General features: G+C 35.4%; 4 protein-coding genes across 6 annotated transcripts; 3 read left to right on the top strand and 1 right to left on the bottom strand.

Annotated features, from left to right (window-relative positions):
• The first annotated feature begins 9869 nt into the window (after positions 1 to 9869).
• On the top strand, positions 9870 to 34256 carry LOC121382208. Its single transcript, XM_041511733.1, has 6 exons — positions 9870 to 9933; positions 14742 to 14992; positions 25695 to 25851; positions 26405 to 27652; positions 30273 to 30463; positions 31409 to 34256. The coding sequence occupies exons 2-6, from the start codon at positions 14834 to 14836 to the stop codon at positions 31757 to 31759; spliced, it is 2106 nt and encodes a 701-aa protein (XP_041367667.1). The 5' UTR covers positions 9870 to 9933; positions 14742 to 14833; the 3' UTR covers positions 31760 to 34256.
• Positions 34257 to 52729: 18473 nt separating this feature from the next.
• Positions 52730 to 59409, bottom strand: LOC121381349 (COMM domain-containing protein 9-like). Its single transcript, XM_041510631.1, has 6 exons — positions 59257 to 59409; positions 57597 to 57734; positions 56436 to 56520; positions 55759 to 55848; positions 54546 to 54649; positions 52730 to 53089 (listed from the first exon to the last, which is right to left on the bottom strand). Exons 1-6 carry the CDS (start codon positions 59296 to 59298, stop codon positions 52949 to 52951), a joined length of 600 nt encoding a protein of 199 aa, XP_041366565.1. The 5' UTR covers positions 59299 to 59409; the 3' UTR covers positions 52730 to 52948.
• Positions 59410 to 62690: 3281 nt separating this feature from the next.
• Positions 62691 to 70417, top strand: LOC121381350 (general transcription factor IIF subunit 1-like). Its single transcript, XM_041510632.1, has 4 exons — positions 62691 to 62847; positions 66970 to 67057; positions 67917 to 68043; positions 70068 to 70417. The coding sequence occupies exons 1-4, from the start codon at positions 62834 to 62836 to the stop codon at positions 70211 to 70213; spliced, it is 375 nt and encodes a 124-aa protein (XP_041366566.1). The 5' UTR covers positions 62691 to 62833; the 3' UTR covers positions 70214 to 70417.
• Positions 70418 to 76129: 5712 nt separating this feature from the next.
• On the top strand, positions 76130 to 114395 carry LOC121381348 (nucleobindin-2-like). Of its 3 annotated transcripts, none has more exons than XM_041510630.1 (12): positions 76130 to 78997; positions 84681 to 84814; positions 86749 to 86856; positions 87329 to 87455; positions 90084 to 90172; positions 97721 to 97906; positions 98991 to 99084; positions 100988 to 101046; positions 102983 to 103183; positions 108768 to 108863; positions 111727 to 112320; positions 114257 to 114395. In XM_041510630.1, the coding sequence occupies exons 2-12, from the start codon at positions 84689 to 84691 to the stop codon at positions 114290 to 114292; spliced, it is 1716 nt and encodes a 571-aa protein (XP_041366564.1). In that variant the 5' UTR covers positions 76130 to 78997; positions 84681 to 84688; the 3' UTR covers positions 114293 to 114395. The 3 variants fall into 3 exon arrangements, with proteins under 3 accessions (XP_041366564.1, XP_041366563.1, XP_041366562.1); XM_041510629.1 differs by having other exon boundaries at positions 87329 to 87491; positions 108774 to 108863; XM_041510628.1 differs by having other exon boundaries at positions 87329 to 87491.
• Positions 114396 to 115180: the final 785 nt, after the last annotated feature.

The raw sequence follows: 115180 nt of genomic DNA, 5'->3' as shown, positions 1-115180 counted from the left end.
TCCAAGCACCTCAAGCAAGCACTGCACAGACAGGACAGCACATACCATGGCCTCTGACATAATAGGTTGGGTTAGGAAAACTAGTGGGTCCACTGAGCAATTTATCCTATAGTCCAAGTACCTCAAGCAAACACTGCACAGACAGGACAGCACATACCATGGCCTCTGACATAATAGGTTGGGTTAGGAAAACTCTAGTGGGTCCACTGTGCTTTATGTTCCACAAACCAAGCCCCTCAAACAAGCACTCTGTTGGAGTTAGATCTTTTCCCATATTTTCATACAAAGGATCACAATCACTGTATTAACTTCATTAATAGCCATGGTTTAAAGACACTCCAGAGTTTGCTGCCATTGTATGATGTTTCCGACTAATTATATTTTGTAACGACTAAAATGATATATTAAATACAGATTTCTTTATTGAATATTTGTGTCTGTGTAATCAATGTGTTTCTGATCATCCTAATGTCTGAGTAGCTCAAACTGGATTTGCTGTCCCAATAATTTCATACCTGCAACAAAATTAATATATATTAGGAAATAAAATTAAATTTGACTTAGGTGAAAAAAGCTAGGAAGATTAGAAACACATTTAATATACAGCTAGTAAAAGTTTGTGCAGAAAAATATATTTAATATGTAATTGTGGACATTAAAACGTATCGGTTAGATGTCTACATCTTTTCAATTGCAACAAACTCAGGACAGTCCCTTTAAAATGTACTGGAATGTCAATCAAATATGTCTCTCCTTTAAGCGTGTATATACATTCATTCATTTCAACTTATTTTCATGCTTATATCCATTAAGGTTCAAGCATGCTGTCCTGGGCATATCAGCTATCTGGGCTGTCTGTCCAGGACAGTGGGTTAGTTGTTAATCGTTAGTTGTTAGTGAGAGAGAAGAGGGTGTAGTGGCCTTACATCAACCCACTGAGTCCTTTGAAACTCGCACTGGTTGGGAACTAGCAGTGGGTTGCAAACCCTGTTATGTGTGTATATAATAAGAGATAAATATATGTATTTGTTTGTGGAAGGAACATGGGCTCAAGTGTACTTTTTAGGCAGATGGTTGTTGTACAGGGTGCCATTTATACTATAGCAAATCTATATTGGGGTTTAACCTGTCAGAACACAAGTGTTGACAGCATTTGATTTAAAAAGCTTTATTCACTTTATTCATTCTTGAACAAAATAAAAATTCTTATAATTAAATACAACAGATGTAAAACATTTGTCAACTTTATTGTGAAATACATAAACCAAATTTCACTACATATTTGCAAATGATGGCTTAAACCCGGCTATAGATATTGCTACTTGCCGACATAAAATTGAGTTCACAGGATCGATTCCTCTTGAAGGATTCATGTTTTTCTTCCATTCCAAATTAGTTTTAGTTGTATATAAAAATGTAGCTAATATTTTGAATGTCTTTCAGAACTGAAATGCAGTTGTGCTTTTAATAATACTTATTTATTCTAGCCAGTATTTTTCTTCATATACATATTCTATTTTTACTATATTTTATTCATTAAAAAAATATATATATAATAAAAAATTGTGTTCTCTTGTGTGCCATATTGCTCATACATATACAGTCAAGAGTTATCATCTTGTTGGAAGAGACTGAATTGCCGATAAATAGCTCAAGATATCGGTGGTTCGAGATAAACCTAGCAGTTGTCAGTGAAGATTGTGACATTGAACTATTTCTCAACCTTGAGATATCCTGGGTTCGTGTGTGTATGTATGTATGTACATATATTATATTTACAGCTATCTTGTTTTAGAATGTTGATTCATACATGAATTTATTTATACTGAACTCCAATGAAAATGCACCACTCAATTATCAGTTGTTATTGCAATCACCTGTTAGGTTGCTATAAAACACAAAATTTAACTTTTGAGGTTATTTATTGCTACCAGAATACATCAATTAGCAGAGCTAGCTCTAACACTCCCAAATTCTCCAATTGCAAATTTTACAATGTAATAATTGGTATTTTGTTGGAAAATAACTGTTTTTGCTCTCTTCTTTTTTAAATTTAGCAAAATGTTTCACTCACCCAGAGCTAGCCCAGAGTTGGTGTTAGGAATTGGTTGGAAATTCATCATTGATAATCAGTTATACTTGGTTGGCACCAACCAATCAACTTTCGAGTATACATTTAATTAGAATTATATGAACATAAGAAAGATTATAATGACCTGCAAATAGCTTTTTTGATAAATTTAATATCTATTTTTTTCTTTAACATCAACACCAACATATTTACATCAATTCCATCGTCTAAATTGGAGGCGCACTTAAAGTTAACATTTTCTGACACAATCGATTGTGGATTTTTATAGCCTATCATCACATGGGTTGAGCCAAACATTTCTTTTATAATTAATCATTGAAACATTACTAGAACATTACTACAGTCAGCTATACAAAACCAGTTATATGTATTATTATTTCTTTTATAATTAATCACTGAAACATTACTAGAACATTACTACAGTCAGCTATACAAAACCAGTTATATGTATTATTATTTCTTTTATAATTAATCATTGAAACATTACTAGAACATTACTACAGTCGGCTATACAAAACCAGTTATATGTATTATTATTTCTTTTATAATTAATCATTGAAACATTACTAGAACATTACTACAGTCGGCTATACAAAACCAGTTATATGTATTATTATTTCTATTATAATTAATCATTGAAACATTACTAGAACATTACTACAGTCAGCTATACAAAACCAGTTATATGTATTATTATTTCTTTTATAATTAATCATTGAAACTTTACTAGAACATTACTACAGTCAGTTATACAAAACCAGTTATATGTATTATTATTTCTTTTATAATTAATCATTGAAACATTACTAGAACATTACTACAGTCAGTTATACAAAACCAGTTATATGTATTATTATTTCTTTTATAATTAATCATTGAAACATTACTAGAACATTACTACAGTCAGTTATACAAAACCAGTTATATGTATTATTATTTCTTTTATAATTAATCATTGAAACATTACTAGAACATTACTACAGTCGGCTATACAAAACCAGTTATATGTATTATTATTTCTTTTATAATTAATCATTGAAACATTACTAGAACATTACTACAGTCAGTTATACAAAACCAGTTATATGTATTATTATTTCTATTATAATTAATCATTGAAACATTACTAGAACATTACTACAGTCAGCTATACAAAACCAGTTATATGTATTATTATTTCTTTTATAATTAATCATTGAAACATTACTAGAACATTACTACAGTCAGTTATACAAAACCAGTTATATGTATTATTATTTCTTTTTCAAGGCTGGGATGTAGCCGAGTGGTTAAATGCTGCTTAATGTGTGGTTGATCTCCCATCAGTGAGCTCATTAGGCTATTTCGTGTTCCAGCTAGTGCACCACCACTGGTATATCAAAGGCTGTGGTATGTGCTATGCTGTCTGGGATGGTGCATATAAAAGATTCCTTGCTACTAATGGAAAAATGTAGCTGGTTTTGTCTCTAAGACTATATATATCAAAATTACCAAATGTTTGACATCCAGTAGTCTATGATTAATAATAAATCAATGTGCTCTAGTGGTGTCGTGAAACAAAACAAACTTTATTGATAATAATTATTTATTTCATATAACCTTTCAACAACTACACATCTGATTTGTGCTTTTTAAGTGGATTTCAGTATATTTCATAGATATTCAGTGTTTGTTACTATATTTTTATGACACTATCTGTCATTCTTTTAACTTAGGTTTTTTAATTCAGCATAACAGTATACTTAGTCATGATGAATTACAGTTGCTGCATCTGTTTGTGTTTTTCTGTGTTTTTTCCGTATCCCAACTGATATGTCAAAGACTTCCGAGCTGTCTTCCGAGCGGTCCACACCATTGCCTACCTGTCTCGACTTCCTCCATGCGTGCAGTCTCTGTGTACTTCCCTGCACCCACCTGGCATCCTCCTCTGCCGCTAATAAAGCTGGTCTGACCTATGGCACTAACTAATGACTGTCGGTAGTAGGGGAGCATAGTAGGTAGTTACAAGTGCCTCTTAACAATGCCAGAAGTAACTACTGAACACTCAAAGCAGTAAAAGGAAAGGGGGGCAGTGGGATAAAAAAAAAAAAAAAAAAAAATGTTACAAAATTCCTTTAATCTCTAATCTGTAGCCAGCTTGCTCGCTACCGATCCCGGTCTGGCTGCCTGTGCTGCTTGGTCAATGCGGATGATCCCGCCTTCTCCCTACCCCCCACCCCCTAGTTTTCCTGTCAACAACTAAATAGTGTCTTTATGTTGGGGTGGGATATAACTGTAAATTACTTGCTCATGGTTTTAGAGGGTGCAAGAATTTCAGCACTCTCCATTGGCTCCAGCAGATATAGGTTCATTTGGAATTTTCTACGTAACCATTCTGTATGTAATATCCTTTCCTTTAATCTTCATGACTGTCAGTGGAGGGTTTGCTATAATAGGGTAGTCTGTGGCATTGTGGTTCATCTGTAAGTAGCATATGTTTGACATCTGTCAGTGAATAATTGATTAAACAGCATGATGAAGTGGCCGTACATTATTCATTTCACCTATTTTGTTTTGGTAGTGGAACAAATCCGTCCCATAAGAACGATATATGGAGTTGAGGGGCACAACCTCTAGTGGTGGGTCATAGCCTCGATAGTGGGGAGGAATAAGCCATATATTTACCTTTATTTATTTAGAGTAGGACAAAAAAACCACGTACGTATAGAAAATAAAGATTGATTGTTCTTGTTTTCTTCCACATCCTAAACAATGCCCCACAACTGTTATGTCACTGTATTTTGTGCTGTCCTGTCTATTGGAAAGTGCATATAAAAGAACATTTACTGCTTTTGGGACTCCCACCCACCCCAAACCCATTCCTGTCATGGACGAAGGAGCTGGCATAAGTCAATACCTGCGCCCATGACAGGTGTGCACTACAACAGCTTGCTCTGAATGTGCACGTTAAGCCCTATGACCTGACCTGACCTGACCTGCTTTTTGGTATGAGTAGCCATGTGACAGCATGTCCTTTCTCTTTTGACCAAGTGTCACCAAATAGTTGTAGATTAAATGTGCTATTGTAAAACAAAAAGTCCTTTCTTTTGCCACCAGTGAAAAAAATTCATCAACTGTAAAAGAAGGTAAAGATGGCTATACATGGGGTGGGGGGGGGGAAGTAAGATAGTGGGGTGGGGGGAGTAAGATAGTGTACTTTTTATTTATTTGGAGAAGACTGAATATTACTGTCAGTGTGTCATGATTTCCTCTTCTTCTTTTTTTACTGCTCCCACCCCCACCCACTCACTCACCCATCCCATTTGTAAGCTAGCTAACATTAAGTATATTTCTTCCTTTCGACATAATTGGTGGCTCATTTACTACCCACTATATATTTTCAGTGTTGTGAAAAATACATGTATTTTCTCAAACATCATTAAAAATAATAATTGAGGGGAGGTGGCTTTCATATATTTAAATTTTTATGCATATACAAATATTTTTTTACTTTTATAAGCCATGTTATATTTATGCAAATAAAACACAATTATTTTCACTATTGTTTGTTGTTCGTTTAATGTGTTGATGAAAAAATCTTGTTTTCACTAGGTTGCACTAGGTTGAAATGCAGACATTTCAGTTTATTTTAAGGATGGTATGCAGCATATTGGTAGAGCACTTGTCTGAAGTATATTGGTCCAAGCTTGATCGACATTGATACCCAGTAAATTAGGATTAAAGGGCCATTATTGAGTTTGCTGCAATTTTTAAGATGTTATTGACTAATGGAGACCTTTTAACGACTGTAATTACATATCAAATACATTTTTCAACAAAATATTTCACAAACACACACAGATATAGATATAGATATATATATATATATATATATATATATATATATATATACATACATACATACTCAATAACGAAAGTTTAGCTAATGTTAAAAGAAATGACATAACATTTATAAATTAACCTAATTTTATCAATTAGTATTCACATCTGAAATGTTTACCATTTACAAATGACATAAACTCATCCAAAGATGTTACATGTACTGTTTAATTAGAATATATTCAGTCTTCGTGTGAAGGATCAAATATCAAGAATTTGAGATTGTCAGTATCTTGTATGACGTCAATTTGCACGAATAACGGCGGTACATATACTGCTGGTAAGTTGGTTTATCTCATGTACCGTAACGTTGTTCCACTCCTGTAAAAGGGCAAGTTCAAGGTTATGAACGTTGTTAATGTTTGGGTGATACTGTCCAACCCTTCTACCCAATATGTCCCAAACATGTTCTATCGAAGAAAGGTCGGGTGATCTCGCCGGTCAGTCTAACATCTAGACATTGCTTCTCTGCAAGAGGTCGGTAGTGATTTGAGCTGTGTGTGGACGGGAGTTGTTGGAACAGGAATTCAGGATGACGTTGCATGAATGGCAAAACGACAGGTCTGATAATTTGATCACAATATTACTGCGCATTTAGATTGTCATTAACGATTACAAGATCAGTTTTCCAATTTGCATAAATTCCCGCCCAAACCATGATGCTACCACCGCCATATCTGTCTCGCTTCATGACGTTATCAGCGTCATATCGTTCACTGCGTCTACGCCATGCACGCATCCTGCCATCTGCAAACTGAACACAGAATCTTGATTCATCAGTGAAAAGGGTTTCATTCCATCGTCTGAGACGCCATTATTGATGAATTGTTGCCCATCTCAAACGTGCTGCAACGTGACGTTGATTTAAGGGAAAGGCTATCACTGGTCGGCGGGCACGTAACCCAGCAAACGGGTACGCACTGTTTGTGGGTGTATTGTTGTCCCCGTAGCTTGCTGCAAGTCCTAAGGTTGCTAAATGTGTAGCAGCCCTGAATCTGTTACGTTGTGATGACGTCACTAAATAATGATCTTCCCTTGGGGAACGGGGTCTGTCTCTGACTGTGCCAGTGTGCTGTAGACAGTTTGCCGTACGTGCTATTGTCGTGTAATGCACATTAAAATGGTGTGCGACTTGTCTAAATTAATGTTTACTCCAGCAGCGAGTCTACCAATAGCCTCATGACGTTGATTTTCGGGCATTCCAGGACGTCGTCACATCGTTAAACCAAGTGTGTGTGTGTGTGTGTGGGGGGGGGGGGGGGGGTAGTCGTTTCCACACACGTGTGAGACAAACAACAGAAAAGGACTGTTGTTCTTGACTAATGTACTGCATGCAATTACTGCTTAAAACGCTAAATTGACATTTTCACGTTCTAAACAGGCACAGACGGCAAAATGAGCCAAAATGTTCAACATGTTCCTGAATGCTCATGAACCTTTGCCGTAACACAAGAGGAGGGTCTGGTTTTCTTTTAAGTTTATTCAACCATAGCAAATTTAGACGTCATAAAAGATAATTGCTAAAGTTTTTTGGTTTAGTATATATATTGGGGGGGGGGGGGGGGGGGTTGGGGTTTTTTTTTTTAATGAGGGTGTGTCTCCAATGATGTCAGATATGCCATTTATGGGGGGGGGGGTTACAGAAAAATGCTGGTACGTAGGTATGTTTTTACTCTTCGCAAGGTCGAACACGAACGTTCGCTGGTTGCAGGCATCACCAAAAGTATGTTGATCAAAGGAATGAAATGTTTTATTTAACGACGCACTCAACACCTTTTATTTACGGTTATATGGCGTCAGACATACGATTAAGGACCACACAGATATTGAGTGAGGGAACCCGCTGTCGCCACTTCATGGGCTACTCTTTTCGATTAGCAGCAAGGGATCTTTTATATGCACCATACAACAGACAGGATAACACATACCACGGCCTTTGATATACCAGTCGTGGTGCACTGGTTGGAGCGAGAAATGGCCAAATGGGCCCACCGACGGGGATCGATCCCAGATCGACCGCGCATCAAGCGAACGCTTTACTACTGGGCTAGGCTACATGTTGATCAGTGTCATGATTTCAGAGAAATACCAAATATAATGTTAGTTCCGTAGAAAAACGATTCATTTTACAATGAACATAACCATATTGAGTTTTTAGATTTGCGGGTGTTATTGTCTATTTGATGCCCGCAAATGTTTCGTTTTTGACCTCATACTAACTAAAAATTACATTTGCTAGACAATAACACCCGCAAATCTAAAAACTCAATATGGTTATCTCCGAAATGACTATTTAGCATATCATGGCAGGCGTATCGGATAGGGATATTAATTATGTAGATCTATATTTAATCTATAATGACAAAACTTTTAACATTTTGTAAAGTGGTAAAATTCTTTGGACGGCGATCGCAACTGGTGAAATTATTGGAGCGGCGGCCATGATATATATATATATATATATATATATATATATATATATATATATATATATATATATATATATATATATATATATATATGTGTGTATATATGTATGTATATATGTATATGTGTGTGTATATATATATATATGTATGTATGTATGTATGTATGTATGTATGTATGTGTATATATATATATATATATATATATATATATATGATGGCATCATTATTATGGTATGTTTTGTTTTGCAACAAATGATGAAAGTTAGTCATTGCAATGTCGATCAGGCAAATGTTTTGATAGAACTATTTTCTTCCAACAAATATAGCAATGTTATCGGTTGCGATGGTAGAATTTCTTAATGGTACGCGAATGATGTAAAGTTGGCAGAAGATGTCCGGTGTCCCTGAGGAATATCACCAAGTTGCTGATTCCTGATTGTGTTTTTCTTGACTCTTCACTCAGCAAATGGCCACATTCTTGCTACAGATTCAGTAAAAATTTGCGATGGGAAGTAGGACACCTGCTGTGCTTAATAAACATACTTACACTTTTGTTCCATTTTATGTTTAATATCTGTTTTTAAAAAAAATTATATATAGAGTTTGAATTTTTTTTTTCCATTGACTTTTTTCTATGACTTTTTTTTTCTTATGACTTTATTTCCCTTGACTTTTTTCCTACAATAATTTTCCCACGGCAAATCGTTTGCCGTAGACATTGTCTTAGTTAATTGCAGGGGTTGAGCTTTTACAATCATATTTAATGTTTGTTATAAATTATAGTTTGTGGATAATAAATAAATTAGAACATTCACTGGAGTGCCATGCAAAAATTATAAAACTTCATTAGGAGTTATAAAACTGGCTTGGGGACTAAATAATTCCCAAACTCGTTTCATAAACTTATGGTATTTCCACTCGTACAATAATCTGTCTCTCTCTGTCACCTGTGTGTGTATCAAACTATTTTTGTTGTTTTTAAATAACTTTTTCTTCTCTTTTTTTTTTTTTCCATGCCACGCCAAATTAATATTGTTATTTACTCCGCCCTTCTTTCCCCCACCCAACTAAAACAAAATAGGTTAGTGGAGGCTCGTTTGTTTTGTTTTTGTCTCGCCAGTGATGTAGGTCAACATTTCTGACCCGATTTACAAGCAAGTCTTCGTTCAGACAGTCGTTTTTCTGCTAAACGTTTGCAAACTATTTTGACTGGTTCCCGAAATTGGCATTTATTCCGTTCAATTTGTTACGTAATAACCAGTCTAGCAAACGTTAGCGACAAACGACTTGCTGAACATACCCCATATTTGGGACACTAATTCCGCACTTAATAGAATTACGCGTCTATTGAAAAATTACAAAAAATATATACTTTGTTAGATTATTTTATTATAAAATTATACTTAATTTATTAAGTATTAAAGATTCATATTATTATTGATACATTGAACGTGATTTCCGAGCAGTGTCGGGTTTTCTCTCGAAAAATGGCAGATGCTGGAAGTGGAGAACTTCCTGGTTAACAATAAATCTGTGAGTAAAAATTAGTCACTATCTATCTATTTATAAACAAACCAGGATATTAATGGTTTGCATTTCGGACCGGTCGGCAGAATTTGCAAATGTCACGAAGTGAAAAAGAACTTTCAATTTATTATTTTCAATATGACATTAAACTGTAGTAAACAGACATGAATTCATGATAATATCAATATCATGTCATCATGTAGATCAAATCATAGCCACAGGCAGAGACTTGGGTATAATATCCGCCCGCACCCCCTAACAATATTTGTTAGAATTAGTGTAAGTTTAGGGTTAGGGTTAGTTATATACAATACCTTTTTAAACATTTTGTTCTATAAAAGCAACATAATATTTATATTTTGTAATCCAGTATCACTACGTTTTGCCGTTGAAAAATTAGACATTTTGACTATTCTTTGTAAAATTTCCTCTAATACGGTGCTTTTATTGGTGCTTTTGGTAGAAATATAGCACAGAAGACACAATGAGGCATTATGGGATTAAAGGTTCGTTTTATTCCGTAAACACTTGGTTCATTCCGTCAAAATACACGCTATGAGATTTAAAACTATTAAAATGCAGTCTCACTTGTTGATCCACTGCGTGGCCGAGTAGATACAGTGCTCGGCTACAGTTCCGATGGTCTGGAGTTCGAATCCAGACCCTATCACTTGATATCGCTAATTCAATATCCCAAACCAGCGTCGTGGCAGGCCATCGGTCTACAGGCTGATAGGTACTGGGTTCGGATCCGAGTCGAGGCATGGGATTTTTAATCCAGATACCGACTCCAAACCCTGAGTGAGTGCTCCGCAAGGCTCAGTGGGTAGGTGTAAACCACTTGCACCGACCAGTGATCCATAACTGGTTCAACAAAGGCCATGGTTTGTGCTATCCTGCCTGTGGGAAGCGCAAATAAAAGATCCCTTGCTGCTAATCGGAAGAGTAGCCCATGTAGTGGTGACAGCGGGTTTCCTCTTAGAATCTGTGTGGTCCTTAACCATATGTCTGACGCCATATAACCGTAAATAAAATGTGTTGAGTGCGTCGTTAAATAAAACATTTCTTTCTTTCTTTCTTTCAATACCCCAAATGCGGGTGGAAATCTTTCCGAGACTTGCAACGATATATACTTCAGCAAGTCTATCAATATATACAAAAACATAAGATCCAACAAAATAACACCCCACTTTAAGTTTAATTTTTATCACTTCAGATGAAAATACCTTTTAATGATTGTAAGAGGGATGTGTTAATTGTCTTGATATAATATGGTACACGGTTTAATATTTGTAGGTGATCAATTTTTATGTGTGCCATTGATATAGTGATCCGCCATAAAATAATGGGTTTTGCAAGATTTTTTATGAGTCAAAATAAAGTTGAAAGGCATTTCTTTTTCGTAAAAAAAAAATGTAATTAACAATGCATTTTAAAAGATACGTTGCGTGTATCCTCGTTTACTCGAAAACCAACCTTTTAACGGGGAATCATCAGACCTCGTCTTTTAAGGTGTGCGAGTGCGATCGCGCTCGTACAGCGCACGTAATTTCAATCTGGCAAATGTGAACAATAACGCACATTACACTTAACAAACAGCGCACATAAAATAATTGTGTATATTGATTGCCACTATTTACTTTACTATCTTGTGAAAGACCAGAAGAAGAAAAAAGTGACATAAACGGTAGCGTCCATGCAAGCTTTTAATATATGACTGGTACTTATCTTTGCTATACAAATCGGAAAACACTGGTTTAATAAACATCTTCGAAGACGTACAAATCCGATCAAAACTCCTTTGCCAATTTAATTTATTATTAATTAGAAACGGTCCACTTTAGTAAGGTAATAAATCATAATGCCCGATATGGCTAACTCATTTATACTGTGCATATAGTTATGAAAAAAAAAAAGAGGAATTGAATTAAATAGTGACTTCTGTAGTCTGCACAAATGAACTCGTTATGGAAATCAGTGAAGTTGGTAAAATTGTCTCGATTAGTTCATAACTGTTAGTCTACAAAGCAGTTACAGCTCTATAGTCCGAAGGTTCAATGGTCCAAAGGTTCAATAATCCGAAGGTTCAATGGTCCGAAGATTCAGTGGTCCGAAGGTTCAGTAGTCCGAAGGTTAATAGACCTAACTATAATCACGAAGAATGGCAAAAGAACAGTGCCAAATGCACTAAACAAATGTGAATTCTGTACAGTAATCACCAAGCGTACCTCTGCGTAAAAAGTTTTAGGCAATAGTGTAGGATGTTATTACACAAAGATATGATACATGTTGGATATCAATTTAAAGACATCTGATTGGCTTCTTAAATATCAATACAAACCAACCACTGTCTGAGATTTTGGCTGCACCCGTCGATTTCTGTTGTCAGATGACGTATTTGTAAGTCAACAGTGTATATTACGTAAACGCGAGCGCCGTATATAATTTGGTTCAAAATATGTTTTAAAGGTGCAGACCCTAGTTTCAGCTCGTATACATAAATGGACATTAAGTTTAGTTAATCTACAAACCTGCAACAAATTTAGATAATATTTCAATAAACGGAGTACAGTGTTTCGGATCAATGAACCTTCGGACTACTGAACCTTAGGACTACTGAACCTTCGGACCATTGAACCTTCGGACCATTGAACCTTCGGATTATTGAACCTTTGGACTATAGAGCGGTCCCCCTACAAAGCTTACGTGAGGTCCTGAAAATGACAAGTGTGTAACGTTCTACTTTCTTTATTTAACAAGAAATGAAATTTAGACAAAAGACAATTTAAAAGTAGATGGAATAATAAAAAGAAGGAAAATAAATGATAATAGGTATGTAGGAACAGGCCTAGGTCTCGTTTACAAAACAAAGATTTTTTTTTTTTTTTTTTTAAGTCTATTTTTTTCTCTCTTTTTTTCTTTAAAATTTTTTTGAATAAAACTTCATTTAAATATTTATATTTCAGCCAGAGGTTAATGAATATACATCTGTTATTTATGTGTGTATATATGTACAAAATAAGGTAACAGTAATCAATTATCATAGCCGACTATTTAATTTTTGTTTGTTTCAATACGTTGGAATAAAATTCTTTGTAATGACGGATTTTGTCGGAGTTTGTATATTTTTTATCAACAACATTGGGACCGTTCTAGATCAATAACATAATGCTGACTTGACATATATGTCAGAGCTGTTCGTATCTTGTAGTGTTAGGTTAAATGTGTTAAAATATTTTGAGGCAGGGAGACTGATTGCATAATTGTTGAATTAAAAATGAAACCCAAATAATATGAGGAATCTAATTCAGTCGGTAGTGCACACCTGAGATGCATGGAACCACCACCTCAGTTAGCAGGAATAATCAAGTTTTTTTCATTAACTTTAAAATTAAGCGTTTTTTATTTCTTAAAGTGTCAGTATGTGTTGGTGGTCTGGGTATGTATCTTTTCAACACATACGGCTCATGTTTGAGTTTACTTCCCCTTTAAGAGTGACTGCTGGGGTAATAAATATATTTATGTAACAGTTTATTGTAAACCATGTGCAGGGATAGAAATAAGTCGAGAACGGTCGTTCAGGTTACCAGGACGTTGCCACATTTTAAGAAATTTGAGAACGGTACATTGTTGTCCACAAAATCTTATTAAACTAAAACTGCACCACCTAATTGTGGATCAGCTGAGTGTTATTTAGATACACCTACAGTATTAGTACAGTGTGAACTGTGGTATTCAGAGCTAGCTCTCGCCAGTTGCAAATTTTGAAAGCAGTTGGCAAATTTTATTTTAATTTGGCGATATAATTTCAGGTAATAATTGAATTTTTAAAGTTTATTAGACAATTTGGCGAAATGTTTTGCTCACCCAGAGCTAGCCCTGGTATTTGTGAATAACAAAATATGCGTGTGTCTGTTTTTTTTTTTTTTTTTTTTTTTTTTTTTTTTTTTTTTTTTACCGGCCTCGGTGGCGTCGTGGCAGGCCATCGGTCTACAGGCTGGTAGGTACTGGGTTCGGATCCCAGTCGAGGCATGGGATTTTTTAATCCAGATACCGACTCCAAACCTTGAGTGAGTGCTCCGCAAGGCTCAATGGGTAGGTGTAAACCAATTGCACCGACTAGTGATCCATAACTGGTTCAACAAAGGCCATGGTTTGTGCTATCCTGCCTGTGGGAAGCGCAAATAAAAGATCCCTTGCTGCCTGTCGTAAAAAGAGTAGCCTATGTGGCAACAGCGGGTTTCCTCTAAAAACAGTGTCAGAATGACCATATGTTTGACGTCCAATAGCCGATGATAAGATAAAAAAATCAATGTGCTCTAGTGGCGTCGTTAAAATAAAACAAACTTTACTTTGGTGGTGTTTTACATACATGTAAATGTGTGATAACCTATAGGTTACTGGGCCTCTATTTTGTGGTAACCTGTACATGGGTTACCAGACACATTGCTCATTTCGATGCCTGCATCCAAAACTGATTACATCAAAAAGATTTTTGCCCAATGTCTATTTCATTCATATCACCATAGTAATATTTTTGTGAATGACTTCAATTAGTTTCTGAGGACTGTGTGTGTAGGATGCAACGTTTCTAGATTACACTGACTGCCAGTGGATAATAATGAAGATCACACTGGATGCAGGTTGTATTTTGCGTTGAATGTGACTTTCACCTCCAGTAAAGAAGAATTTATTACTATCATGATTATTATTATGACAAGTATTATTTTTATTAGTCCATGTATTTTTGTTGTTGTTAAATATCCTTTGCTATGTCATATACATGTATAAGCTTACATTTGTGTTCATTTCAGAAGTTTTGATACATCATCATACAATTGGATGGACACAGTATTGGATTTTTATAATCCCCATAAGCCTGGTTGATCAACCGAGACATCAAAGAATGCACAACAAATCCGGCATGGATGCGATTCCGTTCAAGTTTCTCAACCACAGCACTCAGTATCAGCTTGCCAACAAGCTTGACCCGAAAGCTCCACTAACGGGTAACGACTGGCGCATGTTGGCCGAAAAGCTGGGTTACAAAACTGAACAGATCTATGTGAGTATTTTCAATGAACAGCACTTCTATACTTGCCTGATAACTTCTTTTTTTTTTTTATCCCGCTGCCACCTGTCCTTTCTCTCCATCTCATTTCTTCCCGATCTGGAAACTCCTATCTTTTAACTTCTTTTGCTGTCCACCTCCACATCCCAGTCCTTGTCTCTCCAACTGCGGTAGGTGCTTGTCTCTTGTGGTTATCAGTGCCATACACCTGCCATTCCCCATCAGCTTTTAGCTGTGGGCTTAGTCTGACCACTTCGGGGAGTGTTCAGTAGTTACTTCTGGCATTGTTAAGAGGCACTTGTAACCACCTGCTATGCACCCCTACTACCGGCGGTCAATAGTTAGTGCCATGGGTCAGACCAGCTTTATTAGCGGCAGAGGACGAGGATGCCAGGTGGGTGCAGGGAAATGCATAGAGACTGCACCCGTGGCTTGTCTGATAACTTAACATTACAGTGTTTATTGGTTTTGGCCCAACAAATGGTTATTCAAACCAAAAGTAGGATAATTTGTTACTAAAAAAGAAGCGGATGAAATTAGCATACTTTTGAAAATTTAATGTTCTATAATCTACACTGTCATGTTGCCCATCAAAGCTACAGTCGGTGGTCACCATTTTATATTATCATTTAGTAAATAAATGCAAAATCCAGAGTCAATGTCACTTTTAATCAACTCATTCTGTCTTCACTAATAAGTGTATGTCATGAAACGTCAAAAATTTACTGAACATTATTGTACACAGTGTTAACAGTGTCACTTTTACTCTCCAAATATTCTAGGATTATACTAATTTATTAGTATTACTTCATTTAAAAAAACAAGTGACACTGAAAAGTTCTTTGAATTAGGGCATTTGTTAAATGGCATACCTTTTCATGCAATGTCCTGGTGTGTGAGATACTTTAGATTTGAAGGGAAATGCTAAATTTTTTAAAGCATGGTGAACATGCTTTTAAAAATTAGGAAGATGGTATGATCTGGTTATACCACCCCAGGGATATCAGGGTCAAACTTGAGAATTTGGCTCCTTCAGCAATTTTTAAAAGAATTGCCATGGGTGAAACATCCCACGATGACAATTTTGAGCCTGTCTATGGCAATTTAAAAAAAAAAAAAAAATTCCACAGGGCTCATACTTAAGAATTTATCACCCACGGCAATTGAAAAAAAACAAATTGCTGTCGGTGAAAGTGCCCACCGATGGCAATTTTGAGTATGCAGACAGCAATATTTTTTTAAACTGACGTTTGCAGCAATTAAACTTGACTAAAAGGTTATTTTTCTGTATGTACATGTAGTCAAATTTCTTCAGTTTATGTCAATAAACTTCAATAAACAAGAATTTATTATAAATGGAATCATGGACTAAGCTAACATTTGATGGAACCTGATGTTTCTGAGACAAGTTGCCCAAGTTTTCGGTGAATATGACACGAAAATTGTTCTATGGATGACATTAAAATGTATACAGTGTTCTCGCTGGGTGACAATTAAAGGAGGATGGTCGCAGGTCCCCCAACCCCACCATTTAAAAAACCCAACAACAATAAAAACAATCATGAAAAGCAAAAAAAAGGTACGTTTGGTTACCATATATTGTGTGTTGGTCGACTTTGTGGAAATACCTATCCCTTATTTTGCCCCTCGGTATGTAGTACTGAAAAGTTGGTACGATGTACAAGCTGCCTTATTTTTTGTGCACTGTTTGTTAAAACGTAGTTCAGTTAAAACAGTGTCGGTCTGACATTCATGGGTATTCGTTTTGCTAAACCGATAAAAGTTTTAATATTATTTTAATAAAGATTTTTTTTTTAAGTGACCCCTACTGTGGGATAACCTTTTTCTGTTCTTTTTATTTCCAATCTTCATCGAGTCGGTCGATTGCATTGATATTGCCAGCTGATAATAAGTAGTTTTATTTTTGTAAAGGCGGTGTATATACTATTTGGCACCCAAGATAAATGATTATTTTATTTTATTTTAATTAATCGTTTCTAATATTTTATAAGGAATTGCTGAATAAACAAATGACAGTAAGTAAAAATCATCATGTAGGAACAACTTGGGATGGTGGTGTGTCATGTACTATTATGTTGCATTAAAGTAAATTTTACAACTCAGTCGCCTGCTGGGCAACTAAAATTTCTGAACACAAACTGCCTCTGTTTCCCTTTTATACACTTGCGATTTTTATAATTCTGTAGTCTGGAGCAAGCCTCGTCCACCCTTTCAAAGCTTGGCCAAGACCATGAGGCCGTTCACAGACTTCGATTGGTGGTGCAAGTAAAAAACTATAACTGATCCATTGCTGCTAATCGAAAAGAGTAGCCCATTAAGTGGTGACAGCAGGTTTCCTCTCTGAATATCTGTGTGGTCCTTAACCATATGTCTGACACCATATAACCGTAAATAAAATGTGTTGAGTGTGTTGTTAAATAAAACATTTCCTAACTTCCTTCTATCCATCCATCCATCCATCCCCATCAGTGTTTCTGCCAGAAAGAAATTTTTTGGGTATGGTGCTATGGAATTGAATGCAACTCTAGTCAATAGGATGTATGGGGGGGTCCTCCCCCAGAAAGAAAATGGGTTACGTTTAGGGTTAGGGTTAAGAAAATCATAAAGTAATGTTAAGAGTAATTAATTTTTCCAAAAAGTTAACTTAAAAAAAAAATCTGCCAAAATATTTGGGTAAGGCGCCATACCAGTTTAATCCTCTGGCAGAAACCCTGCCTATGTACAGTGTGTGTGTGCGTGCATGGATTTCACGGAAACGATAGTTTTCAGTATGTTGTTGATAGCATGTAAAATCATGAAAGCGAAATTTCGTTTCCCATTAATATTATATTGAGTACCGTATTTGACTGGAGGTAGGCCCAAATCTTTGAATAAGCGCCCCTCCTTTTTGAAGACATTCAAGACATTAGGTCTTTATTCGTAAATAATGGTATTTCATGTCGGTGTCATTGAAGCAGCTGTTTAGAATGTTACGACCAGCACGTTACTAAAATGGGTAAGTAGACTTTCATAAGCGTACGAGCTGCCATTTTTGTAGGGGGGGGGGGGGGGGGCAGGCTTTTGCCTGAATTAAAAAAAAAGCCTGAATCTGGATAACATTTATTCATATCAGCATTACTACCAAACAGCTATATAGGGTTGTAAACAAATTACTACACATTTTTACATGCATTACAACTACTTTTGAGGGTAGAATGATGGAAAATACATGGTAAAAAGATCTCAGGTTAGCACATTTTGCTCGAATATCACTTTCGTCTTTCGCCAAATTTAAGGTTTTGCTCCAGCACTATGGGGACAGTTGCTCCCATCTCCTCCTCCCCCCCCCCCCCCCCCCCCCATCTCGTACGCTTATGGACGTTTTGTAAAGTTAGTTTTAGCTTTATGCTTGTGAGCTCACGCAACACATGTGTGACATAAAATGAGGTCAGGGAATTCCCACCGCACAGTCGGTTTTTCTCTAACATAGTAGCATTTCGTGTTACGAAATTAGGTTGTCTATCTGCAGATTTTCACATTTGTTTCCAAATTAAATTGATGTATTAAGTGTACATGCAATTAACAGTAAGTGCGCATGCAGGAAAATTTGTAACGGGATCTAAGCAATCTTTGACTGAATCTGTGTGTCGGACTCACATCGAGAGCGCCAAATGCCAGAATTTCTTAGGAAAACCGAGGGTATACTCTCCCTGAAATTTTTGAAAATTAAACGTACTGAAATGCAATGTCCTACATTTTACAATTAAAATTGTTCCTGAAAAATAGAGGGGTAAAAATTTTTTTATTAATTAAAAATAAATAATCTCTTTGGTACACTTGTCTGTATTGCCCCACCCCCAAAAAAATCCCCCCCCCCCCTCCCAATTTTTTTTTTAATGTTATTGACTGTGAAATCAAAGTAGCATATTTTCGATGATCATTCTAATGTAAAGGGTTAAAGTTTAAAAAAAATTCATAAACTTATTTCCAATTTTCCTTCATTCTGATAGCTATTTTTCTTTTTCACATTCACAAATTAAGGGAAATAGACATATTTAGTAATACAGGGCTTACAAGTGCTTTGTATGATGTAAAATTGTTTGACACATAGTTTACATTTTAATTTAAACTACTTTCGTTTTGGGACGAGTTAATTTTAGGATATGGTCAGCCCTGGTATTTGTCTAAATTGCATTTCTTTTATAAAGAAACTAGAAAGTTACATTAATAATAAATTAAATAGGCAAAGGAGTTCTGATTGGATTGGTACGTCTTTGAAGAGGTCTATTAAACCAGTGTTTTTCAGTTTGTATAGCAAAGATTAGTACCAGTCATATATTAAAGGCTAGCAAGGACGCTACCATTCTCGTCACTTTTTTTTTTTTTAATAGTTTTTTTGTATCATTAAATGGTCTATCTACCAGCTACATAGTAAATAGTGGCAATCAATATACAAAATTATTTTACGTGCGCAGCTTGTTAAGTGTAACGTGTTATTTTTCACACTCGCCAGATTGAAATTATGTGAAACTGTAGGTGCCTTTTTTTTATGTTTCACCTCTTCCTAAAAATACCATACACTCTCCTTAATAAGTCTCCTTATCTTTGGCATGATGGTGAAGTTTTTCTTTTATTGGGAAGTTTTCTTGACCCACTGAGAAACAAATCATGAATTTAATAATTCCAACATGCCCCTACACGAAGTGTCCTGTGCGTCATAAGTCTTTGTAGGTAGGATCAACAATTTACTCAGGTGACCATTTAGGCCAATGCATGGGATGGGCCTCCTGTTATAAAGTACATACTACCAGAAAGTAACCTGGGAAAGTGTGTTAAAATAGACCAAAGCAAAGATATGCATCATGTTTATTTGCTTGGCAGTTTCTGCAGCATGTCTATTTTAGTTTTACTTCTGATAGTATTTATGGCCTGTTTCACCTTCTAAAATGATTAAATTAAATTTATTTCAAGTGTTGCTAAGTGTTTAGTTTTTGATTGGCATTTGTTTCATGCAGTCACACCTAACCGTGTTATTGACAAAATCATTAAATTTTCCTCTTCTTTTTTTTTATGACATTTTTTTTCTTCGAAGTATATTTTCAGATTCCCATGGAATAGCAAATTCTATCCGTAAGATTGCATAAGCATGCACTATAGGTTAAGACAACACATTAATGACATGTAACGTTACTACCTAACAGGCATATATTTTGAAGAAATCAATCAAGCGTTTATTAATAAGTGCTATTTAACAAAACTGCCTCGAGGTGAAGCATTTGGGGTGAGATCCATCACCCTTTCACCTGCCCGAAGGGACAGCAAATCATTCAGAAAGTAAATCAAAGTTGATAGAGAATAGCTTTGTACTCATTATAGGTCATTATCTCGGTTGTTCGTGTCAATTAATTATTTGCCGAGGTATTTTTCTCTCTTTGGGTAGATAGATCTTTAAGAATTCATTACATATATGCCGTTGAAAGTAAAACAACCTAGAGATCCATGCACACTTTGAAGTAGCAGCAGCTGTAGACTTGGTTAACTGGGTATGTTTTGGCTCTTGTTTTATAAACATGAATATTTAGATAAACTTATGTGACTGTAATCAACTCGATTCATTTACCCAAAAGGATTATAATATTTGTGTATAAATTAACATTTTTGGATATTTATTAAGTATTTTAAGTAAATCACAGATTTTATGTTAGATATTTTTAATATTATAAAATAATATATGAAAGATGGTGGTTGAGAAATATTATGTGGATATTTAAATGTTTTAAAGCTAACTGGTAATGGGCACTTGCAGTGTTGTGATGATCAATTAATTGAAAAAGAAATTCACCATTTGTGTTCTAGGGATGAGATGTTATTATAAAATCCTTTTAAGGATTGTCTGTTATTTCTTTTAAGTGCATCGGGGTATGAACAAACAAACAAAATCATCCGCAAACTGTTGTTCTCACACAAGTTTTTGTTCATACACAGATGAATATAACAGAAATAACAGACAGTTCTTATAATTAAATTTAAAACATGCTTACTAGTAATAATGTTAAAATTTCATACTTTATTTTGAATTATTTTTGGTCCATAAGACAACTTACCCATATAAAATTACACCACCATGTTCACCGACGTAATGTTTACGTTCATTGAGAAAAGAAAGAAAGAAATGTTTTATTTAACGACGCATTCAACACATTTTATTTACCGTTATATGGCGTCAGACATATGATTAAGGACCACACAGATTTTGAGAGGAAACCCGCTGTCGCCACTACATAGGCTACTCTTTCCGATTAGCAGCAAGGGATTTTTTATTTGCGCTTCCCACAGGCAGGATAGCACAAACCATGGCCTTTGTTGAACCAGTTATGGATCACTGGTCGGTGCAAGTGGTTTACACCTACCCATTGAGCCTTGCGGAGCACTCACTCAGGGTTTGGAGTCGGTATCTGGATTAAAAATCCCATGCCTCGACTGAGATCCGAACCCAGTACCTACCAGCCTGTAGATTGATGACCTAACCACGACGCCACCAAGCCCGGTTACGTTCATCGAGAAATGAACAAACTCCCAATGCTATGGCTGGATCAGTGGGATGACATTATATTGTAAAGACTAATTACAATATAATTATGTTATAAATTTAATTATAATCAGTTGTCATGGGAAGTGTCAACTTTAAATAGGCCCTAGAAAATACAAAATAATAATAATAATTTTAAAAATCATTAGTTTATCATTTTTTTTAAAATTAAAACTCAATATTTTGTTTACAATTATGAAAAATGAAAACAAACTGGGTTCTCTGCTAAATATAGAATTCGAAACTGTTATGACAAAGGTAGATTGTTTTTTTGTTTTTTTTAAAGAGGTGGAAAAGCATAGTAAATAATAATGCTGGATTTTTATTTGAATGATGTCTATATTCAAATGACATCACTTTGCATCTCCCTACAATAACAATAAAACTAGATGCATTTGGCTTACACAAATCATGTCTGTCAACTTTTCTCAAGTCTAGAGAGAAAAAGATTGCAATGCAGATGTGGATGATAAACTAATGATTTTTTAATTTTTTATGGAGCCTTATACATAGTTTTGAAGCTGAAATATATATGAAATCAATGGGGGACTGGGTTTGTTTTTATGTTTATGTAAAGAAAATTGATATTTAATACATGTAGGTATCAAAAGTAAAATTAACTAACTTTATTGTGTCTCTCCATAAGCATGACAGTCAAATGAGTTTTAAAGTTGACGTCTTAAAATTACAGTGCCACATTTTGCTATTTTTACATTTATTTCTCAGAAGTAACAACAGATTAACCAATCTCATATAGAATTTGTACAAAGATAACTTGAAAATATTGCTTTTGTAATGTGCTTAGTAAAGTGAATTCAATACAGTTAGGTTCCTGTCATTAAAATTGGAGAATCCAAAAAATCTGGCAAGTTAACTGTTGCAGAGACAGGTGAGTTGCACAAAGACAGCAGACTTATTGGCAGCATCTGCCTGGCATAACATTATGAAGTGTTCACCTTAAAGGAGACCGGACACCAAAAGACATGTAGTGTGTAATGGATTAAGTTAGCGTCAAAGACCGCATTACTCTAACGCTTGGCTCGCTGCGAGGTACCGGTCAGCTGCGCGTCTTAGATTTGGGGTAAAAACAGAAGTGGGCGGGATTATGCATAGATCTGAACGAAAGCGAGGCAATACGTCATCGGTGAGAGTTACCAAGCAATACCGGTACACGTGTTGATTCTTTGGTTGTGCCTTTTGGTCTTTTTTTTTGTCTCCAGGTTTATCAGAAATTTAATTTACAAGATAATTAGTGTTATTATATACTGTCAACGTAATTATATGATGGTTAACTGCGCAGTGTTTAACTGCAACAGTAACAGCAATGCATCCCAAGAAATGGCCAACATCATGGTTTCGATTTCCAAAACCCCCCCGAAAGTTGTTTTAAAACATGGACGCATTATTGTCGTCGAATGGGCTTTACACCAACTAAATACAGCAGGTTATGGTACATTTACAATGTGAAAATTAAAACAAGTATGTACTTAAGATATACATTAAATAAAGGTATTGCAATTTGTTCACATACAAATATTTAAACTTCACATTTATTTACCTATAATTACCAAATTAATTTTCACCGACAGCCCATAACGACTCCATACTAACGTCTCTTGATCTAGTTGGTTTGTTAACCTCATAATAAAACACCTTCAAAACGTGAATTATTACGTTAGTTAACAATGTTTATCATCAGTTCAGTATATTATCATTAAAATTAAAATGCTAACACTTTGGCAGGAACAACATATGTACTCTGGCCAGAAGGAATGATGGTTAAATAATTTTAAAGCTAGTGTCGATTATTAAAGCATAATAAAATTGTACTTTTCAATGCTTTCTGTATGTCATATTAAAAATACTCTACACCAAATAATTATTTTAATACCTACCCTGAGTTTCTGCCAGAGGGTGCGGAGGGTAAACTTATATGTATGTACTAAAAAATCTCAGAAATTAATATATATATATTTTCGATAGATTATAGTAACATAATTGCTTTTTAAAATTTATAAAAGTGCATGAAATAAAATGTTCAATTAAAAAAACATTTCAAACCTATAACCACCCAATATACTCCTTTGAATATATTTAGTTTTTACAGGCCCGTAGGAACAACTTGAGGGGAGGAGGGGGGTGGGGGGGGCACTGACGGACTGGGTATAAACTCTACATCAGATTTTGGTTACAATGGCAAAAATTAATGTGATAAAGAAAAGCTCTCTCTCTCTCTCTTTCTCCCCCCCCCCCCCCCCCAGTTCCTATGGGCCTGTTTTATTTCGTACCCGCAAATTATTTTCTGGCAGAAAACCTGGTACCTTTGGTAGAGGTTGAAACAATTGGTCGTCTAATTTTCGACTGTTACCATAAATAATATAATTAATCACTTTTGGCATCTAGCAATTTAAAGCACAATTAACAATAGTTACCACCTGGAATAAGCATCATATATTATTTTGTTTTACCTGTAATATATTTTCATCAGGACTCCCTTCTTCCTCCATGAATGATTAAAGAAAAGAAAACTGGATATATTGTAATTATTTTTATTTTATTCCAATATATAACAAATGTGTTTTATGTCAGTATGTGGAGCAAACTACCTGAAACAGTTGATTTGAAATCATGATTACAAAATCCTAAAAATAAAAGGAAGTGTGGGGGGGGGGGGGGGGGAGGGGGAGGGGGAATACAGTCTCTAGTGAGGGATACAAACTAGATTTTTTATCTTTATATCATCTTTATTTATGCAAAGTAGTAAAAATTTAAAACATACATTTTCTTCCTAGAGTGTGTGATGGAAAACAAGCCCCTAGGCCCGCCCCTCCCCAGTTCCTACGGGCCTGTTGTATTTTATATTAATAAATGCAAAAACTACATAATAATATTGTCGATAAGACATATTAGTTGTAAAGTGATTGTCAGTATGTGGCAACAGTATATTTTCCAACATTTCTGTTTTTCTGTACCCGGCTGTGGACAGTTTCGGCAGACTGGTAACACATTTTCTTAATAATTAAAAATACACGGCTTAACCAAACACATTAAAACTTGGAGGGTAACTAGTTAAGAGAACAAAGTTTTTTGTTAAATTATTATATCTTGCTTTGGTGAGGAGGGGACGCTTTTTGCAAATTTGCGAAATCGGCCTCTGGAATATCCACTGACGTGTCATATTTACATCTATGCTGAACAAGAGTTATGATGAAATATTATTATATTTTGTGTGCTTTTCTTCTAATTAGGTCCATTTGCTTCAGTTTACATTAAAAATGTCATAAAAAATTATGTTTAAAAAAATGCTTGTATGCTAGTCTATGACCGTGTGGCTTCCTCGTCTTCGTTGGCAGTTGATTCATCCAAATTTTCGTCTAAGACAACATTTCCAGGATTAGGGACAAAGTCTCTGATAAGTGGTTCAGATTGATACGGTTTGATGCCATTAGCACAAGCTGGACACAATTCTTCGTCACTCGAATCGCTAAGTTCGTCCATGCTGCCTGGTAGTTTCTTCAGTTTTCCTCTCATCGATGACGTCACGGGTCTAGCTCATCAATTGTCGACAGTTTCCGGCAAACATCGGAGATCGGCGGAAAAAAACCCCAACCAAGACTGGCACGCTTAACTTATTCAATAAGGGGAGCGCGGTAGTTCCGTGTTGTGGTTTATGACGACAAACAATTCATTACGCCGTATATATGATTTGGTGTCCGGTTTCCTTTAACTCATTGCACACAATTCTGTTAGTAGTCCTCTAAAGATTCTCAAATAATAGTTTTTTCACTATTAAATTAAATTATTTGGCTGTAAGCAAGAGTTAATAAGTAGGTTTGGGTGGAAGCTGCCATTATGCAGCTATGAAATAACACCTTTAAGAATAATGTAACCAGTTGTATAATTGAAAGTTGGTGCAAACCGATTTTAACTAATAATCATTGATGAAATTCTATCTTGATTCCTAACATTAGGGACTGGGCTTCCCGGATATATGTTTGGATTTGACATGTCATGTACTAGATCATGTACATGGGTTTTTTTTTTTGTTTTGTCCTCCAGATTTAATTAATTGTATTTTAAGCCTATCCCATATTTTTATTTTAATAGGTACTTGACGAGCAGAAAACATCTGATGGTCGTAACACGATCAAGCTGTTTGCAGACTACGCAAAGCGGCAGGAAAGTACAGTGAACAAAGTGATTAAAGCTTTGAAGGACATGGACCGCAGTGATGCCCTCCAAGTGTTGCTTGATGCAATGCCAGGTACATTGGTTACTTTGCTCTAAGCCTTTGTAACTCACTTCCACTTCTGTTTGGTTAACTGAAGAAAACAGATTAAATATTTTAGTTTTTTCGTAAACATTTGGCAATGCATGGTAGACTAAATACATTTGAGGCATTTTCACCATTTTCAGGACATTTTTATTCCATTAAAGGCAAACAAAAATAATTGAAATAAAAATAAATGTAATTATTGTGCTTGCTTTAATACATGAATGACAAAATATATAACAGGGATATTTTATTAATTAATAACAAATCTTCTGTAGTACAGTTTACATATGTATAGATAGCAAACTTTAGGAAAATTATAAAAACATAATTTGCCAAAATCCGAAATGAAATACTGGTAGAAAAACATTGAATTAAAAACATCATCTTCTCTTACAGATGGTAATACTTGTTTTTCATAGACAAAAAAACTGTCATTGACAAGGCCCCCATGACCTATGGCAGTTCATATTGCAGCCATGGCAAGTTTGAAGTGGACAAACCCAGAGATTTTAATTTAATGAATTTTTTTTTTATCTTGTAGCAATTGAACAGAGTTACCGTGACGAGTTGGAGATGCAGCATCAACGAAGTCAGCCAATGGAACACGAAATGAGCCACTGGTCCCAGGCAAACTCGACTCACCACCCACCATCTCCATCCTGCTACAACGCCAACATCAGCTGCCACTGCATTCACCAGAGTCAGCCGCCACATAGAGAACAGCCTTGTCTGAGCTGCACATCATCAGCGGCGGCAGCAGCAGCAGCAGCAGTGGCATACAATGGTTATCATCACTGCTTCACAACATCCGTGAATCATTCACCATACAGATCACATGGCTGTGAGATGAACGGACTTCTTAAACGACCACACGATCCAGAAATGCACCATCCACCCTTCAATTGTCACAGCAACAGTTTACACAACAGTCACGTAGGGGGAATGGCAGCTGCATACAGTGTGTGCCAGACGAAACAGAAGTTGGTTGTGCATGACATGAGATCGCGAACAGCAGAAGAAGAGAACAGTAGCATGCTTGCACAAGCAGATTTGAATCGCAGTGATGAATTTTCGTTGGTCGAGAATGATGTTGAAATGATCGAAGATCATGTGCCGCTACCTAATGCAATCTTTAGGGCACAGAACCAGGTGATGAATATACCTTCACTCTTAAGTCCCGATATTGATATAGCTCGCGAGGAAGAGGTTTCGACGTCTGCTTCAGAAGATTTCTCTTCTGGAGATTCAGATCTAGGACCACTGAGCGAAGGATTGAATTACTACAGGCAAATGTCTGAGGAGTGTAACGCTAACCAGCCCATGAAAAACAGGGGCCTCAGGAAAGATTATGCTTTTAAGAATATTCCAAAAAGTGCAAGTGACTATGATGTGCCCTCTGGTCCTTTGCCATTAGAGAATTTGAAACGGTTGGCGAATCTACCGAAACAGTATATGCCGGAACAAGCATATAAAACATTCGTTGCAGAACAAAAAGTGGATGATTCTCAGCAGAAAATGAAAGTAGGTCGCGATGAAAGGAATTCTTTTTCTACATGTGTTCCTTCCAGAGGTGCTTCAAAGTGTCAGGCCGAGGGCTCGGATCCGAAAAGAGTTAGTCCGAAGTTGAAAAACGGCTTGATTAATACTCCAAAGACATTCCCCATGAGAGTGAAGCCTCAGAGTACGGGAGTGACGATCTCGGAGCTGCGAGAGCAGCACGAGAAAACCACCACAATAACGAAGTCTGTCTCTCTGCCCAATGATATGAAGCCAGAGGTCTTCAGGAGAGGTAAATTATTCACAGTCTTTTCATCTCTTTGCTTCATGGAGGGGGAACAGGGAGGGGGATATAGCTCAGTGGTAAAGTGTTTGCCTGAAGTGATATAGTCACTGTATTTTGTGTACCAGTTCAGTTTTAGATTTTTAAGCTTTTCATTCATTCCAACTTATTTTTGAGGATATATCCAATTACGGTTCAAGCACACTGTCCTGGGCACACACACCTCGGCTATCTGGGCTGGCTGTCCAGGACAGAGGGTTAGTTGTTAGTTAGAGAGAAGAGGTTGGGAGCCGGTACCAGGTGGTGAAACCAGTACCTATCAGCGTTATGTCCTATGGCTTAACCACGACACTACTGTGGCTGGTTTTAAGCTATGAAAAGCCTTCATATTTGCTGTTGGCGACTTTCTGGCACATGAAGGAGTTACTGTAACATATCTTTACCTGGTAACTCTATGATATTTGCAAGTGTTGAGATTTATTATGTTTGCAGCTTTCTGGCATATTGAGGTGTTTCTGACTATAGTATGATATCATATGTGTGTAACTGCTATATTTACAAATGTTTAGGTTTGCAGTGTTTGCAACTTGTCAGCACTTGTGACGATAACATACAATGTACATAAATCTACAACTTTCTGGCTTGTCACGGTGTTTGTGACAATTACAGATAAGAGATTTGCTATGTTTGCAGCTTTCCAGCACATCGAAGTGTTGGTGTCTATAACACATGTTTAACTGTACACTGTTAGTTGTACTACATGTTTACAAGTGTCAGTTGCTATATTTACAGGTGTCAGCTGTAGTGTGCTATATTTACAAGTGTTAGCTGTAGTGTGCTGTATTTACAAGTGTCAGCTGTAGTGTGCTATATTTACATGTGTCAGCTGTAGTGTGCTATATTTACATGTGTCAGCTGTAGTGTGCTATATTTACAAGTGTCAGCTGTAGTGTGCTGTATTTACAAGTGTCAGCTGTAGTGTGCTATATTTACAAGTGTCAGCTGTGGTGTGCTATATTTACAAGTGTCAGCTGTAGTGTGCTGTATTTACAGGTGTCAGCTGTAGTGTGCTGTATTTACAGGTGTCAGCTGTAGTGTGCTATATTTACAGGTGTCAGCTGTAGTGTGCTATATTTACAAGTGTTAGCTGTAGTGTGCTGTATTTACAGGTGTCAGCTGTAGTGTGCTACATTTACAGGTGTCAGCTGTAGTGTTATATATATTTACATGTGTTAGCTGTAGTGTGCTATATTTACACTTGTTAGCTGTAGTGTGCTCTATTTACACATGTCAGCTTTAGTGTGCTATATTTACACTTGTTAGTTGTAGTGTGCTATATTTACAGATGTCAGCTGTAGTATGCTATATTTACACGTGTCAGCTGTAGTGTTATATTTACACGTGTCAGTTGTACTGTGCTATATTTACAAGTGTTAGCTATAGTGTGCTATATTTACATGTGTCACCTGTAGTATGCTATATTTACACGTGTTAGCTGTAGTGTGCTATATTTACACGTGTCAGCTGTAGTGTTCTATATTTACACGTGTTAGCTGTAGTGTGCTATATTTACAAGTGTTGGCTGTAGTGTGCTATATTTACAAGTGTCGGCTGTAGTGTGCTAAATTTACAAGTGTCGGCTGTAGTGTGCTATATTTACAAGTGTCAGCTGTAGTGTGCTAAATTTACAAGTGTCAGCTGTAGTGTGCTATATTTACACTTGTTAGCTGTAGTGTGCTATATTTACACGTGTCAGCTGTAGTGTGCTATATTTACACGTGTCAGCTGTAGTGTTATATTTACACGTGTCAGTTGTAGTGTGCTATATTTACACGTGTCGGCTGTAGTGTCTATATTGACACGTGTTAGCTGTAGTGTTTTATATTTACAAGTGTTAGCCGTAGTTTGCTATATTTACATGTGTTAGCTGTACTATATTTACAAGTGTTGAGATTTGCTGTTTGCAGCTTTCTGCCACATCAAGATGTTTGTGAGTTTAGTGACATATTTGCAAGTGTTACTTTTTCATGAACTAAAATGGCTAAAAATAAACGGAAGAGTCGAATATCAAGAAGCTATTCTTGTATATAAAACACTAAACAGACTTAATCCTCAGTACCTGAGAGACCTGTTTAATTCAATATCATCAATTTATGAACTTTGCCACATTGATGATGGAAATATGTTAGCTCCCCGACCAAAAATAGAGCACTACAAGAAAAGCTTTCAATTTTCTGGTGTTTGTATCTGGAAGAGTTTACCTAATGATGTTAAACAATGTACTAGTTTAAATATATTTAAGAAAACAAAATTCTAACACTTCTTAGAAACATGATTGTTCTTCTACATAATCATTTAATAACTTTTATGGTTGTATATATTGTACATACATGTATGGTTTTGTTAGTTTGGGTTTTGCTGATGTTGTTTTTGGGTGGGTTTTTTTTAATTAATATGATTATGATTATTATTGTAATAATTAGTAAGAAGGCCTCAGGGGAGAATAGTCTAGAACTAACTGAGCTACCTTCTATAAATAAAGATTTTATTATTATTAGCTATTCTATATTTTACATTGCAAGTGTTAGCTGTACTATATTTAAAAGTGTTGATATGTCCTTGTTTTCAGCGTTCCGGCACATCAAGGTGTTTGTGACGTACTCCCAGGACAACAAGAAGCACGTCCAGCGGGTACTCAGTCTGTGTAACTGTCTGCTCAAGAACGGTTTCTCATGTTCTGTTGATGTCCAGGGCAGGAAAATGGAGAACTGTGTACAGTCTATTGCTGATGTGGACTGGTACAGGCAGAAGTTTGTCGAGGTATACAGTTTTCTCATTGTCTCAGCTTGTATGCATTAAGATATTTTTAAATAATTGAAATTTTATTTCTTTTAGAAAATTGCCGTGATTTTGAACAACAAAATTTTGACATCATTTATTTCTCTCCCTCTCCCTCTCTCTCTCTCTCTCTCTCTCTCTCTGTTAGCTTTTGATTGTCTGCGTATATGACCATTTGACTGTTACAAAATCTGGTATTTACAAGATGATCACAAGGAACCTTTTGTTTTCTCTAAAACTTGTAGTTGATGGATGGAATGTCAAGGTAGTGATGCATCCATGTATGTTTTAACATATAATCTTTAGACTACTTGATTAATTTGTGATTATTTGAAGGAAACACAAGGTTTTGTTTTTTTTATTACATTTTCACATATTTTTTAATAAATACATAAAATAATGTTTATAATATGTAAAAGGCTAAGAATTATCTTTGTGAGTTTTTTTAATATACAGAGTTGCTTCCCTTCTAGTTCTTAGGTCATTCATGCACTTAAATGTCTGCAGTTATATTTAATCAGTTTGATTATCTGCTCTATTCAAAGGACGACAATAATATATTTTTTGACACATATATTTAAATGAGTATTAACATGTCAAAATTAAACACTACTAATAATGTATAAACATTTGACTTATTTTGTATGTATGTATCATCCACAATTGGTACTTAAACATTTCTTTTTAATCTGGTGCAGACAGTTTGCTAGTTTTAATTTCGGTGTGCTAGTTATCTCCCTTTGACAGTATAATATGGCCCCGCTTTTCAAAGCGATCTTAGTGCAAAGATCACCTTAACTGCCTCATAAACTGAAAGTAATCTTAGCTCTAAGATCGCTTTGTAAAATTGGCCCTGATCATCGTTACAAAGAACAATTATTTTAAAAACCCAAACTGACTGACTGCCTTATTTTGTTGCTTCAACAGGCTGATTTTGTGCTGGTGTGTGTGTCGAAGAAATACCGTGCGGACCTGGAGAACAACGACGGAGACAGCTTTAGCGACAACAAGCTGCATACCAAGTACATCTACAAGCTGATGGTTGGGGAGCATGACACGAACCAGCACCGCAGTCTGCGCTATGTGCCCGTGCTCATGGAGGGCGTCACGCACGACCTCATCCCCGGCTGGCTGCAGCAGACCACCGTCTACCGCTGGCCCGTCCAGTACAAGGACCTGCTGTGGATGCTGTCCAAGCCTGAGGAGCGGATTAACCCCAGAACTAAATCATATAGCCAGTACAACAACATGGGTGTCTCTCCGGAAATAAGGCGATAGCACTTACCACTATATTGGCATTGCAGACTTTGGACAAAAATGGCTTAATACAGCAAAATGACAATGTATACTACAATAGGAGAGAATTATTTACATCATATTGGCTTGCAGATGTTTTGAATTTTGCAAAAATGAATGAAATATCTTCTAAAATGAGGCAGTTGTTGAGGTTTTGAATGGTAAAACAGCATGGACTTCGGAAGAAATTCAAAATGTTGTTTTTTGGGGTGTTTTTTTTAATTCAGTAGCAGCAGTGGTCATAATGTGTTCTTAGGATTACATCAGTTGAAGTCTCACTAACATAATAAGCTTGTTTATACTGTAAGATCAGTGCTATAGCTGATGATGACACATCAACTTTGGCAAAACAGCTACATATCATCTCCTTTTTACTGAAGAATCATAGGTAGTAAAAATCAGCCAAGAATGTGAAGGAAGTGTATTTGTTTTGAAAATGTGTTTCTATTCTAAACTGAGACATGGCTACAGTTATACCCATACCTGTCTACTAAATATGGTTTTGTCAATAATTTCAGTTTGGCTTGATGTTAAATTAAACATGGTGGTTTTGGCATTATAAAATGTTCTGTAGAGCAATGTTCTGTACACTTTGAGTGCAGTGTGATGAAATGTTGCTGTAGTTTGAAGACAGTTTAAAGTTTGAAATGAATAAATGTTTACTGACACCATTGCTCATGTAAACTAATTTGGCAGGTGGGTGTCAAATGAATTAAAGCTAAAGTTGGAGTATTATGTAAAAAGTTTAATTTTTGTGAATTTATTGATGTATAACAGTCACAAATTGTATAAAATTGCATAGCATAGTGAAGTAATTTTATACTAAATTTGTGTTTGTCCTACATTGATAAATTCACACAAAATTAATTGTTATAATTACAAACAACACAACTTAGTTCAAAATACACATGAATCAAGTTTTTAGTGTCCTTTCCATAACTCCTTTTATATAATGATGTCTCATTTTGCATAATGGTAGCATTCAGTGTTTTTAAGTTAAATTAGCCAGTCAGAATCTAAGAAGTTGTATAACAACAGAAATGTTATAATTATACTCTATTGTACCTTCAGTGAATTAGATGAAATGTGCTGTACAGCCACTGTGGTTTTTATTTCAAGTATTGTAACATATCTTGAGTTTGAACTTTAAATATGACATAACTGATATTTATTTGTTAATTTCTACTTGCACTTACTGCAATTGTACCATTCTGGAAGCTATAAAAATTGTTTTGCCATTTAAATTATATGTTTACTTTCTCTCAAAAAGATGCAGTAGCAGATTTGCATCTTCAGGGCTCGAACTTAAGAATTTGTCTCCCACGGCAGTGTTTAAACGAATTATAATGGATGAAAAAGTCCACCGACAGCAATTTTGAGCCTGCCTATAGCAATTTTTTTTAAAGTGACAATTGCAGCAAATAAACCTGACTGAAAGGCTGTCTTGTTATATGTAGACATCTTTTAAATCAACTAGGTGTATACATTTTGCCATTGTTGAGGAGCTTTACTGACGGCACAAAAGTGCCATCGGTGATACTCTCTACCTACAGCAACTTATATCTCAACGACGGCAATCGTTAAGTTCGAGCCCTGATCTTTACAGTGTACATTCATTATGCTTTGTGATACATATTAAAATATATATATTACGAAATGTTAATATTGATTTATGTCATAATATATACACTTTGATCTTGTTACAGTTGCCACTTTTATCGTTTTATTGGCTAATTTTATTATGGTTTAATCATGTGATAGATCAATACTGTTTGTTAATTATGATTAGAATATATCTAAAACAAAGTATGGACCACATAATAACTTGTTTTGTATGTGTAAAGAACTCGATAACAAGTATCACAGTAGAGGATTAGTAACGAATGTTTTTTAATATAGAAAGTATCAACGGAATCTAAGTTAAAAGGCCAAGACAAATACATGTTTCAATTAAGTAAATGAAGTTGATATTTTACATACCATATTAAAAAACTGAAGTAGTGAATTCTAATGATCCTATAACACGTATAAAATAAAATAAATAATTCAATATTTAGTGAATCTCAGTTCTTCTTTGGTAACATGACATCATCATGTTTGTCACAAATTTAGTTTGATGTCGCACAATTTAATTAAACCTTATCAAAACATTACAATCAGGTGTACAGATCTTGTTGGCCCATTGTCGGAAATAGGTCGCTCCTGTAATTGCCATCACCGTGAAGATTGCTGTGGGGGTTTTAATTCTTCACAGGCTTTGACTATATTCAATTTTATTTTCTGTGGCATTTTTATTTTTTTATTTTTTTGCTGTGGACATTTTCATACTTGCAGGGTTTGTAGATACATTAAACAGTTTAATATACCAAAATATCAAATGGATTTATGGCATGGATATTATGGGTAAATTACGGTATGTGATTTAGAGAATAACTAACAAGCTACGAGGAATTATGAATTATCTGTCCCGAGTGAATGAATGTTTTACAACATTCATTCACAAGGGACAGATAATTCGTATCTCCTCATAGCGAGTTGGTTATTCTCTTTATTACCCATTGTCAATTTTAACTGATTTTTAATGTAAAAATTTCTCTGCCATCTACAACAAAGCCATCAGCCATCAGCCATTACGTCATGTAGTATTACGAGCATTACATGACGTAATGTAAGTGACGTCATAGCATAACGGCGTTCTTTTTACAGCTAAATGTTTGCAGTATAAAATAATACAACTGTATTTGCATTTGAAAATAATTATTTTTATATATTACTAAAGCAGCTTTTTATGAAAATATACCATTTCATGTTTACGAAACAAATGAGTCCATTTGTTTTTGTAAATCTTTGTAGATCGTATAACATATGTGTAATCTGATTCATGAATGGAAACATTATATGAATGAAAGTGAAGTTCCGGCTATGGCAAGCAATCAATCAAACATTGTGATTTTTAAGCCAGCCAATCAGTGGCTGTAGAAGCAATCTGCACACTGTGCAGAGATCGAAAAAATATTACCCCGTATATTTGAAAACATATGGGTAATAAAAATCATTACGATCCACCACATTTCGCAATTAGCGCATATTAATAGCAGCAATGGTTATTGTTTCATTGATTTGTTGAACTGGAGTTATTACCGATATTAGCTTGTTAGAAACCAACAGTGTGTTCCTACTTGGCTATAAATATTATGATTGTGTCATGTACATGAACTGTAGCTGCTATCATTAAACCAGCATTCTGGTAACTGTCCTTTGTCAGTGCTAGGATGCATTGTAAGTGTTGAAACATAGGATGTAACACTAGATTAGTATGTTAACAAGGCCAGAAGACTGATAGTCAATTTAGTGTCTGTATATTTTCAGATCGGTCTCGTTCTTTAAATTGTATATTTGTTTATTTGCTCGTTTGTTTCATCTTAAAGGTAGGGTCAACTCAAACAAGAGCCTTATGTGTTGGAAAGATGCATACCCGGACCACCAACACATACTGACACTTTAGCAAATGAAAAACGCGTAATTTTAGAGTTAATAAAAAAACATGATTATTCCTGCTAACTTGGGGCAGCCATTTTGTATCGTTTTTGTGATTTCCGGTGGAATAGCTTGGGGCGAAGTGACGTCAGCTCCTGACCATCTCCTGTATATACAGTGTAAACAAAAGCAGTAATTAAAACAGCATAAATGACGTAATAATATAATAAACTATTTAACTAAATATATTTCAAGTTGCATTAACGGAACAAAATGGGGTTATAGTATTTTTCTCTGTTTAATAATCCAAAGGAAAAATGTACACTATTACGCCTATTGATATGCTACGTTGGAGCAAAAACGACAACCCATGATACCCAAGTGATAATTTTTTTTTCTTTGGGACTACGTAATTGGTCATTCTGTGGTTGTAGATGGAAAAGTCTACTTAATCAATAGTTTTACAGAACTATTTACAGTAATAAACGATGTCCATTACAATTTTAGGGGAGACGGGTAATATTCCACAATACCGGTATGTATTTTTGTGTCTAGACAGCATCAATTAATTGGCTCGTCTGGTTAACAATCAAATACACACCTGCCAATCAGAAATCACAGGTAGAAGCAACTAACAGCATAGACCAATTAACTAAGAAAACATTCCGTGTATCATTTCAGTACGTAGGTTAATGCATGGGGGAAACATTGTTAATTGTTTCGACTTGTTGTGTAGCCACTTTGACAATGGTATTTTATTTTGTATTGAAAAATAATATATATAGTGCTGGATATACTTACTGTTGGCTTACTGGGATGTGTATTATTACAGAACATTGCAATGTATGACTATTTATCATCCCGCAAAAACCAGGTAGATTGTGTTTCTCTAGTTCTAAGGCTCATTCCTGACGTGACACGTTAAGTATTACGTAACCACCAGCTCGCCAGAGGGCGTACTCACTGAGATGGTACAAAATGGCTGCGCCCGTTATATATAATAGTCGTCACATTTAACCGTTTTATTAATTAACTATACGATTATACGTGTTAATATTAAGCAATAATGTGCATTATATATCGTTGAATATGCATACCAGGCCAAATGCCTTAATTGTCCTCTCCTTTAAGACTACACTTGATCGTACTGCAATATGTGTTGTATTTTGGCCTTGGCATTCCAAAATGTTGCTTTATCCTCTTGATATGATGCTGTATGGTATCGTAATGTTCATTATGACTATTCCAGATATTATCATGTGGGAGGAGATCGAATACAATTTCTTACAATCCCCATGACTCTGAATTCCTTCTGACCACCATACATGAAAAATAGAAATTAAAATTCATACCTTAACCTGGCCTCTCATCTTTGTGCATTCTCACTTCCCCATCTTGTGGACTGGTCTGAAAATTTCAACAACCAGTACAATGGTTAAAATCTTCCACTTTACCCTTGGTGCCTTCATCCAGTCATGTCATCACATCTTGTTGTTTCTCGTTCTGTTGCTCAATTTATATTTAACTTTATATGTCAAACTTGAGCTCCTGGATAGTACACTAGATGATAATAAGACTAAGTAATAAAGTAAAATAGCATTGTGCTTTTTAATTCCAGTGTTGAACATGGATGTCAAATCGTATCATTGTATAATAAACTATTGCATTCCACACATGCGACTTTTGTTTTCCCTCCATGTCTCATAGCCCTATAATGTAACTGGTGGCAAGCATATGACAAAATGACCTTTAAAAAAAAATAAAAAAATGAGAGTCTAGCGAGACTCAAGTCTGTTCACAGGACTCGAGTACCCGTGCTAGGAAGACTCTAGTCTCACTAGACTCAGCATGTGTCTTAGTACTCACGTATTCATGAAGACCCTATTGACATGCATTTAAAAATAGTATTAATTCCAATCCCACACACATCCGCAAGTAATATTATTACTGGAATATCCCCCAATAAAGACCAAGTTCTCTGAGGCCGTTCACAACATGTCGATGTTTCAATGAATGACCAATACAATTACATTCCTGACAGGTGTGTAACATCTTCAATGTCCGTGGACATGTTTAACATTTTCCTTTTGTTTAGAGAAAGTGTTGGATGGTAATAGAACATAATTTTTGCTGGATTCCAAAATAAAATAAAATTTTCATTCTAATTCCAGATGATTTGTGCCAGCCAATAATTGTTCCTGTCACTATTTAATGAAAAATTCACTATGCTTCTACTTTTCAAGACTCGACAGAGTTTACAAGATTTTTTGTCCAATATCATTTGGCTAAAATCTTCCACATTCAGTTACATGACAACCTCATCCTTCTGTCTCATTTGCTCATTTAATATTATTTATTTGAGGTTTTTGAGATTAATTTTTTAAATACTGCAGGTCAGTCACTCGTACAGAATTCGGTATCCTCCATTTTCATCCACATCCACCCATATGATCATTTTTGGAATAAACCTCAATGAAGGCACAAGTTCTGTGACACTATTTACTAGATTCTCAGAATTCAGTGAACTGGACCAATTGAATTACATTCCTAACTGGTGTACAGCATTCTCAAAAAAAAATGTTTAGAATTTTCTCTCGGTGTGAGAAAGTGAGAGAAAATAATACATATTTATTAATTCAGGGATGAAAAATTAGGTTTTTTGCATAATTCCAGACTTTTGTGCGACCGGAACGCTCTTCCTTGTTGTCATTATTTTTATGAAGAACTCACAAAAATCTTCATACTTGTCAAAACCCTTCAGAGTTTAACTCTCCGGTTTTTTGGTCAAAAATCATTTTCATTTCTAGTATTTGCCATATATTATGTATTTTGAATGAAATTGTTTGGCACTTTTTTTTAATTAAAGTTAACTGCTATTGGTACATTTTGAACTTTGAGAATTATGATATTGTTGAAATTGTAACTTTATTCTCTCATAATCAAACCATTTATAATATTTATGTGAAATTTTGCCTAATTATAGAGCTGTGTATGGTACTTGTTAATTATTATTTAGATGAATATGTCTTAATTAAAAAACAAGCTTTCATTTATGACCAAGTGAAATTTTACTAGTAATTTTGGTAATATATTTTGCTCAAATGTTTTCGTATGAAGAACAGTATGATTTAATAAGCGAAGATTAGTAAGTTTACACCACCTAGCATTTAAAGTGTTAAACAACATTGCTGATGAGTAATTCAGTCTTAATATTTTGTTGAGGTTGTATTATATATATATATATATGTATATGGTTTATTTTTTCTAATAAATATAGGGTAAACTGATGTTGAATTGGACACAACTTGGAAGCTGTATTTCTTGGGGTTTACACTATAATAGGGAGTAATAGTAACTAATGAATTATAATGATTACTTTTAGAACTTCTGCAAGTTGGCATTCGTTTCAGTCTTTTCATTTAATATTAAAGCTTGCAAATTAATTATGAGAAAACATTGAAGTGTTGTTTCTCCTTCTCTGATAATAGTCAAGATATTAGTTAGGTGTTATAAAAAAGGAAAACGTGTAACAACACTGAGTAAATATTTAGGATATAATATACACATATAGCTCCTTTAAAATGTATTTGAAACTTAACCCATGTCACTGATTTTAAGTCTTAACAATTGAAGTTTATCTTTTCATCATAATGTCAATGTCCAACTCAATTTCAGTTAAATTCCAAGGCAGGGAATATCATTCATAGGAACTTGTAAATGAAATTATAATAAATGGGTATTAGTTGTGATCTAAAACATGAAGGATGTCCGACTCTATCAATTTACCCTATCATATATTTATTTGTGTGTGAGCGTGCATGCGTGTGTGCATGCATGCAGCCATTTGCAATCATCATTTGGTTACTCTATGTGTGATATGTCTACAAAAAAGAAGCTTCATCTTGTACTATGTGTTTACTAATAGGGCATCATTACTGTTAATAACATCACATATTTTAAATGGATCTTACATATACAAAACAGTTTTAATGGCATATGTACATTGTGTAGTGATTAAGCCATCAGACTTACGGCTAGAAGGTAGGGTTTTTTTTTTGCAACACTACCACCCAGAGAGTTTTAACGACTCAGTGGTGATGTACAACATCACTACACCATGTTTCTCTCATGAACCTCCGACATTTAACTTTTCACCGATGTATCTAAAGATGTGTGTTACTCCAGTATTTGTGTTCAAAATTAAAAATTTCATGCATAATTTAAATATTTAAAAACTTTTACTATATATTCTGTACCTGTTGTTACAAATTTTAATATTTATTACAAGACCTTAATTTAGTTAAAGCTTTATGACCATGAAATAATGAAGGTTTTAAATTTTATATTTGATGTTTTAGTCTCATTTCATCTATATATATATATATATATATATATATATATATATATATATACAGTGGACTCTGTCTGAACTGGACTCACTTCATACCGTCGAAATAATCCGGTTTACATAGAGGACCGGTTTAGACAGAGTTCATCCAGAGTTATGATTCTTGAATGATCGACATATGAACCCATGGAAACACAGTCATACAAGCCAGACTTGCAGTCAATTATTTCACAGACATAAAAAGTATACTTAAAGGGACATTCCTGAGTTTGCTGCAATTTTTAAGATGTTATCGACTAACAGAGACTTTTTTAACGATTGTAATTACATATCAAATATATTTTTCTGCATAAAGTATTAGTGGCTGCATATTAAACGTGTTTCTGGTCGTTCTAATATTTGTACTAGGTTAAATTTCATTTTATTTCCAAAAACATTACCGCAATAAGAGTAAACTTCACACGAGTGCGATTACTTTTTGTATTTGATCTTGCGACGGTGTCCTGATTACTTGGCAATTGACGATCATTGTTCAACTAATTACGCAGCCCGTCTTTCAGTCAAATCCCAATCCGGTGTAGACAGAGGTAATTAATGCATGAACGGTTCTTTCGTTCTTGATTTTTGATCTGGAGTCCGGAGTAGACAGAATACGGATTAGGCAGAGATTTATACCTAAGAGATAAACAGTAGCTGGACGGGGCTTTAGAAATGGACCGGTTTACGCAGAGATCCGGATTACACAGAATCCAGTTTAGACAGAGTCCACTGTATATATATATATATATATATATATCCCAGAATGATAGTTATTTTAACTGTTACAACCACATTATTTCCTTTATTTAATGAACTCAATCATAGAACTGATTATAGTAAGTTATAAAAATAACTTTTCTTCTCAGCTCTATAAAGTAACTGTAAATATTTTTATATACTAGGATACAAATAAACTGCCTTTTGTTTAATTTAATATACTTCCAGCAGAAGAAAAAAGAGGAGAAAAAATAATTGAAACTTGGAGCAGAGTTTGACGTGTGTCTATTAAACCTTTTCCTAGTGGGGTGTAGAACAGTGGATAAAAGTGTGTTCTTCTCAGGTGGGATGGGCTGTAGGGTCAGTGTACTTGTTGGATTATTTACAGTGGTCTATAACTGATATAACAAAGCAAGGGCAGAGGCAGACTTTTTCTAGGGTAAGGATGTACTTTTATTGTAATAATAAATTGATTATATATATTAAGGGCCGAATTTACGAAGCCTGTTTTTCTTAAACACAGGTGTTAAATCATTGTAAATATATATAGTTACACGGGTGTAAGACATAAACAGGTTTCGTCAATTTGGCCCACGATGTTTGGAATAGAGAGGGGTTGCACCCTTAGCACCCACACCAAGTATTTACACCTGCAAACAAGATGATATGTACTGCCCTGTCTCTGAGAAAGTGTGCATAGATGTTGCATTGCTAACAAGGAAGACCTGGATCCAAATGGAGGTGCATAGCCACCACATACACACATCAGACTTCAAGGTCCACCCCTAAAATAGGGGTTTTACAGAGGCATAGCATACATTTTAGTGGGAAAGATAATGCTAGCTGGGTCTTTCTAGCAAAGATTGTCATAGATGTTGGGTGTAATTCTTTGCAATACCATAGGTATTCTTTTTAAAGGTTGCACTCATTCCTTAGAATAATTCTGAATCTGCCATTGTAGGTGGGTGGGTGATACTTTCCTAAGACTTGCAGGTCACAATTACGGTATGACTTTTCACAAATTTAATTGTTGATCTTCCTGGTATATGGTCTTAATGGTCATTGGAAACAACGCCCAGTAGAAAATCATCCTCAAGCATTTGATACTAGAAGGCGTCAGTCCACATAATATCCTGAGGTGTGGTCTTTTAATGAAATTGTTGAGGCAAAAATTAAATTGTTCAGGATTTTTTTTAAAGTAGCAGACAAAGTATTGAGCACAGAATTAGGATTGTTACGGTCTGTCCTCAGATTACCACCATTCTAATATGTTTCTAACTTGTTATTTAAATGACTAAAATTGCATACTCAATGTTTTTTCTGGTTTAGAATATCAGTGTCTATAAATTCAGTGTGTTTCTGGTCAGCCTAATGTTTATAGTACCTCAAACTAGATTTTGCTTCCCAATAATTTCATACATATGAAATGTATGTAATATATAAAAGTACATGTATTGGGAATTACATTTTTTTTTTTTTTAGCTACTTCGAATATTAGTATGGCTAGAAACACTATATACAGACAGGGTTATTATGAATTTCCATTCTTAATTTTCATAAGAAAGAGTTTGATTGTTATTTGATATATAGAGATTATTACCCAAGCTTGTGTATCGTACTGAGCGAGAGCGAGGGTAATACATAAATGTATGTATTAATACATAAATCCTGACAAAAGTTTCATAAAATCAGTGTGATACACACGCAAGTGTAATAATTTATTATCCATATTATTATTGTAATTTTTTTATGAATAACAAGGTCCAAGGGCCGTCTCAAAATGTTTCAACCACAATTAGAAGGAGATGACAAAATGACGTCATATTTCACACGCACAGTCTGGGCTAGGACTGGGGAAGCAACGTCATGTTATGACGTCGCTTTCCAATATTATGTCATTACACTTGTTATTACACATGTGCTTCGTATGATTATTATTAACTTGGTTATGTTGAACCATGTGGATAATATAATATATTAGTGTATAAAAATTGACTGATAATTTTAGACGTTCATGGAAGTATGAACCACAGAATCTCTTTATAAATGCCATTCATAACAGTGTGTTGAATGGTTCTGTCATTCACACCAAAACATTATCACCTTCAGTTTCTAAATGGAATCAAAAATAACACGAGAGGGTGATTTGCATAATGTGTCCGTGCTATCCTTTGTATTTATATGTTATGTAGCATCACGCTACGTCATATTGTATTTTGGTTGTGCCTTTTTGTGCTATTAGTGAAATAACTTGTGTAGACTATTTGTGTAGAAAGAGCACAAATTATGCTTATATAAATTTATCGAGATGTAGTTTTCACCTGTTATTTATTGCATTAGACTAGCTCGTATGAGTGAAATGAAAGCCTGCAATAATGTAAAGTGCGGAAATTAAATTGTGCAAAGTTTTGAATTAATAGATGGAACAGATAATATACATAAATATTTATTTTCATCTGGCTTTTCCATCATGTTTTCAAGGAAGTTAGAAAATAAATATTTGTTGTCATTATGCATTTGTTATTAATTTAGTTTGGTTGTTCACTTAGTCATACAGTAAAGTACACTTTAACGAACATGCTTAGAACAAATTACTGCATAGAACAAACTGATTGTAAAAGTCTCATTTTATCACCCTAGATATTATAATCAATTCACAAAAATTGTTTGGAACACTCTGATTTACGTCTTTAAATTTAGAGTAATGAAATATTAGCATCTTATATGGCTTCGCTAAATACTGGAATGCTAAAATTGTATGCTTGTTAACATTTTCTGATTTACAGTAACAAGTCAACAGAAAAATCTATATGATTTATCCCTTCAGAATAGCAGCCAGTCCTCTTGGTCAGAGAATTGTGGGTGAAAAATATGTAACTGACCAAACATGTACAGCATGCCAGTTGCCCTCTTATAGATTTTCTAATAAAGTTAAATTCTTTCTACTCCAAGTAATTATTTGGCTTTTTTCCTCCGTCTCCAGACTAAAGCATGACTATTATGAATGGATAAAGTGATTTTTGTCTCGTCTTGCCTTTACGAAGTTAAAATTTGTTTTGTTTAACAACACCATTAGAGTACATGGTGTTATTGGGTGTCAAACATTTGGTCATTATTTACTCTTACCCTTACAATTTTTCATTAGCACCAAATGGTCTTCTATATGCACTTTCCAACAGACAGGACAGCACATACCGTAATGCACTGATTGGGACAGGAGAAAAAAATATTTGAGAATAGGTCCACTGAGGTGGTTCGATCCTATGACACAAGCACCTCAGGTGAGAGATCTATCGACTGAGCTAGATTCCAGCCCTGACAAAATATATAGGTATTACTTTTCTGATGTGGATGACAGACACATGCACACGCACACACACACACACACACACACACGCGTGCGCGCGTATAACCTGGTATGTTTAGCCAGTAATTTGAAATTCAAAGTGAGAGAGATGGTGCAGAGGAGAGGGTGCTGCCAATTTAAAATGGAAGAGGTTCATGTAATGAAGAACGGAGAACGGAACTACAAGTCAGGATTTTGACTGAAGTTTGAAATCTGTTTATAAAATATATATATATAGGCCTAATAAATTATAAATATTTGAATAGGAACTTGTTACATTTCTAAATATAATAAATGCATGCAATTAAATTGCACTACTTCCTAATGTTATAAATATATTGCTATTGTTTTTTCATTTACATTTATTTGCGATTAAAACTTTTTCTTTCTAAATATAATTAAGATGCACTACTATTATATAGTTCTGAATACCTTGAGATTGTTTCTAATACTTTCATTTTAAAAGCAAACTCTTTAATCCAAAACAATAACTGAGATGGTGTATACATTTCCAAGCAAATAATATGAACACTCTCTTGAAAATGTTCAATTTCTGATGGAAAATTTGAAGAAAAACTCCATGTATTTTAAATTACCACAGACAAGAAACAAACAACCAAGTTTGTTGCCCTTGTTACTTCTAAATCAATAATGTTGACAAAAGCCAGGCATCCATGCTTCATGTAAAGAACTAAGGAGCACAAAAGCTTTAATTTGGCCATTACATAATATATCCATGAATACATCCTTTGCTTACAAAAGGGAAATTGACTATCTTGATGCTTCCTAGAAAGAACAGCAGGATGTTTGATGTAAAGAATTTAGGTTTGCTACATGTCTGGCAGTAATCAGGAGATTGTGTAATATGTACCTTTGGGCTATCTATTTGACAAAAGAAGAAAGTGTGGGATTGGCAGGGTTGGTAATAAAACATGCATGCTCCTCACTGGGGGGTGTAGTGGTTGAGCCATTGGACATCAGGCTGGTAGGTATTGGGTTCACATCTCGGTACCAGTTCCCATCCACACATTTGTTACTGAGATGTTAAAATTCACTCTGGATAATGATGATGATGATGATGATGATGATGATTATTCTTTTATTTAAAGGGGGTAACTCAGTACAAAACTAAATCTCTGAGACCTCTACAAATGAAATTGCACTACATTAAAACAATATATACTGAGAAGCATAAATAATGCAATGGGTATTTAACTGTTATTCTCTTATAGAAATGTTACATGACATATTAAGCATGTTGATAAAGGACATATTGGTAACTGAAAGAAGATATTATTCAAATTGTCAAAATAATTGAATAAAATGTGGGGTTTTGGGGTTTTTTAATTAGCTTTTTTGGCAATAAAATACAGTAAAGTACTCTTATAACAAGCCCGAAGGGACTATGATAGTTAGTTCATTATAGCATTAGTTGGTTGTACAAATTTGCATAACTTGGTTATTAATGTTGGTTATTAATGTATAGGGAAATAAAACAGGACATGTTCGTTATAAACGTACTTTATACTGTAGTATGGTATTTTTTTTAACATTACTTGTTGTAGCATATTAAGGAATACAGAAAAAAACCCAGTTGCTTTTATAGTGAGACGAGTACAAGCAACACACTTGCAAACAAATTTTCATATGCAATGCTGTGTTGTAATAAACACCAAGTTATGCTTTTTGCATTAAACATATTTTATTTTATTTGTTTTTCCAATTAGAACAAAATTCTCTTTCAGTTACAGTTGTTACCAATATGTCATTTATCTACATGCTTAATACATATGATTTGACATTTCTATAAGAGATTATTCAGTGAAATGCCCATTGGGTTATTGTATATAATATAATATATAATATAAACTATACAATTAACCACATGGAAATTAATTAAGCACCACCTGAATTGTATTGCAGCCAAAAAGGCGCCTAGAAGTAGGCTGTGCCACTGGATTTTAAAGCTCATATCAATAGTTTTTATCTGTTGGGCATTTTCTGAGACGGCATGAATAGGCTAAATTACTTCTGAGAAGCACATCTGTGTGATTGTAGCTCCATAGTTAATTGTCATGTAATGATGTAACAACAGTATCACTTGCTGTCAATATTTTGTAATATCCTTTGTATATATACAGGACATTAAAATCAGTGTTTTGTATCCACAAAGGGGGCGGGATGTAACCCAGTTGGTAAGCAATCACCTGATGCATAGTCTGTTAAAAATCGATTTCCATCAGTGGACTATTGGGCTATTTTTCATTCTAGCCAGTGCACCACAACTGGCATATCAAACACTGTGGTATGTGCTATCCTAATAGATGGGAAGGTGCATATAAAAGATCCTTTGCTACTAATGGAAAGATGTGTATGTACAAATCTACAAGGTAGATGTACTTGTACAACTCTGTTTCATAGTATCTAGTGATTATTACATATTATCAAAATACATGTAGTATTTAAAGCAATTATTTAAAAATAAATTTAGACTCCTAGACCTTTTGACTTCAACATTCCATATAGCAACACCTGAATACTGAAGACTTTTCTTGAACTGTTCCATTTTTGGTTTTGGTGCTAAAAGATCTCCCTCATTTGTGGAGCACAAGCCATAGTTTGATTGTATTTTACTGAAAATATTTTAGAGATATGGAGGAGCAACTACACCACAGAGGCCAGTATTTGAGGATAAATATGACAATATTATGATTTTTTTTTCTATATGGAGAAAGATTAACAATAACAGACATCAGAATGAACGTGAATGAAGTGTGAACAAAACAAGTCACTAGTTAACAAATATCAGGTAATGATGAAAAAAATATCCACTTTACACTTTAATTAGTTGTTTTCTTAATTTGCTAGAAATATGAGGTATGTGTGTGTCTGTGAGTCTGTGTGTGTGTGTGTGTGTGTCTGTCTCTCTTCTCTTCTCTCAAATAAATAATGATTCCAATATTCTGTCAGGAAATTCAAATTATTCAACATGTACATGAGAATGAAGTTATGATTAAAGGTACTAAGAATTTATAATTAAAAATAGCAGTTTGAAGTATAATTTAAATACAATTCTCTCTCCCTGTCTCTCTGTTGGTCTCTCTCTGTCTCTCTCTCTCTCCCTCCCTCTATCTCTCTCTCTCTCCTATGTTGGGGGGGGGGGGGAGAGTACTACAATTCAGCCATATGCAATCTGATGTACCTGGTGCAAGCTTCCTTAATACAAAGGTGACATATTAATCCTCTCATTCTATTCGATCTGCCTTTCAATTAAAACAAATATTATTAAACAAAATTCTAAAAACAGTGCTTCTTAAAGGGATAATTCCTAGTTTGTTGGCCTTATTAAGATGTTGCTTACAAAGATTAGGTTGACCAGAAACAGTTGAATATACAGACACTGATATTTTAAACAAGAAACTATAATCAGATTGTAAGTTTAAGTTAATTGTTAACAGATTTTATTAATTGAAAACATCTTACAATGGTAACAAACTCAGGACAGACTCTTTATATTATATTATAATACAATGAAACCTCTCAAAGCCAGACCCTCTGTGAACCAGAATTCCCTTAAACCAGATGTTTTTCATGGTCCCTTTTTAAATATATGTGCAGAAGAGAACCTCTGTAAACTGGATACCTCTTAAAACCAAACGTTTTACTTGGTCCTAAGCATGTCCGGTTTTGAGGAGTTTCACTGGACTGGATGCATATAGTTTCCTTTTCTTTCCTTTTTTTTCTTCCTTTCTTTTTCTTTGGCTCCTATGTATATTAAATTGATGATGGGCTATTTTCTACCTTCTCAAAAACTGGTGAACTATTGACCAGTGGGCTTTTGTCTAGGGGTCATTGGCCTACATCCCTAATTTTAGACAAAGTCTACATAATAAAAACACAAAACTCTTTGTTATATACTTTGATTTCTAATTTAATAATCATTTCATAACGACACCAGAATACTGGTCAAGCTCATAATGATCCATCATTAATTAACCTACCTAATTTAAACATACATAAATTTTTAAAAAAGAAGAAGAAAGAAAGAAAGAGATTTAACATATCAAACAGAATGAATGGCTTTTTTTCACAATGAGGAAGAAAGGGTTTTTCAAGCTGGTCTCGGGTTTCGTATTTCAGCACCTGGCGATGGACAGCGTCTGGAGTTCTGACTGGCTGACCATTGTTTGCTCCCATCCCACTAAGCTATTATGGAGCAAGGTCTTTGTGTGTGTGTCCCATGCACACAGACCCACTGTGTTAGCAAATACTGCAGGTCACTCATTGTTGGCATCTTTACAGTTTGGACTGGCTTTATTGCCTACATCCTGTTACTTGTCTTTTCACAGGAGTATCGGCTAGGCGTGATATATACAATGTATACTACCTAGATAAAGGAAATAAGTGTGGATATAAACTACTAGTATATGTCACAATTAATATTCATAAAAACACTGATTTTATGTAATTTCATTAAAAAATATTGTTAATGATGAAAATTTTCTGTTACTGTAAAAATACAAAATAAAATAGTTAAATATGCTATTTTGTTTTTGTTTTTTTTGTGTTTTTCATACATAGACTTAACTCTTTTTTTATTTTTTTTTTGGTTTCTTTTTTTCTTTTCTTTTTTAGTATGAAAATGACTCTTAATATAGCAGTATTTTTCTATTGAGCAGATGCAACTTTGATGCAGGTCACACGCAGTATTCCAAAGTACACTACTATAGACAATTTTCTCTAGAAACATCCTGCCAACTAAAATATCAATTTTTTTCAATTTAACAAGAAAAAAATCTTTATATTCATCAGTTAAACACTGGATTGTTAGGGCACTTTGATGTTCTAAGGAGAATCTGTGCATCCCAGCATCTGTAATCAGAGGGATCCAGCATAAATGCTGGAGAAATGTACACCCGATACCAGATCAAACCAGTTGGGCTGTACTCATTAGCTCACAGGGTGAACTCAAAATACACAAAAGACACTTTCTTGTAGCAATAACTTGTTTAGTAAGATACATGTATTAAAAAATACAATTAGTTTTGCATCAGTAATAAAATCTTCACCACATTACCGTGTCTAAACAGTTCTAAAAATATATATTTATTAAAGTGGCTGAAAATGACAGAGTACTAGTACTGGCATAGTTCAGGAGGGGGTCCACATTCCTCAATCATGTCAAATGATGCATTGTATGAGAGCAGGTGGGTTAGAAAGAACTGGTGTCAACTGTTTGGGAATCTTTTTTTTCCTTCTGTATTTTAAGCATGTTTCACCAAAATCCCATGACATATGATGTATTTTGATTTTGTGAAACTTGCACCTTAAATTAATATCCCAATTATATTCACCTCCTCTCAAACTGTCACCGACTAGCCATCAGTTGTAATAATCACAAGATTGTCTCCTCAAGTAAACACTGGATTTTTTTTATATTCATTTTAACTTAATTTTAATGCTTATACCCAATCAAAGATCAAACACACTGTCCTGGACACACACCTGGGCTATTTGTTCAGGACAGGGGTTAATAGTTAGGTGTTGGCTAAAACTCACTCCGGGTGGAAACTGGTACATGTATTTACCACTATACCAACAAGGCCGGTACACATTGGATTACCATCCAGGTGGCACTACAAGAATAATTGTTAAAAGTCATGGCATATGGGAAATGCAAATAGGGATCCCTGACTGCTAATTGGAAGGAGTAGCCCATGTGACAGAAGCAAGCCGTGTATAACATCTAGACCAAGTGGTACAATTGTGAAGTTTAGTACCTAATTGCTGATCCCTTGTGTATATATTAAGTGGTACAGTTATCATGTTTAATACCTAACTGCTGGCCCCTTGTGTATATATTAAGTGGTACAGTTATCATGTTTAATACCTACCTGCTGGCCCCTTGTGTATATATTAAGTAGTACAGTTATCATGTTTAATAAAGAAGTGGAGGAGGGTGAAGTACACGAGAGAATGTGAGAAATGATAATAACACAGCAAAGTTGAGAAAATTCATCTGCTTCTATATCCATGCAAGTTGAATGATGTTGTCATTGGCAACCTGGTAGCTTGGCCATCTGCTCAGAGTTGACAAACAAGGTTACTGCAGTGATGGTGAACTTTGAGAAACTAAATATTTTGTAATTTCCATGTCTGGTTTTGCCATATCGTCCCACAACATGCCAGGAGGATGATATTTTTTGTTATTGTGGTTTTGGGGGTAGGGGGTGTGTGTGTTTACAAACAAACATCTTAAAATCAGTCATGGAAATCTGTTCCATTTTAGAATCTAAGGCAACAAGCTTTCCCTCAAACTAAATCCAAATGTACAATAATCTCTAATTCTACACACACACACACACACACACACACACACACAACATGCACACAAACAGGATATATAATCGGGTCAAAGATAACTACATAGCGAGGTCAATAAAAAAAAAAAAATTCGCTCACACAAATCACAAAACCAACTTTAAGATCCATTCTACGGACTTGCATCCAGTAGTAAACCTGCTACTGAGATTGTTAAAAAACCCGAAATATTATCACTACAAACTTAGATCTAGTATCATCATAACGTTAGTTTTGATCGGAACAGTTAAAATCGGATTTCAGTGTCACACTGATGTTGTTTATCGAATGACAAGACGGCGTTCTTACACTTGAAAAAACATGAATGAATGAATGTTTAACGACACCCCAGCACAAAAATACACATCGGCTATTGGGTGTCACAAATGGCAAGTATATGAAAATATTATATATATATGTTTATGTAAAACCACAGTGTAAGGAGCTGTGGGTGAAAAGTATAATACAATACATAAAATCAAGGTAAGTATATTTTAAAACTTTGTATAGAAGTCAATGTTTTAAAAACTTTACAATTAATTCTGGATGGAATTTAAAAGATTCCAAAACATTTCTGTTGCCAAATATATCATGATCACACTCAACCAAAATGTGGCGCACAGTCAGTGTACACTGACAATGTTCACACTGAGGGCGAGAGTCCTTCTTTAAAATAAATGAATGCATCAAATATGTATGGCCGATGCAGGCACGGCACAAGACTACTTCATCCTTCCTGCATCACCTGTAGGATGACTGCCATTCCCCCAGGACTACCGTGACAGAATGAAGCTTGTTCGCAACCGCACCATCTCAATCGTTTTGCCAAGTCGAAAAGATATATTGGTTAATATGAAATTTAAAATCACTGTAGGGGACACCAACATGGACACGGAGCAAGTTCAAAGCAGACTTGGCAGCAACATCTGTCTTTTCGTTACCCTTAATGCCAACATGGCTGGGTACCCAACAAAATATAACATCTTTATTGGCAGTTGATAAAAAGACACACTTTCGTATCACCATCCCAACTAAGGAATGCTCCAATTTCATGTACTGTAATGCATAGACACGAAAGTGAGTCTGTAAAAATAATATATTTGGATACACATGAATCCTTAATCTGTTCCAGGGCTTTAATGATTGCCCAAATTTCAGCAGTAAAGATTGATGCTGAATCAGGCAATCTCATGGAAATTATTGTGTCTGATGGAAAAACTGTAGCACAAGCCACAGAATTCCCATCCCGTGATCCGTCTGTGTAAACAGGAATGTAATCACAGTACCTCTCTTGGATTTTCATGAAATGTTTTTTATAAATAACTGCATCTGTGCGATCTTTCTTTAGATGCACAAGATCGAATACAATTTTTGGTGGCTTGATACACCGCTGATAAATCAGTGTTGGAAACTGATAAAAACTGCTTAATGTGAAGACCAAATGTTCGAATCCATTCGGCCTCACATCAAACAACTTCATATATTTATTATCAAACACTGCATTGTGTGCAGGATGTTTTGGCATTGATTTAATCTTTGTAGCATACTGCAGAGAAAGCTTTGCACGTCTAGCACCCAAACTAGGTTCATGTGCATCAAGCTCTCCACGGATGTTTTGAAAGCACCAAAACAAAGCCTAAGTCCTTGGTTGTGTATAGGATCTAGCATTTGCAAGTAAGACTTACGTGCTGACCCATACACAATGCACCCATAATCAAGTTTAGACCGAACTAAAGATCGGTAAAGTCGGAGCATAACCTTTTTCGATCTGCTCCACATTCAGTCTTGCTAATAACTTTTAAGATATTGAGGGCCTTTAAGCACTTCTTTTTCACATACTGTAAATGAGGAACAAAAGATATCCTCCTGTCAAAAATAACCCCCAGAAATTTGGTCTCCTCCACAAGTGGAACCAGAGTTTTGTCCAGAAACAGCCGAGGATCTAAATGGTGACCTCTTTTCTGGCAGATAGAGACGGTTTTTGACTTTGAGAATCGAAATCCATTGTCAGTTGCCCATTGTTGAAGTTTGTTCAAACAAAGCTGCAACTGACGTTCAATGATACGCATACTGGACAACCGAAAAAACATAAAATTCAAGGACATTCCAGGATGCGTGAGAACCCTACAAGACTGTCGATGGGCAACATGTCCACTAACCTTGTCCCCTGCACGAAATGACAGTGAGCCAAGGATGAAGCCAACTAGCCTCGATGGTGTAATGGTTAAGCCATCAGACTTAAGGCTGCTAGTTACTAGGTTCACATCCCAGTACTGGCTCCCACCCACAGCAAGTTTAATGACTAGGTGAATTTTCTCACACAAGCCACTAACAACAAACCCACTGTACTGGACAGCACAGATAGCCGAGATGTGTGCCCAGGACAGCATACTTGAACCTCAAATGGATATAAGCATTAAAATAAATATAAATTAAATGGTGAAGCCACTGATAGCATTTGCAGCATGATACCTATGGAGACTGGTCACTCTTTCTGATACAAATACAAAAATTATACAGTCACTCAATTACATTAAAAAGAGAAAGCCAAATGGTTCTACAAAAAGAAAACCCCACCAAAACAAATATTTTATCTGGATATTAGGCTATCTGCAACAACAACGGTGACACAGGTATGGCCGGTTTATAAAGAAAAAACATATCATTAAAATATTTAACATCATTTTAATAATAATATTTGTACAATACAATACAACACAACAGAAGCATTTGTTCACACGTTGACAAATTTACATCACACCACTGGTTGCTCGAAACCTTCGTGGTATACGAGCATGTTAAAGCATTACGCACACCACTGGTACCAGTAGAACAGTAATAATTCTTGCAACAGGACCTGTAGTTGTTATACTATTAACACACATCATCGATTGGCCACTGACGAAAGCTGCTCACGTATTTTTGAAAGTCCATCTAACATAGTGTCCAGAGTTTCTTTGGACAGTTCTACGTTAATACTTTCTGTTGTGGAATCACTATGAATGGATTCTGGAGTTTTCTGTACCTGCAACAAAAGGAAATACAGATTATTAGTCAAAGTTGGCTGCATGCAGCTTTTGAAAATAACACAAATTAGTGTTTAGTCTGTCCATCATTGGTGCATGTCTAGTTTTGCACAACCAAATTTTCCTTCACATATAAGTTTAGAATATAATTTTAAATTTTTGAGTGGGTTATGGGAAATAAAATGGGTTGCTGTTGTTTTTCTATGTTCAAAAGTCTTACATAAAACAAAATAACATGAGACACTTTTGTTTTCTTTAAATGCCATTTTGTTCATGTTCACTTGTACCTAGTGCATGTTGTAACACCAATACTTTACAAGTCACATGACACACATGTATATAGAGTAATAACTTTCTTTATTTAGAGAGGGCAAAAGTGAAATGATTTTGGACTTAAAACTAAAGGTGCACATTTATCTTATTACGTTGATCTTTAAAATTTATCAGCTATGGCAAATTATATATTTTAAGACATGCACTGGAAGTGTGTGAGGGGTACAGGACACGCCCTCCCCCTTTCAACTCTGAAGTTGAGACAGTCAAAATATGCACTGACCAGCCCTACTGAAAGGCAAATTAAGAACTTTTCCCTCCCTTAGTTGCTTATATCTATGTAGAAAAAAAGTATAGTATTATTTACAAGATATGAAAAAGGTATAAAAGTAGCTTTTCACTTTTACTGATATTATTTCACTAACAATCATGTTTTTCTCGTGACAAATATGTTGAAATGGGAGCTAACCTGATTTCTTGCCATGTAGAACAAATGTTAATCAATGAAAACGACTGTTAGCATTAGTGTCACACAGGGTTTGGATCTAACTCAATCGGTAGAAGGAAGGAAGGAAATGTTTTTATTTAACGATGCACTCAACACATTTTATTTATGGTTATATGGCATAGGACATATGGTTAAGGACCACACAGATACTGAGAGAGGAAACCCACGGTCACAACTTCATGGGCTAATCTTTTCAATTAGCAGCAAGGGATCTTTTATATGCACTATCCCACAGACAGGATAGCACATACCACGGCCTTGAGTTACCAGTCATGGTGCAATGGCTGGAACGAGAAATAGCCCAATGGGCCCACCGACTGGGATAAATCCTAGACCAACCGCACATCAAGCGAACACTTTACCACTGGGCTACATCCCACCCCAATCGGTAGAGTGCGCCCCTGAGAAACGTGTGTTGAGAACCCCTTCCCGTCCCAACCTGTGCACCACGACTGGTATATCAAACACTGTGGTATGTGTTGTCTTGTCTGTGAGAAAATGCACATAAAAGACCCCTTGCTGCCAATGGTAAAATGTAGTGGATTTCCTCCAAGGTAAGAGAAAAAAATTACCAAATGTTTGACATCCAATAACTGATGATTAATAAATCAATGTGCTCTAGAGTTGTTGTTAAACAAAACAAAATTTAACTTTTAACTGAATGTCACACATACCTGTACGTTAAGAATGCATGTTGGTACAGACATTCTAGATACAGCGTCTGAGGATGTCTTTACATCAACACGCCAATCAAAGTCGACCATCTTTGGAAGAGATACTGAAAAAGCAAAATAAATAAATAAACAACCCACAACCAAACAAAATAAAAAAGCTGAGAGTACTGCAAAAGAAATACATGTCCCTACCTGACCCAACACATTTTTGTATCTCCTGAGTTAAAGGGCTATAATTCTGTGAAAAATGGGTAAATTGCCATGAAACTTGATCTTTAAAAGTACATGGAGAAACTATATACAAAATTTCTCATCTCAGTATCTTCAGGCATTGCCAAAAAAAAAAGAAAAAAAAAAGAGTCCGGAATTTGTTTTTCCATATTTCCTAAGTTCAAGAGCCATAATTCTGTGGGAAAATAGTAAATTGCCATGAAAATCAAACTTGGTCTGTACCAGTACATGATAAAGCTATAAACAAAATTTCAGCTTAATATCTTGAGGCACTGTGTAAAAACATCCAGAAAACTAAAAGTGGGACAGATGGATGGACACACAGACAGAGATGAAACCTATAGTCCCCTCCGGATGGACCGTAAGGGGACTAATAATTAATATGAATAACAACTTGGATGGATGATAAAGACACAGACAGCCAAATAAAAAGAAATAATCCAAACAAACTGATGGATGGATGGACGGACGGACAGATGGATAAATGGACTGAACAATGCATGTATGGTTCTGAGAATATGTTTGAATAATCACAAACACATCAGTATGTGTACAAATGATTTGGAGTACTGTTATATATTTTATTAATCATATCATTACTCAAAGAATATATTATTAGTAAGCGATTACTCAGAGTATATAAGCCAGTGCACCATCAAAGGCTGTGATATGTGCTGTCCTGTCTGTGGGATGATGCATATAAAAGATCCTTTGCTACTAATGAAAAAATGTAGCAGGATTTCTCTCTAACACCAAATGTCAAAATTACCAAACGTTTGATAGCCAATTATTAATTAATCAAGGTGCTCTAGTAGTGTTGTTAAACAAAACAAACAAACAAAAATCTGAGTATATTTAACAATTGGATTAAGATATTCTACATCTATAACTCTGTGAAAACAGAAAAAAAACAGTGATCATATTAATATAAAAAAGATTAAAAAAAAAATAATAATAATAAAAAAAAGATAATAAAAATCACCTAAATTATTTGCAGACTGTGATTTCCATGTGTCCATGTTGTCGATAATTATTTTGGTCAGCAGATCACGTAGATTTTTGTGAAATTCTCCTAAATGTAGTTTAAAAAGAAAAAAAATCACATATACATGTACACATAATTATATGACTATTAGAAAATATTGGAAAATATTTTGAGAACCACTGTTCATGAAATTTTAGAAATATAATGTCACTCAAATGTCCTTGTAAATCAATGTACCATGTAGATCATACAATTATATTTTTAACTAGGCCATCACAATTTGCTTCAGCATTCAGCAATGCCGATGTATAAGCCTATATGAACTGTAACAGATTAAGGTTTGTTTTATTGTGTATTTTTATGAGAAGATATTACTACAGGCTGTTAAAATACAAATCCAAAGGTCAAGTGTGTTTTAACTGAAATAAAATTATTTTGGAATTTTTTCTGCATTATTCATCTTTGCTGAGGCAATATTTCTCAACTGCAAGAGCTATGATAAACTTGAGTGATTAATGAAGACATCAAATCAAGCAAACAGTGGCTATAGACACCATCTGCACATTGTCCACACACATAAAATTACAACTATATTTTAGTCTATATATCTGTAATAATTTAGAATCTTTCTTGGTTTTCTTTCTGTATTTTAATACAAAAAGAACATTGCTTACCAGGAAAAAGACTGGCAATAGATTTTGGTTCTTGTGACCCATGGAAAATCGCCAGTTTTAGCAAACATCCAAGGCTGTGTAATAACTGGAATGTAGAAAAGTAAATTTTATCAAATACAATTAATTTAGTTTAGTAAACTCAAAAATTGATACAGGCATTATTACAGTTGTGTTTTTTCCTTGGGCCAATCAAATCCACAATAAATAACAATAATTGTTATTTAAATTTAAGATGTAATTATTAAAAAATATATATAATACAATGTCAAGAAAATGTGTCCATGGGAAAAATCAGGCAGAGTTCATCCAGTTTAGAAAGGTTACCCGGTAAATTCTGTATTGATAATTATCTATTTCCTGTTTTTAGGTCATTCTAGTTTACAGAGGGTTGAGGGTTAGTTTAGAGCAGTTTCACTGTATATTGTTTCTATGGAATTTCCAATCTTAAAAAAAAGCAACTAATTTCAATAAATTTTCATCAACAACTTTCTATGACTCAACTCCCAATTCCATTTTCCAGGATTTCCATGACCAATATGAAATGGGTTAAGAGGGGTGCAAAAATGAAAAATATTTTAGTAGCCTGCCAGACCAGAACCAACTAAAATTTACTTACCTGCCAGAATTTCGACTACTCTGCCAGCCTATAGAACAATATTACTGTTTAACAATATTATAATATACACCGTCTCCACTTCAAATCATATATATCAAGACTCAAACAATGATTTGAAATATTCTTAAAAACTACAAACTTTTCACATTTCTTTCATATAGATTTACAAAATCCAAGTGACATCCTGCAAGTATTTACCAAAATACACCCCCAACATACTTTCAACGTAAACAAGCCATTTCTAGGAAGAACTGATCCTTGGCGCTTAAGCAATTTGGAACAGCAAAATCTATTGTCAATGTGGTAAATGTATCATTTGTTTGAATGGTTTGGTTATCTGGCATGGCAGCTGTGTTGTCACAGATTCGATGAAATTATTTTTTTTTTAATAATTTCAGTTAGTCAGAAAAAGACAAATTGCCTATCGGACTGGTAGTAGTATTTTTTAACTTGTCCGCCAGAATTTGTACTCTGCATTTCTGGTCAAGATCCAGAAGATTTGTTTTAAATACAGTAACATTATAACATCATGACAGTCTTCTCACTTGTCTACTCTGATTTTTAGTAACATCAAAGTTCTCGGACGTGCTCTTTATTGTACTTTCCAGCAGCTGTTCAACTGTCTTATTTCTGCACAAAAAAGCATCTTGGCATACTGTAGAAACATGGTCTTTTGACGAGGCCTGACACAAAAAACACAACAATGTTATAATAAATGCACAATGACTTTTTAAAATTACATGGCATATCTATATAGACAACTTATCGACATTTGTCACAAACATCAACACCAGGGATCGAACTTAACCATGTCACCAATGGTAATTGCCAATAGTTGCAATATGAATGGCCATTCGGTTGAAGGGACTAATTTTGGTTTTTATATTTGTTGCTAAAAGTTATCTATTTGAAATTGCCCTAGCCAGGCTCAAAATTTCCGTCAGTGAGCATTTTGCCTGTGGCGAAAACCTTTAAAAATTTCCGTAGGTAACAAATTCTTAAGTTCGAACCCTGCAACATATAACTTATACAGTTTACAAGTGATACAATTCTTCATTCTCAAATCGTTAGTTAATAACTGATTCAGTGTTGGGGTGTGACAATCGATTATCAGGGGTGGTTAATTGGTGAACTGTAAAAAAGAGGAAATCTAGAGGGGTCCTGGGTGGTAAACTTTAAAAAAGAGGAAATCTAGAGGGGTCCGAGGGGGGGGGGGGGGGGGGCAAGAACGATTAAAATGCAAGGAAATACAATCTTCCATGAGAGAAAAACCGCAGATCCGAGGAGAATTCCCACCCCTGATCATGGACTTTACAACATTTACCATCATATTGGCATAATCCAATCAATTTATTTAGATTATTCTTAATCACAGCATTAGTACAAATATATGTAGCTGAAGTACGACACTGATATTTTAAAAAAGGAAATAAATTTTTAGTCATTACAAAAGCTCTGTTATAAAATTTAACACAGGAGTTCTCTGGAGTTCAAGATCACTAGGATTAAAATGATAATGGTTGAGCAGAGGTGAATAAACTGAACATAATATGATAGTTTGATGAGCAGTCACTTTCACAGGCACAGCTCATAAATTTGTGATTAAAGTTAAAAGTTTGTTTTGTTCAACAACACCACTAGAGTACATTGATTTTATTTATCATCGGTTATTGGATGTCAAAATTTTAGTAATTTTGACATATAGTCTTAGAGATGAAACCTGTTGTGATTAAAGTAACAATACTCTAAGGAATGTTTTCATAAATTTACAATAATGGAAACCTCCCCCCACCCCCCCCCCCCCCACCCACCCCGATGCTCCATTTCCAGTTTGTTGTTTATTAGAGAGGTGAAACCCTTCAATCATCAATGGCAATATTGTCAGCATCCTTCAGGAAAGTTTATATTTTTCCAACAACGAATGGACCATATCTTGGAATACATTTGTCCAATCAAGTTAAAATTGAAATACTGCATCACCTTTTATATATAATTATTAGTATATGCAACTTTGATACAGTCCATTTACTTAATTTTATTTTAAAGGTGATATGATCATGATGTATCATGATCATTATCATCATAATCATCATTATCACATAATCATGTAGGAATTTTGTCTACAGTTACACGAGTAACAAGTGGTGCAAAATACTAATTAAAAAATCAATCAGCACGTAAAATTACTGACAATCTAAAATTAACCTTTAACAACAAACTTAGACAATCAAAGTCTAATGGTGGCATTCTTAAAGTACATAAATAAAATTTAAAAGGAAAAAATATCTCGAAGTAGGAGGCGTCTCTGCTTTTTTTTATGTTCCTTCTTTTTAATCCGGAAGCTCAGATAATGTTCTATTCGGAACTTCTCGGCCAATTTCGGATTCTTGCATTCACCTTCGGAACATGTCGGCTGATTACGGAATATCTTTGGCCACCTCACATGGGCGTCGAAATAATGAAGGGTGTAGGTCCAGGGGAGGGGTAAATGATGCAATGACACATTATGTATGCAATCATCCGCATTTAAAGTTATCAGTACTATAGTTAAAATCTATGTGAGCTTGCAGAAAAATTAAAATATGTAGGAAAATTCTATGACTGAGTAGAAAGAAAGGTATCAAATAACTTAATGTGCGCCCTGCACTATGACTGAGAGAATCCATTCAGAGGGCAAATTTAATGTATTTCAATTTCTAGTGTACAAAAATGTATTGATTAGCTATTCCCTGCAAAGTGAATCTTCCACAGATGTCAGCAAACCCGACCTGTTCACCTTTCCCGGTGAAGCACTAGACTTTAATTCCAAGAATTTCCTATTCCTCCCAAACAGTCGATTCCCAGTCATAAGCGTACCAAACAGAGGGGCAGGAGGGGAACTCCCCCCCCCCCCCCCTCCGTACAGAATCAAAACCTCAAATTTGGGCAAAATGTGCTAACCAGACACCTTTTTATCATGTATTTCCATCACTATACCCTCAAAATTAGTTGTAATCCATGTAAAAATGCGTAGTGATGATTCGTTTGGTAGTAATGCTTATATGAATAAATCTTGTTATCGACATTCTGGGAACTGGGAACTGGGAAACTCTATTAACGTGCCCCTATCCACGAAGGTTCAGGCACGCCCACTTCGGATTTAGCCTCCGACTTCGCCAGTGACCAACTCCGAAGCATGAGGGTATCGACATTCTGGCATTTTCGTTTAATTCGGGCAATTAAGCCAGCCTGCCCCCCACCCCCCCTCTACAAAAATGGAAGCCCGTACGCCTATGTTGCCAGCAATCTAACAATGTCATTAAAATATAGAATAAACTTGTATTTATGTAACAGGTCCATATATCTGTCTTAATCATGGGCGTATATAGGATTTTGAAAAGGGGGGTTCCAATACATAGGATTTTGAAAAGGGGGGTTCCAAAATAGATTGCAGAGATATTGGGCATATATTTCTATGTTGAGTAAATATAATAATGTCAGATATCAATGTCAGATATATTAAATAATTAAAAAAGCGATTTCAGGGGGGGTTCGGTCGAACCCATCGACCCCCCCCCCCCATGTACGCCCATGTTAATGGTGTTGAAAGAAATAGGACCACTTGATGTATATTAATAATTTGGTTACAGCCGGTTACAGAGAATGTGTTTTCTTTCAAAAACATTACTTTTCTTTGGGTTTTGGGGGCGTGTTTCCATCCTGCGACACTTAACCCAGGCAAGAGCTCTACCATCATTATCATTGATTTTATTATCTGACTTCGTTGTACGAACTACATGAGTTAAAGTTTGTTTTTGTTCATCGACACATTAGAGCACTTAATTTGATTTATTAATCATCGGCTATTGGATGTTACATACCACGTGCTACAGTCGTGGTACAAAAAATAGCCCAAATAAGCCTGGTGTCACGGGGCACGTTAATCAATACTTTTCTTAAGAACCACACTTACTACGTCCTACCGACGAGGATCTTTCAAGGCTAACCAGTGCAGCACGAATGGCATATCAATGACCGTGCTATCCTATAGTGTCTGTGGGATGGTCCACTGCTACTAATGGAAACATGCAGCAGGTTTCCTTTCTAAGACTATATGTCAAAATTATATAACGTGATTTTTTACATGGTTAATAAATCAATGTGCTCTAGTGGTGTCGTTAAAGAAAACAAACTTTAACCATCCTTTTGGGATAAAAAATATTTCCAGGTGAGCAATTATTTCCTGCCATACACCGTCCCTACGCAATCAATGGAAATGTTTTATTTAACGACGCACTCAACACATTTTATTTATGGTTATATGGCGTCGGAACGCAATCAATGGAGCCCCATAGTTACATCACGATATAAGTCAATGAAAGGGGATGTTGTCGGATTTTTTTCCTATTGTCAATTTAAAACATCGAATATGTGCAAGTAACTATGCATACTTGTCATGAGTAAGTTTATACGGTAACTGACTTGTACCATGTCCCTAATTTAGGACCATTGGGCTAGTTCTCGTTGCAGCCAGTGCTCCACAACTGGTGTAACAAAAGCCGTGATATGTACTATCCTGTCTGTTTGATGGTGTATATAAAAGATCCTTTGCTGCTAATCGAAAAGAGTAGCCCATGAAGTAGCTCTCTCTCTCTCTCTCTCTCTCTCTCTCTCTCTCTCTCTCCTCTCTCTCTCTCTCTCTCTCTCTCTCTCTCTCTCTATATATATATATATATATATATACAGGGCCGTACCCTGACCAAAATCCATGGGGGGGGGGCACTAAATTTTATAAATAATTTTTAACATACTATAAAGATTAAACATTTCTATGCTATTACTGGAGATATAAAAAAAAAAAAAAAAGGACAAGATTCTCAGTGGGGGGCAGCTGCCCCACCTGCCCCCCCCCCCCGGAGGGTACGGCCCTGATATATATATATATCTGTGTGATCCTTAACCATATGTCTAACGCCATATAACCGTAAATAAAATGTGTTGAGTGCGTCGTTAAATTAAACATTTCCTTTCTAAGTTAGGGCCTAAGTGACGTTGCATGATAATGAAATTTAGCTCGGTGAGAGCTGGGGTTTTAAAATGCACTCTTGTTATTGGGACATACATGTATATAGATAGATAGATAATTGGGTGGGGGGTGGGGGGAACATGTATATGTTAATTTTAGTAGCAATTTATGCTTGCTGATGTTAGCATTACATGTAAACGAAATTATGCCGAATTTCGCATTACGTAATAATTGTTGAACATAGGAAACTATTTTTATTTTTAAATCGCATGTTTTTAATATAATATTATGGCCACTCCACGTAAATCATTCGTATTTTTCCGATACCTAGCCTGTCAACGGCTGTGCTTGAGCTAGTGTGTAATGTTTGGACCTTACATTGTATGGCAACTCGTATAAGCTTGGTAAAATAAAACTAGGGAATTCTGTGATTTTCCATAAAGCCAGGCTAACAAAAGATGAAGCTTTCGGAGAGGTGAAGGAAATCAATCACGTGGCACAGTCACGGAAAAAGGGTCACCATCTATGACGTAAAAAAAAAAAAACCCTCAGCTAAACGCATGCGTATGGTCAGGGTGTAGGCGGAGCTAGAACATAAATTTAGTAATTGTCCAATAAAAATGTTTGAGTTGGTCACGTGTTTAATAATTTACTCTTAGCAGGCGGGAATCTAAATGTAAGTCGTCTGTCGAAGCTTTGTTTGATAAAGGCGGTTTGCGTTTGCGAAAAACTGTTTTAGATTTGTTAAAGAAAAATCTAAATCAAAACACCATAAAAATGCCTGGAAAGGAGTAAGTATTAAAACACAAATAATAACAGGTTGCTGTATTATATAAATTCATGTTTTTTATTCATCATTTACAGATTTTGTTTCACACCAGGAAGTATTCATCTTGGCGGCATGGCATGGTCGACGTCTTTGTTCGATGAGCCGGTGAATTTTCCTGCTTATTTTTTTGGTTATAGTCGTCAGGTTGAACGACAATTCTCGCCTTTATTTTTTAATATATTTTATACAGTATATAATATTAAAAATAAAACATCAGTATTTACTGTTTTAAATCTATTAAAAAAAAGTGTTTACAACGTATTTTCAATGTAGGTCACATAAGAATATTTGACCGATTTTTCAAAAAGCACATTTCTCAAGATAGAAAGTGAGAATATGAGATGGAGTTACTTTCCTAGATATGGTTAAGTACTTTTAGTGTAACTAACGTATACATGTATTCATAATATTACCGTGCTGTTTATTAACATCTGAGAAAGCATTACCCCCCCCCCCCCCCAACCCCCGTTTTTTGTTTGGAATTTTTTTTTTCCCCATCTAATGGAACGGTCCATCCTTAGATCCTACAGAAAAGTAAATAATTTGTTTGGTTTACATAAGAAAAGTAACGGTTTTTATTTTTTTTTTTTTAATTTGTGTGCAATTTAAAAAGCAAACTGCTGAAAAATAAATAACTTAGTATCGTACCGTTATACAATTTCGATCGACATGTTTTCGATACTTTTGTTTGTAACTGAATGTATCGCGAGATATTACGTCACTATTGGCCTGAACATAAACAACGAAGTGTCTTTTTTCCTCACAATATTAAAAATGCTTCAAGTCAAGCTGCCAACTTTGTTTTAATTATTATAATACCATAAATAGTGTGCATGTTATCAGTTTTTCGTAATGCAATATTTTGGTACTAATGAAATGTCTCAGGGAAATCCGGGTATCACAAATCCCTGCAAAGTTATTGGGAAAAATATCTGCCCGGTCCCCCCTTCCCCTAACCCTAACCCCAACCCCAACCCCAACCCTAGTCATAACCCCAGCCATAACCCTAACCCTAACCCTCAACCCTAACTAAAAATAATAATGGAGGGGACCGGGCGGATATTATACCAGTTATTGTCTGCAACACTGACATCTGACCTGCCAGTTAAGATGATATACCACGTGATCATTTCACTGAACAAAATTTATGGATGGCTGGTTGGGTTACCTCTTATGTCATTCACAGCAAAGTTCTTTTTGGTAATTTCTGGTGGGAGCATGTTTACATGTGCATTTACATTTACATTTACTACAAATAAAGGTGGTTTGGTGGAATTAAAGATTTTTTGAAAATATATAGTTCTGTATGTGTTGAGTACTTAGGTGACAATCTGAATTTTGGTGCCCTTGAGACATACAACAAGAGGATTAGACATTAGCCTATGACGAAATCATAATGTAAATATGTTTTAAGTGAACACTGTATTGGTCTGAAGATTATTCAATATTTTTTTTACAAGTTAGAAACATTTTGATTTTATTTTCAAATGAAGATTTTGATGTAAATTATTGCACAGAGTATAGACCCTTCACTGCCATAACAAGGACAAAAATAGACAGCCAATGAAACTATCAAACATGACATTTGTGAAATACAGGATACACCTGTACAACTTAACAGCTAGTGTTTTGGGAGGAAAATGTGGCATTCATAGGAAATTATCACTATTTTTCACAATAAACTAATTTGACTTTAGAACAGTAAAGTAGTATTGTATGTACGAAGTATTGTTTTTATTATATTTTAATTTTTTGCTTAAAATATATTGAAAACATGACACCAGGATATACAAAAAAAATGCTCACTGTAGGAAGAACTATAAACAAAAGTCCGAACCAAAATGTTAACAGGATGCAGATGATTCATTCTCTGGACGTTTCGTCCACTAAAAATTCGTTCACTGTTGAACTTAGACTATTTGTCCACAACCAAAAATTGTTCCTGGACAATTCGTCCACTATAATTTTTATAGTTAAATTTAGAACTTCCTCCACGGGTGCAGTCTCTGTGTATTTCCCTGCACCCACCAAAAGTTGAAAGATAGGAGGAATTTCCAGATTGGGAAGAAATGAGATCGAATTCAAAATCTAGAGAAAGGAAAGAGGGCAGTGGGATAAAAAACACAAAACAAAAAAACTTTTGAACTTGGTAGCGAAATGTAGATAATATCAGTTTATTGGTTGGTTACTTCGAATGATGTCACGTTATGGCATTTTTGACATAAATGATGAAATTTTTGTTTAGTTACTAGCTTTGTTTTCTAAATAGTATGTCAGAAAATTTTATAGGTGTGTGTAATTGATGAGCAATTTGAATAACAACATATCAATAAAGTACTATGCCTTAATGGACACAGACGGACAATAACAAGTTGATAGTGCCACTAAACTTTGGTTCGCTTCATATACTATAGTAGTTTACCACAAAACGAAAATAACTAAGAAATATTTTAGATTTATTGGTCTACATATTGTAATCAAGTGGATGAATTGTCCGAGGTCGGTGGACGAATCGTCTGGAAAGCTTAACAACTATGACAAGTTGCTCTCCAACCTCTATTTTTTTGTTAGATTTTACCCACATTTTGTCTTGACAGGAATCTTGAAAAAACCATTACAATGATGGATTCCAAATATATATAAAAGCAAATGTGATGACATTAATTTTATTTATTTTTCTTTTTTCCTTTAATGATACCATTAGAGATCATTGATTTTATATTAATTATGTCACATACTTTGGAGGCTTTTCACCCCTCTTGAATAATATTCCATAAAACCCCCCAAAATGGCAGACTGCAGAAAACTGCATGTATTTTGCCCTATGCTATCTCAGCGAAGTGGATACTGGCGACATCCTTAGTCTCATATGTGGAATCTGTCACTGTAATGAGTTTTTCACAACTTGTGTCTGGGCAAAATTTGTTGGAAATGTAACGGTAATTAAAGGTAGGACAGTAATTTATTTTAGTTAACAATTTGGTTGGACTTTAAAGGAGTTGAACCTAAGATAGTACCAAAAAAGAAAAAAGAAAATTGCACAATATATTACAACATATTTAATCATAAATCTTTGACAAACATGACCAACCACTAGATATTGAAGCAAAGTTTGGAGACCAGTGTCGTTTTTAATCTGTATGGATAAGTCAGAAATTCTGCTTCGTACGCATAAAGAAACAAATAACTAGTGGAGCATTTAGTACCAACAGTGATTCCTATTTCAGGTCACCCGAAATATGCCAAAAACTTTCCCTATCAAAAAACCTCTAAGAAAATAATTATGCCAAAATCGTATCCAGTTTTTGAAAGCCATTTCAGGGGTTGAAATAATGGCCTGTGAAAAGCAGATCTAGCAGGTGAAATAAAAATTCACCTGCTAAAACTACCAAAATGTAATTTTTTCAAGAGACAGATGTAGGTGGGATCATCAAATCTATTTCGGAGGTCCCATTTTCCACACGCTATTCTAACTCTTCCTGGTGTCTTTGTTTCTAGGAGGCAATAATTAAGGAAATTTGATCGAAATGGATATTGTGGTAGGCAACACCAACAGTTTACTCAAAATAAAGTGACTGTTAACCTGACTACTAGATTAATTTTTAGGAGCGAATGGTAAAGCATTCAGTTGATGCATGGTGGGTCTAAGATCAATGTCTGTTAGTGGGTCCCTTGGGGCTATTTCTCGTTCAAGCCAGTGCACCACAACTGGTATATCAAAGGCCATGCCGCATAGTATACTATCCTATCTGGGATGGTGAATATAAAAGATCCCTTGCTACTACCGGTAATGGAAAAATGTAGTGGGTTTTAGAGCTGAGCGGTATTGGAATTTGAGGTTTGGTATTGACATTTTTGGGCCAATTTACCTTGGTATCAGTATGGTATTCAGGGCTAGCTCCGAGTGAGCAAAACAACCAAATTGTCTATTAAACTTCAAAAATTGCAGAAATTGTCAGTTACTTTCTAAAAAAATATTTTGCATTGATAACAAATACAGTTAATGCTGAGCCTTGAACATTTTTACAACTATGTTGCTAGTTCTTTAGTCTTGAATTCCAATATTTGTACATTTTATTTTCAGAAATGAAGTTGAAGTTGACACCAAGGAATCTGAAAATCAAACTACAAAGACAAAAACTGTTGAAGATGTGATTGCCCAAAAGGATGCTGTGAGTAAATGAGCTCACCAATCAAGATGTATAAACAAACATTACAGCGATAGAAATGAGCAGAATGTTTACATTTGTCCACCAGACAAATACACTGAATTAAGAATTTGTCGCGCACAGCATTAAAAAAAAAAAAAAAAAATACCATGTGTAAAACGGCTCACCAACATCAATTTTAAGCCTGCCTATGGCAATTTTTAAAAGGTGACTTACAGCAAATGAATATGATTGAAAGGTGTTTTGTTGCATTAGACATATTTCAAATGTACAAATGTTTAAATACTGACAGATATATTCATTTTGCTGCTGTTGAGGAGTTTCACCAACAGCAGTAATTTTTATCCAGCGGCACAAAAGTGCCATCGGTGAAGCTCCTAAAAATCGGACAGAAAAAATAGTTACTGTCTGGCAGAAACCCTGCAAATGTTTTGTTTTATTCAAGTACAAGAACCATGTTTCTGATTGCTTAAAATTAATCTGCATTGAACATTTTCACTTCTCCACTGGTCAACCATTGAGGTACATTACCCAATTAATATATCAATGTACTCTAGTGATGTCATAAAACAAAACAAACTTTAACATTAATTAATTTTAAACAACTTCAGTTTTGCGGAATTTAAAAAGCTTTACATAGGTAAAATGGTTATTGCATGAACAGACGTTCCCCAAAAGATCAATTTAAGTTTTAATAAGTCGATGTTTTAATTGCTACGTTTTCTGTTGTGTACCTTTTTAAAATGCTATTTAAAATAAACGTTGATTTTGCAAAATAAATCATAATTTAAAACATAAAAATGTGATCACATGATTTAGGGAGAAAAGTGAACCCTGAACAAGCTGATTTGTCCTTTTTTAGGCAAATAAAGAAACAGAATCAACAGATGAAAAGGATGAGGAGAAAGAGAAATCTGTGAAGAAAGACGACTCTGAAAATACAAATCAAAATGCATCAACAGAAGAGGAAAAAGCAGAGTCCACCGATGGTAAGATTATATAGTTTTTTCTTACAATGGTCATCTTGTCAATTTCATCCTGCGAATTTGCAGAATTTTGTGCTTCAGCTAATCCCAGCTTTTGTGTGGGATGGGTATCATTATATATGTATGTATTGTTACTGACAATCTGGCCATTATGAATAATTAGATTGACAGATTATTGGCACCAATTTTCCCTGCACCAGGGCTATGCAGTTTAGCCAGTTTGACTGTTTATTGAACCATGATTCCAGCAGAATCGTTAAAAAAAAATTCCATTGTCTGAATTCAATGCATGAGCCAAAATCAAGACAAGCTGAAAATCACTCTTGAAATTGTGCAAGGCTAGCTAGCATATGAGGTATCAAACAAGGGGCATCGAAATAAGACTAAGGTTGTTCAAGTTCCTACTTGCAGTGCTGGACAAATGTTGGAGAAAGTAACGAGCCCTCGTGGAAACTGGCTGGTGCCAAATGTATTAACCATTAGACTACTGGATTAATTTTTGACAAAAACAATGTTGAGTGGGTACAAGTTTATAATTATTACTCAAATATATTCACATAAATAACGTGTAAATTGGTAAGTATTATTTTTATGATATTTTAGATCAGTTAATGTTGGCAGAAAAAAGTCACGTTTACTTGTCGGCATTTGTCCTATATTTATGTCTGTTATTCCTGATAACTGGTTTTCTGATCAGAATTAAAATTTGGTGATTTTCGTTGGTTAGCTGTCACAATCTGCTATCGATCCCTGAAAATGACAGAACATGCAACCATTGTTGTCAAAAGAAAATACTTTCCGAAAACAACTTTTTCAACTAACAATTTCATGCTATTTTCAATTGAAAAACAAACAAAAGCTAGCATGCTGTAAAATAAACTGTTTCCGGTGTGAGTGTTGCATGCAAAACTGCGGGAAATATGAATTGGGGAATGTATGTCGACTAGCGTAACGTTTGGCGAGATATCTTGCCTGCAGTAGTCCTATTAACAGCTGTACAGTTGTCAATAATCAAAAATGCATTTCAAGTTATTTTATCCCTAATTAAAACTTGGCATTTCAGTGGTTTTGAGGTCAGCATGTTTGTACTTAATTTGGGCGTGATTATTTTTGGCATGTTTATTACCTTGACTTTCATGCAATCTAAAGCCCTGACGGTCAATCCCTGCAATTAAGAAAATGTTCATGGCAATTTTGTTTGAAACTGTATTGTAAGTAAATTTTAATGATTAGTTTGTTATTCATACCGGTGGCGGTTTTCTTTGATTAAAAGTGACATAACAGTTAACACACAAATGACACGTGCACGTTCAAGAACAATGGGGTTGCAAGGAGATAACAATTTATCATTGTCTGCAGTGATGGTCCAGTTCAATCTTTATATTTTAATTATATTATATCAAAGTGACAGAATATATTTAATGCGCTATAGAATTAAACTAATTTTCTTTAATAACGGCATAATTTCTATTAGGAAATCTGTCACCAAAACTCCTTTCAAGCCCAAGTAAATAGGTAAAGTTTGTTGTGTTTTTTTGGATTAGGCCACCCGACACCAGAAAAGGGTAGCATATTTTGCCAATATAAATGACAGAAATTTGTATTAAACTATCAGAATGATCTTTCTCTATATATGTATTTCTACAAATATTTCATCAGGCTGACTAACACTTAAAGTGACTTGTAGGAGTGTATGTTAAACATTTTAATGAAAATAAAACACCTGATGCCGCAGAGAACGAAAAACTCTGTGGCAAACTCCATGGCATTGCCGTGTTTATAATTTCCACATATTCACTAGATGGAACTGAAATGGATTTGTTGAACATTGCCATGTCAATTTAAGTGCTTGGTTCTTAGTTTTTTGTTTGTGTGTTTAATTATAAGTTCTACACAGATGTATCTACAAAAACAGTGATATGTATTGGCATATTTGTGAGGATATAATTTTGTTTACTGTAAGGCAGTCAATTTGCAGCAATTTTAAAAGTTTGATTTGTAATTGATAACATTTTACTTTTAATTAGATTCTGTTGATAAAAAGGAGGCCGCTGGTGAGAAAAGAACATCAGAAGAAAATGGAGAAGAGGAAAGTCCTGTGAAAAAAGTGAAAACAGACGATGCAGAAAAAGAAGTTCCAGCGAAAGATGCAGAGGAAAAGGAATCCGCATAAACCTAATTGTGTGGACCTCATTTAGAATGGGCCTCATCGGGACGGGGGGTGGTGGATACTGCGATCAAGCTGTAAAATTCATGTTTATTGTGATGTGAACATTAGCAAAAAAAGTTTCAATTTTGAAACTACTTTACCATGTATCATCATGTTCATTTTAAAATATAGTTAATGTTTTGTGTCATAAATCATTATTTAATTCAGTGGATGGCATTTGTTTTTGTTTGGGTTTTTTTCATTTCTTTTTATATGCGAGTCTTTGGTTGATGTTATTGTATGGGTCCATAAACTTCATCTTGGGCCTCTCAACAACTTGGGATAGTGATATGTTGCATATAACTATCACTGACCTACTTTCCTTGGATTGCTCTTTGAAGGAAATATATACTCGACCAAAAAAGTATTGCAGTATTGTATTTTGATCATAATGTATACATTTTGCAATTTTGAAAGAAATGCAAGTAATCCAGCATACTGTTTGATTGTCGATCCGTTTTTTCTGGAAAGTTTTCCACTTCCTGTCTTTGCTTGTGCACAGTCTGAAAATGTCGTGTGTGCACATAACATAAAATCACATGCAATGATTAAGCATAAGCCTTGATTTTCAACTGGCAGACCTGTATCTAATGTGAAACGAAAGAAAATTGTGGGAAAATTGCCATGGGACTCCGTCCATCAATGTCCGAAAACCAACACCATAAGGCCATTGGTAGACTTGCTGCTGGTGAAAGTGTTAGGAACATTGCTCGTCACTTTAATGTCCACCCGACGACAATACTGCGTCTACGGTATTGTTTGCAACAAACTGGAGCAGTAAAAGACTGACGTCGCTCCGGGCGACAATGCAAAGAGGACTGGTATTTAGTGACGTCATCACGCCGCCGTAGATTTCAAGGTGCTCCCAAGTTGGCGGCCGACTTGCGACTGGCTACTGGCACAATGGTTCACCCTCCAACCGGTCGTAATCGACTCCAAGGCGCTGGTTTAAGAGCTGGTCGCCCTGTAGATGGGGTTGCATTAACATGACGTCATGTCAGAATGCTCGAGGTGGGCCAGGATTCATCAGCAGTGACGTCTTAGACAGTGGAACAAAGTCTTGTTCACAGATGAATCCCGATTCTGTCTAGTTTGTGGATAGTAGACTAAGAGCATGGCGTAAGCGAGGCGAACGTTACGACGCTGCAAACATCGAGCTTGACAGATATGGCAGAGGCAGCATCATGGTCTGGGCGGGAATTTATTCCAACGGCAAAACTGACCTGGTTAATGTTCATGGAACATTAACTGCACAACGATATTGTGATGAAATCATTACACCTGTTGTCTTGCCATTTATGCAACGCAACCCTACGTTCACATTTCAGCAAGAAGATGTCCGCCCTCATTCCGCTTGCATAACTTCACAAACTTTTGCAGAGAAATCACATTCAAGTCTTAAGACTGGCCAGCCAGAAACCCCCACCATATTGGGGTCTATGATTATGAGAACATCACCCACAACTGAACACTCTTCGTGACCTTGAACTGGAGTTACATCAAGAATGAAGTATCCAATAAACATCTGTTCATAAACGTAAATTTACTTCCAGACTTTTCAAATAATCCATTTTACTTAACTTAATTTGACTGGTTGTAGAAAATATAACGTTTGAAGACGATTTAGTGGGAACTGCAATACTTTTTTGGTTGAGTATATATATCTTCCATCCATGTAGGATGATGATGGGTTGTGTACTATAACTAAGTCACTACAATCTACCTTTTATGGATTACTGTGCATGGTTTGGGCCATTTCTTTGTTACATCGATACAGGATCAGTTTGCTGCATGTAAATGTGTTGCATATCATTACTAGGTTAGTGCAACTTGCTTTTCATGGTTCTAGATTAAACCTCTATTGGTAATATTCCTACCCCTTTAAGTCTCAGCCTAGCATTACTAATTTGCTTTAGCAGGCATTTTATGCATGTGATACAATAAACCAGTAGTGGTCCACTAGCCAGTAGGCTGCTGGATCTTGTATATAGTCTTGGAGACTAATATCAATTTGGATAAATCTGACCCCAACTCTTAGCAACCTCCTTTTGACTTGATTTTCGTATAATTCCTTCCAAATACCAATTTATATTGTGTTCATTTAATACTGGGGTAATTCTGCACTGTTTTAAATATGTGGCAAATTGATTCTTGTGCTAAGTTCACCTAAAGTGCACATGGTAGTTATGCACATAAAATTATCTTTGGATTAAAATCGTGGGGACTCTGGAGGTTTGATTTTGTTACGGTTGCAACCCCTTTCCTATTATAAGTATGAATTATTGTTGCAATTTAACAAATGCAAAGCCATTTAGATGTTTGTGGGTTTTGTTTAAAAAATTTTTTAAATGCATCAATGTGCTTACTGTTAATCGATAAATCCTATATAGTTTTTAGTGCTGTCACTGCCAGCTAACCCTTCCATTGTTAGCACAATAATCTTGGCTTTGCTATGTGTTGTCAAGTAACTAGGAAATTAATTCATCGCTTGACTATGGGTTAGCAGAAAATTAGTTCTGCGCATGATGGTTGTTTGCTGAATTTTGAGATACGTGGTTTCCTCATTTTTCAAACATCCATTGAATTGCATAAATATAACATTTACACTTACTGTAACGTCAATTACCTAGTAACTTTCAAATGTCCATTCTTCACCCCCATTTGGAAAAAGCCAGCGTTTTGAACTGAAGATCTTAAAACTAAAACAAAGTAGCATCCTGGGAACAGCATCGGATCTTGCCACACCTACACTTGTGTTCGTCACAGAAATTCACCCAGAAAGATTATAATGTGACACAACAGACTGAAATGTAATCAAAGCATTTTATTTAAAATTTGGACTCCATGCCATTCTGAATGTGCTACTGGGCACAAGGGCCCAATTTCACAAACCTTTGTAAGCCTATTTTGCATGTAAACGTAAATATACAAGTAAACCATAATTCTATTATAGTACAACAAATCGAAATGCACATTTCATTTTCTTTTGTCCTTAAAAGGGGTGGGACGTAGCTCAGTGGTAAAGCGGTCGGTCTGGGATTGATCCCTGTCGATTAGCCCATTGGGCTATTTCTCACTCCAGCTAGTGCACCACGACTGGTATATCAAAGGCCTGTAGGATGGTGCATATAAAAGACCCCTTGCTGCTAATTGAAAAGAGTAGCCCATGAAGTGGTAACGGCAGGTTTCCTGTATATTTGTGTGGTCCTTAACCATATTTCTGACGCCATAAAATGTGTTGAGTGCGTCGTTAAATAAAACATTTCCGTCCATCTTTTGTCCTTGAAATGCTCCATTTTTTGTAATGTAATTTTCTACGTGAAATAGATGCCAAAACACTTGTAAATGTATGTCCGATATAACTGCTAGTCGCAGACGTTTTGTTTAATTACTCCGATATTCAACTAGAATCGATAATACTACGTTTCTATACCGTTTTTTGACTAAAAGATTTATATTTCATAAATTAAACTTGAACGTGGTTGCATAGTAATAATTTTAAAAATCCGGTTACGTTTTGATATTGTGGTCATTTGGCTTGGTTCGATAACTTAACCGCTCGTTAAGAATATAATTGACTAAACCTCGCCAAATACTACGCAATCAAAATGTGGACGGCAATGTCCGAAGCATACAGAATTTTAAAATTTTTTTTGCTGCAAAACGCTATTAAGTAAAGTTTTTTTCTCTTTAACGACACCACTAAAACAGATTTATTAATGGCTTCGTAAATTCAGCCCTTAGTTATTCTGACTCATGGTAGGAACCCCACTACATGTTTCCATTAGTAGCACATGATCTTTTGTATACATTTTACCGCACAAGTAACGGCACATACCACCTTTGATACGCCAATTGTGGAACCCCCCCCCCCCCCGAGAATTGGTCCGCTGAGGTGATTCGATCTTAAAACGCAAGCACCTCAGTCGATTGGTCTAGATCCAGCCCAAATCAATATTCCTATTTTATATCTAACGCTAAAAGAACAATTAGGTCAAATATGAGCCTGGGTGTTTAAAAAATGCATACCGGGATCACCAGTACATACTGACAGTTTATCAAATGAAAATCGCGTAATTTTTGAGTTAATAAAAAAACCATGATTATTTCTGCAAATCGAGGAAAGCCATTTTGTTTCGTTTTTGTGACATCCGGTGCTATAGCTTGGGGCGAAGTGACGTCAGCTCCGTCCAACTTGTAAACACGCTCTAATTTATGACGAGGCGCTTCGCTTTCATCAACCTGACTTGTAAAACAATATAAATGACTTGATAGTATAATAATATATTTCAATTTGTATCAATAGAACGAAATGGAGTTGTAGTATTTTTCTCTCTTAAAAAAATCGAAGAAAAAATGCATATTATTAGGCCTATTGGTAGGGTACGTTCGAGCAAAAACGACGTCTCACGATACCCAAGTGATAATTTTAATTTCTTTGGGACTACCTAATTGGTCTGTTTTGTGATTTTAGATGGGGAAAGTCTACTTAATCAAGGGTTTTACAGAATTACTTAGAGTAATAAAGCAGGACGGCTGATAATGTCAATTACCAAATTTAAAAAACAGCGCGATGTAAATTGATTAGACTGACGTATAGTTAACCTGGCAATCACGTGTCTGTGACGCGTAAGTCAGCTACAAGTGCATCGGCTGTAAATAACTTTTAGTCGAAATAGATGTTAAAATTTGCTTAAAACCAGGTTTTTGAGGATATGTAAGAAATAGAATAATACATTCATGTCCATTAGATACCATTTATCTCACAACTTGTTGTTTGAAAACGTATCAAACTCGCTTTCGCTCGTTGGATACATTTTAAAACATCTCGTTGTGAGATAAATGGTATCTTACGGCCACTCGTATATTATTCTCTATATACCGCATTATTTACCCCTTGGTGCGGAACTCTCTTTTCCGTGTGTGCGTGCATGCGTGTGTGTGTGTCGGGGGAGGGGGAGAGATCGTCCGATTCTTCCCGCTCCCCCCCCCCCCCCCCCCCCGTTACGGGCGCGTTACTTGGATTAACACTAATGTAACCTAGAGGGCGGGACGTAGCCCAGTGGTAAAGCGCACGCCTGATGCGCGGTCGGTCTAGGATGGATTCCCGTCGGTGGGCCCATTGGGCTATTTCTCGTTCCAGCCAGTGCACCACAATTGGTATATCAAAGGCCGTGGTAGGTGCTATCCTGTCTTGTGTGATGGTACATATAAAAGATCTCTTGCTACTAATGGACAAATGTAGCGAATTTCCTTTCTATGACTGTCATAATGACCATATGTTTGACATCCAATACCCGATGATTAATAAATCAATGTGCTCTAGTGGTGTCGTTAAACAAAACAAACTTTTTTTTAATGTAGCCTAATCTAGTTCATTGGCGTTGATAAATAAACAAGACTTCTCTTCTTATGCAGAGGAAAAAATACTTGACCACTAAATGATGTGGCAAGTCACTGTAGCACTTATAACTATAAATTGTTTTACTTAGTTTTTATATATATTTATAGTCCGTTCCATACTGCTATAAAAATATATATATATTTTTTTTTTGTAAATAATTTCAGAAGAAAAATAAAAGCGTTTTGGAAATAACAAAAAAAAAAAAAAAAAACCAAACTATTTTTGTGTGCAATTTAGAAAACAATTGACTCAGAAATAAATAATTTGTAGTAGCAGGCCCATATTTAGGGGGGAGGGGTTCGGTGGGGGTTCGTCCGATCCCTCCCGCGAAAGTTGAGGTCCACTTTTTGTTTCTGTTTTGTAATACTACACAAATACTTAACTGTAACTTTTGCAACTTTTTCATAAAACAATGTTTGCTTGTCTTCACCATTTAGCAATCCCTTACCAAAGCTCCAGTGTATACATGATTCAGAATTTCTAAAAAGAAAAGAAAAGAAAGAAAGAAAAAAAAGAACCTACATGCAGCAAAAACATTTAATTGTTCTTTCTGCTATATTCATGATCTCGTAGCATACGATAATTACATGGCAATGGCAGCAGTTCACCATCCATTGATTTATCAACCAATGTTAGAAATAAAAGGTTAACAACAGAAAGTAATCCTGTTAGGTCAGATCAGGTTATAGGTTTTAACGTGAACAATCAAACCAAGCTGTTGTAGCGCACCGATATCATAGGCGCAGGTGTCGACATTTTCCGGCTGCTCCGTCCAGGACAGAAAAAAAGGTTTGGATTGGGTGGGAGAAGGGGTCGCCCGCTCTGGGCGAGAGTTTGTTTTGGTGCTATTGAATTTGCAAATGTCCCGTAGGATTAAGGCCAGTTAGAAAATGTTGCGTACTTTCTTGAATGTAATTTCCAAGTATTTCAAAATGTTTTATGGCCAACATGTAGATGCCATTTTGATGATATGACGCATCAGTGACAAAAATGAAACGGGATGCAATACCTTTTGCTGGAAACGTTTGAGGACTACATCTGTATCTTAACAGGGTGATTGGTGATGATACAATTGTTATGAACGTAATGTGTTTCGTTTTTCATAAATATGTTCATTATTAAAGGAATTGATCATAGTTCTGAGGTACACGTAACTTTGGTCAATACCTTTAACTCCTGTTGTTTGCTAGAATTTCATTATCTTAAAAAATAATAACAAAAATAAAATCTGCAAAATACAGTAGTCGAAAATAGTTGTTTTAAAATATAATTTTTTAAGTTCCAGATGCCAGGAAAACGCGTTTTAAGCTTTCAGAGATTTCAAAATTTCCGGGGAGGCATGCCCCTGGAACCCCATACAAAGTTTTTTTTCAGTCAACTTCATATCCAAAAGGCCCCGACAAATACCTAGTCGAACCCTCCCACTCGAAATACTGGCTATGGGCCTGAGTAGCCTAAATCCCACAGCATGAAAAAGGGTGTTCCCCGTGGGACGAACTTAGTCGTTCAATATTCTTATGATCATTAGCTTTATTATTGCTGGGTTACCAGATTATGTTTATGTATGTATAATTATATGTACTAGTATACATCAAATGTAAGCACGGTAATAAAGCATTTTGTATTGTATTGCAGACTGGCTTTTACCCGAATTAAACAAAAATGCCCGAATCTGGATAACACATTTAATTATTCCTATTAGCATTACTACCAAATAGCTATAATAAGCTTATTCATAGAGTAGCCTAAGATGTGTTTGCACGTGCAGGCCGAAAACAGTTCTGCGTGGCCAAATATGATTTTATCAGAGGCGGATCTAGGAGGGGACCCAGGGTCCCGCTCCCCCTAAATTTTGTAATACAGTTATAATTTTATTATATATTTTCATTTTTGTTTTACGATCCCCCTCCAAACCTCCCCCAAAGTTCCCTTGGCATTCCACCTCATGTCACTGCAACCCCCCCCACCCCCCCAAAAAAAAGGATTTTCTGTATCAGCCACTGTTTATGTTTCTTTGTTCATCTAGTTTCCAAAAGTTAACAATAAAACGTTATATCTTTTAACTGACATTGTGTTATCTTGAATTTGTATTTTAAAAAGTGATGCTTTCTGTAGAATGACCCATATATATGTTTGCAAACGAATCACTAAGCATTTACCTCTTATAACCTTAGTCTTTAACCTTAGTTTTTAATGTGTTTATATCATTTTAAAAAAGAAACTATTGTTGTAAATGTGTTTTATTATTAATTATTGTGTGTTGTATGTTTTTAAATATAATTTGAAGCTCGGGCTATATATAATATGTCTTTTAACCTAGGGGTTTATTTTCTCTTTTTCTTTGTCTTTTTAATATATTTTAATAATAAATTGTGTATGGAGGTGGATGTTTTTAATTAAATACATGTCCTCGAGTGTTTTTATATCAAGTCCAAACCGTGGTTGGGGTGGGGTAGGTCTGGGGCGTCTCGTCTCCTTTTTGGAGTCGGTTTGGTGTCGGGTTCTTCTTTTGGGGCGGGTTCTTCCCTTTGGTCTTGGCAAGAAGGCATATTTCTGGATGAGTCTAGGGTATATTACAAACATTTTATATTAATCTTTTTGGGCACCCAGAATTGCCCTCTTTAATCTTTTTCAATCTTAATCTTTTTAAGGGCATATAAATTGCGTAATTTTTCATTGTTTCATTTACCTGTTTGGAAATGCCCAGTCAAAAACAAGCGTCACACTAAAGTAATTCAAATTATTTTGTATTTAAATACCATAGGTTATTTCAACGACGCATCAAAATCCCCCCAATGCCATATTATAAATATTCAAAATTGCCCCATTAATAAGTAAATTATCTGTCCCACACTCGACCACTGGCCATGCCAGAGATTGGGTGTAGGAGAGACGTGCCTGAACCGTAACTGGATAGAGGCACGTTAATAGAGTTTACGCTACGCTACGCACTAAGCATTTTTACAGGGATTACAACTAATTTTGTGGGTAGAATGATAGATATACATGGTAAAAAAGTCTCAGGTTAGCATATTTCCCCCAAATATCTGTATAATGTTTGCCCGAATTTGAGGTTTTGCTCCCTGTCTCGTACGCTTATATTGGTTCCTCAACTAAATCCGCGCCTAAATCAAACAGTATAGAACTTTGTCATCAATGAAAAATCGTTTAGTGTGAAGCAACCCCGAATGATTACGTGTCCCAAGAATGTTAACCAATGATTTTCCCGATTTCATTAAGTGCGGAGTTGATTATACGAACACGTTTCAACATCCGTTTTACTTTCTGACCACATTTGACATCGTTGGTTATTTTCCTGATTTTGTTTTTTTTAACGACAGGAGGTAAGGGTTTTTGTGTGTGTTAGTTCTAGCATATGTATGTAGCATTTTAAAATAAACGTGTGTATAGTAAATTTAGCTTTATGATGGAGTATAAATGTTAAAATAGTATAAATCGAAGCGAACATTATGAGCATATGCCATATGATCCATATCATGCATATGCTGTCATACCGGTTCATCATCAAAATAAAAATAATATAACTGCGTTCACACTTACACTTTAAACTATAATTCTTACTTCCCATCAGGGAACAACTTTTTTTACTATGGTATTTACAAGTAGTCATTTATTTCTGAGCCAATTGTTTCCTAAATTACACAAAAAATATTTAGTGTTTTTGTGTTATTTTCAAAATATTTTTTTTTTCGTACGACAAATAAAAAACTAAATTATTTACAAAAAACCCCTAATTTAATTGAAGCTGGGAAGGATTATAATGAAGTGAAAAGCTGATGGGGAAATGGTAGAGGCCTAGGTGTGTGGCAAGGATAGCCACAAGAGACGAGCATGTCATGGTTTGAGAAACATGGACTGGGATATGGAAGTGGATAGCAAAGGAAGTTTAAAGATAGAATGAGTTGCCAGATCGGGAAAAAATGAGATGTAATTCAAAAAGAGAGAAAGAAAAGGGGCAGTGGAAATTAAAAATAATATAATTTATAAATAAACTGGTATATAACTAAACCATTTTAAAATATAAACACAATCTTTTCACTATATACTGGTATAGCTAAAACACTTCCATATGTTGTTTAGTTAAACTAGTATAACCAAAACTGTTTAAATGTGTGAATGCAAAATGTTGAACAGTTAATAGTTATACTAGCATAATGAAGAAGTGACAGTGATGTCAGTCAAAATAAGCATTAAATGTGTTAAGAACAGCTTACAGTAGTCCATTGTTATTTCGATTTCTTGCTCAAGTGCGAATAACAATTCAGCCTTATTCCAGTATAGCTTAAATTACATGTTTAAATGCTCATCGTTTCCAACCAAAAGTGTTTTAGCTAAACCAGTAAATTGTATAGTTGAACAAGTTTAACTTGTGTAAGTGTAAACACAGCTAATGTTATGTAGGCTAAAGCATGGGTGCACATATAAAAAGTATCTTACTAGTCCACCGGACCAGTACTGGTCAACAAAAATTAATACTATTCAGAATTTCTTCTGCATTCTAGGCCAACAACCAATAGCAAAATAATTCACAGTGACAATTTAGAAAGAAAGAAAGAAAGAAATGTTTTATTTAACAACGCACTCAACACATTTTATTGATGGTTATATGGAGTCAGACATATGGCTAAGGACCACCCAGATTTTGAGAGGAAACCCGCTGTCACCACTACATAGGCTACTCTTTCCGATTAGCAGAAAGGGATCAATTATTTGCGCTTCCCACAGGCAGGGCTAAACCATGGCCTTTGTTGAACCAGATCACTGGTCGGTGCAAGTGGTTTACACCTACCCATTGAGCCTTGCGGAGCACTCACTCGGGGTTTGGGAATTCTGATGATGCTGTAAGGTGCAGGGCTAAACATTTGGCTTTCTTCACGAGAATCCATGTGGATTCCCATGGAAGCAGTCCACGGGAATCCTTCGATTCTAAACATTTTCAGAGAACTTTATCAACAGTGTTAGTATATTGAATTATGTGTCATATGCTACTAACTGTATATGGATTAGTGTATATAAAACAACCCTTACTATTTACTGGAAGTATAATCAATTTGTCAGTAACTGTGTATCCAAGTTTAAAGCAGAAAAAAAACTCCCCAAAAAACAAACAATTTTAGTTTTTTGTTTTTTTTCACTAACAGTTTTTTTAGTTCTGTTTTTCTTTACATTTAGTGATTTTTTAGGTGTCTTACCAGCCCCAAATTCAGCCAGCAAACGTTTCGCTAACATTCACAAACTAATTGATTGGTTCCCAACGTAGCCATTTGTTTTACTGTGAAGCTCATAAACCAGTTTAACGGTCGTTTTGTCGCTTGGTCTGGCTGAACGCAGCCCAGGTTACTTTTGAAGATTGCTTATTCGTAAACAGCGCATGGGATACTTTTACTGATGTATTTTGTGCATTGGTTCAATGTTTGTATGGATATTATTGATGTACATTTCCGTTACCGACAAAAAGATTTATTGATTAAAAGAGCAGGTAATTCAAGGTTAGGAACATAATATCAGCGAACTAACATAGAAATCTTTGATTTATTACTAAATTTGGCACACTACTGTCTATTGTTATTATGTTAGAACCGAACAAACGTGTTCCTTTCGGTTCTCTTCGTTGGCAATTTGGTTCATACAAATGGACCAACCACCGCTTGGCTCCAGGCCAGACTATTCTCAATAAACCTTTGTTTCGAACATGCGCGGATTAGAATGTATGCTACGCTTTTGAAGCCAGTTTAAACTGAAGCTTGATAACCAGACTATTTTTTTATTTTATTTTTTTAAATTCTGTAACGTTTTACTCACTGAATATTCAATTTAATAAATTTGTGGAAATATTTCACGTGAATCCAAATAGATTCTGATGTTTTATGTTTGCGCGAATCCTGGCACGAATTGGATTTGGATATTCGTGCAAATATTTAGCCCTGAGGTGTTTAGAAAAATCTCAACGCTCAATGTCACTATGTGACGTGTTTGCAGTTGTTACAAAAAATAGAAGTTAAGACATTTCATCTCTACCAACTTCATATGTCATCTAGTTTTCATGAATCTTCACAAATATAGCAGAGGTGCAGAAATGGAAAATATTTCACTAGCCTGCCGGACCAGAACCAACTGAAATTTACTAGCCCGCCAGTATTTCTGCTAGTCCGCCATTGTATAAAACAATATGTTATATTGTTTAACAATATCATCATATATATTGTCTTTACTTGAAATAATAGATATATATATATTTGACAAAAGCAATGTTACGGACACTTGGTTAGCAGAGTGATCAACATCACGTGACAAACGAAATCAAGCCGTAAACCTTGATAGACGAAACAGTAAATTTTGAAATATTCTGGTAAAGATAAAACAGTTCGCATTTCTTTCATATAGATTTACAAATTTCAAGTTATATCCCACAGGTATTCACCAGAACAATCTATTCAAAACTACTGGCAACATACTTTCAACTTAAACAAGCCATTTCTAGGAAATATTTAGCATTTGAATGGCTCTGTTTCTGGAACTCCGAAGTAGTCTATTGTCAATGCGGTACATATATTGTAGTGTATTTTATCATAATTTTGAACCGTTTGTTTGAATGGTTTGAAATTCTGACATGGCTGATGTGGAGTCGCAAGTTTGATGAATAAAAACAAACCAGCAAGTTTTTTTTTTTTTAAGGTCAGTAAAAAAAAGACAGATTGCCCGTTGGTCTGATAGTTGTATTTTTTAACTCATCAGTCAGAATTTTTACTTTCATTTGGCGAGCGAGTGAGTACTTTCTACACCCCTGCATATAGGAATAGCATGGTGATATCTTAAACAAGTTCGAGTTTTGTCTCTCTGCTTCTAAGGTCCAGGGCCCCATTCCACGAAGTGATCTTAGCCCTAAGATCAACTTCAATGTCTATTGTCAATGCGGTACATATATTGTAGTGTATTTTATCATAATTTTGAACCGTTTGTTTGAATGGTTTGAAATTCTGACATGGCTGATGTGGAGTCGCAAGTTTGATGAATAAAAACAAACCAGGAATTTTTTTTTTTTTAAAGTCAGTCAAAAAAAGACAGATTGCCCGTTGGTCTAATAGTTGTATTTTTTAACTCATCAGTCAGAATTTTTACTTTCATTTGGCAAGCGAGTGGGTACTTTCTACACCCCTGCATATAGGAATAGCATGGTGATATCTTAAACAAGTTCGAGTTTTGTCTCTCTGCTTCTAAGGTCCAGGGCCCCGTTCCACGAAGTGATCTTAGCCCTAAGATCAACTTCAATGCATAAGGTAGCTATGCGCCGACGTTAATCTTAGGGCCAAAATCGCTTTGTGGAACGGGGCCCAGGTCTGGTGCTTTTAAAACTTTTTAGTCTACACTAGTGTCTGAGACGTGAATGTCATAGCAACTTCATATAAATTGTATGCATGTGACGTCATTAGAGATTGAGTCTGGATTCTTAAAAGTTTTATAAGCATGGGCCCAGGTCACTGTTACTCATCTTAGCATCTCAATTTATATGGTATCAGTATGGTAATATCGTAAATGATTCCCCTCAATTGTTTTCACGACAAGGCAAATTTTCTAACTTTATTGTTGACTTTGAGTGGTCAAACAGATTAAACATACTAACATAATATACATAACATATTTTCGTTATCATCATGTTGCTTTATATTCATTTACTGGCATAAAAACAAATTGAAGGGAGTAATTAATAGCTCCCCTAACTTAGACTATGGGGAGCCATTTAAGATATTACCATATAGAGCATTGGTATTTAATTATTATACAAAATTAACATGCTAAGTGGAGTTAAAAATTAATCTCCAGGGGACATTTTGTTCAGTACTGCATAGTGATTTACTACACAAGTTTCAGTGATCACTACACATTAAAACATTGAACAGTAGGTGCTAATCAATTTTGAATTGGCTAGAAATATTGCTAATCAATATGTTGAAAACAAAATGTTCCCCGCTCTCCTTGAACAATTCTCAATGGACTGATGGAAAGGAAGGAAATGCTTTTATTTAACAACGCGTTCTACACATTTTATTTATGGTTATATGGTGTCGGACATATGGTTAAGGACCACACAGATATTGAGAGACGAAAAACACGCTGTTGCCACTTCATGGGATACTCTTTTCAATAAGCAGCAAGGGATCTTTTATATTCACTGTCTCACAGACAGGGTAGCACCAATCTAATTAAAATTAGCACCACTATTACATGTGGATCTAACACCAGCCAGTTGGAGCTCATGTCCACCAATCAAAACCTTACTTGCAGAATCCTGCCAGTGATTTAAAAATAATTTGAAAACATTCCGAATTATCCTGAGGGTATACGACATGTTTCGTGTGAATTACGAATGCCTTAAAACATGTTTTATTTTATAAAATAAATAATTTGTAATGTAAAACTGAAGACTGGTTTAGATTTTTTTTTATATAAATAAATAAATAATTTTTAATGTAAAATTGAAGACTGATAACCCACCCCATACGTATTGGTATGGTTCGCTGTACTGCGGCCACTAAAATAGACTCGCCCGATATTTTTAGAATTTGTATGCTCCCAAATAACATTATAAAAGGCGAAGTGTGATTGGTCAATATTTAAATTATTATTTACAGACGAAATGTTACCTGGACATTGGGGACTACCCAGTGTTGTTAGTTTTAAATCACTGGCAGGATTCTGCAAGTAAGGTTTTGATTGGTGGACATGAGCTCCAACTGGCTGGTGTTAGATCCACATGTAATAGTGGAGCTAATTTTAATTAGATTAGGGTAGCACATACCACTGCCTTTGATATACCAGTCGTGGCACACTGGCTGGAACGAGAAATAGCCCAATGGGCCCACCGACGGGGATTGATTCCAACCGACCAAGCAAGCGCTTTACCACTGGGCTACATCCCGCCCAGAGTGGACTGATGGAGAGCCAGAGTGATAGCTTGCCTTAAACAGTGCGGTCTGTTTTATAGGAATATGTTTTTGTTTCTTTCAGGTGGCAGCATGAAGTGGTTGCTATGTCTTGGACTGTTGTACGTAGTGTTTGTCATTACCAGAACCAAACCCCTTACACAGAAGCATGAGTTGGTGGATGTGAAGGAAGGAGTCAATGAAGAGGACTCAGAACAGGTTTTTAAAAGATCTTCTCACTTCTAATGCTATTTCGATAATTGATTATAATTAAACATTAATCGCTTCACTTCTAGTGATATGATAGATTGTAAAATCCACAATTGATTGTTATAAAAAATAAACTAATTATATGATCATGAAATATTTGTGACATCTGCTTGTTTTGTTTTTATTAAAGGGACATACCCTAGTTTTTAAACACTAAAGCATATTTTTTACTATTAAGAGCTGTTTTTGATAACTGAAATCATATTTTACTTAGATTTTATTGTTTAGATTATCCATTTCCGTACATTCGAAGTGTTTTTGGTCATCCTGGTGTTTTTAATATCATAAAATGCATTTCTCATATTTTATAAAAACGCACATGCGTCTGAGAGGTAACAGTTATGGAGTCGAGTTTTAGTCTATTTTTAGAGAGTATTCACATTTCAAAGTCACAGACTCTTGTTTTACTCAATTGTAACTTTATCCAAATGTGTTACAGGTTTGTAGATTAACTAAACTTAGTGTTAATTTTCATGGGCTGAAACTAGGGTCTGTCCCTTTAGAGATAAATTACAAAATTTATAGTGTCTATCCTGATAGACATACTAGTAGCTGCATATTTATAGTGTCTATCCTGATAGACATACTAGTAGCTGCATATTTATAGTGTATCCTGATAGACATGCTAGTAGATGCATATTTATAGTGTCTATCCTGATAGACATACTAGTAGCTGCATATTTATAGTGTCTATCCTGATAGACATACTAGTAGATGCATATTTATAGTGTCTATCCTGATAGACATGCTAGTAGCTGCATATTTATAGTGTCTATCCTGATAGACATGCTAGTAGATGCATATTTATAGTGTCTATCCTGATAGACGTACTAGTAGATGCATATTTATAATAATTCGAAAACTTCAAAACTTATATATAATATGATTGTATAATCCAAAGTTACCGGTAGTCAGTTTGTGCAAATTGATTTTAACAGATGATAAAATGCTTGTCAATTTCAAAACCTGCTTTTAAACCATACCTCGGCTACTATAATTACTGAATTATCAAAAGTGTTAATTATGATACTCATTTTGGTAACTGAAACTAAAGGGGGAAAGTGTTCCCAATTATATTATTAGTGTTTTCCCTAGCTTGTTGTAGCATGGTGCAGCACCATGCCTCAATAGTCTAGCACTATCTTGCCTTAATCAGCACCATGCTGCCCTGAGATTAAACAAGCCTTTTTCACTAATTAATTCTAAAATTTCCTTTATAAAACACCCAAAAAGGTATTATTAATTAATAAAATATGCCTTTTATATCTTTTACCATTCATTATTTAAAGCAAGCACATAAATTACATTAATGTTTATTTCCATTAATTTTGGTGTATTTTTAATTGAAAAATAAGTGCCCCTAAAATGGTGCAAATGCCCCAAAAGTGTTTGGTTATGCCTTGCCAAATTTCTAGGGAAATCACTATATTGTGATACATGTACCTGTACGTTTAAAAAAAGTAAAAATAAATAAAAATAAAAAACCCCAATAACTTGAATCTTCAAAATTTTAAATAACAAGAGAAACAAAAACAGAGACACAAAATTTAAATTTTAAAAATTATAAATGTTTTAAAAAAATATATTTTTAAAGTTTATTTTTAAACGATCATCAAGAAATGACATCAAGTAATAAAAGCAGAATCACAAAGAGAGAAAAATAACCATGACACAGTATTGTCGGTTGTAAGTATCCCTATAGAAAAAAAGACTCGGTGTTATACCAGTGTTATACCCCCCCCCCCCCCCCCCCCCATATTTTGAAGCATAATACTTGTAATTATAACTCAGCAAAGTCTTTATACAGTGTCACACACCAGTGTAATGAGAATGTGGTATGTACATATACTTAAGTTATTTAATTGATATTTTATGTTTTTCAGAATACCGGTTTATTGTATGACAGATACTTAAAAGAGGTTGTATCAGCACTAGAGACCGACCCAGATTTCAAGAAAAAATTGGAAGAGGCAAATGTTTCAGATATAAAGGTTAGACCTAAATACTGAGTTTTCTATAGCAAGCAACAGTTATTTTTGTTTTTATAGAAGTTCTGTTGTCCATTACAGCCAACAATTCTATTGGTTAACTAGAATTGTCAGGCCGTACTCACCTGAGAACTGCCTGTCTGACTTTCTTTACAAATTATCGTTCCAGCCAGTGCACCAAATTGGTATATCAAAGTTTGTGGTATGTGCTATCCTGTCTGTGGGAGGGTGCATATAAAAGATCGCTAGCTACTAGTGGGTTTCCTCTCTAAGACTATTTCACTTTCAGAATTATCAATTGTTTGACATCCAATAGCTGATGATTAACAAATCAATGTGCTCTAGTGGTATCGTTAAAAAAACAACTTTAACTTTCTTAAAAAATTAGATTAGTACCTGTACTTGATTGTTCATTATATTGATTCGCACCTGATTGGTTTTTTTATTTTTATTAAATTTTTTTTTTTTTAAACAGAGTGGTGAAATAGCCAAACATTTAGATCTGGTTAATCACCAGGTGCGTACGAAGCTGGACGAAATCAAGAGACGAGAAGTGGAGCGGCTCCTGGAACTTCGCCGTCTCCAGATGAAACAGATGCAGGGTACGGAAATGTTGCATTACATTGCTTATCACGCAGGTAGGCCACATAAGATATATTTTGATCCCTTCTACCACAACCAGCCACGTTTGTTTTACTCACGCAGAGTTGCTTTTACACATGACACTTTGGCATTGGTAAGCTATTCTTGGTAAGAATGTTTCTTTTTTTTTAAAGTATAATACTTTTTAATAGATGTCATTGAATGGGAGTTGTGTGTCCTGGATGGGATTCTGCTTAGTATCTCGAGGGTCACACTGGAAAACAAAATTTAGTTTGAGCTCAATTTAAGATATGTAGGTTATTTGTTTGAAAATTATTTAAACTGCATTTTATTAGCCAATACTAAATGGTGCAGCCACTTTGTGTAGAAATTGAGAGTAAGCCATAGTAACTGTTGATAGACTCAACAGGTCTGTTTTGATGTAGTATGTATTCAAATTTGTTAGTGTATATACATGCATTGTTAAACAATTACATAATGTGTATGTAGGCATTTTACACTTAAAGCCAGAGCTAGCCCTGGAAAAAATATTTGATGTTCAAGTTGCATAGATATTACATCAACCTATATATCATATAGATGTGCTTTACATTTTTTGTTTAGGTCTACGTAATATTTTTGCATATATAGTTCTGTACTAGTATTAAATTTTGCAGTTAGCATTACATAGTGTTTTTGCAGTTAGGTCTTCATTAACCGTAACATTTTGCATTTAGATGTGCGTTCATGTTTGATGTATGCCCAGTCTGTGTGATTTTATTTGTGTGAAGACTGTCTGCATGTTTCTGATATCCTTCAGATTATATTTCCTCTGTATTGCTGAACGGTTGTTACGTGTGTCTCTACAGATAAGTAGTGACTTTGCCAAGCTGTTGTTTAGTGTGTGTCTCTACACGATAAGTAGTGACTTTGCCAAGCTATTGTTGCGTATGTCTCTACAGATAAGTAGTGACTTTGCCAAGCTGTCATGTGTTGTCCTCTTCATTTGCCTATTAACATTCTGTTCAGGGTTGTTACTTCTGTTTTTTTAGAAATAGAATCCCAGTTTCCTTTTCTGTTTTAGATATAGAATCCCAATTTTCAAGTCTGTTTTAACATTAGTATTAGATTCCCAGTTTCTTGTGATTTTTAAAAAATCATAAATAAAATCTTTCTGTATTCTGGTTTATGTTTTGACCATACTTATTAATGTTTGTTACATTAACTTTAATCATGCATGTTAATTCCCTACCAAATTCCCAACCTTTTCAAGTAGTGTGTATCTAATACATGAGATGTGCATTTGTTTTCATTCCTAACTTTTTGTGCTTTATGTGATTACTATAGTAAACTAAAAAAAGTGTAAAAAGTGTTAACATTTGAAAAAACAATACACCCTCCCCTGAAATAATCCTCAAAAACCATTGGCCTAATTTACAAATCCTGATTTTCTCTTACATGCTTAAACACCTGTGTTTAAGAAAAACAGGCTTTGTAATTTTGGCCCATATGTTTTTAATTCTAATTGCCTCTAAAGTATTTATTTCCTTTTGAAATTTTTGATATAACTTGATGTTTTCCTCGTCGGTGGGCCCAGTTGGCTATTTTTCGTTCCAGCCAGTGCACCATGACTGGTATATCAAAGGCATATATATATATATATATATATATATATATGTGCTATCCTGTCTGTGGGATGGTGCATATAAAACAACCCTTGCTGCTAATCGAAAAGAGTAGTCCATGAAGTGGCGACAGTGGGTTTCCTCTCTCAATATCTGTGTGATGCCATATAACCATAAATAAAATGTGTTGAGTGCATTGTTAAATAAAATACATTTCCTTCTTTTAACTTGATGTTTTGACCAGTGTTTTGATATGTTGATCCCGATATACATGATTTGTAATACATGTTATTTTATCTACTTTAATACTAGTGCTTAATATTGTAGTTCTGTTGTCCTTCTGCATGGCTGCAGTGTTAGTTTTATGTAAGGATAAGTTAAACCTGCTTAAGCAGCCACCTGTCTTAAAATACCACATTCAAAATTACCTATTACAGTAATCACTGACCTATATGAAGCAGTCACCTGTTTCAAGAGACCACGTTTTGATACTCCCATAGGTGGCTGTGTAACACAGGTTTTACATGTACTACATTTCGTTGTTGTTAACTGTGTTGTTACCTATGTAACTATGTTGGTTGGTGTTACCTGTTATTTTGTTAATTATTTGTTGTCACACACAACTCGAGTCAAATAGATGGAATATATTACTGAATGTTAACATGATTAAACCATACATGTAGTGCATACCTTGAAAAATGCTTTAACTTGATGGAAATTTTCACAAATGTGAAATATCATAGACACCTGTAAAAATAATGGGTTTTTTTTAAAGATCATGGTAAAAACCTATAAACACCTGTACAAATAATTGTTTTTCATTAACTGTGAAAACCTTTATATACCTGTAGAAATATAAACAGTTATAAGCACTAGTAAATCATGTAGATGAATGGGGTCGTCAACATATTTAGAAGTCTGTAGATACTTGACATCATAGTTGCACATGAATTTGCTACATGTCAGTATGCTTTAATATTACTGTGACTTGGCTAATAAGTGCACTTTTTAAAACTCTTGTAGGTGTTGACAGAATGCACATACCAACCCATCTTGATATCGGTAATCCACACTCATTTGAAATGAAAGATTTAGAACAACTAATAAGAAAGGTAAGTCATTAAAATGTATTACTTGCTTTAATCTGATTTAGTCATGAAACCACATTTCAGAAAATAATTTTCTTATAAATGTTACAGAAATGCACTGGCTAGTAACAGTAGCAAGCAAGCAATTTGCATTCGACATCATCATTGTCAAGCTCTAGAGACAAAAAAAAATCCCTCTTGATTTTTCCAACATTCCTGTTTCAATGCTTTCTGAAGTGTATTCCATCTTTGTTTTGTTTTTATAACAAACTAACAGTATTCCTGAGCTTTTTAAAATCATGCGAAATTTTCTTAATTTTATTTATCTAGTATAATTTTCTTAATTTTATTTATCCAGTGTAATTTACAACCCTGAAATATTTGTTCACACAAATCTCTACCTTTGTCAACACAACTAATACTATAACTTAAACTTACAACTGGTGTACATTTTATATTTGGTGAAATATCAAAAAGTCTGAAGTCAGATTTAAAAATCACTAAATTTAATGCCTGCTAATCATTGATAGAAAAATGATTGTTGTAATGGATTTATGTCCAGCTTGTTTAACTAATCCATTAAAAGACAATGAATTTTTTTTGTTAGACATTACTTTGGTTTTGTCGTTGGTATTGATGTCTTGGCTTTTACTAAAGCAGTCATTGACCTTTGTATTGATCCAAACTCTGTTAAGTTATCATTTTGTTTGACTTTTGTAAGCATGACCAGTAGCAACTGAAACCATACACATCCAGGGCTTGTAGAATTTTTTTTTTAATCCACTAGCCATGGGATCAGTGATTTAAAAAATTTACTAGCCATGATTAAAAATTCGCTAGCCCTGCTTTAAGTAAATACAATTTTACCAAGTAATAATCAGATATGACACCTAAAGGGAGATAAGAGCTTAAAAAAACCCTTAGATTTGTTGGTGACAGGAAATTCATATTTACAAAATAGTTTTAAATTTGACAAATTATTTATCACTAGCTGTCGGGCATGGCGATAGTAGTTACTTACTAGCCCAACACTAAATATCACTAGCCATGAGAATGGGGCTACCATAATCTAGAAGCCCTGCATATCACCGAATTTGACCACAATGACAAACTGGCAGTAACGCACATCAAAATGTTCATTTGTGCAAATCACAATCAGGCCTTTCCCCAGGATGTTTTTACGGCGCTTACATTTTTAGCATCAGTATAACACAATTTAAGCTAAAATAAGTGAGGTAGTGGGTTGAAAACAGTTAAGTATTTGCCTTCAATCCAGCTAATCCATGCGTTTTTCTTTTCTTTTTTTAAAACTTTTTTTCATGTAACCCAACAATTACCCACCCCCAACAATTTCATAATTTGCGCCATATTGTTGCTGTTGATTTCAGCGTCGTGTTAAATGCTTGTGATTTCTGCTTGTTACATATAAAATACCTAGACTAAGAATGCTGACTTCACAGTATTATGTTCCATTTATAAAAAAAACCCAAAACCCCCCAAAAACCCCAACAACGTTAGTAAAATTAAAATTTATGGTCTTTTTAAAATCCAGCTAACTTTTTAAATGTCACCTCATAGTCTTACAAACATATATCTAACATTTTCTAACAAATATGATTATTGTAAACTAATTCAGTGTACGTTTAACTGCAATTTGTTTAAATACTGCATGTTCATTTCCCGCGATTGCGATCTACATGCGTGCTCTCAACCATAGGTGCAGAATTAACAAAGACAAAAGGAAATAAACGAAACTGCAGTTAGTATTCATTGATACAAACAACTATTGTTTTTCTACAAATTTACATCAAGATTTACTTCTGTGTAATCGTATTGTTTAATGTCCGCAAGTTGTCTCTTTACACGTGGGTGTCAGCTGATTCTGAAGTGTGACGTATATTCGCGCTGAGAGCTCTCCTCAGTTCAGCCAACGAACGTTCTTCCTAATGTTCGCGAACTATTTAATCGTTGTCCGTCGTGTCCATTTTGTTTAACGTGAAGTGCACAAACCAGTGTAGCGAACGTTTGTTTTGCTCGGTCTGGCTGAACTCATCCCTGGAGGTAGCCTACATGTCTTTCGGCCCTGAACTGGCATGTGTATTCAAATTGACATGCATTGTCGGTTTGTTTTTATTACTTTGGTTCAAAGACTTTACAAAGTTAAAATAACAAGTTACAGATCTTCCAGACATTGAATCACCATCACATTGCTGTCATAAATGTCGAATGCATGCCGTTAAAATTAATAACCTTGATTATTAAAATAAGCAAACATCGTAAGGCCTACGCTGTATTCTGGATAACACCGTTTCTCGTTAGTGGTCGCGAGATCGCTATTATGCTAAGGCGTATCATAAAATATTGTTTGTTTCCGGTTACCTGACCGACCCTAATTTGAACCTGCTGACCCTAAAACTTTTTTTGTATATCCAAATTTTTTTTTTTTTTATATAACAACGATTTCCACGAAAGCATTTAGGGGATAACCCTACTGTGTTTTCCGATTTGCGGACGTATATCAGTGGTTTTACTCTCGCAAATTTAGTTTTATTGGCGACCCGTTAACCATGAAATGTTTTCTTCTAAGAATTGATTGATGGAGTTACTTCCCTTCAAATTGAAGTTTCGTGAGATATCGGGCGAAGAATCGGAAAATAGTTTTCACGAATATATGCGATCTTTTCTGATTTACTCTACATCTAGCGTAGCGAGGTGTTCCGATTAATAATAATAATAATAATAACTATATTTAATGATTTACTCCAGCGACAAACTGGCCTTGTAGAAATTTAGTGACCTTCTGATAAACTAGGAGAGGGAATGCTTACCGATACCGATGGAGTTTACTGCCAAATCAAATGATTAAATATGTCAGTAAGATCTCGATGCGTTTCGTTATTTTTTGTAAGTGGTCACTGGGAACTTCGCGGGTTTCCGCTAAAAAGTTATTGTTGGACAGATAAATATAGAACCTTTCTTTTCAGTTTTCATTAAAAGAAATTGTTATAACTTATTTACTGGTTTCTATCCAATTAAGGTTCAACCAAGTCTGTCCTGGACTAGTACAGAATTTAAGTGTTAGTATGAGAGTAAACCTTCCGCCTATTATTAAACAGCAAGGGGTCTTTTGTATGTACTCTGGAGCCCACAGATAGGTTAGCACCATGTTGCCCTCAAAATCAAAATGCCTTGCCTTTTATAAATTTATAAGTTGCCCATGTAAAAAAGAAGCCTTTAAACACACCTATGTGGATAGTACTACATATTTCCTTTTTTTAATTAAGTTATGAAATAGATATAGAAAATAAAATGGCCATAAGGTTTTTGTCCTTTTGAAAATTATATAATGGAAAAAAAAGCCCTTATATTTAAAAGGGGACCAGACAACTCGGCCCGGGGGACAACTCAGCCCAGACAACTAGGCCCCGTGGCCGAGTTGTCTCGAACAACTCTGGGCCGAGTTACTAGACTGATAGACGGGGCATGCTGTGACACATTATATGCGTGTTAAGTATGATAGTTGGCCATGTCGTAGTGTCGAAGTATTGTACTATAGTAATAATAATGCATTATACTAATAGATACCGCTAACTATATGGTCATCATTAAGAATGACAATTGTGCATGTCGTACGTGCATATCGTAGTGTCGGATGGGTTTCTAGAAGTATTGTACTATAGAAATAACGCAAAAGACATCATTTGCCAAATTCCCACATTTATTACATTAAACACATACGCACATATGTACGCAAAAACACATATACATAAATAGTTATAATAACGAAATAAAACACCAATCACCAAAAGAACATAGAAATAAAACGTCTCTGGACTCTGGGCCGAGCTGTCTCGACGTCGGCCGAGTTGTCTGGCATTCATTTAAAACTGCACATAAAATATGCCCCCAAAACGTCACTTTACCATGCCTTACTTCATTTCTAGGGAAAACACTGTGATGAATGGTATTGTTGGTTTGCATAATGCATTTCTATACATACAGAGGTTATTTGGGATACCGGTAGTCAACACCTTTATTTAATATCCATAAATAAAACTATTTTCCAAAATGAAATGTTTTTCCTACCTACCTACCCTATATTTTTCCAGCATGTAATAGGAAACCAGTAATTTTTTTTGTTCGGCCTAATTGAATATTTGATATTATTACTATGTTTCAGGTGTCGGATAGATTATGTAATCGTTTGTTCACATCAAAAGATAGAAAATGGCGTAGCCAAAAGTTTAGCCATTTGCAAATTTTATTAGCCATTTTTTGTAAAAAATAGTTTTAATTAGCCAATGGCTATTTTAGCTTTGGACAGCATGAGCCCTGGTTATGTTTTCAGTGTGTGTGTGTTTTGGGAAGGGGGTGTTAGGATAGAAATGATTGATTGCCAACTTAACTATACTTTTAAAAAGTGCTTCACCTATCGTTTATTCAGTTAAATGGTACAGGTGATTCAGTCAATGGCATCTTCTTTGATCGGCCTTGAAGCTTGATTGCTCGGCACGGGAATCCCGTTACGCATAAGCGCCTTCCTGACGGATTAGCGGTCCCAGTAGATATGGTAAAATTACTAAGCGCCAATAATTGTGAGCACACGACTGGTCCATTGTTAGGTATTTAGGAAGTGTTTCACCTGTCATAGTGATTAGGTGTGCTTGATATACTGGTACACATGTTGTTTGCAAGAGGTAATTAACTGCCATGCTGTTACTTGTGATAAAAAAATTTCTAAAGCACTTCAAATCAAGGCGTAGTGGCAATTGATTTAAGGCTCTTCCTCGCTGTCAAAGCACTTACTTTACGGACCAAGGTGTGTCGGGCCGCTACGCCTAATGGCCCTGGGGAAACCCCTGCACAATGATAAGCAGTGAACCAATTATTATAACTCATTAAGTGTTCACAACCGATTAGTATGTATGTTGAAATCTACTGACAGCATTATATGACCATCTATTAGAATAATCAAAATTATTTTGGGAGGTGCTGAGGTGCCGCAACTTACCTCTTCAAATGGCACTTTTAAACAAGTTTAGTTATTTTACCTGACACTCATAGTTTGTCAGTGAACCACTTTTTCCAATACTTTTTGCATGGGCCTCAGGGACATGTCATGGTACCGCAACCCACCTCTGCTAATGACCACCTGGCACTTTAGACATTTTTTCCTGACACTCATTTTGTCAGTAAACATTGTTTTCCAATATACATTTTGCATGGCACTAAAAAAATTCTGAACACAACCTACCTCTTCAAATTTCACTTTTAAACAATTTTATTATTTAACCTAACATTCATAGTTTGTCAATGAACCACTTTCCCGACACTTTTTGCATGGAATTTGGGGACATGCCAAGGTGCCGCAACCCACCTTTTCAAATGACAACGTAAAAATAATTTTGCGTGAGCACAAGCAATTGCTCGCATCAAACCGTCAATGACTGAATGTATCCATTAATTTCCAAGATTTTAGGGTATGTAATTTTACCATCCATACCCTCTGGTAGAAAACCTTGTGCTTTTCTTGCAATTACAGTTTTGTCAACCTGACCAAAAATGTTTAACCAATGAAATCAGTTTTAATAGTTTATATATCGTCTATAAGCTTATAAAACTCATCAGCATATATTGTCCAGCTGGAAAGACATCTTTTAATAGATTTATGTCCACTTATGCAAACTGATCAATAAATGTTTGGATTTCAGAAGTATTATGTAATTCTATGTGTTAATTTTTATACATTAATGTATTATAATAAGAATTCAGTATTCACACAATAAGTGGACCATAGTTCAAAATCTGAGGTGATATGAAGTTGGTTAACATGATCTTTACCTAGGAAACTGATTTTTGTTTGTTATATGAATTATATTTGTGTAACTGGTGAGTGACATATTACACTGGCATTTAGAATGAATTTACACAAACATTTTTGCAATAACATAGTATTTTTCAACTTCACTGCTAATAGTTCTACACATCTACAGTCCAAGAAATAGTCCAGTACATATTTGGAATACATTGCAAGGATTTATTCAGGCTTTCTGTGGGTGTTACATAGGCCAAACCCTGCAAACACCCGGCAATGGAGAATGCCGTGGAGTTTTTACTTCTCCTCAGCACACTTTTGCATTTAACTGTATTTTTTTCAATGGCATGTTTTTTGTCGTGGACATTTTCTTAATTGCAGAGGTTGTAGGGCTTTCCCAAAAGAAGGTTGCACTAAAAATTCCCAACTTCTATGCTAAAAATTCCCAAAATATACATTTAATTATGTCTTTTGTAATAAATTAATTTAACAGTAGTGTATTGCATCATTAATGACTGAGTCACATATCCACCGATTTGGGATTTGGCGCCCGTACGGGCCCAAATTTCGGGGGAAATTTGCAAAATCTCACAGTGACCGCAAGGGTGCCGTGGATATCCTGCGGGTGCCATGGCGTTCTTTCCTCACCGTAGGGCACATCGGAAGCTTTTAGCGCCGAGTTAAAAGTTCCCGATGTGTTGTAAAAACATTTACTGGTCGTAAGCCCGTAGACACCTCGTAGACAGCATCGCACAGGCCCAGTTCAGCCCCCGCAACATTTATATGGATGCTGTACAATTTTGGGACGGAATTTCGGGCCCTTCTAATCGTATGGCACCTGTATGTTTTCTAAGATCATCGTACAAGTATTTTACAATGTCCATGCAAGTCCCTCATGAGCCCCGTATGATAAAAATTGTACGAGTATCTCATGGTTCCCATCTGACTGCCGCATGGGGTCCAATATTCCCTTGTGGCCCTCGCGTGGTGCCCTGTGTACAACTTTTGCGAAGGCCTCTCTTTATGTTCTTCCCAGGCGGACGCCACAGAGATGCTAAGATTGTCTGCATGGGTGCCATGCGATTGATCTTTAATCGTACGGGCGCCGCAGGGACGCTCTGCAGCGTCCGTGGGATTATCCTGCGGTACCTTGCAACTTACACACTAGCGCCTCGTGATTGGAGTTGAGAAAACATCAAAGGGCACTGCGTGGGCCCTGCCGAATATGTGACTGCTGCACATGGATGCCACAGACCCCTGAGATACCCCCGATTTCCTGAAATTTTAGAAATCTGCCGTAGGTAAAAATATTTGTACGGGGCCTGGTGGATACGTGACTGTAGCATAAGTATGATTTACTTGCGCTCATTTTCCCAATCCCATCAGACAAGGGACCGTGGCAAAATATCCTGGATAAATCCCTGCATTGATAGAGTTCTTAAGCAATGTGCTCTAGTGATGTCGTTAAACAAAACAAATCAAACAAACTTTATGATAGTTCTTTTGATCTTGAAATTGTTACTTTTATGTAACTGATTAATGGTTTGTGTTATTTTGCAAGAGATCATCAACACACAAACAAAACAGTGGTAAGTGTGAAATTTTTTGCCAGGCTATATCTTTACTAACTACTAATTAAAAATACGAACAGAATGACACTATAAGCCTTACACATTGTCCCAAGCAGTTTGGTAATAAGATGCAAATCAATTAATTTGAAATATTGCAGTAAAGAAGTTTCTAATTTCATTTTTTAGACAACACAGGATTTGGAGGAGCTTGATAAAATGAGAGATGCGGAATTTAAGCAATATGAAATGGAGAAGGAGTTCGAGAAAAAACAACACTTGGCATCGTTGACTGAGGAAGAAAGGAAGAAAGAAGAAGAACGACTTGAGGCCTTAAAAAAGAAGCACAAGGAACATCCCAGACTGAATCATCCGGTATTCATTTTTATTCATTCTGTAGAGAACTTGCTTGCAACTCAATGGTAGAGCTTCAGCATGATGTGTCATATCATGTGACATGTAACAGTATCGATCCCTGTCAGTGGAGCAATTTATTATAATGTATTATTCTTGTTTCATCCATTTTGACCATTTTGAATTAGTATCAATATACAAAGATAAAAAGCCGGCATGTTTAGTTTTAATGAATGATCACTTGACGTTTGTATTTTAGCAATATTATGCTGTCCAGTAGGCTGATGAACTAGTAGAAATTCAGGCAGATTATTACGATTTTAGATGGTACAGGTCTATTGAGGGTTGGAGGGGGATCAAGCTCAGTTGGTAACGCTTGCCTGAGATGCTTGTGTCGTAGGATCGAATCTCCTCAGTGGACCCATTCTCTAATGGAATTTCCCCCTGCCACAACCAGTGCACCACTGTTGAGATATCAACGGCCATTGTATGTGCTGTCCTGTGTGGGAAAGTGCATATAAAAGATCCTATGCTTTACTAATGGAAAGATTTTGCAGGTTTTCTCTAAGAATATATCAGAATTATCAACCGTTTGATATCTGATGTGCTCTATTGGTGTCGTTAAACAAGATAAACTTAACTTCAACTTTTGTTTATTGTATTAGGGATATATTTTTCATGTCTGCACCAGGGAACATTTTGTTTAGTATTGACTGCATGGAAGCCCCTGCCATGTTTTTAATTTTTATTGTTTTTGGACCTTCCTATCGGCTAAATGAGCTATGAAAACTGTTGATTTATATAAATAGTGGAAATAAATTGTTGAGTGTAATGTGCATTGTGATTCGCTATGTAAGTCTCAAAGATCGCTTAGCAATTTTTTTAAACATTAAACAGTAGTTGCTAATCAATTTTCAGTTGACTAGAAATATTCCTAATCAGTGTTTTGAAAACAAAATGTTCACTGTGCATCCCGGTATAGGCATGCTCCTGTGCATAAATCCCATTCTCTATAATGAAAAATATTATTAAAAGAAACCCCAACCACAAGAAGAAAATGTTGACCAGCTGAACATATGGCACATTTGCGATTGTTGTCTTTCAGGGCAGTAAGGATCAGTTTGAAGAGGTTTGGCATGAGCAGGACCGCATTGACAAGGATCAAGAGTTTGACCCTAAATCATTCTTCATGATGCATGGTGAGTTAAATGTATATATATCAAGCTTGTTATGTGGGTCAGTTGTATTACAACCACCTGTCATGTCTATGAAATTGTTTATTAAAGCAGTATTTCACGATTTGTAAAGAGAAATACCAGTTTAACGCTTGCATGTAAGCCACTGCCATGTTTTTAATTTTTATTGTTTCAATAAAAGGACCTTCCTATGATGCGCGGTCAGTTTGGGATCGATCCCCGTCAGTGGGCCTATTGCGCTATTTCTTGGTCCAGCCAGTGCACCACGACTGGTACATCAAAGGCCATGGTATGTGCTATCCTGTCTATGGGACGGTGCATATAAAAGATCCCCTGCTGTTAATCGAAAAGAGTAGCCCATGAAGTGGCGACAGAGGGTTTCCTCTCTCAATATCTGTGTGGTCCTTAACCATTTCTGACGCCATATAACCATAAATAAAATGTGTTGAGTGAATCTTTAAATAAAACATTTCCTTCCTTCCTTCCTTCCTATCAGCTAACTGAGCTATGAACACTGTTGATTTTTGTAAATAGTGGAAATAAATATACAAATTTATTTTACCTGTGCCGTTTGTTGAGTGTAACGTGTGTTGTTTTACATGTGCTGTACGAGGTCTGACTAACTGCAAGATATTTCCTTTGCTGACGAATCTAACTTACCACTTGGATGTAAAAGACAATATTGGCCTTGATGGTTTAGTGGTTAAGCCATTGGACATAAGGCTGGTAGGTACTAGGTTCACATCGTGGTACCCAGAGTGAGTTTGACAACTCAGTGGGTTGGTGAAAATCCACTACACAGACTCCTCTCTCATTAAACAACTTACCACTAACCCACTGTCCTGGACAGACAGTCCAGATAGCTGACTACATGCTTGATCCTTAATTAGATATAAGCACGGAAATAAGTATAAATGAACGATTGAAAGTAAAAGTCATGTTTAGTATACCTTCTGGTAGTCGTTATGGGCTAGTTTGATGTTTAGTATACCTTCTGGTAGTCGTTATGGGCTAGTTTGATGTTTAGTATACCTTCTGGTAGTCGTTATGGGCTAGTTTGATGTTTAGTATACCTTCTGGTAGTCGTTATGGGCTAGTTTGATGTTTAGTATACCTTCTGGTAGTCCCTACGGGCTAGTTTTATGTTTAGTATACCTTCTGGTAGTCCCTATGGGATAGTGTTATGTTTAGTATACCTTCTGGTAGTCATTATGGGCTAGTTTGATGTTTAGTATACCTTCTGGTAGTCGCTACGGGCTAGTTTGATGACAAATATTTTTTTTAACTTGAGCATAAAAATGAGACAGTGGGATTGTAAAAAAAAAGTTAGTTTTCTTTAACCAAACGTTTCCATCTTACTGAATTCTGTCCATTTTCAAACACCCCCCCCCCCCACCCCACCCCCATCCCAAGCCAGGCCACCGATCTTATCGAAGGTCTGACTCAGGATGGGTGTGTTCGAAACCCTAGTGGTATACGAACTCATTTAATGAGTAGAATTTTTTTAATTAATTATATTAATTAGAGATGCGCATCAAAATTTTAAAGGCCCACTATTTAATTTTTGGATGTAAATTTCAAAATTGTCCCCTTAATTTTTTCTGTCCCGGAGCAAGTCACTGGCTATCCAGAGACAGGCCCTGGGATGGACATGCTCGAAACTCTAGTGGTATATGACCATGTAAAAATTATTCGCACTCGCACTCGCCATCTTACTGAAGTGACCCCTCACTCCCCAACCCCATACATCATAACCAGCCATTGGTTAAATCTCGTATTAATCCAAGTCATATGTCTGTTCCTTTTGTAACTGGTGTGAGTAGAAATTAGTTCTTTTACTTAATGTTTAATGTGACTAATTTTATTACCTGATGTTGATTGTGGTAGATACATGTTTCTGTTACAGATACTACAGGAGATGGAGTGTGGGACATAAACGAAGTGGAAGCTCTTCTCAATATTGAGGTTAGTGTGAAACATATAGGACAAAATTTACAAGGCCTGTTCTTTTTAATACTAAGGGTGAGTCAGTGTTTTTTAACTGAATCTTTCTGCTGTGTGATGGCACCCTTTTACAGTTACTTGTCCACAACTTGTCTCAAAACTTAAATCCAATGAATGTTGCACCTTTCTTTGGATGTAAAGTCAGGCTGTAACCGTATCATAGAGTATGGGTGACCCATGGATTGGAACAAAGTAAGTCCCAGTTCTTTCAATACCTGTGAAGTCAACTTCCAACATTGGTCATTACTACCCGTGTTGACAAACCAGAAGCGTTTGATTTGAACCGCAAATCAAATTAATTATATGGGGCGGGTTTAGGTCTGTGTGACTAGAGAAGACAATGATCGGCTGGCTTAAATCCATTATGCTTTGGCTGCTGACCGTTTGATCGATTACTGATACTAGAAGGCTTTCTGTCATACGATGGCTTTTGTAGTTGTTACGTCTCTAAAATGAAGCTTGTTATTTCACTAACAACTCCTGTTGATGGTTTGAGGTGAGGGTTGAATTGTTCTACAATAAAAAAAAAACCTGATGTGTATGAGTAAGCTGTGAAGTCATGGCTGTAATAACAAGCATATTATCTGACTATTGTAAGAGAGCATATCCCTTAAAATCCTTAACTGAGTCGATAAACCTGTCATGATGATGAGGATGACAAAGGTATGACAGAACAGTAACTAGAGCATTGTACATTGCCAGTTGTCATGGATACGGTGGTTACTCAAGCACTGGTATTGTCAAAAATTAATGGTTAATTACTAAATAACACATGGCAAATAACTGTATACTGCCAGTGTAGATCAATATTTAGTTTTCACCAGTCAACAGGTTAATTACAGCACTATGGTCAACTGGACCATTAGTGGTAACATTGTGAATATTGTTATATAAGAATTGTTCGTCATTTTTTTTTTATATAAGAATTGTTCGTCATTTTTTGTGAATTTATCAATGTATAACAGTCACAAATTGTATAAAATTGCATAATTACTTCCCTTATACCATGTTTTGGATACTGCTATAATGGGATTAATTCAGTTTAATGTTCAGAATATACTAAGTTTGATTTCTGTTAAAGCAGAAATCAATTTGTTCATATCCTCTGATATTTATAGATCATGTCATGAATGCGTTATATTTTTAAAGAAAAATAATGTTCAAATAATAGTGTGTCTTTAGCTGTTGTTGATTTGTTAGAGTGGGACATAACCCAGTGGTAAAGTGCTCGCTTGATGTGCAGTCAGTCTAGGAACGATCCCTGTCTCTGGGCCCATCAGGCTATTTCTCGTTCCAGCCAGTGCACCACGACTGGTACACCAAAGGCCGTGCTATGTGCTATCCTGTCTTTGGGATGGTGTATATAAAAGATCAATTGCTACAAATGGAAAAATGTAGTGGGTTTCCTCTCTAAGACTATATGTCACAAGTACCAAATGTTTGACATTCAGTAGCCGACGATTAATAAATCAATGTGCACTAGTGGTGTTATTAAAGTCGCAGACCCTAGTTTCAACCCTTAGAAATGGACACTTAAGTTTAATTAATAAAAAAACCTGTAACACATTTGGATAAAGTTACAACAGAGTGAAACAAGAGTCTCTTACGTTGAAAGGGGGAAATACCCTTAAAAATAGACTAAAACTCGACTCCATAACTGTTACTTACTTCTCAGAGGCACGTGCATTTAAAAAAAAATGAAAAATGCATTATGTGATATTAAAAACACCAGGATGACCAGAAACACTTTGGATTTACGGAAACATCTCTAATAGTACAAAATATGTCTTAGTGTTTAAAAACTAGAGTTTGTCCCTTTAAACGAAACAAAGTTTAACTTTTGTTGATTTGTTGGAGTGAATATTTAATTTGTTTGTATTAATTATAACACTTGCAGCTGGGCAAGGTGTACGATGATCGGAACCCGTCTGATGAGGACGATCCCAACGAGCGGGAGCACGAGAGGATGCGCATGCGACAACACATCATGACGGAGATGGACAAGAACCACGACGAGATGATAACCAGGGACGAATTCCTCAACTACACCGGAATACACGGCGAAAAGGAGGAATTTAAAAAAGACGAAGGCTGGAAGGTAAGGCTGGAGCTCTTGTCACTGGTGTAGCCAGGATTTTGGATTGGGGGGGGGGGGGGGGGGGCCAACCCACACTATATGTATTTATGATTTTATAAAATTTAATAGTTAAAAAACAATTGATTGGAGGTGAGGGAGGAGGTACATGACCCGTATGGCTCCCTCTCCCTATGCAACACTGGCTGTGAAGTGGGGGGAGAAGTTACTGTATATTCCCAGCCTTCGAAATAAGTAGCTATTAGCGTAACCTATAAGTAGGTTTTGTGACAACACTGATATTGCTCAATCATAACATAACTGAGTTACAACTCAATTTTCAAAGTTCCAAAAAGAATTTTTTTTTTTTTTTTTTAATTCATAATTAGTTATGGGCAGTCATATACGAGTATGAACTGGAAAAAATTACATAAGTACGAAGTGTCTGTTTAGTAGGATCCATTCACTTCTCACGATATGAAATCCTGCGAGATGTTAATAAGACTTAAAATACCGTCAGTAAGTTTTTATCACCATATAAGCATTCTGATAAATGTAATTAGAAATGTGTTATTTCGTGTGGACTTATGTTTTTAGCTATTTCTTATGGAAATACTTGACAATTTTTTGTTGACTCCATGCATTGAAAACAATTTTTTTGTCACCAACAAAATATTGGTTAAATAAAAACAACACGTCATAACTGATACTGGGGCGTGACCTATCTTTTGCAACTTATTTTGAGAACTGTATTCTAGCTAGTTTAGTTAAGCAACAATGAAAATTCTCATATTTTTGCTCTACCTGAAAATTATTATGGTACTTTTTTTTTATAATATGCTCTCAGTAACCCTCTACAAACTTTTCCTGATGTTTAAAAAAAAAGAAATTGTAATTTTTATATTTTCAGAATGTTTTTAATGCTCAACACTAATGGTCCATCATGTTCTGTTACTACCACAATGTAGCTCACAAGGAATGCTTCTAATCAAAACTTAACAAACATATTTAGTGTATTTTGGTCTAAATTACAGTAGTTTACTATTAATTTTGGGGGATTTTTATTAAATGCATTTTGTTTTAATAACTCTTTATAAATTTTGAATAGGATTTTTCAGTTGATCAAAAACAAAGATTTTTTACTTTTTGAATAACATTTTTTCTCAATCCCAGCCAATGCCTCACAACTGGCATATTAAAGGTTGTACTAGGTGCTGTTATATGTGTGAACAAAACAAGAAGCATATAAAAGATCCCTGCTGCTAATGGAAAACTGTTGTATGTCAGAATTACCAAATGTTTGACATCCGACAGCTGATGATAAAATGATGAATGTGCTGTAGAGGTGTCGTTAAACGAGACTTACTCAGAGCTGCCAACTGCTACGCTTTGGGCATAGTTTGCTACGCTTAGTTGACGTTTGCTATGCTCATGCCCAAATTGCTACGCTCAATTGAAAAAAACCCAGTATGATACTCTAATGAAAATCAGTAATAACTTTTGCAACAGGTAAACATAACTGGATAATTAGTGTATTTGGCCAAAGTTTCTACTAACGAATTATGTTTTATTTGCCAAGCGTATACGTTTCATCTTTAGGCATATCATAAAATATTGATTGTTTCCGGTTACCCGACCAACCCTAATTTGAACCTGCCGACCCTAAAACTTTTTTTGTATATCCAAAAATGTTTTTTTTAAATATAACAACGATTTCCACGAAAACATTCCAAAACTATCACAAGCACTAATTTGGTGTCATTTAGGGAATAACCCTACTGTGTTTTCCGATTTGCGGACGCATATCGGTGGTTTTACTGTTGCAAATTTAGTTTTATTGGCAACCCGTTAGCTGATGATGATGATGATAACTAGTTTAACGTGCCCATATACCACTAGGGTTTCGAACACGCCACCGATCTTATCGGAGGTCAGACTCGGGATGTGTGTGGTGGGGGGGTGGGGGTGTAGTGTTGAAAATGGGCAGAATTTTGATAATAGCAATTAGTAAAAAGTTAATAGAATAAAAATTAAAAAAAGTTACAAGCCAAAAATAAAAAGAATTGACTGCTCGGCCGAATATTTATATAATTTGGAACATTTTAGAAGGACAGTCCAAAAATAAATAAGTGAAAGAAGAGAGGATTGGACTATTTAATAATATTTTTAAAAAAGAAGTAATTTCGACATAAAATTTTGAACGAAGGTCTAAATGTTTAAAGTCCGATCTATATGTCCACGTGAATGGCCTCGTTAAGGCCATTGGAGGTTGGCCTACGGCGAACCGACGAGCGGAGAACCGGCAAAGGCGGGCATGAAGTGCTTCCATCTCTGGTTGGCGAGGATGGTTATGACACTCCGGTAGTCGTTGCCGAAAAGGGCCTTGACGATCCCGTTAGCCACGAAATGTTTTCTTCTAACAATTGATTGATGGAGTTACTTCCCTTCAAATTGAAGTTCGGTAACTTTCGTGAGATATCGGGTGAAGAGTTGGAAAATTGTTCTAGCGTAGCGAGGTGTTCCGAATAATAATAATAACTATATTTAATGATTTACTCCAGCGACAAACTGGCCTTGTAGAAATTTAGTGACCTTCTGATAAACTTGGGGAGGGAATGTTTACCGATACTGATGGAGTTTACTGCCAAATCAAATGATTGAATATGTCAGTAAGATCTCGATGCGTTTCGTTATTTTTTGTAAGTGGTCACTGGGAACTTTGCGGGTTTCCGCTAAAAACAGTGTCAGAATAACCATGTGTTTGACGTCCAATAGCCGATGATATTAAAGATAAAAATCAATGTGCTCTAGTGGCATCGTTAAATAAAACAAACTTTACTTTTCAACATTCGTTTGAGCATCCTGAGCATTTGTACTGCATTTCTATTCATTGGACCAATTGATTGCTTCAAACCAAGTGTGTACTTTAATACTGGATGCATACAGAATAAAACTAACATTGCAAATTATAAAATTGTTAAGTCTACCATTTCTTAGATACACTAGGAAAGATAATATTCATAACATTTTTTTTAAATGTTATTGTTGGACAGATAAATATAGAACCCTTCTTTTCAGTTTTTATTAAAAGAAATTGTTATAACTTATTTACTGGTTTCTATCCAATTAAGGTTCAACCAAGTCTGTCCTGGACCAGTACAGAAGTTAAGTGTTAGTATGAGAGTAAACCTTCTGCCTATTATTAAACAGCAAGGGTTCTTTTGTATGTACTCTCCCACAGATAGGTTAGCACCATGTTGCCCTCAAAATCAAAATGCCTTGCCTTTTATAAATTTATAAGTTGCCCATGTAAAAAGAAGCCTTTAAACACACCTTTGTGGATAGTACTACATATTTCCTTTTTTTAAATTAAGTTATGAAATAGATATAGAAAATAAAATGGCCATACGGTTTTTGTCCTTTTGAAAATTGTATAATGGAAAAAAAAGCCCTTATATTTAAAACTGCACATAAAATATGCCCCCAAAACGTCACTTTACCATGCCTTACTTCATTTCTAGGGAAAACACTGTGATGAATGGTATTTTTGGTTTGCATAATGCATTTCTATACATGCAGAGGTTATTTTGGATACCGGTAGTCAACACCTTTATTTAATATTCATAAATAAAATTATTTTCCAAAATAAATGCTTTTCCTACCTACCTACCCTATATTTTTCCAGCATGTAATAGGAAACAAGTAATATTTTTTCCCCGGCCTTATCACAAATTATAGGTCTACAGAGTACAGTTGAAAAGCGGACAATTTTTGGCAATTATACAAAAAATTGGACCATTGTAAAACAGTTATAGTAAGATGTATTCAATAACAGACATGTAGGTTTACTGTAGGCCGACCCCAGTGTCTCGTACTATAAAACCTTCAAAGAACTTTTCTTTAGTTATGTTACGCTTGCATGCCGTGAATATAGAAAATTGTGAACGTATGCCATTTAGGAATAGAGTAATTTTAATTTTAACTTAAAATAAGAATATAAGCATTCAAATTTAGCATTGATCATATCATCGCACAACAGTTAATTTGGGGTTTATTGCATTTTGATGCTGTTTAAAAAATAAAAATAAATTCTGGTCATTCATAATCCTGTTCAAATCGCCAGACTTATTTTGACAACATTTGTTACATTTCGGGTATGTTTGTATTCCTTAACCGACGATAAGCTTTATCTATGCTTAAAATAGCATGAACCAGACTTTTGCAGTTACTATGACTATGTAGTTATTTGGTGTTTTCTTTTGCTGTTGTTTATGACATTTGGCTATGCTACGCTCAAATATCGTTTGCTGTGCTCAGCTTGTCATAAATGCTACCAGTGTTCTCGCTGGTCCATTTAAGCGGGGCGGCCTGCACTGCTATTCCATTTTGCCGCCCTCTTTTCACGTTCTCCGCCCTCCTTTATTTTTGTGCACCCCTCTTTATTTTCCAGCACCTATATCCGCTATTTCCAAATGCACATCTGTTTTTCCACACATTAAAAAATAACAATAAAAAAAACAACGACCAATCTACACACTGGACATCAAAGGAAACAAGCCGCGTTGTGTACGAAAAAGCAATTGACGAAACATTTATGACAGTTACCGTAACGTAATTTAACAGTATTTTTAACAGCCTCTATATTGTCCCATATCTGTATCCATTTGTATGTTTAATAGACACAATAAAAGTTACATTTTATTTGAGCAATGAAAACATTTTTACTTTTTATGGATTCGGCAATCTCCGATTGAAAAAAACCCTCACTTATTTGGCGCCAAATTTGTCATGTGATCAGAACGATCATTCTGTTTTTTGTTTCCACTGACTATCGTCTGATATTTTGTCCTCCGTTGCAGATATAATTGGTTGTAACTGATGATTTTTACTTTGTCATTTCTGTCATTCTGTTTATTCAGCAGTTCTTTATAAAATATTGTAAACTTTTCATTTTGGGGGGGGATATGAATGCTTATAAAAACAACGGAAGTGGTAGTGTTTATCATTAAAATAATTTATCTTGAGTGCCAAATAATATATACACCGCCTTTACAAAAACGAAACTACCTTTTTATCAGCTGGCGATAATATTTTATAACAGTGATCGATTCATTCGATGCAGATGGAAATAACAAAAAATGTATCCGACATTAGGGAATCACTTTACAAAGATCTTTATTGTTTTTCGTATATCTTGAAATCTTTATTAAAAATAATAATATTAAAACTTTGATCGGTTCAGCAAAACCGGAGCTGTCAGACCGTTATCATCTTTGGTTCAATTAAAAGACGAGTCTGCTTGTATTTCATATTTATAAACCTTTTTGCACTTTTTTGTAGCCAAAATAAGGAGTATGTCTTTTTACAAGTCTACCGACACACAACAATATGGTAACCAAACTCCCCCCTCTTTTTGCTTTTCGTTTATTGGGTGTTTTTTTTTTGTGTGGTGCCAGGGGGGCTGCCCTCCTTTAATTTTCACCCAGCGAGAACACTGTGCTACTCTCACTTGTGGCTAGGGGTTGGCAGCTCTGCACACTAACTTCAACTCACAATATCTAATTTTGCCATGTTTACACATCTCCAATGTAAGTTACTTTTTTCTAAGTTACAGGAGGAAGGAGACGACGACATGTTTACGGACGAAGAATACGAAAAGTTTCTTAAACAATATCATGCACAGGAAGCTCAGCCCGGAGTTGTCGTAAGTATCGAGTAATTTACAGTGGTCTCACAAGCAGTTACTTAGTCTTCCTTGGTATAAACAAATATGTACTTTTTGTTATATTTACTGTGGTTGTAAACTGGAGAGCAGTTTTCATTCCATCTAATGGATTTATTTAAATTTTTCAATTGTTAGTAGAAAAAAAAATACTTGAAATGACTAAAGTCTTAATGAATGAAGCTTTTGATAAATCTGCAGTTTAATTCAGAGGCACTTCATGTTTCCACAATTTAACATCTTATTTTTATGTAAAATCAAGCGTTACGCTTTGTGTTTTTTTGTTTTTATGATCATTACATATTGTCAACTGACTGATGGGTTTGGTGATGTTAAGTGATAGGGTACTCATGTGACGGTTATACAGCAGTGTTCTAGCATGTCTTTTATGGCGAGGAACATTTTGTCCAGTGTCGTGTTGTGATTTGCTATGCAAATTTCTGAGATCTCTACACAATTTTAAAACATTAAACAGTAGTCAGCTTTCAATTGACTAGAAATATTGTTAATCAAGATTTCAAAAACAAAATGTTCCCTGTATAGGGCTGGGTGCTTGTTTATTTGTAGGACAGGGCGCTTGTTTATTTGTAGGACATTTTTGTTGTGTTGCTGACATTTCTATCTACAGATTACTTTAACATTCTCGTGTCTACTGGAATAATATTACAGACTGAGCCTTTTCGTGATGTCAAATTAACAGCTTCACACAGCTGCGCCATTACATCCGTAACATAATTAAATTGATGGTGCGCCACTTGCCATCAAACAATGTAAGGGTTAATTAAGTAGTGTATGGATGTTATTGATTGCACAACCACGCTTTTTAAAATGGACTGCCATTACAACTAAGAAAAGAAAAGAACACGTAACACATTATCGTTAGTAGACTTTTATGTATAACATAAGCTAATGATACACTGCCAAGTATTAGAGTTGAGAACTCAGACCCATGTCAAACTGTACACTGGTGGCACTAAAGTCTGCAAACCTACGCATTTGTGAACGGTGTTTCGTTCTCAATAAAAATTTCAATGTAACGGTAGTTTCGTTTCTGAATGTAAACCAGGCAATACATTCCAGACTTCCGCATTTCATTTTCTCGTAAGTAATTGAATCGATGTTCACACGCACTTGTGCAATTGCAAGCAATTATAGTTATTCTGCGTTTAAGCAGTGCCCCCTAGATGAATTTACTTCTGCGCTTCTTTTTCTCGTACGAAATTGCACCGATGTTTGTGCACTATAGTCTTGTGCAATTGCAAGCAATTATAGTCATTCCGCGTTTAAGCAGTGCCCACTAGAAAAATTTACTTCCGGATTTCGTTTCTCATACCAATGTTTGTGCGCACCTATACAGTAGTAGTAGTAGTAGTAACAGGAGTTCAATTCTAACTTTCATGTAGTTGTGGTAACCTATAGGTTACCAGGCTTTATTTTGTGGTAACCTGTAAATGGGGTACCAAACACAATGCTTATTTCGATGCCTGTTAAAGTTAAAATTGTTCTTTAAAACTGTTTGTTTCATTGCCACGGTACCATGGAACAATAAAACAATAAACTTGTTACTACTGAAAGTTAAAAATTAATTTAAAAAAAGAAAAAAAGTAATTAGTGCTTTTTTAATGACACCCCTCCTGTATTTACTGGTCTGCATGACAGCACACAACTCTGCGCAGCAAACATTAAAACAACCACTTCTGTGGCTACTGTTCACAGAAACAACAATGGATCTCATTTTTCTTAAGTTCTAGACTGCAAACACTTCCATTATAGTTTACTTCAGGTTAATTTAGATTATGCAGATAAGGTAACTATAAATGGTGTTCCATGCTCCTTAGTTTGGATAACTCAAAATGACAATATAAAAAAAGACCAATGTCAAAATTTATGATCATTATTCAACAAAAGTTGTCTGTTATTAACTATGTAAATGAGCACAAATAGTGTTCATTAACCATATAGGACAGTCACTGATAATTATAAAACAGACTATAGCTAAAAATAGGCCATACTGTAAGCCTTATAGTCTTGGTAGCCATATTGGTTACAGTGTTGTGTCACTCTGAGGGAATTCAAAGTATGCTTGGATGTTTACGTTAAGAGATGAAATAAAACATTTATTTCATTTATGGATTCAAAAATTACAATAAGGTATATATTGAAGCTTCTTGTTAGTAAACTTGTGTAAGATGATATACAAGGTTGATCATTACAGCAATGACAGACATGTGTTGACAGGTGATACAAAACACGTTGATCGAGGATTGCAAAAGTATTTTTTGTATCAAATTGTTATATATCAGTTTTATACATATATTCACAATCAAGATGTGTTGTTTTAACAATTGTTTTATGAATTAAACTAATAATGTTTGTTTGCAAAGATTCCCCAACACTTGTTTCAAGACGTAATGTAACATAATTAACATGCACAGACTCTTGTGCTGCACAGATTAATTTCACGAGTGGAAAATGTTTTTAATTATTTCTCTCAATAGTATTGAACTAGTGCAGGGAAATGAAAAATAAGGACAGGGTGGCAATAAATTACTTAGTCTGGTGGTCATACTGTTCTGAATCCATTTGGCTCAAATCGTCATTGATTTTAATTAAAACATAATTTCTGATATCCGTGCAGCTGTTGGGATCCATCTGTTCTATTAACACTTGAATCATAGGTTAAAATAATAAATGCAGAGAATAAAAGAATAATATGATGCAGATTATCTTTTTTTCAACCATTTGAATCAAAATTATGTTATATGTCTTTAATTCTTAAATAAGTTTTTTTTAATGAGTACAATTACTTACAATTAATCTTAATTCAAAATATTGTCTATTGCAGCAGCCACCTCATGACCCAAATGTTATGAACATGCACCAAGGATCCATGGGACTTCCTATCGGTGTTGACCCCAACCTTCACTTCCAACCTCAAGGTCAGCATCCACAAGGCATGGAGCAGCCACATGGTCAGCCTCAACAGCAGGCACAGTTTGGCCAACCTCTTCATCAGCAACAGCAGCAGCAACAGCAGTTAAATGAACACCAGCAGATGGCACAACAGCATGTACAGATGGCGGAAAATTTAGCACAGCATGCTGCTCAAGCAGCCCAACACTTCGGTCAGGCTGGCCAACCAGTTCCGACTGGTCAACCGGTTCACCCTGGTCAGCCAGTTCAAGCTGGTCAGCCGGTTCAGTCTGGTCAACCGGTTCAGACTGGTCAACCAGTTCAGGCTGGTCAGCCAGTCCCAACTGGTCAACAGCCACCACAGGGAGTTCCAGTTCACCACCCACAGGAAATACATAATCAACAACAACAACAACAGATACATGAGCAACAGCAACAACAGATACATGAGCAACAGCAACTACATCACCAACAACAGCAAATACTCCAGCAGCAACAACAACTACACCAGCAACAACAGCAGCATGTAAGTACTAAGCTCACAGTTAGTAAGTTTGTCGTATTTATTCTTCACTTATTATACAATTGACCAGGGATGGGGAAAAGCCCTTTTTAAAACGTGTTTGCCGGTCCCACTTTTGTCATTCTTGTCGGTCCGAAGCACCTGTCCATTTCTATTATTGGAACAAATTCCTATCAGTCAAGTGGACCAGCCTGCCCAGACATCAGTATCTCGGTGCATGATTTAAAGTAATAAATAAATAGTGGTCAATATGGCTGGTGTTTCAAACGTCTGTGATTTTAAAGTCTGCCTAAGTATATATCACCAGTCACTGAAGTCGGACCTACAGTAGTGTCAGTCGACTGCCACAAGGCTAGACATTTGTCAAAGTCGCTGAGCCGGTCAAGAGATTAAACAGACATTAAAATCAAGGTATTACACTCCAATTAAAATAAAAGACCCAGAGTTTGCAACTGGTTACAATCAACACCTGTCAACACCTGTATACGGAGCTCTGTCGGGTTGAGTGTCCTAGTCCGAAGCAAGAGGCTTTTGTGCAATACAAACTGCTTGAAATAGCATAAAATATACTGAAATAATCTATAAATGTATTTATTGTTGACTGTTCAAGGATTTTAAAATTAACAAAACGTTTCCACCTTTTTTGTTAACAAGTGGGAGTAAGCAGAACAGCTACATGTACTGGTTATCTCTAGAGCCAGTAGGTCAAATTTCATTCAATCAGCGATGACGATATTAATCTCTTTGTCTAAACATGTGCTAGCTGAGGCTGTGATAACACTTCAACAGTGCCATCTTTTATTAATTTTCAGTACACAGTACTGAATACTCATACATATATGGGAATTAAAATTCATACCTTTTTAATATTATTTATTCCATTATGTAAAATAAATACAATTTGTGGGTTTTTTTCACTGGTGTGATAAAAAAAAATTGTTTCATGTTTTCATGTTTATCGTTTCGTGTTCATGATTCAAGATAAAACTATACATACGTCACTATGATTTTTAAAAAAACTATTTGGCAAATATCGTCTTTTAAATGTTCTTCTTTTTTACTCCCCCCCCCACCCCCCCCCCCCCCCCCCCCCCCCCCCCGCCCCCCCCCCCCCCCCCCCCCCCGGGTAGTGATGACATCAAGTGGGACTGATTGACAATTTTATTTTTTCCCAACCCTGCAATTGACAATTTGTATGATCAGCGTATGCTCCAAACTCACTCTCATATCACAACTCTTGTTTCCATTTCAAAAGTTTCACACACGAGGTCTCACTAAAATGGCTTATATCCTTTCTCATGAGTTCTCTTTTCCTAATTACCCAATGTTTTAAACTAAAATACAGATCACCCAATACTAAAATGTGGACCAGACCGCAACAGCCATCACATTTTATTTAGCATTTCACCCCCTTCATAATTTCTATCCTTGATCATTCTAGGATATTTAAAAAGTGTTAGATTTTTCAAATGTGTAGTATAGTAATGCCATTGACAGCTATCAATGTGTACAGTCCTTTGCTTGAGAATTTCAGTATATATTTTTTATGATACTGTTTTATCAGTCTATTGAAGTAGTTCCATCAATATGAAACTATTCCTATCAGTGCTCCTCAACTGGAATATTAAATACCTTGATACTAACAATCCCAGTACCACCCAGAGTGACTTTTAACGACTATGAGGCCACTACACTAACTCGGATAGCTGAGATGTTTGTCCAAGACCGTGTGTTTAAACCCTTAATTGGATATAAACTCGAAAATAGTCTTAAAAAGGCATTGGTATTTTATGTGTAGCAGTACTCCAGTCTTCAAAAAATTATAAATTGAACAGTATTTTGTTATGTGATTTCCTCATTTTATTTCGTCTAACTTTACTTACATGTACTTGTATACTAACCTATTCACTTACATACCTTTTGTTTTATACATTCACAGCACGCTCAACAGCAGCAGGCTCCAGGGCATGTATAGTGATCTGATGTGATACCAGAGTTATCTTCCCTGATATAATACAAGAGTTATCCTCCACATAAACCAACTCTGCAGATTGAATATTGGGGATCCAAGAGCCAGACTGAACCAGTCCATACTGAACTGCCATTTTAACCTTGATGCATCTTCGAAGTCCTGTAACAGAAAACTGACAGCAGTCAATCTTAGAGCATATAAACAATATTGACTAGCTTGTGTTTGGTTATTTAGCTGCTGCTAAAAGTATGCAAGGCACAAAAATCTCTATAAAACGTCTATTTTTAGTTTGTTACTTGATAGTTTTTTGTTTTGCAAGATGGGTCACATTGTCAAAAAAATAACACCTTAACCTTTAGACTACTGGATTAATTTTTGACAAAACCTACGTTAAGTGGGTACAAGTTTATAATTTTTATACACATATATTCACATAAATGTTTTATAAATACATAAAATAACGTTCATATTGAATCGGTAAGTATTATTTTCATGGTTTTTTCTAATTATATGATATTTTAGATAAGTTAATGTTGATTAAAGAAGAAGAAAAAGTTGCATTTGCTTTCCGGCATTTGTGGCCAGCTGTCCAGTGTTTATGTCCATTATTCCCCAAAACAGTGGTTTTCTGATCAGAATTAACAAAAACCCCAACTTTGATTCATATCCCAATATATAGTGATTTTCGTTGTTAATAAAACAATCAAATTTATTATCAAATTAGCTGTCACAATCAGCTATCAATCCCTGAAAATTACCGCAATGTGCCACCATTGTTGTCAAGGGAAAATAATTGCAGAAAACCACTTTTTGAACTCAAAATTCTAAGATATTTTCCATTGAAAAACAAAAACTTAAAAATACAGGAAACTGAGTTGTCTTCTGTTTCCT

The sequence above is a fragment of the Gigantopelta aegis genome, chromosome 9, assembly GCF_016097555.1.
Source record: "Gigantopelta aegis isolate Gae_Host chromosome 9, Gae_host_genome, whole genome shotgun sequence".
NCBI lineage: Eukaryota > Metazoa > Mollusca > Gastropoda > Neomphalida > Peltospiridae > Gigantopelta > Gigantopelta aegis.
This window is presented reverse-complemented; position numbering and strand designations above follow the sequence as displayed.

Coding starts and splice junctions, on each gene's coding strand:
- LOC121382208 (XM_041511733.1), top strand. CDS start 14,834: ATGCACAACAAATCCGGCATGGATGCGATTCCGTTCAAGTTTCTCAAC. Junction 27,653..30,272: donor GCCAGAGGTCTTCAGGAGAG/GTAAATTATTCA, acceptor CCTTGTTTTCAG/CGTTCCGGCACATCAAGGTG. Junction 30,464..31,408: donor ACAGGCAGAAGTTTGTCGAG/GTATACAGTTTT, acceptor TTGCTTCAACAG/GCTGATTTTGTGCTGGTGTG.
- LOC121381350 (XM_041510632.1), top strand. Junction 67,058..67,916: donor TGATTGCCCAAAAGGATGCT/GTGAGTAAATGA, acceptor GTCCTTTTTTAG/GCAAATAAAGAAACAGAATC. Junction 68,044..70,067: donor AAAAGCAGAGTCCACCGATG/GTAAGATTATAT, acceptor ACTTTTAATTAG/ATTCTGTTGATAAAAAGGAG.
- LOC121381349 (XM_041510631.1), bottom strand. CDS start 59,298: ATGCCACCATTAGACTTTGATTGTCTAAGTTTGTTGTTAAAG. Junction 56,521..57,596: donor CTAAAAATCAGAGTAGACAA/GTGAGAAGACTG, acceptor TCTACATTCCAG/TTATTACACAGCCTTGGATG. Junction 55,849..56,435: donor TATTGCCAGTCTTTTTCCTG/GTAAGCAATGTT, acceptor AACTACATTTAG/GAGAATTTCACAAAAATCTA.
- LOC121381348 (XM_041510628.1), top strand. CDS start 84,689: ATGAAGTGGTTGCTATGTCTTGGACTGTTGTACGTAGTGTTTGTCATT. Junction 101,047..102,982: donor AAGCTCTTCTCAATATTGAG/GTTAGTGTGAAA, acceptor TAACACTTGCAG/CTGGGCAAGGTGTACGATGA. Junction 112,321..114,256: donor ACCAGCAACAACAGCAGCAT/GTAAGTACTAAG, acceptor ATACATTCACAG/CACGCTCAACAGCAGCAGGC.